Genomic DNA, 115,303 nt, shown 5'->3' with positions numbered 1-115,303 from the left:
GAGTCTGGTTTTGTCAAAGGTTTCTGCCCGTTCATGGGAAGCTTTTCCTTGCAGTTTTAACTTGCTAAATGCTGCTAAGTGCTGTACTCATGGAGAGTTAAGATGAGATAAGAATGCTTATCTTGTCTTGATGTTGGGTTTCTGTTAAAAGCATCTTATTGACAATTACAAGTCTCGAGAAAATGTTCACGATTTTGGCGCTATACAAATAAAGCTGATTGATTGATTGATTGACGCAAGAGTTCAACAAACCAGAGTCAATGATATAATATATCTTTATTTTTCAAGACTGATACTAAAATAATGCATTTAACATGTCTTAACATAATATCCTCATCTACATGTTTGGATTCGAAATAGAATCTTTAATGAATAAAACAATGTCATATCCAATTGAAAACAACACATTGTTAAAAGTTCCCTAAAAGAGGAAAGAAATGTTCATTTAGTGACAAACCCACAATGCAATACAAAATACACTGTACCCAATAAGCTAATTTGCATTTACTGTATAACTAGCATATTTAGCCACAGTAGCTTGACCTCAAAAGGTATCATAGCACTCATTTTAAGATTGCATTACACAATGTGTGATAAAGAAAGAAAGTGAAAAGTTAGAAACCATAAGGTGTTGTTTTTTTGTTTGTTTTTTTTCTCTTCAAAAAAGTGCTAATTTAGTTTTCAACAATGATTCAAAGCAAGCTGTTTCTTTGCAGGAAAAAATATATACTGTATATCAAGAGGCTTCATGTACACCACGTTAAGACAATGTGTTTCATACACAGTTATCCCCAAAAGTGCTTGTTGAAGTCTGAGCAGACTAGAATAGAAAAGAAAGTTTACAGTACATTGGCCACATGTTAGCTGTGTGTTGTTTTTACAAATATAATACATTTAAAATGAATGTTAATTTATACACATTCCTACACTGAAATCATGTTAATAAAACCAAATACTCTAGTTTTCATTTCATTGTTTCAACATTAAATAAAATAAGTCACCATGCCTCCCTTACTGTAACTTTAAAATCACAAAACTTAAGACACTACCTGCATATGATTCACATGTTCCCTTTGAGCTTCCCCCAAAAGCCACTGCAAAATATGAAACTAACAGTGATGGCAACAGTATGGTCCCAGCAGCAGCCTCACTTCACACTTTTTAGCAGCTCCTGAAGGTTAAAACAAACACTCTCAACACAACAGTCCGTTGGTCTGGCAGAGGATAAAGTGCTGTTCTCCTTTGGCCCCAGTGTAGAATCAGATAAAACTAGTGGTCAGAATCAGTCGTAGACCCCTGCCTCTGATCTCAGTGCAGCATGATAGAAAGCCTCATGACCCAGAGCCTTGGACAGCAGTCTCTGCCCGCGGGGAGACATGCAGCCTGGGCCAGGCAAATATCCGGCTGCGGCTTTACTGGATCTTGTGGCTTTGGGTCTTGGAGCTGCGTAATACCCCTCCATGTGGTCATATTGTGTGGGCCTGACTTTAGTGCTCTGAGTCCTTCTGGTAGGCTGAGAAGAAAAGGATCCCAGATGTTCAGGATCCTGAGGGGATTTGGCGTGGTGATGATAATAGTGTCGATGCTCTCTGGTGCTCTGCGACCTCCCTGGTCTCCTGAGGATGCCAGGTTTTACAAGACCAGAGTAGCTGTTGACAGCGTTGGTCATCATGTGTCGATCTTGGTCATGACCTCGTGTTTGGCCTCTGTCATTGTGCTCGATGTTCTTGAGGTTGGGACAACTCCTTTCTGGAAGCGAAGGGATTTTTCGGAGAGGTGGCTGTCGCAAGGGTCTCTCTTGGATGTGACTCTGTCTTGATTTTCTGGGGTCAGCGCTTGACCGGTGACTATACTGCTGCCGAGTGACCTCGAGTTCCTCCTGGTGAGACTTTGGGGATGTTGGGGATATATCAACTACAACATTTTCCTTTTCTGCTTTGCTTGCAGAGAGAAGGCTGGCATTTCCAGGGTCCGACTTGCTTCTTGTGTGCATGATGTCTCTGCTTCGTGTATCACCAGGTGATTCAGGGCTCTCTTGAGGTGACACCACTGGACGTGTACTTTTATTTCTGGATTTACCCTCTTGCTTGACTGGCTGATACACCACTCTTTCAAACACTTCTGCATCTCTGGCCTCATAAACCACAGTGTCCCTGCTTTGAATGTAAAACTCTCTGTTAGTGGGAGGGGCTTGTCGTGGGGAGTAGTTGTAATAATCTGATTGTCCACCATCCCGAGTGGATCTCATGGTGTAAGACGTACTATGTTGGAAAGCTTGTTTTGGGCTCGGCTCTGCATAGTAGTGGGCAACATCCACAGGGTTCACATCAGAATAGGGATTGTAACGATAGTCAGAATGTGGGATCTCGAAGTGCGAGCGGACAGGCTGGATGCCAGTTTGAATCAGCCTCTGATAGGGCGCCTCCTGGCTTGTTGTCTGCTCAACATAAAACATGGTGTCAGGGGGCAGCACTTCTGTCTCCGCCAGCTCGTAGTGACTAATCTGAGGGGCATGGAAGGAGCGAGCCCTCCGGATGGCCGGGTGCCTCATTATTCTGTCTTCTGACCCCTGCCACTGGCTTTGTTGCCTGTGTGGACCTCTGATAAGGTGCTCTCCTCTGTGGTGACGTCTGCACTGAGGTGACAAAGGGTGTCGTAACCCTAAAGTGTTGCAGCGACCTTCGGAGGACTGTCTGTACAAACCCCTTGGCCCCATGAGGTGCTGCGGCAGAGCATTGGGCCGAGGGCAGTGATGTGCCGGCATTCGTCCAGTTTGATACGGCTGATGATGATAATGAGGATGAGGATGATGACTGTAGAAGTCATCAACAAGGCCCAGAGGTCTGTCGTCCTCCGCGCTGTAGTGGTGCAGTGGAAGGACCTCCTCAATTGAGGCAGGCATGGAGGTCTCTGCCAGAATAGCCCGGAAGTTAAATACATTGACAGAGTCTGTGTTCACATATACGGGAGAAGTTGTTGGACTCTCAGCTGAGCAGACTGGTTGGGTTGGCGTCGAAACCCCAACACTCTGATAGGTTGTTTCTGCTTGTGTAACATCTCTCAGGTCTTTCCTCTCTCTACTGCCCCGCCTCTCTGCACTGCCTTCATCCAAGCTCCCTGACCCGAGTGGACTCACATTAGGGGTGAAATTGCACATGCTTTCTTGTCCATCAGCAACCTGTAACGGCTCAGGGTCAAGGTGTGCAGGCAGGAAATGAACAGGATGAGGGCAACAGTGGGCTTCCACAGGGCTATGTACTGATGCTTGCCACTGGGAACCAGAGGGGGTGTGAGGGCCGCAGTACTCCTGGGGATACACTTTGAGATCCAGAACAGAAGGCCTTGGCGGTCTCTCCTCGGTGTAAGCAGCTTCTGGTCTCTGGTGAGGGCGCGATGGGACATCTTTTCTTCTCTGGGAACCACTACTGGCCTTCTGGGCAGATTCAGCAAGAGCCAAAGCCAACTTGCGGGCAGCACTCGTCAAGGGAGGGTGAGGAGGGAGAACAGATACTGAACTCATAAGTCTATCTGTTCCTGGGGAGGGATAAGACAAACAACGCTACAGTATGACAGGACAAACAAAGCTATGGTAAGACATGATGGGGAAAGACACAAAAGCTTTCATAAGAAACTAGAGAATGCATTATCATTTAAATATATCTAACTATATGTATTTAATGTGTATGATGTGAGGTGGGACTGACCTGGATCAGGCAGGTTCTGAGCAGACTGGCTGAGGTCGGTCACAGCTGATGCCTGGCTTGCTGTGCTGAGTGGGCTGCAGTGTGGAAACGGCCCTCTTCTCTCTTTTCCATCTGTCAGTTGAGCTTCGTACCTCTCCAAAGGTGGCGAAGAAGAAGGAAGTGGTGGAGGAGAGGCAGATGGGTTCTGCACATCTGCTTGAGTTTTAAGAGATTTCTTCCTGAGTTTTGGAGAAAGTGGCTTAGAGGTAACCTTCTTAGCACTTTTACCGTGCGAGAGGATAGGGCTGATATCTGGAGACGGAGAGCAGCTAATGTTGTTGTTGGGAGAGGAGATGGGCTCGGACTCACTGGAACACCCTGCACTCTTCCTCCATTTATTTCCGTCTTTGTTGTGTTGAAGCCCAGGCGTCCCTGAGGGTGGGCTGCACTGAAAAGACATGGGGTCAAAGTCCAAACTAAAAATGCCCGCAGCAGGTGGACAAAGCTCCAGATCATCCTCCTGATGTGGAGGCGAAATACATGCAGTAGTGCGGACACCATCAGCACCATCATAGCTCTTATTCAGTTGGTGAATTCTATGGTCCTCTCTACTTTTGGATATTCGAAGGTCATCTTTACAGACGGCAGAGTGGGCCTCACTAGTTGAATGAGGTCTGCGTGAGCGGTAACCTGGAGGTTCCCCTAGAGTGAAAATAAACAAATATATAAATAAACAAGCAGAAATTCAAAAGAACTTGCTACCATTCTCAGTTTGTATCATTTTCATCAATTTTTACCTTCAACATTGTGCAGAGAGGTGAGAGATTCCTCGCTTTTGGTGGAGCGTAACGTGCCACTATCTCCTCTTCCACCTGCAAATGTTTACAAATCCAATTACATCTGAATCATCACTTTCAAGAACATTTCCCAGACAAGTTTAGTGAAAAAAAAACCCTGAGCGTAAATCCATTAAAAAGTCCAGACAGAAGCTTTGGGAGCTAGAACTGAAGAAGTTTTCTGGCAGTAGCTGCAGCAGTGATCTGACCTGGCAGTGCGATGCTCTTTATCTCGTTAGGCTCGCTTGGGTGTCGCTTCAGTTTACGTTTGGATACAGACTGGGACTTTCCCAGGTGGAAAAAGGAGAGCCAGTTCCCCACAGGAGACTTCTTCGCTTTGGCAGGAGGACGCTTAGTGCTACAACACAGAAACAAGTCCTTCTTAGCAATGGTCTCGACAAACAAAAGTGCCAAGTGTATGAAACGGAAAAATACAAAACATTAGGGCTACAACTAACAAATGTTAAATTACTTTTTAAAAGTTTTTTGTGCTTTTATGCCTTTAATCTGAGTAGAGGACAGTGGATAGAGCAGGAAACAGGGCAAGAGTTGGGAGTGACATGTGGGAAAAAGGCCACAGGCTGGATTTGAACACGCAGGGGTGAACTTCACGGAACGGGACCTGGACCACTAAGCCATCTGCACCCCAACATAACTTTTTTAAACAGTTCTCAGCATGCAGAGCACAACTTAACCAAATTCCAACTGCAACACCGGGTGTCAAGAGAGATGCCTTGGTGCTCTGCTGTGTTTTGAGTGTCAAACAGTTTTCATTAAAAAGCAATGTGATTTCTAAGGCTACAGGTCAAAACATGCAGCAAATTTACATGTGTCTTTTTATTCAGGTTGATGGAGTTCAAGGCTGAAATAAAGCTCAACTTACTCCTCTACTATCACATTTATACTGCACAAGTTAGGCAGAGAGGCACCTGTTGGTGTCAGATGCACACCTGGTAGCCCAGCTTATCGGCACCAAACTCTGTGGTTTTCTATAACCAGTTAATTTATATTCTCATCACACAAAAACATGCAAAACAATTCAAGAAATGAGATGCAATCTATGTGTTTACCAAAGAAGCAATAGAACAAGGAGGGATGGGTAAATACCTCTCCATAGGGAGCTCAATGACGGTGTGGAACTTGCCAAGCAGAGCTCCTGGTCCCTCTCCCACCTCGATGTAGTCACTGTGAGTGAGGCAGGGTGTAGTGGTCGGAGAGTTGAGGTGTGCCTGAGTGCGGGCCTGGGCCTCCTCTAAAGACAGAAGCTTGGTGGATGGGGAGCAGACCAGGAGGGACTTGGGTCTGGATAAGGTGTTGTTACCTAAAAAGAGTATCAGAGATTTGTAGAGCTCTGTAACTTGTGTCATGTGGGATATTGCTCCTGATTAAACTCACCTGTGCTTTCCCGTATGATGGAATTAAGTTTGGGACTGAAGAGAGCCTCTGTGTTGTTGAGAATGAACTCAACCACCACCGACTGGATCCGCACCTCCATGAACGCTGCCGTGCCACTAAAACAGGCCGACTCGATCTGTCTGGACCTGAAACACAGTTACAGTACGGGACAATCTATTTCACAGCTCTGCACCACTGAGACATGCTCCAGTTCACTGTCACAGAAACACTGTGTCAATGCTGACAGGTGCTGTCTTATTCAGTTGACACCATTATAATAGTTCACCTGAGGAGGTTAGGAGCCCAGACGATTGCCAGGTTTTTAGTGTGCATGTTGGTGATGGGACTGAAGGTGGCGAGGTGGGAGAGGTGTCTCATGAGGAACTCCAGAGTCCTGTTGACAGAAAAATGTAGTATACCGTAAAAAGAAAATGTGACTGTATCATAATATTTTGCTTTGTTAAGAAGTGAATTTATTGACATTTTTGTCTCCTAATCTAAAGTGATTTTGGCCTAATTTTTGGAGGTAAGGTTGCATCATCCGTCTTCATGTAGATGTTGGTAAAATCTTATTCTTGTATTTGTTGAGATGTAAAGATTATTCCCAGCATTGAAAATTTCTGCTCCCTTGAAGCCTCACTCCCTTTTCCTAGGAAATCACACATTCCCTGTTAAGGCCACCAGAGTGCAACAGTGAGCTACGGTCTTGACCTGTAGTGTGGAGGAGGCAGCTGCTGGATGACATTGTGGATTTTGACCAGCCTCTCCTCATCCGTGGCTGCAGACACGGCCTCCTGTGGAGACAGAGGATAAAGAGCACATCACTGAGAGGGTTCATAATCAGAGTAGAGTAGAGTAGAGGGACCTGTCTGCTCTCTTTTTCCCTTTCAGAGTGTTTCTGCTCACATAATCTGCTATTCTGTTTTAGGATGAACACCCCCTGCTGTTCTTAGAACGCTCACCATATTGCAACGACCTCATTTTGGCGACACTTAGAAAAGAGCTTAACATTTCACATTGTTTCTTCAGGTCTTTTGTTATCTTAAAGAAACCGGAAATGTGTCCGCTTTTTTTTTCTTCTCAGTGCTTATCCCCCTGCACAAGTCCCCGCTGTAGTTCCCCTCTTGCTCGGGTTCTTACTGAGAATCTGTCGTAGAGCTGATAGGTGAGCAGAGGGTTCGGCAGCTCTCTGAAGTACAGCTTGCAGAGGGAGCCGACAGAATGGATATCTTGTCTGAAGACGTCTTTGCTCAGGTCTGGGATCTGTTCTGAGTCAAACTCATGCCTAGGAAGAGAGAGAATGATTAAGTCGTGTGGGGTCCTCGTACTGCCCATCTGTCACTATCAACAAGGACAAAAAAAGAAATTTTACCAACACATAGAAAAAAATAAGCAAGTGTTTGACTTAATTCTATTATGTGCCACAGTTCCATGACAAGTTCAGAAAAATGCCTTATTCAAAGATATTGAAAGATAAAAATGAGGTCTGAACCGTAAAGGAAAAATCAGCCTTGTTTGTCTCAGATAAATTTCTTAAACCAAGAAACTTGACTAATTTTTTTCTTACCCCATTGGCAGATATTTTTTTACTCCTTAATAGCAATTCAGGCATAATTTTTGTCTGTAAACATCTTGAACTAAGACATTTACCAGACTCTTCCTCAAATTAAGTCAAATGAGACAATTTGTCCTCCCAAATCAAGCAGGTGTCCCATGTACAGAGGATGTATCCTCATTACACTGGTTGTAGGACTAAATACCAGTCCCAACGGGGTTTTGTGCGTGACATCCTTCCCACATTACTTGTCTGTCCAATAAGGCCACAAGCCAAAAATCATCACAAAGAGACTAAAAATATATCTAATTGCAACTGGGGCAACACTCTGAAGAAAAATCGTGGAGATTTTTGGGGGGAATCTTGAACAACTCGCCATACATCAATCATTTCTTTTAACTCTGACGTGATGTGACAAAGCTTAACAAGTTTTTCATGTGAGAAAATCCCTTTTGACATCTGTCAACACTCCATTATTCTAAGAGAGGCTCCAAATTTATCTTGCATGTGTAAGTTTGTTTTATTATTTCCCCCTGGCAGACATAAATTAGATGTGAAAATCATTAGAGTTATTCAAGGCCGCGCAGCTTGAATCAATTTGTGTTTGATGGGTTCAGAAGAAGTGGTTCAGAAAACAAAACCAAGAGTGTAAATCCATCACGATTATGGTGAGCTACTTTCTGTTTATTACGGTTACTGCTTCCTGCCAGTGTGTCAGGTCAGCCCATAAAGCCCAATGAAAACAGCTCTCTTAGAAATTTGCAAACACTTAACACAGTCTTTAAAAGAAACTGACAGTATTTTAGGTTAGTTTTCTTGTCAACATTGTGAGTGAAATAGGTACAAACCTCAGTTTCTGGATATTCGAGGAGATCCCAGACAGTCTGTATATTCCATCCACCACCCCGTGTTTCTCTATGAATTCATTACAGCTCTTCACAACCTGTGGGACTACAAGAGACAGCCAGGTTAAGTTTCTGATCTCACAAGATGTAGCTGTTTCTCCATCACTGAACCTTTTTAGACTTAAATAAAAGAAACTTTCCTTCCTTCACGGTCAGAATATCTACTTAAATATTTTCCAGAGATTTAATATTCAGTCTGCATTTTGCCATGATGGAAATGCTGACTCAGTTTAACTTTGCTCAAACTGTCAAAAGGCAAAAGGCAAATAGAGGGATATGAGGCGGGCCTTTGGCCTCCTTATTAACAGCGACAGAGGAACGAGGAACTGCACTGTTACCTACCTGCCCGGAAGTACACAAAGTATCTAAAATAGGCTCTTAACCGATGAATTACTGTAGTAAAAAGTTATTCAGACTGTCATTAGTGAGAAGGCAAGGATAGTGATATTTTGAATATGTTTAAATATATTGATAACACTTCTATGTCTTTTACTTTTTTGATTCAGCTTTTTTTTTTGTCTTGAACCTAAACTCAAAGACATTTGCCACAGTTTTAATACTTGTTACCTGAGCCACAAAACTGTCATGGCCAGACTTTTACAAACTCCAGGATCACAGCTGTGAATCATAAGTGACAAAAATATTTTGTAGTCCAGCTGTCTCTGTAGGACACTCTTTTTGGTAGCTGAAAGTCTTGCAATGAAAACAGGGTTTTGGTCAGTGCAAAACAAGAAAAAAGCTGTAAAATCAAATGGCCAAACAAGCTGAGTGTTTTTATTTGCTGACTGTTGTAAAGAGTTTATGACCTTAGTGTCTGTGGGGGTGAACCCGTTTTGTGGCGCAAGTCCAGGAATAGCACTTTAAATGCTTTTTTGCACTTTTTCTTACAGGTGACATTATTGTGCTGCATCATGTTACAGTTTAATGCTATCATGGCACAACATTTTTTAACTGTCTTTATCTATTTTAAATGTTATGAACTCTGTTCTGACCTGCCTGTGACTGCATATGAAAATGAGGGTCGCCAGTCAATTGCATGGCTGACACACAGAGACAACCTTTCATGCACACACTCACACCTACGGGCAATTTAGAGTGACCAATTAACCTGATAAACAGGTTTTTTGGACTGTGGGAAGAAGCTAGATGTATCCAGAGCGACCCTCGCATGCACAAGAAGAACATGTTAACTCCACACAGTCCCACTGGGCGAACTGGCAGCCATTGCACCACCATGCAGCCTTTGAATTGTCCACAAACTTATGATAAAAATATCTGCATTTTTTCATAAACAGAGTTCTGCCTCTATTGGGAATATAAAATGTCTAACACATTTGAAAAACTAAACTAAAGCTGCATCTTTGGGCAAATCCTCTAGGATCTCTGCAGAAAAGCATCCTGCTGGCTAACATAAAGCAATTATTCACACCATGGACTCAATTCACAGTAAACAGCACAGCAAAGTATCACAGATCCCGATTCAGGCAAGAGCTTCACTGGGTAACCCCATCCCAGGGTTTTATAACATAAATGAAAATATTTTGGTGTAAACCACCAGCGGGGAAGAGTGACACGGTAAGAAATAAGAGAGAATTGGAAGAAAAAAGAGAGACATTGTAAAAATAATTCACCTTCATGTCCTGAGTTGTGGAGATGTTCCCCCAGGTCACAGCCAAACACTCGCTCTTTGAGGATCCCACGCTGCCGCAACTTCTGAGGAGGCGGTCGAGACTTCATAAACGTCCTCAGGAAGGTTACAAGCTTCCCATGCTTCTTACACACTGATTAAGACGACACACACGCACACACACATAACAGCCACTTAAAATCAATCCGTCTCACATCCCCAGAGCAAGACTTAAATAAATCATCAAGTAAGAGGAGGACAGACACATGCCGGAGAGTACCTGGCTTTGGCACTGAGCTCTGAACGCTGGGGGGAATCTTGTCATTTATCAGCTCAACACAGTCGCAGGGGAAGAAACCAACCTGCGAGAAGAGAGGAGAGGATGAGTGGAGGAGAGAGGAGAGTCAGAGACGGTGATAACACTTGTAAGTTCAAAAAGACCAGTGGGGGTGTTCAGGGAGGTTCAGAAATAGGTCAGTGAGCATGAGGGTACATGCTGCCTCGGGCTGAAAATAGATGGTTTGAGGAGAGCATCTTAAGGTGTCACTCAGCAGCAGAGACCAGAAAGCTTCTTTTTGACAACATTTAAAAAAAGAAGGTAAAATTCTCAATACAGAGCATGTGTGAAATCAAATAATGTGTTTTTATCACTTCGTGAATTTCCTCGTGGCAAAAATGTGGACTTAGATCAATATATGCTTTTCTGGTTGTTATTACTGTTCCTGTTTTTATTTTTGCTTTATCTCTTGTTTAAGCTTGATTGATGACCAAATTTGTTTGGCTACGTGTCATAGGATGATAGTTTATATTCATACAGCAAATCAAAGAAGCAGTTGACTATTAACTAATGGTAAGCTCTCTATGTTGTGGTACTGACAATGTTATTATGCTAATGTGAAAATTAGCATTTCACGTTTCCCTCTTCAAGAAACAACAAATTGGAACTTTCCATCAAACTTTGTGTATTTATAGATAAGGTAGAAAACAGAGGGGACTGCAACTTGTAGCTGTTATATTAAAGAGTCTAGAAACAGACGCTGAGGTTGAAGAAAAGTTCACTGAGGAACTAGACAAAAAATCTACCAAAGACTTTAAAAAGAGAAGCTGTTGACAGTGTATAAGTTAATCTCTTATGCTTTTAATTTGGTTTTATTATTTTCTATGTTTCATGTTTTCATGCTTGTTTCCTTGATGAGACATTTTCCTTTGATATTGATGTTATTGTTTTGTTTTGACACTTTTGGGGCTCTTTGTATGAATGGTGCGTTATATATAGCCCCAATAACCTATTTGTGTACTAATTTAGCCTTCTGCATGCAACCCCCTTTTAAAGATTCCATATTCTCATCTTAGATATTAAATTATGCAACTCAAGTAAATTTAAAAAAAAAAAAACACATTTTTTTGTGTGGGTGTCAACCGCAACCCTTATTTAAAGCAATTAGTAAAACTCAATAAAAAAGTTTCTTTGTGAAGAGAAAATAACTAAGTTATGGAATGCATCCCTTCGTGACTCTGGTGATCCAAGAAGGAGCTGTTTGTGTAGGAGTGGATTTAAGCCAGCAAATATTTAAATGCACTTTCAAAGAATGTGGAACTGTAATGAGCCTCTTGTGCCAAAGTATTTTCACAATTCCTCTGACAAATTTATTACTAGAAGAAGAGAAAAGTTTCTTTCTCTGTTCTGAATTATTTAAAAATCATGTGGGGTGTCGCCCCTATAAAACCACATTGTGAACAGAGCAGACCAGACGTCTTACCTGGAAGCCATGTTTCCCCCTCCACCACCCGGTGTCTTCTTTCGGTGGCATGTCGATGACTGACACGATGTCCCCAACCTGTGTCACAAAGAGTGGTATGATTAGAATAAAGTCTGATCACAAGCACACTAAAACAGTAATGATTATGATGGAATTGGAAACATCGACTAACCTCAAAAGTAAGCTCATCTGTGGCCTGTGCTGTGTAACGTTTGGTGACGTGAGCAGCGGCTATGGCAGGGACATTGATCGAGGCTTCCTCAGAGACTAAGAGATGGTTTCCCTTGTTATCAATCTGCAGACAAAAAAAAATTAGACTCAGTTGAAAAAATTATTGCTGAAGAGTTCGACATGTTGGGTGATTTTGGCTCAAAGACTACAAGAGAGGAGAAACATCTGCTCGCACTTAATCTGAAATCAACAACCCAACACTGGCATATTGTTCTGCTGCTTATAGGGAAACTAACAACATGGAGCATCTGCCTGTTTCTGCATTGACTGCAGAGTTTTTCTTGGCATTCACAAGTTTAGTTTACTTTGAAAAGAGTGAGAATTTTGCCATTTAGCCATACTGAATAACAGTTTTCATCAGCTGACTGAGCCAATAAACCTATTTCCCAAATATTTCAAACTGCTTCTTGAAGCGAACTGCTTGAATATTTATGTGAGAATTAAATATTAATTCATCCTAATGGGGACTTCTCCGGGGACTGTAAAACTGACGAAAGTGTGAGCATTCAGCACATAAGAGGATACCTCCATCCACGTGAGGACTGGACCACAGTTGATCTTGTTGTCAGCGATGGCGGAGAAGCGGCTCAGGTAGGTGGCCAACATCTTAGTAACCGACTGTACACAGACATGAGATCAAGAAGACAGAATGTAGTCTGAGAAGTTAAGAGTGTGGAAATGTTTTTTCACTGCACTATGCTTTTACTGCTTAAGTAAATTATGTTAGCAATTAGAGATGATGAAAGTGTGCTTCTGTGGTACCTCTACAGGGTCTTTTAATGTGTCGTTTCGTGGCAGCTCAGTAAGCTGAGAGAACCGGCGGTCGTAAATACACAAGTGTAGGTGTTTGTCCAGCACACGGAAGTCTTCGTAAGATCTTTTCACCAGCCAGTTCCGGCCCTAAGGAAGAGAAAAAAACACAACAAACATTTCATTTCATGATGTAAAATCAGTCAGTAGTGTCTTGAAATCTTGTATGGATTTCTTACTTGTCTAAAATAAACCCTCCTGTGTTTTTACAGAGGAGTTCATTTTTAATTTCAGCCAGACAACTTGTGTTTTAAAAGTTTGAAATGTTTAGCACTGTAGGAGAAAAGTTTTAATGTTTAGCATCTAGACTCCAACCTCAACACTCCTTGCAGATTTATTTCACATTTGTAAGTTTAAGGGGTGATGAGATAGCATCATAAACCCCCCAGACAGAGTCTGCTGGGGAGGTGGTGAGAGTAAAAGTTTGAGCTCAGCATTAATGCAGGATGGGAGTAGAAATTTATCAGGCTTTAGAGAGAAAAATTATTTAAAAAAATGACATGCAGAAAGCATACAATAACTCTATAACCACGTACACAGGTTAAAAAGTGTGGGGACCTAATACTGAACCCTGGGGATGCCACAATTTACTTCACAGCGTTTTGATCGTGACAAGGTGAGGGTGGGGAAGGAAATTTTGCAGCTTTAACTGACCACCATACTAGGAGGATAAATTTCTCAGGGCATTATCAGAATGTGGAAGTGTGAAAGGATATACAGTGGTACCTTGACTTACAAGTGTCCCAACTAATAAGTTTCTCAAGATATGAGCTGTTTTTTGAATGATTTTTTTGCTTTGAGTTCAGAGCTAAAATTTCGCAAGCATGTCTATTGTTCTCTTGAAGGTCTGTGCTCGTATTTGTGCTTTGAGTTATTTTGCAAAACTGTCAGACTTTATTCTCAAGGAACACCCAGAAAAAGTTGCAACTGCAACAGACCTCATTGGACAGGTTTTTATCAGAAACATCTGCAGACAAAGGAAGGAAGGTGTGGTGAAAAGGGCAAAAATCAGTGAATAAGACTGAGTTATTCAGCTTAGCCTTTCTCCTCCACCTCTGTCAGCATCTTTAGGTTGTCTGATCTTACAGGTAAATGATTTACATTATACTTAATACAACCACTTTATTGCAATGTATGGTATTGTATTGTCTTTTCGTACAATATTCCTTATTCAAAAGTAGACTTTTTCTTATTTCAAAAAATGTAACAAAATTGCTGCACTCTACTACACTCTCATAGTGGGTTTTTTTTTCAGAATGAGCTGTTATGTATGGAAAAAAATGCTCTACATGTGCCAAATTTTTGGTTTATACTAATAGGCTCTGGTATTTCAAAAACGAAAGGGGTAAAATTCTCTCAAAATAAATTTGGATATGAAACAGGGCAATCTGTCTTTCAGCAAGTGTAAGTTTACCTGGCACGTGATCTGGACCAGAAAGACCAGCTCTTTGGAGTCCAGACCAGCCTTTGGTCCTTCACTCTGCCCCTCTGCAAATGCCAACTGCAAGAAAAAAGACCCAAAAAGGGAGAGATGGAGATGGTTAATATAGAGAGGTCCTACATTCTGAATAATGGATGCGTGTAATACAAGTACCTCTATGCCTATGACCTGGTGTACAACATGAACATCATGTCCAACCTCTTTTTGTGCATTAAAAAGTAAAAACACTCCAATAGTGAGCAGAAGGGTTCAGTGAAGGAACCTCACAACATAGCATTGTGTGTGTTGAGAAACGCCTTTGAGATCGTTTTTATTTTTGGTTTCATTTTTTATTTTTTTAGGGGTACAGCACAGAAGCACAGAAGTGATTCATATTCTCACTCCACCATAAATCCTGCAGTAATAAATGTATAATATATAAGCTGGTGAGAAAGCAGTGCTTGGAGGCGTGCTAGCTTCAGCTAACTTCTTCTCCCTCCTCAACAATATTCCATACGCCCCAAAAACGGAGATGATCAAAGCCCTGGAGGAGTTTGGGAATACATTGACTACCATTGCTGTAGAGGAGACTTCAAAGGCCTGAAAGCCAAGGGAACCTCTGGTTATTTATAACTGATAGCAACTAATTCCAGATACACAGTTACACAACACAGTGCGACCCAGTTACTGCTCCTCACCAATACGGCAAACCAGGCTGACAAAGACGCAGACAACTATTCTTTAATAAGTCATAATGGAAGAGATTTCATTAAAAGAGAGGTTTTGTCTGAACAATTGGATCCTGAGTTATGAAGTGATGCTGTACCTTGAGAACAGATGCATGATGGGGATTCTTTTGTGATTGACCAAACAAGAAAACACTGACAATGAATGAATCTGAAAACAAAACACCATAAATCTGACAACTTTTAATCAACACATGCAAGACCATCCCTTCATTTATGATGCTCACCCAGGTGGTTAACCTCTTTCAAAATAAGACACACACACGTCTCAGATTGTGACCCTCAGTGCAGAAATATACTAGCATTATGTCATACATTCACAAACACCTGGCAGCAGAAGCTCAAATCCTCCCATTAGTCATCCACGCATGCAGGTTACCTGCCACTAGAGCATCTCAGATATCCATCCGCAGCTGGAGGATGTGGCTCTCCCTTTGTGTGAGGAAAACCTCAGCAAGCTCCTCCAATGAGCCAAATGTTCGCAGAAGGCAGCAGACTGTCAGTGGTGCACCTTACACCCCCATCGCCTCACGTATGAACCCGCGCTCACACAGCTTTGGATCAGCACGCGCTCTTTGCTCCTCTAAAGGCAGAAAATACGTAGAGGATGCTTCCTGCTGTGTGTCTTACCCCTCTTCCTGCATGCCTCTTTTCCATCTCTTCCCCCTCCCTCCCCACCCCTCTTCTGCTCTCTCCCCCTCCCCCTCTCTCCACTCTCTCCCTCTTAACCACTCTGCTTTCTCCAGTAACAAAGGGGGGTGGCAGCAAAATGGGCTCAAGCGGGCACACAGAGATGCTCAGGCTCATCCATCACACAGAGGCAAGGCTGCATGAGCGAGATAGATGAGGCTGCTTCATTTCAAAACTATTCTCATTCATTCCATGCTCAAGGCGAGACTGGAGCTAATCTGGATAGGGATCAGTCTGGGAGGCTGCAGACAGAGGCGGTCTGCTGTCCTTGTGCTATTCTGCGATTAGGAAACATGAGACCTGCTGAGTACACTGCCTTTCTGCATCCTGGAAGATGCAGCAAATCTCATTTGGTGCTAGTAAATAGAATAGGGTCATAAACAGTAGTAAAAAGATTATGCATCATCACATCTGCACTAGCACATGCTAACTGTATGATTGTATGCGTGCAGACAGAGCATGCAGCTCTCAGTGTCGCTGTCTCCCCAGACACATAATTCTCTTTCAGCTCGTTCGGCTTTTCTTCTCCCTCTGGAGCTTTTCAAGGTCACCCGGATTGTTACGCTGCTTCATGTGCCTCCACTCAAATGATGGAGGCATCATGGTCACGGCAGCCACAGCAGGACAGCAACCCAGCAGACTGAGGGCATCGTGGGATTTAAGTCCCCCCGTCCAGCTCGCTTCACTCTCATCCATTAATGCTGCATGTAGGGAATCAGCCCTACAGCATGCATGCACTGCTCAGGCTTTCTTTTGAGCAGCTCCATCAGCAGTTTGTGGCTGAAAGGTGACAGCTGCTGCACTCTGCTGGCAAGAAGACTGAACTGCACTGAGGTTAACCTGCTTCGATGCATTAAAAAGTTCACACATCCAAACTTTCTTTTGGTTGGTATGAGCCACAACACATAAGACCAGGAGATATTCAAAGCACGTCCCTGCAGCTACTATTAGCAGTTGGCGAATATTTCAGAATGTCTCAGAGTACTTAAGCTTGTGATAATAAGCCTAAAAGAGTTTACAAACATTAGAGATAGAGCCAGATGCTAATGTATCCAGGCTCAAGTTCAAAGGTTTAGAGATTTAATAGGTGTAATGCTAAACGTGTTATTTTTTTAAATTAGTGGTTAACTTGCAATTAAGAGCAGTGAATGCAGAAACTTAAAGAATGTCACAGGTTTGCATGCAACTGAAAGTTTAGCTCAGTAGCTATTTCCATATGGAAAGGTGATAATCCTCAATGCAGTGGTTGCTGGTTTAATAGTCCCAACAGCTGCACAGCAAAAAAATAATTAAAAAAAAAAATCCATGCATGCATTTATGTCTAATTTAAGATAAAAAATGTTTCATTATACTTCGAATGAACCACATTTGTCTGACAAGTCCAAAAATAAAAAAAATAAAGCCTTATTTCAAGATATCAAAAGACAAAAGTGGCTTCTCAATAAGGCAGAAAATGCGATTGTGTTAGAATAAGGTATTTTCCTGGACTTTTCAGGTGAATGTGGCTTAAAATGGGTCCAAAAGGACAATTTTAATAAAAATAAGAATTAAGCACAGGCTTAGATCTCAGTATTTGTAGTGTGCATATCATCTCCCCCTCTTCTCTTCCCAATTCCTTTTCTTTCTAAAGTATTGTTTCTAAGAAAGACAAAAACAGCTCAAAAAAAGTTGTGAATGACAACTAATGTATGCAATTCACCCCTAAAATCACATAATTACCATATCATGGTGATTATCAAAGTGAGGATCACAAAACACTAATAGAGTTCAATTCAAAGGGTTTGAGGGCCAAAAAGTGTTTTGAAACCCCTGATTTTTCCACATATTGATAGAAAAACACTCTCACACTCACATTTCAAAATAGCCAAGCCAAATGAAAAGCCTCAAATTGTCCTCACCACCTTAAACTGTCATCACATTCTTTCACACCTCCTATTGTTTTGTTAGGACAGGTTTTCACTTAAAAGTGAATCATCTAAAACTATTCCTGGATAGACTTAGCTATCTATCCAGGAAACTACTGTATGTCATTGACTCAGTGACTGACTCATTGTGCGCCTCAGTGAAATTAATAAGGTTGTTTTTACAGGTGTAAAGAGGCTGGATGAGTCTGACATTAATATACTGTAATACGGAGGATTAACATGCTGCTGCCCTGGATTTAATTAGAGTGAAACTAATAAACCTGTTATAGAAAAAACATAATGGTTTATGCAAAACGAGAAGTAATTATGGTAAAATGAATGTTTTCTTATCCTAAAATAGAACTGTGAAAGCTCTACTGTAATACTGCTGGAGGAAATAGAATGGAAACACAATAAATGAGGGAGGGGCAGGCAAGAAAAGACAAACAAATGTATTGATTAAACTGACACATTGCGTTTCAAGACTGCTGCATTTCTAGAGTAATTCACTTAAATGTCCACTGGACTTGAGCCAAATCCACAATTACTAAACATAGTGACTGTCTGCTGCTGAAGCCACAGTGTGTGTTTTTTCAGTGCTTACCTGAACGTTGCCAAAGTCAACAGTCTCATAGTGGAAATGGGCACACTCTGCCAACCTGGGGAAGTGACCTCTGGGGAACGTTAGCCTTTAAAAAACAGAAACACACAGCACAACAAGCAGCTCATCAGTATTCACCACACTATGGAGAGGAAAGCAAAGTGAAAAGAGGGGGCACAAAATGAGAGCAGGCCAGTGTGTGTGTGAGGGAAGAGGGTTAGAGATGCAGCAGGCTCAGTCGACTGTCTGCGACACGCCCATCATTTTATAGGTCCTCATTTCCCTGGCCTGGATAAGAGGCCTGTTTTACAGCCTATAATAGCAGCAACACTGTCACACTGAGCACCTACTTCTTCACGTTCTTGACCTTCATGCTCGCTGTGCTGACGCAGGAGCGCAGGAGGGGCTCAGGTGGCAGCTCGGTGATATCATCGCTCCTCACCTGTCAAACGGGGAGAGCAGACATCAATAACTGTCAGTTACTCATTCGACAGCTGATGGAGGCAGGTTACTGTCAAGAAGTTATGTATGGTGTTTGACATGTGTGTCAATGGTTTGTCACTGCAACTGTAAATTAATGCTACTGAGCTAATCAGGCTATGTTGTTGCTGATGTTGTATTATGCAGTTTTATGCTACTGTACTACTCTACTGTTCATTTTTGCTGATCCTATGTTGTGCTATATTATGCTAAATGTATGCTTTAATTTGCTCAGGTATTTCTTTAATTAAGCCAAATCGCTCAAGCATTACACAAAGGTAAAACAATGTAATGAAAGTGGCAACGTTAAGAGTTAAGTTGGTTGCTATTTTTGCTAAGTTGCTAACGTTTGCTGATTTTATGCTAATGCTACCTTCTTCTTTTTACCTTCCCTTCTTTTTCAATAAAGCTATATTTTTGGACATGTTTGGCCTCATTAGGTGTCACAGCTGAAGAGAGACATGCAAACAACAAATAGTCAAAGCCAGGAGCCAAACCAGTGAGCGCCATGACGAGGACCACAGCACTCTGTATATGGGGCACACTCTTTCTTGGTATCAATGGCAACAAAAACATATCAGTATGAGCACATAGTAAGTCCAATTTTATAAGAACCTGCCAACCTAAGTATTTTGTCTTTGTTTTTTTGTTCTATTAGTATGGTTCTACTTCAGGGGATTGCTGGCCTCAAGCATAGTTAATTTTGAGGTCACAGGCTGACATGTTTGAGAACCCCTGCACTAGGCGAATAGCGTGCCATTTTACACAATATAACAAATTTTTGTGCCAGTAATCTTTCATTTTTGCCCCTTTTTGTTTGTCTATTTGGCTTGTGGCATGTCATTTTCAAAAAGTGATATTTCACCTTCATCATATAATATTTATACACATAATGGTATTCATGGTATAATGTGCTGTGTTAGATGCTTTGAGGCAAATCAATGTTTTATTTCTCTCCTGGATTATGTCATTTGATGCTAATGCTTTTAAGATATCATTCCCTGAATAATTCATTAATACTAAATACTTCATTGTAATACTATATCACTATAAATGTCATACAATAACATTAAATGGTTAACATATTGTAACAGCTGCATCTAGGTTACGAAATGATCCATGTGACGCATGAAATTAGACTTCACAATTTTAGATATTTTTCTCCTCATCCAAGAGACATTTATTTTAAAAGGAGGGTAACAATGTTAAGATAGACCCACTGGGGGGGATTATTACGTAAAACCAGTGTCCAGATGTAAACTGAGGGGGGAGGGGTGATGACATCACTTGTCTGCTCCAGTATTTTTGCAACATCTTTGCACAAGCAGCACAAACCTGAAGGTGAGATATCCTCAAATGCAGCTGAATACCTACTCACGTCTTTGTCACAGCACTGTCTGTGACCTTTGAAACATCATAGTTTTAAGCTTTTGCAAAGCCAATAATGGCTTCGATGAAGGATGACATGAGCTGTTGTGCATTTGTTTTGTTTTTTCTTTTGGTAAGGGAATGACATATGTGTGTGGGTGTGTACCATGGCAGTGGATGTCTCCTGTGGCTGTTTCTCTTCTGGAGGGTTAACGTTGGTGGTAGTGGCATGAGGTAAGGCATCGTCTTTGTCCAGGTCAGAGCTCTGCAGCAACTCCCTGTAGACACACACACACACACACAGGTCGACATGTACAAGAATCAAAAACATAAGAAAAGAGGGATAACATAATTTAAAAATAACATTTGTAGTTTTTTTAAAATACACCAGAGGGAGCAATTGAGGAGAATGAATTCACAATATGTGTGCTGGGCTTAAATTATGACACTGCAATGGCATGGCCTAAAAAACATCATGTACCTTCATCTGAGGTGTGTGAATCTTTTCTTTTCAGGAAAAATGGGCTGATAGAAAAAAAATGTAAATAAGAATTTTAAACATTAAGGACTGATCTTAGCAAAAAGGCTGAATCTTAAAGCCACAGTCAACAAAAAGCCATGGTGTCTTTTGTATGTGCTCAGGGAGGCAATGCTTCTCTATTTAGAGAGCCATAAAGGCAATCCACCCACAAGGGAGTGCTTCACAAAACCGTCACTTGAAATGTGACTCAATGTACTGAGGAGTGGAGGGTGAGGTGCATTCAGCTCAACTTTTATGTGCAACAAAGAAAGAGGAAAGAGAGACCTTGGATTTGTCTCAGGGATTTACTATTATGAGGCATGGAACACTGACATGCAGTTTAATTTATGTAATCCACAGTGACAGAAATAATTATAAAGACATGATATAAATTCAAAGGAAATGCGGTCAGCTAAGGAGCTGATGAAGCTGAACTGGAACATTTTCTCTCCGAGAGCGGTGTCATTTACCATCCCAACATTTCCCTGCTTCTGCATTTAATCAGGTGTAAAATGAACATGCAGGCACATGCACACATACTTTTCTTACTGCACATCTTCACTGCTTTACATAATTCTGATCACCCAACACGAAGCTCAGAAAACCAGAATAACTTACCCTTCAAGGACGTCACCACTTCCTGGTTCACCCTGGGGTCCTGAGGCAGCATTCTCAATCACCGCGGCAACCACACATCCAGCCTCCATGATGCTGCCTGACTGCAACAGCCCACTGTAGAGAAAACGTGAGAGGGAGGGAAAGACAGAGAGCCAGGATTGGTGGGTGGGTTAGAAGAGGAGAGGAGGGGATGGGAGGGAAGAGTCCGACGAGATGATGCCGCCAGACGTCAAACCCACTTGAGGCTGCAGCGCCTCGCGACTCTCAAGGCTACGATCCACCGATACCAGACTGTAATCTGTGATGACATCATGCTACAAGAGCCGGGAGCTGCTTCAGTGATAATGCATGTCAGGCTGCAGATTCATGGGATGGTTTCATGAGAGTGTGCGCTCATCTTAAGGAAAGCAGTGACAGGTTTTAGCTGGAAACAAAAACACAAACTCATATCGTCCTGAAGGAAGTGTCAGGATTGTCATGGTAGCTTCAGAACATGTTCCTGACAAACATATGCAGGATTAGGGGGGATTTAACACCCATGATGATACCTATCTTTGAAAATTATTTTTAACCATGTGAAAATCTTAAACCTGGATGTTTTCCTCAGAATGTATGCCTCAGAACCAAACAGGAAGAAAATCAACAACACACTGAGTAATGGCATCAATTTCTCATACTTAAAAAAAAGTCTCTTAGTCTCTCTTTATAGAAATTGGGTCGTTTATAAAGAAACAAACCAGACATTTTACAATCAATGTTAGTTAAAATAGATTATAATAATAATCAGACCCACAGGACAAAAAAGGCTCACTCTGTCAGCAAACCTGCATGTTTTAAAAATCTCACATTCTAAGTTTGGTCAGGCATCATTACCTAATCTTTTGGCCCTCTTTCTCTCTCTTTGAGGGCCCTCCTGCCAAAATTAAGTCTTAAGACTTTGATTTTATGTCTTGCTCACGTGGCGCTCATCCATCCTTATCCCAGAGTCTGCAGCTAACCTCGGCTCACATCAGGGGAGAGGTGGAGTACACTCTGGAGAACGCACACATTTAGACGGACAACTATTCACATTCAGCCTGCGGGTAATCGAGATAACTTGGACATCCACGTGCTATTCTGAGTCACATTGTCTTCCTAACCTGCACGTCTCTGGACTGTTGGGGGGAGTACATGCTAGCTCCAGCTGACATCTGTCATACTGAGAGACCATAATGACACACACTACTGTGCCTTGCATGGTGCGTAACCCTGTGTTAAATCTGATTACTCCAAACTAGCATACACACAGATGACCCAAGGCCAAATAGCACTCCATAACAGGGAGTACTCGCTATGGAGACTTGTTTTTGTGTTTCTGACCAGAATTGTTTTTGTGGTTTTAGTGAGGTCATCGTTTTGGTCAATCACATTTGCTGGTCTAATTGGTGTGGGATGTTGCATATTTGTTAAAACTAGAAGTAAAATTGATCTGATAATGAAACTATCAAGCCTACTTTAATGTCATAAATGTGGTTGATTTTATCAGTTTTTTACTCAGACTTTATTCTGCATTAAAAAAAGTTACTACTCCAGTCCCAGTAACATCTCTGGTTGCTGAGGTGGGGTGACAAAGCTCAAAGATGACGGTAGCCCGATTGGAAATCCTGACTCCTACTAAATTCCAGCCAACACAGAAACTGACAAAGGGGTGGAGTTAAAGCCTTTGCCTCACTGCCTGTCAAACAGCTGCATCATGCCCACCTGACAGTCATATCACCAACACCCCTCATTGTATCTAATTATGCAGAACGCCTAGCTCCCAGCTATTTGATCAAAACAGATGGGTTATAAAAAATTCAAACACTGTGCAGCTGTTCTGAAGGAATAAAGAGATGAGATATCGAGACCTGAACCTTTTTTTTTTGTAACAGGGTGTAAAAAAATAAAAATAAAACTTGCTGTTATAATGAGCTCTTCAACGTGAGCCCAAGATGCCTCCCAGAAAATGTCACATCTGGATTGCACTGCAAGGGAAAACAAATCCCTGGTCACATTGCTAAGGAGCTGCTGTGTGGCCTCCTACATGATAAATAAAGTTTTAAAAAAATAATAATTTAAAGTGTTAAAGCACTTAAAGAGGGGGGAATTGTGCCTTTTTAAGTCTTAATTCTATTCCTCTTGTTACCCTGTAGTAGCTTGACATGATTTACAGCCCCAAAACCCTTATCTTTCTCACAGTGAAAGAAATCTCCAATACCTGACCCGTCTAAAACACTTCAAGTCAGCTGCTGTGTCTTTAAGACTCCTTGCTCCACATACCCCCATCCCTCTGATTGGCCAGCCCTCTGGAGCCCTCTCAGGGGCGGAGCTATGAGCAGACCTTGTTATTTGAGACCCACTCTATCGATATGTCTCAAAACCACATCAGATCTTTTTGTAATGACATCATTCTTTCCTTCAGTCTGATGAAGGTGTCATGAAGATCTTGTGCTACTTTTGAAGTGGACCATTTCTTTACAGACAGATTCAGGTATAGTAATCAGATGTGTGGAATTCATTAAAACATGTTGGTCTTATTTTGTTGATGACATTCATTTAAGTTTAATTCATCTTATCTTTAGCTAACATGATACTATGTCTTAAAAGGTGATTCAACAAGGCAGCAAATGTAGTCACTTTAATTAATCTGTTATTACACAATTGGGATTATTCAACCAGTCTTTTATGACACATGAGCAACAATAGGGTCTTATTCCGTGTGGGTTATTATTGTTTCATTCTTTGTCACTGGACAGTTATAAGTGGATGTAGCATATAACAGCTTGTTGGCAACAGCAGAGTGAAAATCCATGTTTGCAGTATTGCAGGCTGAGGAAAAGGACTGAATGCCCCATTGGTTTAATATTTAACACTAGAGGTTGTTGCTTGAGTTCAGACACATATCATTTAGCTCCCATTGACAATGACTTGGGAAAAATAACCCAAACCTTTGCAAAGAAGAGGCCAGCTATCAGCCCTTCTTTTTTTTCATGGTCACATTTTTCCATGTGTCTCAATCTAATTCAAACCACAAGGAGACTGATTCTTAAAACCCTTCACTCTTATGCACACTCCTTGTTTACTTCTCCTCTCTTTATGTACTGTAAACAGTGGGTTCATACAATTGTCCTGATGAGGCAAAAAAAAAGACGCTCCTCAGTGCTCCTCCACAAGCTTCCCATAACCACTTTCCAAAACGTTTGAGCCTGATTAGTGTTAAACAATGACAGGGCACAAAACAGGGTAACAAGTAGATGCATCAGCAACTACTGGAGTAGCAGTTTCCCACCAGCCCCTCTGGCCCGTAGCCTCATTGAGTTGCTGTTGACGGACTTCCACAAAACCTCCTGACTCAGCAGAATGTGAGCAGGCAGACATGAATACAGGCCACATTGGGCTGCACTCTGTCCTCATCTCTTACTGGATCTCCTCCCTAATAGACACTATCACCTTGCCAGAGGGGAGCCAAAGCTTACACAGGCAGACGATTAATTTAACGTGGAGTAGTGCTACAGAAGGTACTTGTGGAAGCAGAATTTGTACAGTGAAAAAAGGGAGCAGTGTCACAAAATTATGCAGAACTCGAATGACTGGAGTACTTGTAACATAATTAGTGCTTTTTGGTAGAGCTTAAATATGCAGGGTAAGGCAGTAGTCATCTAGAAATGGTGGTTATTCTACCTCATTCACAATATTTTGGTTATGTGGTACTAATAGAGGACTTAGATTCCTAAGTGGAGCAAAGCATCCAGTGATAAAGAAAAAAAGTTTTGTGGTGCACAGTAAAACGTCCAACCTTGTACCACATCAGACAGTCAGTCTTTTAAAGTGGAGGAACATGCCGTACTCCACATTGCAAAAGAAGATGGCTCAATGCTAAAATGCTTTTGTTTTTATCTGAAAGGCTTCACTGAAAGGAGCTGTGAGCAAAAGAGACAACAAACGAATGAGTAGCTGATCTTATAAGCAGCAGTACAATACATCAAAAGTAGACTATTTTGGAAATGCCCCAAATAGTCTGAGCTATAAAAAGAGCAGGCTATCATAGCTGTGGGAAAAGAACTCAAGACTTTTAGGGGTGATCTTGTGCCATATGTGTTGTTGACCGTGGCAGTGATGAATGGGTGGAACATGCTGACACTGCGCAGTATCACAGGTGAGAAAAGAGCAATGTCAACGAGGTGGCACAAGAAATCTCTTTGATGTTGCCCACATTTACTGCAACTCAGGCACATCCACACAAAAGCCTTCAACGTCCGACGATACAGACGCTCCTCCACCTGTCACAAAGCGAAGAAAGAAAGAGAGAGACCTTCCCCTGATGTCATAAGACTCAAACAGCACAGGAGGATGCTGCCCTGGTATCAGATGGCCTACATGGTGTTTTTCTTATGAAAATAGGCCAGCCTACACAATCTTGCAAGCTGTTTATGAAACTGGTATCAGCTCGTGTGTTGACATGAGGAACCGCTTCCTATATTTGTAGATATGAACACATGGCAGATGCGTCTGAAGTGAGTCACAGCTTCTTTACCAGGTATGAGAGGAGGTAAGAAAGCTGAGGAAAGGAACAGGGAGGATGAAAACAAATCTGCTACATAAGCTAATATAACTCTTACTGTATGGATAACAGGTGGTGAGAAAATGCAAAAGCATCAGGTGTTGAGTGTTTTGTTTCGTATGGGCTCTAATTAACCTGTCTAATTAAGGAACAATCAAACTAACTGGAGCAAGTTTTGAGGTTAGGTCTGTTTCTGTAATAATTTGGGTGTTTTTTCTTGAAATCTCTGCTCACTGGGTTTTTTTTAATACAGCCGTGAATACCAGACAGAGAGGGGAGAGATAAAGCATTTCTTGAATTTTAAAATAACGAGTATGCTGGCTGCATCCTTAAGTTCAAACCAAGGGCTAAAAGATTCTATATCTGAAGTTTTGAAGTTGAACGAAAGGAATGATACCTCATTTTGAGTATTACCAGCAGTAATTACTACGTAGGACCCTTTGGCACATGAAGCCCTAAAGCGAGATTGAGGGTAACTTTGGACAGTGTCATCGTTTTTAAGACGTTAGTCATGAAATGTGCTGTGATTAGCTGAAGTACACATGGAGGGAATGACATGCATTCTTTTGGGAAATTTTTACTTTGCGTACATTTTGTGTCAATTTTTGCTTCTTTTTACAATTGGCTTTTTGACAGTTAAGATGGATAACACCACTTGAAATTAGGGCTGAACAATTAATCGATTTTAAACCGACATCGCAATGTAATAGAATGCAATTTTCAAATCGCAAAGGCTGCAAAGTTTCACGTACACAGACCTGGAGGGAATGTAGTAACTTGTACTTGTTCTCCCTTAAAACCAGTAAAAGTCAAAATGATGTTTTTTTTGGCAAAAAAAGCCTGTGAGCTACAAAGATCCATCCAGTAGATTGTAGAGCCATACTCTTTGATCACATTATTCTGTATGGTTTGTTACTCATACTGACAACTGGAGTTAAGTAAAATTTCACAGAGTTCCTTTTTCTTTTTCAATGAAGAAATGCAAAAAAAGCTTATTTAAATGTTAACAGTATCTTTTGTCGTGTTAGTCATACTATAAAATGACTTAAAACTTGTGTTAAGTGAACAATGCAGAAGATAAACGTCCCCACCCAAAAATTGTATGCTAAATCGCAATCGCAATATTGGTCTAAAAACATCGCAGTTAGATTATTTTCCAAAATCGTTCAGCCCTACTTGAAATGACCTACATGTCGCATCCAATCTGAAAAGGAAAAAATGGGCATATGTGCCATCCGCCTTCTCTTAGGTCAATATACTAACACTCATGCAACTTATCTGTTTATTTAAAATCTCTATATTTAGCCCCCGCATATTTGCATATAAATATTTTGTCCCAGCCCTGATGATAGCTCCTAAATAATCAGAAGAAACAGGGCACTGTTATGGCATAGCGTTTCGGTCGCACGCCCTGTTTGAGAGTCTGCAGCCCTCGGGCAGTTGACCAGGGTTTATGTCCAACCTGTGCAGCTTTCCCACTCTTGCCCTGTTTTCTACTCTATCCACTGACCTGTCCTCTTTGAATAAAGGTGATTGTAACAAGCAGACTACAATGGTACTCAAACTATACGTTTTAAGAAGACATCAAGAAGTATGTCTTAAGAAAGCATTCTTTAAAGTTTTTTTATTAAGCATTTAAAGATTTGTTTTGATTTTTTTCGATCTGAAGGAAAAGGTAAACAAAGCCATATGACTGTCAGCTCTGGACTGGAGATGAACTGAACTCCAGCAGCCACTGTGTGCTGTGTGATGAGCAAAGTAGAAACATGGGTTTTAGCTTTGAACCAACTTAAGAAGCTTCTGCTGTAGAATGAACATGACATGAAGGATCTCTTTATTTTCACTGGATAGTTAAACGTGTGCCTTTGGTGGTGAGATGGGTGTGGCTTCAGTACTGCAGCTCCACCAGCTGATCCCTACTGTACACACTCTGGCTCCAGAAACATTGTCAACTTAATATAGTAGAGGCTCTCATAGGACAGGGTGAAGATTTTGGCTAAACTTTTGCACAATGGGAGGCAGCAGTGACATCTTGTCTATTTTTACATACAGTGAATCATCTAAAGAGCAGAGAAATATCTGCTCATTCACTGATTCAATGCTCTGCTGTGATCAAAACAACGATATTAGCAGACATTCTGTTCTGGGCTAAGCTAACAGCTGTCTGTTGGGCCTGAGATGCAGATGACAGCTTCAAGAAAACCAAAACAACCAGCTTAATGAAGCTCTACTTCAGATTTAGATTATTATCCTGAGTGTGGGGGATCTGTGCCTATTACACAAGCTTCTGATTTGTTATCCATTTCAGAAATTAGCTTTAACCAACCTTATATAAGTCTGGATTTATTTACTCAAGTCAAGTAATCATCTCCCTCATATGATACGACAGGACAGTGTTGCCCATGAAAGAGAAAAGTTGGTCTCATACTCGTCTCTCTCTGAGCCCTGGAATGCAGTCAACACCAGCCAGAGACGCAGTGGAGAAGGGCCCACGGTTGCCATGGTAACCTCTCTCCCATCCATCGTGACTTGATGCTCCTCCAGACTGAGGATGAGGTGGCACGAGGAAGGAAATGAGGCCTAAGATAAAACCTTGGACCAACACATGCTTCGAAACAACACCACCACCACCAGCAGCATCACCACAGCTGACATCAGAAACTTCTTCATCATCATCATCATCATGTGCCAGAGGCAATGACATCATTGCTCCTCCACCTTTACAGGACCCAGATTCTAAATCTGCAGCAGCAGCTGCTGCTTTCTCAGTTGTCCACAATGCAGGCATTTTTTTTTACTCTATACTGGAGCTTTATCACTCATCTCTCTCTTTCGGGGTGGAGGAGGGGAAGAGGTGGAGTCGTTTGACCCCGTAATCTTCTTGAAATCGACCAGAGTGAGATTAACTTTATTTCATCACACAGTGAGTTGCCGCCACGGCTCAATCTTTGTCCTGCAACCTTCAGTTTCACACTGATCCCGGATGAAGGGCACGAGAGTTGGATGAACAGCAGGGCGATTAAGTTGTCCACAACAAAGACCCAAATATTTAATCAACAAGCCGATCTGCCACCTAAGTCTTGCAGTAAACTAAAGGCCTTTCTGTTTTTCGCACAGATGTACTTCCTCAAGCTGGGATACATGCATTAGTAAATAGAAAGAATCTACCAAGTGGGACAAATAACTCTGGCAGAGGACTGTGATTATATTCTAGATTATGCAGCTGTGTCACTTTCTCACTGGATAAATACAGCAGGTGTTACAAACACACACGTAGAAAAGCAAGATTCAGAATAATGGAAGCTAAAACAACATCCATGCAACAACTTCTGTTTCTAATGCTTGTTTTTGGCTTTGTGACACATGTTGAATCAACCATGTGTTCATTTTCTGAGGCTGCGACTGTACAGTATTATTAGACCGTATTACATAATGTAACTCTGAACATGTACTCATATTCTCTCCTAAAAAGCTCCTACACGCACACCAGAGCTGTGCATTCTGTAGTCTTCACTGGAAATTAAATTTCAACACATTTAGTTTTAGGTGACAAAATATATCACAAAAGACCACTTTGCAGAGGTGTTGCCCTAGATTGCAAAATATTTCCAGACCTTGATTTTTATGCTAATATTAAAACTGCCCTCAAATCCTCTCCACTGATTTGTTTTCATAACCTGTGATGCAATCAATCTTGAAGCAAAAGACAGTGCTCTTAAAACCAGTCTGGTCTGAACTGGAAACCACTGAGGGAAAAAAAAAGTTTACCATCAAGTGTACTCTGACCTGTTGGGCCTGGTCAGCTTCATGCATTTACACACACACACCCACACACACGTACACCCATGTACAGATCTTTTTCAGCTCCCTAGTCGACTGGCTTATCATTCACATAGAATAAACGCCTGAATCAGAGGTTAGGATGACACCTTCAGGATAGTGACAACAGTTCAATCTGCTGTCTAGTTTGTATCTGCGTACGAAGACACAACCCCGGTTCAAGCGGCTCACCTGTAACTGCACGTTGTTCCTCTCTGCTGCCTCCTCTATGCTGCACAGCGCGGAGCTTCTCGACGAGGGAACATGCTGTCAGCATCGCACTGCAGAATCGCTCATCTCGGACAAACACTCGCTCGATCACAGGCGCCAGTAGATCACCTGAGGTAGATGGTTTTTAGGGTAGAAACTGTGCTGGGGTGCGACATCTCTGAGGCAGTGTGGGAGTCATCCCGGAGAGCCGCGACTGTGTCTGACTGGCTGCTGGGAATCTGCACTCGCCGCCGGGAGCGCGCACACTTCCTCTCGTGCTCGCGCCAGGGATGATTTTAGCCCCAGGGGTTCCCAGACCTTTTCAATGTCAAGAACCCGAGTATGAGGTAGGCGTGGGAGAACGCACGGAGCCCCTGTTTGATTGTATCCCCAAGCCCAAGAAGCCCCATCTGGCAAATTGTATGGTGTTAGGTAATGGCTGGTACGGAATTACATAACCATGTAGTGTAGGTGGGGAGATAGCACTGAGAGGAGTGAAACCTGGTGGGCAAACCACTTCATCCTCATATATCATCTTATTGTGCATGTCCACCGAGAGAGATAATAGTAAATTAAGCTCTCACTGCTCACCCCGGTAGAATAATTTTCTCTGGTCTGTATCATTAGACAACACAATTTTTAAGTGCCGACTAATAAGATTTTTTTTTCATTCATAAACCAGATTATTTAACATTTCGACCCTGTTTCTAAAGGATTACCAAAATTAATCGACATTTGCTGCTTCTTGAAGCAACATGTCAACATTTGTGGACAATGTTAGCATTTGTGTTTTAGCTAGCTCATACAAAGCAATAGTAGCAAGAATAATTTAGCATAACAAGACCAAAAAAAAAGAGGGAAATCTTCTCATAGCAAAAGCACTCTAAAAAGTGAAACATGAGCTCGCTTTCACTTTTAAAGCCCTCAAGATGAAAATTTGCATCAAATTGGAGACAACAGCAATATAAGTCTCACTTGGTTATCAAGCTAACAGTGACGACCCCCATGAGGATGTGCTGCTAAACTCACTGGAGGTAAGTAAGCACACAGAACTTATATATTCATACAGTTTAAAGTATAGAAGAAGGGAAAAAATATCAAAAAAGTGTGTTCTTCTTTTTTAATAAGAGCTTAACTGTTGCTGAGGCTTCTGTGTAACTTTGTGAGCAAAGCTATGCTAGCTAGCCTCTCACTGTTTGCAGACTAAGCTTAACAACTGCTGGAACTGGTCTTATAAAATATTATCCTGTCAATAGTGAAAGTGTGAATTCAATAACATGTTTCAAAGTTAGGTTTCTCATCTGCTTTCTAGAAAATTGTGAAACATTTTATAAGGTGAAGTAAATAGACAACAACGAGTCAAAGCCAAAGCTTTAGACATTTTAAAGGTGAACTATGTAGTTTCAAATGTGTGGCTAAATGACAGAAAAACTCAAGAAAATGTATGTATTTTTATCTGCTAATGGGGCCTTTTGATGCAGCTATGTGACCAGCCCTCTTAAGGTCAGTGTGTGTAACCAGAGGATTAACCACACCATTCATCATACTCAGGTGAATGCAAATACCTGCTTATTTGTTTGTTTCTCAGCCTGCCCTGGGTGAATTTGAACAAAAGCTCAAAGGTCAGTCGGGCAGACCTCATCCTCTTTCATGATATTTGCTTTCCTTGTTTTGGCTCAGCTGCCGTGCTATTCATTTCTTAACCTTTTGGTGGAGACCGCAGAGCTCCGGTCAAAACATTAATCATTGATCAACATGCAGTCATTTAAAGCAGGCTGGGATTTTCCTCAACAGTCCACATGAAAATTGATTTCTGTCCATCAGATGAAATATTAGGCAACTGCTGTGTTTTCATGTGGCTCTATGACAATAAAACTCCCAACCTGCTGTCCTAAAATCTAAATACAAAAAGCCCTAACATGATTAGGCTGCTCCTATCGCTACGCTATCTTCCCCTCCCTCTGCCCAACACTTACACCCTGTGTTCAGCACATGAACTACACCCTCCTCCCTACACAGACCAATGAAAGGAACAAAACCACAAGAAAAATAAAACCTCTTTTGATTTTTTTATTATATCAAAATACAAAAATTTGAGAGGAAAATTTTCGTATGGGACTAAGCATTTGAAATGATATGGTGACATGAATACAACACTGCTTTCATATTCTCACAGACATGCCATAGATAGAGCATAGATCATGTGCTAGGCCCATGTCTACGTCATGATGAGCCACCAGGAGTGAGCCTGTGCGTTTTCCCTATAAAGGCTTTTTATGGCGACTGTCACTTTAAATTCCAGCCAGTTGGTAACAGGCTGTGAGCGTTTTTTTTTTTCTTTTTTCTTTTTTACATCATAGTTCATTCAGGTTTCTGTTTACTCAAAAAAGAAAGGAGATCCATGGCAGTTGAACATGAAGAGTGAGTAAGACATGATCTCAGACGATACAGAATTCACTGGACAGCAGTGGCAAACGAGAGAAAAGTAATACAAATATTATACATAAGGCTTTGGTACAGCACCATACAGTATGAGTTAATTGCTCACAAAAGAAGTTAAGTGAAGCGTAACGCCTGATGTAGTGACAGAACAGAAAGACAAGTCTAAAAAATGACTAAAAAGAAACATCAGGTTATCATTTTAAAAAAGAGAAAAGTAAAAAATGTTTTTGCTCTGAATTATTTACATATGAACATTAAAGACCATCATGGAGACAAATTATGTACAAAAAAAACAGAATAAACAACATATAATACAGAATGTAAACATGTGATGTACAGCACAGAGTTCAGTGGATGACAATGAAATGAAATGTATTAAATTTTCTTCCTTTTTAAGCACTACTTGGTTTGCTTGAGTATGAGCATCAGCTAAAACAGTCAACAATGTAGTGCTTATTGTAGCCTACGATAATAATAATACATTCTAGTTTCTCAGTGCTGGTACACATGAAAAAACAGAGAATATAGAAAATACTACATATTTCTATTTTCCGTCCAATAACAACCAGCTCAGATGTCCATGAATGATTGCTAAATAGGCGTTTTTTTGTTCTTTTTTTGTATTGTCTCTACATGCAAGATTAATACAATAAAAAATCAAATTGGTTCTAAGTATCATCCTACCAGCACCTAGAGATGCCCTAAAAGCTGTAAGCAGAAAAATTGAAAATCAAACTGAAACAGAAAAAATTAAAACTGAGCTAACAGTACGTCCAAAGCAGCCCTCTTAAAACACTGTACATGTTTCTGTTGAATATGCAAAAAGAGCCCGGAAGACAACATCCATTCGTAAAAACCCACGTGGAGGATAAATGAGCCTTCCCAATCAATACCTTTCAACCAGGAGAATCAGCAGTAATAAATACAAATGTGGTCTGATGACTACTCATGGCTATACTGTACAGTACTAGTAGGAAATCTACTGTCAAAAAACAGTGGTGGGATGATGTGAGACGGTTTCTCGCCTCCCTGCAGTAGTGTGCTTGAAAAACAGTGCTGTTAACCAAAGATGGTAGACCTACAGAAAGTGTGGAGAAAGTTTCCCCCTTCTCATGACCTGACAATGCTCTCAGATTCCCTCCCATGTGTCCTGTGGTGTGTACTAATCTAAATCAGGTAATGTTTCTCCTCTTTAGGCTGGGTTAATATTCTCAATACCATCACAGATATACTTTAGAGAGGGTACCTTGGAAGCACAGACAGACATTGCAAACACACTATAGAAAACAGGTCATCTTTGAGTTCATTTGAATGTCACAAAATCTCTATTATTTGAGGTTATACTACTATTTTCCAGTATTGTCTATCACTGTCATCACACCATGATACTGTTATAATAAGGACCGATAGTGTCTACCAGAGCTAGTTTAGTTGCTCAAACACACAGGGCCCAAAAGAGTTGCTTTCGGAAACATAAAAAAGAAAATCTTTAGACCTCTAATCTACAGCACCACAGAGTTAAACATAGCACCAAGTCGTAATGTTCAAAGCAACTATGCCCTATCACACGTTTCTGTATCAAACTAATGTAAACACAATTTCCTCCACAGCACGGTTTGTACATGACTATAGCATGTCTGTGACTCTTAGAAAAAACACTTCCCTCAGTTTTATTTGCTCTGGACTCCTGAAGGCGACAGATCTGGAGTGACTCTACATGTGTGCTCATGAATGGGCAGATACATTATCACTTTGTTCCAGGAATATTATTAGTATTATAGAGGGCAACACACTTCTGCTTCTAAAGCTTTGTCCAATGGGCATTCACGTACTATACATCAGAGAAAATACTACTTAACTTGTGCAGCCAGCGGGCTATGGCGAGAATACATCATACGGTGCTAACATTAAGGTTTCTTTTCTTCTCAGATAAAATAATGTCTGCTAAAATATGACAAATGAGGCACCTTAAAATGTTTTAGAAACATTATCCACTTAAAGCCGTACTGTAAGCAAATACTTTTATATATAATCTAATTTTCCTCGGGATCCCTCCCATCTTTTCATACATCTTCTTAAGACATTATTCCTGTAAAACATGGTTTGATTTATCTTTACAAATACAATACATACCATGTACAGTACATAACAAATATAGATTTTTTTCCCCTAATATCTTACTGTACATGAAACCAATTTGTTAAAGTAGAATATGTTCTTTGACGCTCACTTTTCAGGCAATCATCACTTTCTCACTTGTCAAAAGAGATTTCATTAAGCAGACATTGAGTCGATTCATTCATGTGGATATTTGTCGGAGGACCTCTGATTTGTTTGTAGCAGATTCGAGCATATTTGGTGTGTCTTTGAACTGGTGTTGGCCTTTTAAAAAAGAAACCTAGTTTTTCGTAGCCGTCGGAACAAAAGGGAGCTCAGGTCAGTTGTGACAGAGAAGTGAAAACGTTTTTTTGAATTTTGGTGCCAGCTGCTCATCTCACCAATCGCAGCTTCACTGAAAACATTGTAATGGGTCATTCAATGTACTGTGACACCGGGACATTCATTTCCTGTACAGAAAAACATACATTCATTATCGGTTAGTGTTGAAAAATTAACAAACGTACAGAGAAGTAGCTAGCAAGTAATATACAGTTAAAGATAAACAGTCAGGGTGGCCATTGTTTGAAGGTTTCCCATTGCTTTGAAGAGCTTTATGAGGCAATCACATTCTCTTTTAGACATTTGTGTTAAACATTAACATTTGTCTGAACATGTACAGCACCTCTGTACTTTTCCACTTGATTTATTATCCTTTTTGAGTCTAGTTTTTTTTTCTGGGTATTCTGATTCCTTCCTAGGACTTGGATACACACCGCTGAAGCAGGTACCCATTTAAAGATACATCATGTAAAAAATAAAAACAGAACAAAAAACAAGTTATGCATCCTCTGTAGCGTTTTCTCTCATGTGTCCTTGGCAGAGAAAGTAAAAACACACATCGTATCGGAGTCCCTCACTCCCCCAAAGAGACAAATATGAGAAGGCGAAGGAAAAAGGCAGTTTATGTTAGAAAAAACAAGAGAGAAAAGGCAAAAAAGAGGCACCTCGAGATGTGCCACATTTCACAAATGATTCCTTGATAATGAAATACAAACTACAGTACACCTCACAATTCATCACCCTGTTCCTCTAAACCCAACAAGTCCAACCTCTGATAAGCTGGTCCCAACTATTTCCTCATGAAGGCTATAATCTGTAAAAAAAAAACAACATGATGCTTTGACGATGAGTGTAAACACACTGAGCCGTCCAGTACTAAAATTAAGACAGTCCTCTAGTGATTGGCGTTGGGTCATGATTAAAACAAACACAAAATGCCAGCAATTACTGATAATTAAAAAAGCGTCTAAATTAGATCAAGTTAGGCCATATTATCTGTCTGAATGAGCGTTGTGTGTGAATGTGTGTGTGTCTGTGTGTATGTGTGTGTGTGTGTGTGTGTGTGTGTGTGTGTGTGTGTGATATAAACCTTTTTAACCATACGTTTCATATGTAAAAAGGTCAAGTACGTACAGTATACCACAAGAATTACAGCAACTCTGCGTTTACTCTGAGGTATATTTTGTGGTAAGAACCCTGTGTTTAAATACTGACACTATTTGTATTGTAGGAAAGGTAGACTCATGTCCCAGTCTGAGGACGCACCAGGCTTCACAGTACACTGTATCACTGAAAAACCTAAAGATATGGACCCCTCAATGACCAGTGAGTGAAAAATCTTCAACGTGTTGTGACATACTCAACCAACACATTTTTATTACTGTAGGAGGAAGCTTAATTCCCTTGTTTTACTAGTTATTTACATTATATATGTTCATTTTCAAGTCAAATTCCTCAGAGACAAGTAGTGGTAACAACTAGGAAAAGCCATTGTTCTTGTCTTCAAATAAGATTTCCAACCTCCCGGAGTATTCAGCTGGATGTTTCCCCCGCTCCTAAAATGATGAACTTTTTAGAGATTATAAGAAATGTATTTGCTTGGAGCAAGGAGAGCTGAGGTTAGCTTTTTCTAATCAGGGGAGGTCGGTTTAGTCGAGTCCAATGGCTTGGTGGGCGCAGGTCAGCGTAGAGTCCCATAATTTGGGCCCTCAGAGTCTGCACTGGCCAGAATGCCTGTCTGGTCCTCCTCGGACTTCCTGCGGTGCAGTAAGGAGGTCAAATAGTGATAGGGGTTCTTCTTCTTCTGCCTTTTCCTCTTCCTCTGGAGGCCAAGATCCTCCTCTCCCTCTTGGGGTGTCTGAGATTGCTGCTGGGTCTGAGAGGGACACACACCTGGAGGAGAGAAGCACAAGAAGTAACACAACACCAACTCGTGTCAATATCTCTGCCGTGCACCTTCGCTTTAACACTCAGACAAACCTGTTCTCCTTGCGGAGGTTGCGTTGTTGTTGTTGTTGGCGGCCACGCCCTTGGCTTTAGTAATACAGTGGTGTAGCAGTGCTGGTAAGCTCTCAGACCCGGCAGGATCACTAGACGCACCTAGAGGTTCCCTGGGAAGAGCAGAGACAGCACAGCATACATTGCTCTGTGTTAATCCAACAGTCTAATTCGCTCTCATCTCAGAAATCAAAAAGAATGTTGCTTTGCATTTCTATCTCCAGTAGCTTATGACATTATGAGCTGATAGCCCTTTCTCTAAAAGGATGAATTCCACTTTCTATCTGCATTGATGGATGACAAAAGTTAGACACACAGAAAGAGCGAGAGGAGGAGAAGAGAGGGACAGAATAGTAGATATAAGATGGCAGTGGTTTGGGTGAATTTATTGGCTAATACGAGCCCTCTCAAACAATCAGTACATTAAAGACCCAGTCCATTGCTTGGAATTATGAATAAAAAGACTCCAAAAGAGGTGAAAGGTCAGTAATTTACATCACAGAGCTTTCTAAATTTAGGTTTATTATCAGAATTCAAAAACCAAGGGCACATTAAGTCTTGGAGAGGGGATAAAAAAAAGTTTCAGGGGTTGGGATGAATTGAAACATGAGCTCTCGCTGGTTTGGGTCTTTAATAAGTGACTGCTTCAGAAGAATGGGCAATATCGCTCTATTTGCTGTATAAAACTCATCAAATGAAAATAATTTCTGGAACGTGAAATTACTGTTCCAAAGGCATGAAAGTATATTCGTTCAATTTCAAAAATCTTCCAATAACACTTTTTTCCAGATACCTCAGCAAGTAATTGGGTACTAAAATGTTAGTTAAGAATGTGTGCAGGGGGGTTTAAATGGACCTTGGGGAACTATTTTCATTTCATGAGTGATACATGCTACGTTTGATGAAAAATAATCAATGATCAGTCAGCAAATCAATATAGTCACATCAAATTTAAGTTTCTGCGCTGTCACATTATGCAGTTTTACCTCGTACCAAATACTCTGGTTCTGTGGTCCATCTCCAAAAGAGAGATGCATTTTAGTAAAATTCAATACCTCAAAAACTCGGCATTAACAATCAGGTTAATGAGGCTTAATTTTGCCTTTTAAAGACTTGAAATCAAACAGCATCAAAACCTGACTTAATGCATCGTTAAGTCAGGTTGTTGAGCTAAACATCTCTTTTCAAAAGGTATAGAAACACAAAGCTTTAGAGACGCTGTCCATCACTTGTCACTGTGGAGAGAGAGATTGAGAGCCATTAGCAGAGGGGGGGAGACAAACGTAAGACTTCCTGAACAGATAGAGCATCTTTCCATCATTACATCAACTGTGGGGCAGAGCATCAACCACAGCATGTTAAATACATTTCCATAAACAGAAACACTGTACAGCACACTTTCATAAACATGAACACTGCGTACAGAGGCTTCACCATGCTGACGGGAGGAGATGGCAGGAAGAGGAAATGGCCGTTAAAGAACAAGTCACATGACAGGAAGAGGAAATGGCCATTAAAAAACAGTCACATGACAGAGAAACGAAAGCACTTAGGACAACAAATGTGACAAAGAATTTAGTTTGAAAATTGTTGTTATTTGTTTGGTCGTAGAGAGAAGTTTAGAGAATGCATGCATGGCATTTTGCACATGGAACAAAACTTTAAAGGGGAATACTCCAGCTATCATTCATGTGCGTCCTCTATTGATTCAAGGCTTTTTTTAGGTGTTTTCTCTTTTTTTGGTGCAGGGAAACATGTCTGTTTAAACAATCAAAAGACAAAAATGCTTCTCCACAGTCCAAAACCACTCCTCCTGCTTGCTCACAAGCCTGATTACTGCAGCCTACACCACAGCAGGCTTACTGTGCCGTGAACATGTATTGACAAATGTGTCCTGCAGTCATTATTACCATTAGTCATACTTCACTTGAATCCAGCACAGAGGCACAACCCAAAGCGATTCCCCTTTAAAGGAGAGAGTGATTAGAGCCCTCCCCCTGCTGACCCCTCCCCTCTCAGACATGGGTCCGACCCTTACCTATTGCGGCGTAGGGGACCGGGTCACAACGCTGCCCAGATAGCTGAGATCAATCAAAAACAAATCACGTAAGACCCTTACCCTCTATAAAGCAGCAGCCCTATAAGCTACCTTCCCTTAAAGGCCAGTGATAGTGCAGGAGCAAGTCCCTGCTTCATGGCTGTAGCCACTGTGTGATTGTAGCTTCTAGGGTTGTGAGGTGGGTGTGAGGGGGCGCAGGAAAGTGTGCAGCAAAGAAATGCCGAGGGGTACTAAACTGTATAAGTCTCAGCTGTGTTTTCATGTAGGCAATAAGCACAATTTTCCTGTGTTAAACCTAATCATCTGTATTTTGGGAGGCTAATTTGTGAGTTGTTGGATGCCATAAGGAAATACTTGCTTAATGAGCCTTTTTTTAGGCTTGAAATACTACTTTTATTTAACGGAACTGTATTTTTAATGTTGACTAAATCAGTAACTAATAATTTAAACCACTTTCAAAGGGTATGACATCTTCTTTTAGGTTGCCAGGAAAAACTTGCCTTTATCCTAAAGGATCTTCTTACCAATTTTGGGCAAGTGACTCTAAGGCTAAGCTTCCGATGAAAAGCTTGAAAAATCAGAAAAACATGGTCTGGTCTGTGCTGTAAGTAATACAAATTTTAAGCCCAAGGCAACACTTCTCTACTTGAGGCCCCCAAAGCCTGTTTTATACCTGTGCAACAAATCTGAAGTCATATCGACGAATAGGATTGTCGACATAGTATTGACAAAAAAAACCTCGGCGCAGTATTGGCAATATGAATGGTCACACTATCAATGAATTGTCAGTGTATTGACCAATTGAATGGTCAATGATTTGACAGATTGAATTGCAGAGACAAATTGAGTTCTCAGCAAATCGACGAATTGAAGCATTTTTGTATCAACGCATGTAGCCTGAAGTGAACCTTTTCTTATATGTAACTACGCATCAAAACAACAGGGATTGCAGGCCGTGTGACTGGTCAGCTCAGCTGAATCGTGCTTCCTGGATTCAGGTACATCAGCTTGTATTTAATCTCCTCTGACATCTCTGTACCATTCCTTTTATTAGTAAATGATAAATGGCAATATGTAACATTTTCAGTCCAACATAATGCTCTTAAAAGTGTAAAAACATGTTAGCCAGACTGAAAATGGTCCATTGGACAAACATAGAATCGTCAATGCCCTCTTGTGTTTTGGAGGAATATTGCAGGGCGACGTGGGCTCACTGACATAGAAGTATATAGGGCTCATGACTGTGTTGGCCATCACATAATTTAGCCAACACAGAAGCATGAACCGGGCCTTAAAGACTACTTTCTTCACAGTCAGCACATATGATTTTGGCTTAATGCAAGTGGGCACTGTTGAAAAATTGTTACACCATCTGGGTTAAAACTGGCCCCATTGGGATCCTTCAATCCCATGTTTACTATTGTATCCCCATCTGGATTGCCTGTGTGAGCACAGGTGAAGCCTAGCTGACCCAGTCAAAGCACTGAGGGGCCCCACCTGGAAGTGCTGTTAAGGCTAAATTCGCAATCTTCAAAGAAACTCACCCAGGAACTTAGAATCTGCAAGGTTAGTGAGGCGTAGACGAGTGAATCTGACCAGTTTGTCCTCTGTTAGTACTTAGCTTAGGCCTACAGAACATCCTGGTAGACATTTACAGATTTCTTGAATTTTGCAGGCCTACCCATTTCCTACTCTTATTTATGATTATGACTAGAACACTTTATTTGCCACTTATCAGGTGTATTTTTTTCCAACCTGGCAACCCATTCTTTTTAGCTGGACTAATGGCTACTACCAAAATAGATGAAATCATTAGGAACCATTTTCTGTGCCTGTAATACTATAATAGTGTTCGGATGTTCATGAAGTACATCGATAGTTTAAACTGAGCATGACATGAACTTTTTTTTAGTGATTCACTTTCACTTTGTTATTTAGTTAAAAGGTAAATTGGATTAAATATTTCCAGCTGTGAAATATTAATTATCCAGTGCAAACTTTCAGTGTTCAAAGTTAAAGACAAAAGAAACAGCACAGCATAAAAAAAACACTAAACCTGTGGTTTTACAGCTTAACCTTCATCTATATGTTCATGTAGTGGTTGTTTTTTAAAGTACACTTATTTTTTATCATGTTTTATCATAAAACTAAATATGAGCTATCAAATGAGACAATAAAACACTATTAAATTGAGCTTTCACATGCTTTAGCTAACTGTTATTTCTATGAATTGATACAATGTGTGCTAAATGCTATTACATGCCCTCTGCATATTAAAGTACAATATGCATCTTATTAATGTCTAAATGGAGACATCAAAGTAAAACTGTGGATAAATACTGAGGATATTTGAAATAGAGAGCAGATGAGGAGACAAGTCTCCCCTTTAAATAAACATGTGACTATTCTCTACTGGAGTGGATCACCTACCCTGAGGCTGATATCTGGAGCTGAGAGGGCTCTGAGGGCAGCATCTCCTCCTCTGTCCTTCTCTGGGATGGCCTCTGCCCGAATACATCCCTGCCCTCCAGAGGGGGAGAGGGGGACTGCGAGGGGTAACTGGCTGCAGTGGAGGCATACGACATGTGGGCGTGGTAACTGGGGCTGGGGTGCCTGGCGGCCTGACTCTGAGTGGGGGAGGCGGTCAGGGAGGACCTCCGAGAGAAACTGACTGTGGCCGAGGGCTGCAGGGTGATCTCCGGCATCTCCAGAGACCGAGAGGTGCGGAGGATGCCAGGGCGTGGAGGGGGACGCACTAAAATATCCGGGGAGCCCGGCTGGGTGCTGAGAGGGCTTTGGGAGAGCGGAGAGAGACGGGAGGGCTGGAGAACTAGCGGGGGTAGACTAGGGTCTGCCCGGCGCCCTGCCCTCGGGCTGAGCCAGGACTGAGGGCTACTACTGGGGGCTGTGCTTGGGCTCCCTGCACGGGCTGCCGGGTCAGGGTAAGGCAACACTGGTACACCCACACCGTGGGCCGTGTGTCTGAGCTGGCCGAGACTTTGGGCCTGTTGCATAGCTAAACGCCTAACCGGAGGCCCCAGGGGCCTGTCTCTGCCGTGTGGGGGAGCCACAGGAACCTCCAGCTGCAGGAGTCCAGGGCTGGTCGGATCTTGTAGGGAGGAGAAGTGTAGGCGGCTTGGGGGGAGAGTGTGAGGAGGGTATGGGGGTGGGTCAGGGAGGTCCTGGGGATGATGTAAGGGATGGTGTGGGGGGTATATGAACCGTGGACCCTCTAGGCCCAGGAAGGGTAGCTCATGAGGCTGCCAGCTTTCAGGTGAGCGAGGAGGGCTGTGTGTGTGAGACAGAGAATGGCCTGAGGCGGTGTACTGATGGTGCTCCATCTCGCCGCTCTCCTCAGGGATGGAGGGGTAACCAAAGGGCCCCTCGGCGGTGCCTGGGGGGGAGGACAGAGCAGAGCTACGCGGGCTGATGTCAGGCATGTAGAATGGAGGTGGGATCCCTGATTCACCGCGGCTGCCTAAGTACCCATAGAATGGGCCCTGGGGAAAGCCCCTGTAGCGGGAGGCGGGGGCCTGCCCTGAGGCGTGAAGTGCACTGCCCTCTGCAAAGCTCATACCTTCCATGGGCCTGTGTAGGCGGGGGCTGTAGGTAGGGGGCTGCGTTGACTCCAGGCTGGAGGACGTTGGGGAGAGCTGGGGCCGCAGCGTGGGCATGATGGGCGGCAGAGGCCCAGGGTCAAAATCATTCTCCTCATCAGACTGCCGGAACTCAGGGTACATGTCAGACTCCTCTGCGAAGGGAAAGCCGTGGATGCGGCGTGGATGCGGAGGGCTGGTCTCCATGACGAAGCGCCCGTCAGGGCCGCGACTTATCAGCTCAATTGGTGTGGTGACCTCGGCCTCGTGCTTGGACACACTGTATTTCTTGCTGGCTATGGCACGCTTGGTTTTCTTGTAGAAGGAGAGCTCTTTGTCTTTTTCTCGAAGAGGGCTGGGCAGCTTCCTGACGTATAGGCCTGGGCCGTGTGAACCCTCTGAAGAAAGGGAGCGGGGGCGAGATGGAGGGGAGCTCTCTGGACTTATCTTCCCCGAAGATAACCTTGTAAGAAACGCAGACACAAGACATGGGCTTAAATCAACATGACACAGATGAAACCCGAAAGTGAAAGAGCGAAAAATGTCCAAAAACAACAAAAAAGAACTGTGATGCTGTAAAAGAAAAGGCATGGATGCAACTAACTAGACAGATAAGACAATACAAAGCCAAACACTCCATCAAGGCAGCCATAATGAACAACATTTTGACAGAGAGCAGTTCAGAGTGGTGAAGGCATCCTGATAGCAGAGCAGTTAATGAACCGAGCCAGAATGAAAGGATGAGTGGAGAACCAATGACACAACCATGACAACCATATCACAGATCTATTGAATCTACATCTTCTTGAGCAGACACAAGACCAATTTCCATATGCTGCACCAAATGGTGATGTGAAGAAAGCAGATGAAATCTAACCAGGCCTCATTTGCCCACACCAGGAGCAGCATAGTCAACACTTACTCAGTCCCTGAATGCATCAGGTAACACACATTAAAGAGTTCAGATACACAAAACTGAACCTGACATGCAGCTGATCTAATGTCCTTAAATCCCTGCATGGTGCGTGAGAGTCTGTGCATGCAAATAGGCTCAACTACAGCAAATCGTCATCATCGGTTCATCATTTCTATGCAATGCATTAACCATGCAGCCAAGCCAGTGCAGTGCGGTGCAGCACGCTCTGTATCTGGGTGCAGGCAGGCACTCACAGGGGGCTGGCGGGCGGGGGCAAGAAACTGCTCCTGGCAGGCTCGTCCCAGCAGGGCTCTACCCCTGGCAAGGGGGTGAGAGGAGGCCTGCGATGGGAGACAAATGACATGGGCCTGGTTCATATTTGACTATGCCACTAACAGGGCTAAAAGTATAACTCCCTTACTTCCTGAACTATGGGGATCCTTTAAGAAGAATAAACAAATCTTAAAGTGATGATTTACTTCAAGTGTCAAGCAACCGTTAATGGTGTTTACACATATTACTGTCACAAATGATTTTCTTTGATATTGTAATGCAATCATACATGTAGACAAGATTTACAGACAGACAGACAAATACACACATGTAGCAGATAGTGTACATTTAATGTGCAGCTAAACAAAAAATAGCATTTTTGAACATTAACAGTCATGCAGAAAGCACACAGCGTTTGAGGTTAAAGAGTACAGATGGATCAAAAATCAATACACATACTGCAGCTTGGGCACTCCTGGTGATGTGCTTATAATGCTGACTTGGCTTCTTTGAACTTTGCTTTATTTGCCTGTGATCCGCTAGAGGCTGCTACTGCACATGTTCCTCTACACCTTTCAGATGGCTCAAACATGGAATCTGTGACATTTGGATCATTTATTGGACATTTTCTTTTCCATGCTTGTTTACTGTGCACATTTACATCAAGATACCATCTTTATCCATGTTATCTCTTGTCTAAATGCAAGAAAAAGATATTGTGCTGATTTTGCATTTTCAGTTGCTCCAAAAAAATCTGTTTTTAGTTGTTTTGTTTGGTATAGTTTAGATGTATGCCATTTAAACCCATGCATTGCAAGATTAAACTATGTAAAAGGTCCATTAGAACATGCACAGTAGCAGCCCCCTCTGGCAGACTGCAGAGGCTCCGACGTTGACTTTACTTACGGTGACTCAATGCTTTTCCTGAAGTGTGTCACCGACAAGGGAGGATCTAAGAGGACAAAACATTGAAATTTAGCATTTATCCTCTGTTGAATGAAGATGAGTCAGAAGCATGAACAGATTATGAGTCTGAAGGCACAAATAGACCTGTTTATTGTCCCCCAACATTAAAGAAGAAGAGGGGGGAGGGAGGGAAACAAAATGACTTATTGCAAATTATATTTTCATTATAAAATGCCACTTTGGTCATTTGTCTTTCTTTACAATTGTTTTTTGTTGATTGTTGACTTCTTCTGATGTTTTGCATCTCCTAGTATTTGTTCCCCATCTCTTGTAATGCTGTGGATCTTCTAATTTTTGTGGCGACTGTAATCACTTCTTTATGTCCTCATGCTTGTCTTGTTCAACTTTAGTGTGTCCTTTTAGCCATGCATCTCTTCGAAGTTGTTTAAAATGTGTTCAATGTATCTTTGTAGATGTTTTATTTGTCTACGTAGTTGTTTCATGTGTCTAAGTAGATGTTTTATTTCTTTGTAGTTGTTTCATGTGTTGTTTTTTGTGTCTTTGTCATTGCTTTATATTTCTTACTACTTGTTTCGTGCCTCTTTGGAGCAGTTGTATTTTTTTGTAGCTGTTTTTTCCCTGAAGTTATTTCATGTCCACATTTGTTTTTTTTGTGTGTCTTGGTAGTCATTAAATATGCCCTGGAAGTTATTACATGTGTCTGTTGACATCTGATGTGTTTTTGTTGTCATTTCACTTGTATTTACATGAGTTTTAACACATAGATTATTTTCAACTCCTTAGTCATTTTCTGTCAGATGTTTTCTTTCTTTGTTGGACCTTTAAATCCATTCAAAGGTTTTCTCTTAATATCTCTGTAGTCTTGTATTCTTTTTGCCATTTTGCAGTTCTTTGTCTTATTTTTCTTCCTTAGAGAGAATTTTGCATCAAACGGAAAAACTGGCACCATGAGTCCCCTCAGTAATCCCTCCATGGTGAGACACACCGTGTTTGTCACATGTAAACAAGGGAGAGGCAAACCTGGTTTACGTTTGAGTTTGCGACGATGTTGCTTGTTGACAAAGCAGGCTGCCAGGGTGCTGAACAGTACTGCCGCTGCCAGAAAGCAGATAGTTGCCACAACACCGGCAACCACAGGCCGTGCCAGCCCCTCGTCAGGCAACTCTGCAGGGGGGAAGGGATCTAATGAAGCAGACAAGCGGGTAAATAGACAGAATATTTACAGAAACTTACAAACTGAACCCCACAGGGGGCAAAGTGTTCCTGTGTGGCGTGTACAACGCCTGTGGAGGGAACTGACCCGTGCTGGACACTCCCACTACGTTGCTGCTCTCGCTGATCAGGTCATCCATGACAGCCATCACCCGAAACTCATACCAGGACTCCTGTTGAGAACAAAAGAAAAAAAAAAAAAAACCTTCTTTTCACCTTGTCTTTATTTGTCTCCCTGTTTTAAGATGTTTCCGGCTAAAAGCACTTTGTGATAGTGAAGTGTGTTCATTGTGGCCAACCTGGACAAGGTCTCTAGCTATGAGCTCAGTCTCTGTGGACGGGATCAGGTCATCCAGAACCTCCCATCTCTCCCCTAGGCGAAACTCCATGATGTATCTGTCGATGGGTGAAGAGTGGTTGGCTGGAGGGAGCCATGTGAGGAGGACACCGTGCTGCGTGCGATTGGCTGTGAGGCACCGTGGTGGAGTAAGAAGCACCAGTGGTTCTGGGGTACCCAGAGGGGAGCCTGTATTGATCGGTAACATTGGACAGAACAGTTAGCAAAAGAGAGGCTTTCACAGGCATGACCCGGCAGAAAGACAGTCTTTGTGTCCTTTTCAGAAAAACGATCTGAAAAATCAAAGAGTGGTTCATAAGAGTTACAGTTCAAAGCCACGTTGGCATCAAGCTGGATAGAAACTGTTGCATGCTACATGCAAGCCATATCCAATTGCCACTGTCAACTAGCATTTAAAGCATGCTAACATTAGCTAATCAGCACTGAATGTCTATTTACACCCTAGGATAAGAATGCCATCAGTTTAGCAAGGAACTGGTCATTAAAACAGTGTAAATGTTGATGAAGTGTAGCAGGAATCACAAAGGTGGAACAGCTCATTCAGACAAGAACATGATTTACAAAACTGTACAACTATCTGGATGATGAAGATGACTGAGAAGTAGAAAAGTTCTATTCCCTAGAATAAGGAAATGTCAGACTGATGGTGACACTGTAGGAAAGTTATATGACTTATAGTTGTATACAATGATATAATCAACCAAGCCATTAAAGTGTATCACCTGGAAAATGTTGTGCATGGGACAGAAACCCATCCAAATGCTGTTGTGATACTTCAGCCAGTTAATGAATTGTGAACCGACTAAAAAGATCAGAACTGCCATCCCTTGAGCATTGAAGATAGCGTAGCTAAAAACTGAGTGGGGTCAGTGAATTTTGCAAACTGGGCTGGGTGTAACAGAAATGGCTGGTAGCCTTTCTGTATTACATAAAAGGGGGAATGGGGTCACTCATCTGGAAACATGTCCATCCTGTGAGTAGAGTGGTGAAGCTCCCTGAATATGCACCCTCTCAGGTACTTAACCTGACCTTATGGTGAATACTGAGAGAGCTTCCTCTATAGAGGGTCCCAACACAACCTCAAATCATTTTATTCATGGGAAGCATACAAAAATCATTACAGATAAACAAGCGTCGACACATGTCATTAGTAATCGCCAATATATAAAAAAAACACAAGAACAAGGAAGCATGACTGCTTATATTCAAATCATCCTAATTACTTTCTATTCTATGTTTAATATAATAACAGCAAAACAATACAGAACTTAATTTTTGGAGATAAAGATATCTGAGTGCGTGAACTTGCTCAGAAACATAGACTGTATATAGAGTGGACAGCGTGGCTCCGCCATTTATCATTGTACGGTTTTGAAGCCAAAATACCGCCGTCTCAGGTGCCACCATTGTAGCAGTTTGAAGCCAGAGTCTGCGCAGTAGAGTCGATGAGGGATTCTGGGAGAATCTGAATGGAGCCAGGTGACAAAAATAACAATTATTTTTTTTCTTTGAAGAGTCTAATCACTTCCTGACTTTACCTCCCAACATATTTTACGATCCCCAACGGCAGCTGTCAATCATCGTTAAACGTTACGTAAAGCCTCGTTTTTAAACTCGTATACCTAATGGAAATGGAACTTTTCAGAAAAAAGAGGACTTGGATACAAGACAGCCAAATAATATCTTCAAATCACCCCAACAATCGGACGTGAGAAACATTTCTACGAGGTGTAATAATTTTTTTAAGTTTGACCACAGCCCATCATTAAACCTATACTGCAGCCAGTCACCAGGGGGAGCAGTTTTTTTCGAGACCTCACTTTGAGCTGAGCAAGCGGACGTCCATTTTTTTTTACAGTCTATGGTCAGAAATGTGCAAGCCTCATTTAGCCTTTGTTAAATGAAGGTAGGCTTTTGTTAGTATTAACACATTTTTCGTTGGTATTGTATACAAGAGAGCCATTTAAAGGAGGAAATTCACTGAACATGTTGCTGTACAGTTTTTAGCGTACTTTTACAGTTTCCTGAAAAAAATAAGTATTTTTTTTAGAATAAAAGTAGCCCAAGCCCTGGGTTGAGGTGACTCCATACACAGAGGACTCTGGGTCTTCCTGCCTTGACCTCTACCCATTCAACACCTCCACCTCTTCGTCGTCCTTCCCACTCCATGGTAAAAATTCTATCCATGCACTTTTCTCCCTACTTGCCTTTTTTTTGCTGAGGCATTGATTTTAAATATCACACACCTTTAATTCAGTTGTGGTTCAGGCAGCTGCACTCAGAGACTTGGCTGAATTGGCAGCATGCCCTTGAGGCATGAGATGGATTAAAACACACAAGAATCTTAAATATGTAAATCTGCTTCACATCAAAGCCACACATCAAGACAGAACTTCCGAGCAGCAGCTACACACCACTCTCCAACACGTCTTTCTCATGGCAAACATTGCTGGCTTACAAACAAAGGTGGGACTGGTAACATCACAAATGACACCACCATTGTGACTGATGGTTTATAGGCACACCTAAATGGAACTGTGCCATCGATAATGTCATGAGTAACACCTGCACCTCTCCAGCTATATCAACTCATAATGTTTGCCGTGAGGATTATCTGTTGCATTGCTCAGATAATTAAAAACAAGCATCAGCTGGTCCTGTCTCTGTGCATATGAGGAGTGAACTTTTGCACGTTTAGGAGCAATTAACTGACAGACTTTGAAGACTATAAACCTGGGGCTTTCAGATGAAATAGGAGACAAATTCTAGTTTGTCACATTGAAGCAAGGTCAAAATGATTTCATAACTTAGATGTTTTTGTGGGGGGGTTTCCATCTGGAAATCATCATTGCAGAGCGTAAATGAGGCTAAATAAAGGAAGCGGCCAAAGTTGTGGGTTGCACTTGGTTTAATCTCTAATGATTATGTAGGTGGATGAACTAAGGCAGTGTGTTAAAGAAAGTGAAAATGATAACTTAAAAATCATGCATACTTTCTCACTCACTCACCCACTTACTCACTCACTCACTCACTCACTCACTCACTCACTCACTCACTCACTCACTCACTCACACACTCAGCCTTTAAAAAAGAACTAAACTGATCCACCCCCTCTTCTCTGGAGCACAAATCAGTAAATACAGGCAACCATCATGAGTACATTAGCATTTTTGTCAACTGTGAACTGAATCTATAGCAGCTTGAAAAATAAAAACATGTTTTGAAAACCTCCATACCTCTAGTAAACTTCCTCACATATATTAATTTATATATCACTAGAGGGCAGCATGTTCAATACTGTATCTGATGGTACTCTTAAGTTATAAATAGAGTCTCAGTGCGCCTCACTGGGTTTACTCTGAAGTCAGGAAGCATTAAACATGGATGGGAGAACCTTTGATTAAGAGCCCACCTGCAGTGTTGACTGTCACAACTTCGCTGAATGGGCCCGTGCCCAGTTTGTTTTGTGCCAACACACTGAACTGGTACTCCGTCCCAGGCTCCAGCCCTGGCACCACCAACCAGGTCTGAGCACCAGAAACTGGCATTGAATGCCAATCATGAGGACCGAAGTCGGTTCTCTTTGACCTGAGAGTGGAAATGAGGAAACAGCAAAAGTTAGACAGGATTTATGAGTGTGTTAATGAATGATCATAGAAGGAGCAGTAAATCAAAGAGCTTGCTCCAAACCTCTTTCATTTTCTTTTACTTTTTTATTGATGTCTTCTTTGTTTTTCTTTACATCTTAGTGATTTGATCACAACATTTTTATTTTAATAATCCGCCAACCCTCCAAGCCCCTAACATTATTAGTACAATGATTCTGGACTATTCTCCCTGAAAATATGCAAAGCAAAATCTCTTAACTCTTTAAAAAAATGAATAAACCCCTCTCTGTCCTTTCCTTTGTGGTGATTGTTGATGTCTTTAGCATTCAAATGGACACATGATGCATTCTCTGCATGGTCAGTGTGTGTGCTCTGTCTCATCATGTTTTAGATTGTGAACTTACTTTTGGTTCAAATATTCTTTCCCCACCTGTGTTCTCTGATTCAAATGTAGTACAGATATGATGAGTTATCTAATGAAACCTTGAATTTTGCCCATACAGACTTTAATCTGTGCTTAAGAAACTGTACCTGTAACATACACCTACCTGATACTATTGAGCCCTAAACAGTAAACTGTGACACACTTTGTATTTTGGCATCTTTGTATCAGAGGCAGAATTAACTTTTTCAGCACTTTGCACTCCAGTAGCTCTGCATATATTACATATCACCAAGCCATGGCTGCCCATAACTGGTTTTGTGGGTTTTACTACAGTTGAATGAAAGTGGATATCAAACATCTTAAAGTCCACAGAAAATGTCAGTTAACTGAACTGTAACTAAAAAACAAACAGCTTCACATTGAAAAGAGATCATTTTTCTGTTCTGTCATTTGCAAATTGGAAACTTAAATCTAATTTCCAAACCTAAAAATACTAAATAAAATTAGTATTTAAGTGTGCATTTTAAGCCACTTGTTTGTACACTGTTAAACCAGGGATTACAATTTACATGATTACAGATGATACTAAATGAAAACCAGCCTTGTACTCAAGTCAAATCCATAACCTTATGTCGGTGATCTGTTATCACTGTAGCCACATAAAGCAGTCACTGGTAATTTGTTGTGTTCACTGGGGTAATGTGTGTCTGGCTTTACAATGTGCAAATAGTTAAATGTGTAATTATCTCTCACCATGATAATTACACAGCCTTGACTCCCAAATTTGTGGGTTTGACTCTATGTAAACAGTATTTAACAGTTTAAAGCTGTGGAAATACATTATTCTCTTCTTTTTCTTTAGAGTCTTAATTGTGCATGTATTAAACAGTTCCTCATTCAAGATGAATTCAGGTGCATATCTTAAATGTGCAACCCATGTCCTAAATTATACACATACAAATCCTATCCTCTTCTTCTGCAGGTTGACTGAACAATCTAACCCTAAGGTTGTGTTTCCACATCTGCACACTGCCGTCATTGATCTGAGGAGAAAGGAAGAGCACTTACACTGGACCGTACCACACAGAGAACGTCTGCTCGAAGCCGCCATCATAACCTGGTTCCCAGGACACATTAGCAAAGGTTGTTGAGGGAACTACGTGGATATTACCAGGAGCATGTGGGCTGGTGCCTGAGTGGTTTACACAGACAGAGAGAGGGAATGAGTGAAGAAATGAGAAAGTACTATTAGTAGTAGCAGATGGTGTTTACAGGGGTAAAACTAAAGGTTTTCTCTTTGCATGCACAGGAAATCAACATTTATTAACATATTAGGTAATCTGAAGTGAGACTCAGGTCTAAGTGAGCAGCATTTTGTTGCTTTTTCCCTTTAATGCTCCATCCAGAGCCTGCCTGCTCTCCATGGATAACGCTGGCCGAGGTGCTGACCAATGTAAGGTCAAGTTCAAGAGCAGCAGTGCTGTCTGCAGCTCAGCTCATCCCACCCACGTAACAGCTGTGCTGTGTGGCCTCCAGCCAGTTTCTCCTTACTTCGATAAAAAACACAGAGAGACCTGAGCGTGGTCTGAGGAGCACAGCTGCCTCTGCAGCCCTGTGACACCTGTCAGCTGAGGGCTGGTTGCAACGAGGCGGGCCAGAGCTGCCAGCTGTGAAACAGGATAACAGCTCCATAGGCACTGGGGCAATGGGCTACTGGGGCAGACGTGAACACGCTCCACAGGCCAGCAGAGGATAAAAAAATAAAAACTCAGGCTTCAAGGAATAGCTTCAAACAACCTTTTCTTATTTAAACCTAAAAATATAGAAGAAAAACAGTTAATCTAATTGCAAGTCAACATAGTCTAGCTTCTTTTGTGTGTAAAATGTGTCTTAGGGTGTAAAACTTATTCTAAGCTCACCGACCTTTTTCTACTCTATAGTTCAAACACAGGCAGTGAAGGGGTAATAATTTCCTCACCAACTTTGAAACTATGAAAATAAATATTTCCCCAAAGTTTCCACAGTTCATCCTCAAAATAAGGCTTCATTTTAAGTATACAGATGTGAGGGCGGTGTCAAATTTCTTATCCAACTTCAAGAAAGAAATGAAGAAAGAGAATAGTATTGAACTATTTCTCATTATTACAAACAATAAAACACATATATGATTTAATTTGATGAGTCCTTTTATAGAAGGCTGTTTTTTGAGATTCATGTTAGAAAAACTTGCATAAAAAATGTAGCTGAGAAAAACGCAACTTTTAGCTTCAAACAGCTGAATATTAGATACTTAGCTTGTAGATTTTTAGCATAATAGTTTCAAAATTCTGACAGCACAGCACAACATGAACTAATGGTGTTACAGGAAGAACATTGCATGTGCCAACAAAAAGAAACAATTTCATGTAGAGAATTGTTCTACATTCCCAGTATGATTTGCCATTAACATTGTTACCTTGCTGTCCTCCTTCAGCTAGGGCTGTTTTACATCTTTGTGCAAGACAATATCTACCTGTAATAACTGCTACCCTGCTTTAAAAACTCTGGAAAGCATGACCATAATTAGCACTTTAACCCCAAACTGCAGCAGAAAACACCTGTTATAGTTTAAAGGCCACTAAAAGGCAAAGTTACTATTATAAGTTACTGAAATCTGAAGTCTGTAATTTGTAGAACAGATCATTTTATGCAATATATTGTAAGAAAAATGAAATAACAGCAAGCTACAATAAATTTTGGGGCATTTTAAGACTTAAAAGCATTCCTGGCTTTAGTCAAAATCAAACATAAATGTCTGAGCAAAAACAAATAACTATAAAGCTTTGACAACTAAGATGTAATGAAATTTTTAGACACCCAAGGGGACACTGGGATCAGAGTCTTCTGATCCCAAAAACACCCAAACCACACAGAAAAAAAATGGATACAAGTGAGTTTGTATTTGACACTGTGCAGATCTTGTTTGTACCGATGACTAGGATACGCGTGCTGGCAGTGATGCTTGTGACCACATTGGTGGCTACACACTCCCATTCCCCATGGTCCTCCTTGCTGAGGGACAGAAACTGTAAGCTGCCGCTGGGTAGGATGTTGTGCTTACTCTTGCTTGGCTTCCCCACCTTCAATGAATATGGAAATTACAGCAACATGGTTAAGATGTGATGATCAATCAGATATTTCAGTACAAAAAAAACAAGTTGATTTCTTTATCTTTACCTTTCTCCAGGTGATGGTTGGTATATCAGGGTCTCCAGAAGCAGCACAGGGGATAACTAGCTCTCTTCCAGCCTCCTGTCGGTACTCCCCCCCAGGCCTCACATTAAAGTAAGGGGGATCCTAGATGCAAACACTGGGGTTAAACATCAGCACTTGTGTTAAAGGTGCAGAAACTGAACAAATATGAGCAGAGACGTACCTTTAGCACCAAGGTGGCAGGGGGGGACATGCCCATGGTACCCAGGGCGTTGTAAGGCACACAGGTGTAGGTGCCCAGGGAGTCTTCTGTGGCCTCCGCCACCCGGATACTTCCATCTGGCATCATGCTCCAACCGGGATACTATAAGACAAGGGGGTATCTGAAATGCTTGTTTTCAGAGGAGTTTCCTGAAATCTACAGGTTCCACCTTTTTGTGAACTCTACAAAAAAACTAAAAAAAGTCCAAAAATTGTTAATTTTTTCAAGAGGAGGGATCAGTGTTGATGTTGGGATGGTTTGCCCTTCTTGGCATTTTGAAAATGTGCAACTTCAGTAAAAGAAGGGAAGTGAGTAGAAAATTGGAGCTATGGAGATATGGGGAAAAAATTACATCATAACTGCACTAAGAAAGTGAAAGTCAGAATCAGAAATACTTTAATGATCACCAGGGGAAATTACATAAAGTGAAAGAGACCATACTGACCTTCTCCACTCTGAGAGGGTAGCCATCTTTCTCCCATTTCACTGATGTCACAGGTGGGTTAGCGTCCACCGGGCAGCGGATGATGCCCGGTAGTTTCCGTGGGACGTAGATGACCGGGGGCATGTTGATCACTCTGGCGGGATCTGAGAGTAAAAGAGAGCTTAGGATTAGGTGCGCATGATGCATGATTAATAACACCAGATCTGGCACAGGAGGAAAAACAACACAACAGAGAACAAAAGTGTATCACTAAACTTGGTAGGTAAAAAATAAAGTGAAAAAAACAATGTAGCATTAAGTAGAAGTTTAAGTTATTTTCAACTTTATCAAGAAAACATGTTTACAGACTTTTTGTGCAGGGTACAAAAGAGGACACGGGATTTTTCCTTTTTCGTCCTCATGTCTTCACATCATTTGGAAAAATGCAGCTGTGCAACAACTACGTTTAAAAACGCCGTTGGCATCTGTGCACTCCATAGTGTGCATGTAAAAGATCCTCAAGAAGTTTCTGTTGTATATGTCTCTATTTTTTTTTTTTTAATTAAAACACAAGTTAAAGTGGTAAATGTTTTCAAGCATGCATCAGTGACTTTTCTTTAAACCAAGGGTGTAGCAAGTAATCTATTAATACTTAGTAACTCTTCTCCTTCCTCTTTTGGTTCTTCCTTAGCAGTTTTTAAAGCTGGTTGGCATGTTGCATCCCCTCCTACTACTTGAATCTACACCTACACTTTTCTTGCCTCATGTATTGACTTTTTTTTCCTGTGTCTTATTTGAAAATTTAAAAAAAAATTACCCTGGGCTTTTCTGTTTTGATTGTCATGCAGAAGGGACAACCTCTTGCTGTCAGACTAAGCAGAAGACACCAGGTCAACAGGTCACCTAGGTGCTTCGTGAGAACTTTTGAAACCCACAGCGTACTGTAAGTTTACTTTTGAATGGATACTGGGAGTGATTCTGAGACACTTGATCGATATAGACCCGTGGTACGCTTGCACAAAGCATCCAGGCCTCTGGTTTGAAAACATTGTACTGTGCCTGAGTCCAGTGATGAAATCATTGCCTGCTGTGTTGTAAATCCCCTGCCTCTCTCCCACACCAGGGCACATTAATCAATGCCGAGCAACAACTTGGGAGCAAGTTAGCTCAAAGCACAAGAGTCAAAGACGTAACGTCAGATTGCTGAAGATGAGGAGAGGTGATTTTTTTCTGGTTGAGAGCTAGTGAACAGGAAGGTCACTGTTTTATTTTAAAGGAGTTAAAAAGAGATCAGAGGGGAAAAAATGGAGTCTGGGAAAAAAGCTGTCTCCATCCTTGAGCAAAGGAACTGGTTAATCATTGTATCATTAATATCCAGTCAGAATGTGATGCGTTCAAAGAGGCTCGGTCAAAACGCACTCAGTTCCCCCTCTGCCACGACTGCCCTTGAAATTCAAGAAGGTTACTTTGCGATAGAGCGGAAAAAGCAGAGCTGCCAAATAATCCAGCAGCCTCCAGCACCAGCAGCCTCCATACTGCTGCTGCTGTTCCCTCCACTCACACACAGCTCGCTGCACCGTCTCCCGCCCCTCCCCCTCCACTTTGTTGCCATGGTAACACTCACACTGAACAGTCAGGTAAGCCGATGCCGAGGGCGAGATGCCGAGGCTGTTGCTCGGACTGCAGGTGTATTTCCCGGCATCCTCCGGCTTTACCCGGAAGATGATGAGGGTGCCATCGATGAGAATGCGCACGCGGAGCTTCAGATCACTGCAAGAAGACACAAGACATTCAGTCACACTGTGCTACAGGAGCGCACAGACAGGACAAGGAAACAAATCCAACATTTTCTTCCCTGAATTACATGAAGGTGCCATAAGAGAGCAGCAGAGAGTCAAACAGCAGCTCAGCCCTGACAAGGATCCAAAGAACACAGAGTACAGAGTGAGAGATTCAAATAAATCTGCTAATTGCCATAATTGCCAAATGGTGCAGCCTTCATGTTTTCCCCTTGATACCTTTTAAAATTAAACACAGCAGTGATGGAGCTGTGGTCCTTTTCTACACTGTGAAATAATTCAACAGCTCAACATCAATCTGAGTACGTCTTTAAAAATATATTCTCTCATGCAACCTTTAAAACCCTTTATGAAGGCTTTAAACATTGACTACAGGAAACATTCATCTGCTCAGTTACATGACGTAACAAAACATAATAACCACAACTGTCTCAAAAAAGAAACTTTGACCTTTTCTGAAAGGGTTACCTACATTTCTTTCCATCGATAACTACTTAAGCATTTACAAATGGATTACCAAATAATTTAACTGCATGACTGCCAAAATGGTTGTTTAAAACTTGGCTCCACTACTTCTTTGTTCCCTATTGTGGTTAACAACATCTCTTTAAAGGAAAGTGAATAATTTATTGATGATTAATCAAGCTAAATACCATTACCTCATGCATCTAGTGTGTTCTTTATTATTATAATGTCTTTTGGTATCCAGAAAAGTGCTGTTACTACTGTTAGATCAAATTTGATAGGGCTGTACTGACTGAACTTAAAACCTTACAGTAGCAATGAGACAAAACAGGAGACGGGGTTGTAGCTACAAATAAAGCACTGGTTCAGTGAAAGAGGCATGAGAAACAGGAGATGTGAAAATTAACAGCAGCAGATCATTTGTCTATTCATGTTCTTCTCAAGGAACTGTGAAAATATGAATGCCATATGAACAGCACCCTACACACTTCAAATCAAATTTAAGACTTTGTATGACCAAATTTGAAAACAAAAAGTTTTTTCGTACAGTTTTTTTGCATTTCTAAAGTAGAGGATTAAAATTGAATGGCAGCAAATAGACAAATGGCGCTAGTGCTAGCTTGTTTGGCCAATGTCATGGGGCAAAATGACGCAGTTAGTTTAAACATCATGTATGCTGCACTGCGTCATCAGGCAGATGTTACCTGCTGTGTCAACATAAATTTTGTTTGCCACAACGTGTTAGCTCGCTGTTAATATGTTTGTCACCAAACACGTGACAAATGCAGGAATAGCTCTGATTATCATTCTTTCATATTTTGCTGAAGTCGGATTAAATTAAGTCACCCACAACTATGAGAAGGAGGAGGAGTCTACTTGTACGGGAGCCCAAATATCGTCTTTTTTATACTACATTTACAGTGAAAACAGGTCCTTAATAAGGCGTTATCTGCTGCTAACTATCCAGACATGACGCCATGAAAACACACTTACGTTTCCTATCAAAATTAAAGCTTTCAGTACACTGAGAAAATGTTGTCACCAGCCATATCATAAAGCACATACCACATGGTGTTGATTTAAAAACATAACCAGGCATACATCAAAGTGCTATTTACAAGAAGCATCTGAAACAAACAACTGTAAAGATCCTTAAGATGATGAAGAGGTTTATTTTTCACTGCTCCTCTTCTGTCTTTTCAATTCTATCAGTATGTGTCATCACTGTGAATTATTAAGGTTTCACTGATTAAATAATCATTAATAAAACATTTCATTTACTTTATTTTTTTAATTAAAACGTGTGATTTAAAGAGGCAGTGAGAGCTTTCCGGAAAAGCTTGTTATTCTGAGTGAGACTCCATGTCCCATGAGCACAAGCACCAACTGTCTTTGTTCATGACAACTTTTTACAAGATACAAAGCGACGGGGTAATTCAGTTATTAATAGTACATAAATAGTTACATAACGTGATTGTTTGAAGTCTGACAACAAATTAACTTTGTAAACTCAGATTTAAGTTCAGTAGCCACTCACAGCCCGGTGCTCTGAGACCTGTCAGTAACTTGTCCCGTTAGTGAACCCCAACCTCGACAAGGAGAGCTAACGTTATCTTTCAAGCCTGTGTTTTAGCCTTTAGCCTGTGTTCTATCGCTCTCTCCTGTTTAGCTTTCTTCTGCTCTTCTGTCCTTTTTCTTTTTGACAGTTCAGCTCCAGTGTCTACCTTTCTACAAAATAAATTCAAGAAATTGTTTACAGCAGAGAAAAACACAGATCTTTCTTCTCACTGTTAAACTTTGTCAGCTGGCGTGGTATTGTCATGGGGACTTCTACTTGTTGTAAATCATTACAGTCCTGGATAACCCTGCCTGGTAAATTTAGTAAGAAATAGCATATAGAAATCACCTTTTTGGCACAAAAAATTTGATATTAAACTATTATATTATTGTCAGACATGTATAGAAGGGAGACTTTTCAAGATCACGTAGAAAGTCCTCACAGGAACTTTGATGAGTTCAAATTAGAAGTTTTCAGACATTTAAGGCCTTGAATTTATCAGCCTAATTTAAGAACTGTTAAGACTGTTAAGGATCAGCCAAAATAGAAAGAAGATACCACTACATAAGGAAATTATACAGTGACAAGCAAATAAACATAACTTAGTATTGGTAGGCATGTAACTACTTCTACAACTGTATCATCAATAGTTAATTGATGTATTGCCCATGTCACCTACTACAATTTTTCAGGTTACGAAACCCATCTTTAGAATAAAATAAATTACCAATGACTAAAAATCCAGATTGAAGCCTTTAAAATTGGGTTTGGAAACTACAGATCACTTGTTTTCACTCAAAGTCAAACTCCCATTCACTTCTTCTTCCCTCTTGTTCTGCATGCCACCCTTTCATTTTAAAAGCCCTCTCAGACTCTAAAGATGGGCTTTGGAGTCCCCGCAGAGGTCCTGGCTTTGCTTCAGATCATCGCTGCATGATGAAACAAGGCCAGAGTCATGTGATACTGCCATCAGACTGCACTAACTCTCCTGGCACTGTCCAGACAGACCCCCGCCAGGCCCACTCACACTGCCTCAAGGGCCGCAGCAGGACAGGGCACCAACTCACGCACCCACACATACACACACATAGCAAAGAGCTCAGGGACACACAAGGTCGCTCATGACACAAAGGCTCTTGGGGTAAAAGCTTGAACTGAATGGCTGAGCCACTGAGCCACTGAGCAAGGCATCCTTAAAGTCTTAACCTCACACGTGTCTAACTGCAGAGACATTGCAGCTACAGTACAGAAGTGAACTCGATCATAACTTTACTTCTTGAAGTAGACGTTGTCCTCCTCCCAGAACCAGGTGTACGTCAGGTTGCCGGGGTACGCCTCCGCTTGGCAGGTGAAGAGTGCATTCTGGGATATGTTAACAGTGACGTTTTCGGGTGGAGAGACGATGTATGGAGGCCCTAAGGAAGACAGAAACAAAGCCTTTAGTTTGTCCCTGTACCAATGACAGAGGACATTATTTCAGCCTTTAAAGCAGTCACACACAAAATGACAATATCCATACAAGAAAATTAAAGAAATTCAACCTAAGAGTTCAGCAGCATCAGCATTCTTGTGGAGTTGAATGTTTACTCCATTTTAGCTCCTCTTTTGGTCTCAACCACCTCCTAAAAGAAATATCTCGCTTAAGCCACTAAATACTACACCAGTCAGTCGCTAAGTAAAGAAAAATGCAAAGGTAGGCAATGCTAATGCTGAACAGAGTACTGACAGTATAAGAAAAGATGCTGACAAAAAGCAGGGTCTCTTTGCAACTTTTCTGTCAACATTTTAGTCGCTCTGTGCCCTTTTTTTTTTTTTTGATCTGCATCTCTTTCATCCAACTTTTTGGGCATTAAACCCTTCCTCGATATTATTCTCAGTCACTTACCTCTGATCAAAAGTTGTGTGCACTCCTCATGATTTGAGTTAAATAACAGAAAAATAATTCTTCATGTTTTTCACCACAACTATTATAACCAACATTTTTGCCACATCATTAACAGGAAGAGTCTAAATCAGAAACCGTACATGCAGAATGGGACTACTTCCAGTGGATTGATTTGAGAGTGTGACAGGAGTGATAAGGTTGTCTCCAGAAGTGTATTTGCTATTTTGCAGAATTTACCGAATATGGAGCAGTTTTGACCAATCAGAATCAAGTATTTGACACAGCCAAGAGTTAACAGTGTATATCTGTGTCTGTTTTGTTGCTCAAAAGGTAGTGTAAATGAGATTATCCTACTCTACATCAACTTTTGTGTGTTGAACATTTGTGTTTGAGGATCAGTGTGAATAAGAGAGCACACCATACATTATTAACAACATACAGCACAGCCTGATATAAAACACAGCAAATAGCAGAGAGCCACTGTATCATTAACAGCATTCAGCTCCTGCATGCCTCACATAGTAACCTTCTCACGGCTCGAGGATCTCCAGGTTTGCTCGAAACTCTCAATAAAACAGCAGAAGCCATGAAAGGTAAGCTGTCTTTTATGAGTGGGTCCAGATACAAGTCTGCGGTTTATTTTCCTCTCAGCTTGCTCAGCTTTTATGCATCAGGTGGGACGGTGGTGTGCGGGTGTCTCACACAACAATTAAAAACAGATCACAGGAGTGAGAATCATGACTCCTCAGATATCGGCTTGTTAGTGCTCTGAGTCATAATCATAACCCGCTTTTTTATTTCACAGCGCTCTTCATGCCAAGACTTAACTGCAAACATTTTACTGCACACGCCGAAGAGACTGAGTGTAGTGTGTGTTTGTCAGCAGGATTACAGAAAACTACTGTCCTAATTTACATGAAATTTAGTGAGGCAGTGCTGTAATAGGCCAGATGAGCACCTGTTACAGTTTGGACTTGATCTGGATGAGATTTTCAAACATGATCAAGTATGCTGGGTTGAGCAGCATGAGTCTCTATGATGGCACCACGCTGGCCGACAAAATTTAGAATTGAGAAGAGAGATCTGTGTTTTTTATGACTAATTTGTAGTGATGGTGGACAGAGGAGCCTAACTGTCAGACAGAAAAAGGACAGAAGAGCAGAAGAAAGCTAAACAAGAGACTGATTCAGCCTTCACTTGTTGTCACACTTCAAACTGTAGCGCTATGTAACTGCACTGATAAATACCTTACCCCGGCGCATTGTATCCAGGAAAAGGTGAAAAAAAATATATGTTACAATCTGATCTCCTTTTAATTCCAAAATAAACAAACACCTCGCTAAAAGTCATCATGACAAGGTGAGACTCCCGTCAAGAAGGGGGCGAGGCAGTCCAATTAAAACAGATCCTCTTCATAGCATCTTTAAGACAGGGGTCCAGCTTTACTCTAAGAAATCTGACGCCATAAACTAAAAATGGAATACATTTTGTTCTTATTATTCTGAGATTAAACCTCAGAATCAATCAGAAAAGTCAGAATTTTTGTATTACCAGAGTCAAAGATATGACAATAATCTCTGAATTTTGAGAATTAAGTCAGAACTTAATATAAAAATTCTGATACTTGAGATACAGATTTGAGATACAGATTTCTAACTTTAATCTGGGAATTATGAATCAAGTTAGAATTTAAGAATCAAGTTTTTATTTTTACTGGCCTTTAAAAAAATCAGTGGCTCTTTTCTTTCATATAGAATTGAAAGCATTCACTGTTTTATATTCATTTTTTGATACTCTGATGCATTTTTCAACTGAAAATGAGGTCACACTTTTGTGGCTCAAAGGTTTTAGACATATAGTGGTTATACTTACCATTTACAACACTCATCTAAATGTTTTCCTTTTAATGTGTTACTTTCACCTTTTCAATGATTCTTTTCATGTTTTGTGTGAAACACTTTGGATTTCTTGTTGCTGAAATGAGCAGTATAACTTAACTTGCCTTAGCTCTACATGCAATCTCCTTTTACAGCCTCTTTGCAGCCTTTTTACAACGATTGTACAACAAGAACGATCAACTCCTTAATCTAAAGCCAGGCCACACTAATAGACCCAAAGAAAATCTAGTTTTGGATGCAGGGCCTTTGTATAGTGTGCTCTATAATGTCAGGTTTTTGAATGTGCAGGTAGTCTCGTCCTGTTGAACAGCAACTGCTGCAGTGCCGTGTTTAAGAGAAAAGCTATTGTAGCACTCGTCATCCATTGGAGGCCTGCAGACTTGATGCAGTTGCATCACACACACCAGTGATCACAGTATAGAAAAAGTTACAACACCATGATTTTTTAATGTGTGTTTGCAGTGTGTGCACACATTCATTGACTATATTGGGAAGAAAGAGGGAGTAATTCCTCAGCTCTGTTTGCACCTACAGGAGGCAGGGCATTAAAATAACTCTAGCATAAAGGCAAGATGCTCTGTTTCCTGTTAAATACACACAGTTAACTCCCCCTCAGCCCCGCTGTATCAGGAGACTGAGAGTGCTGCAGGCTGGCATCACAGCCATCTATCTGATCTGTGTCTAGCAGAGAGCCTAGTTAATGGACCGGAGACAGACAGGGACGTTCTCACACACAGATCCTGTTGTACACACATATCTGTGCACAGGGGCACGCACACATGCACACACAACACACACACACACACACACACACACACACACACACAGGCCCCAGACTGAGCTATTGACTGACCGATACAGACTCACAAGGTGCTGTATGTTAGATACATCAGCACACAGGAGAGTTCTTACAGGCTCTGCTTTAAAATGCTGCCTCAGAAAAATAAATAATGAACGTAACTTTTTTAATGAGGCAATGCAATTATTCCCTAGGGGTAAAGAGTGGAAAAACATGTTTTTTTTTCCTTTTCAGATACTTGTGATCCATGCAAACATACATGTCAACACTTATTACCACTGTTTTTATGCTTCAGTAAATTTAGTTAAGGGATACATTACCTTGGACCAGCAGACGGGTGGTGTGTAGCACCTCTCCCTGGTCACTGTAGGCTCGACACGTGTACGCCCCTCTGTCGTCTCGAGTGATGCCGAGGATGGTCAGACTGCCATCATGTACCTAGTGATAGAAAAAAAGCAAGAAAAATGTACCTCAAATTCTATTTTCACTGATTTTTTTTCATTTATCAGTAGATCTTACAAATTAAACATCTTTTTCAAATATAAAAGTCCATTATCTTTGTATAAACTTCATTTGTTTCCTGTATTCTGTGTTTTCTTTGCACTCCAGCATTGATTATAACATATAATATCTCCTCTCTTTAGCTTTGAGTAAGTTTGACCCTAAAGAAATTGTATCAAACATGTTAAAGTCATGAATGTGTGGCTCTTCAATTAACGCCCTCTTTTCTTCCTACACTTTGTAACTGTGGAGACGTCTCCCTCCTTGTTGATGCTGCAGCGTCCCTGTGTGCAGCTTGCTGATGATAAGCAATAAGTGTTGAAGAAACACATTAACCAAACCTAATAGAAACAGCCTCATAAATTATGCAACAGGTTGTGAGAGGCTCTGTCCATTCAAGTCACACACAGCTGTAGTGTGTGTCCATTCATGCAGCTGCTGCATCCGCAGAATTATTCCCATTCATCCGTCGTTCACATGTTTTATAGAAGGGGACGAGAGACACTGCAAGTAGATCAGCCTGAACGCCTTTAACTTCTGTCAGAGTGTTGGCAAACTGAGTCACCATCTCTCACATTGTCTACCACAAGATCACACCGTGCTTCACGGCTGTAACAACGGCATGTGCGTCCTGCTGAGAGCTGAGAGTGCAAACTAAACACTGATGTGTTGTGAAGGATCACTCTGAGGCCTGTGGAGCCAAAAAAGAAATATTTATTTTCATTAAATGCTCAAAGTCGGGACTTTCTGGCAGAGTCTTCATGGTTTTAACTCTTCGTTGACCTCCTTCATTTACCACTTAAAACATCTGAACTGCAGTCTTGTGATGCTAATATTCAAACCCTTCATTAATACATCATGTGTTTTCCTACTGTTGACAAATAAATGACCTCATTAATACCTACAGGGGCCTCAAATTCTCCATTTCTTGTGACGCATTTGTTTAAGTTGAAAATTGAAGTTGGAATAACCCTAGTTAGCACAGGCATATCCATCTGCCGTGCTATACTTAACTAGGGATGCATGCAAACACATACGATTTTGATTTTTTGATCATGTCTTTACAGTACACTTCAGAGGATCTGATGTGTAACAGTCATCAGAGCCTTCCAATCCTCTCTTTGCAAGAGCTGAACTCAATCTGGGGTGAGAGGGGTAGAGATTAAAGAAAGGAGGAGGAGGAAGTCTGCAGTAAATGAGGAGAAAAAGAGGACAGAGGATGGAAGAAGCTGCAGATAAGGTGAGGCAAGAGATGAAGGCGGAATCTCAATTTCTGTGACTTCTCTGACACATCCAGAGAGAGACTGGATTCAGCCTCCGAAGCAGCAGGAGGTTGTCACTATTTTCCTGTTTTTTTTCTTTCTTTTTTTTGTTTATTTGAGCAAGATTTTATGGGGAAGTCTTTAAAATCCAAGCTACATTCTTTTCCTCTTCTACACAGCAGTTTTATCCAGCACCTTTCTTTAATGCTTCTGTCCAAATAAATCATGTAATAAAGTTAAGTAAAGAGCAGAGGAGAAGGAGGAGGATGAGGCTTCCTCGTCTTTCACCCTGTCTGTCACATTCCTCTCTTTCTCCTTGACTTCTCCATGGATCAGAGCGTGTGACTGAGCAAATATCCCCTCATGCTTGCTCTCAAACACTCCCAGCTTTCCCAAGTTGGAAGCTTTTCGCTTGAACTTACCCTTGAAAACAGCCAAATAGATGAGGAAAGCTCATAAACGTGCTGCTTTTCCTCATTCTTGCCAGAGCTGGTGAAGCACAGCATTTGGCTCTCACTAGCGATTTTCATTTTTAGTGTAACATTCATATTAGGACTAATGTAATATTGATGCAGAAGAGGGAGATTAATAATGCATCAGAATGTTGTCTAATCATTTACGGAGGGAAAAGCATTAAAAGAGGCGACCGGAGGGAGAGCTGGTGCAGCAAAGAGGGAAAAATGAAAGAGAAGGAGGCCCTGCACAGACGTTCCTGTTTGCCCTCATCAGCCTGTATCACACAGACTGCTCCAGAGAGCAGATAACGCCTGCAGCACACTGAATTATCAGTGACATATGAGAAAGTGAAGGCATGCAGAAAACCAAAGAGTCTACCTTAGAAAAATAAGAAAACAGGAACAAGCAGTTTAAAAAGTGCCCTCCAGCTCTTCTGCTTGTTGTGATTATTCAACAACCTGTTATGTTCAAAGAACTGCAGTGGTTTGTTTTATATGAGCTGCTGAAATTTCACTTTCTGTTTACCTTGACCTCTCTTTTTCTACTTCTCATTCATACTTTTCAAAGAGAGACTCCTGACAATGGTGAACGCTCTGATGTTGAACTGAAGTACTCTCTCTAGTATCACATGTGGGTGGAAAGAGTACTTATGGTATCTGTGAAGTGAAAGAAAGAGCAAAAGTTTCTGTGCTTTAGTGCTTGTGTTTTCCTCATTTTCAGTTTACATCACTTGTTCTTCAGGTCAAAAGTGATCTGCTTTGGATAAAACCCCTAAAATGAGTTGGTTTAATTGGATTTTAAAGCAAGGACCTGCTTTAGATAAGAGAACAACTTGTCATTTATCACAAACTTTGTGAAAAGGTCCTACATTGCACCTTTTGTACATTTTCTATTTTTGTTTATTTTCATCTATATTTCTTTTTTTATATGTTACACTTTAACTTTTATATTATAATTTATATATTGTATTATTTAAATTTTATGTTAGTTCTGTGTTATTTCCTTGCTGACTGTTTCGCACTAACACACCAAATCGATTTTCCTGTAAATGTACTTGACAATAAAACCTAATTCTGATTCTGAACATCTTGGTTTTCTCTCTACAGAAAAGAGAACACATCTGTCAGACCTGCAAAAAAAGATAGTGTTTATTTCTGATTAGAGTCACAGTAATATCCAGTGGTTGCTAACTTATAGAAAACAATCTGACCCTTGTCTGTCTGTCTATTTCATGTCTCATTCTCTTTTGACTGTCAGCACTGATTGATGAGAGATATGACAGCTCATTCACATTAGCATTGGAGTTTAAAATTGACTTTTTTACATTACTGACTGCAGAAGGGAGAAAAGACTTAACTCACAAAACGGTCTGCTGTCAACTAAGACACAACACCGACTGTATCTATTGTACCCTGTGGGTGTACAACTCACATGGAAATACAAACTGATACAATGTCTCCCTTTCTTGATGCTTCATTTGAGGAGTCATGAAATTTTGAGTTAAATAACAGGCAAAAATGTGTTTTATTGGGTGCTGACATAGGTGCTGCATAAGGTTAGCCCCAGAGCAGTCGGTCAAATCCAACCCGTGGCCTCTTTTCAACATTTCCCTTCCCACTACCACTCTGTTTCCAGCTCTGTCCACTATCCTATCCTCTCAAAATGCATGAAACGCCTCAAAATAAAGAATGTAAGTTTACCACCCACGTCAAGCCTATTCATGGCAGTTACCACATGCTAGCTAGTCTAAAACCAGCCAAGAGGTGGAGTTGAGGACTAAGCTGCCCACAAAACAACTATGTGTCAGTTCAACAAGCTTCGCCTCTTATTATACCTAGGTTTTCATTAGTCTTAGCTACACTAGATTAAACCCTGAGGATTTATTTAAAAACAAAATCAAAACCTGGCTTGGAACACATGCCTCAAGTGGTAACTCCAGGTACTGCAAGTTGATTTTTTTTGTTGTTTAACATGGTGGAGGTCATTTTTGATCCATAAGACAACAGGACAGTTAAAAAGAAATTCCCTTGATTGTAGTCCTATACGTGCCATAGTAACTAAGGCTAACGTGAAAATGTAACAGTGTTTTAAACATGAGAAAGACAAAACAACACAACCCAGAAATTTCAAGTTATACCTTGGCACTAAATAATACAGTGATTGTATTTAGATATGGAGATAAATTATGCGATCAAGAGACTGAAATTAAATTAATTAGTCTGAAAAAGATTGCTAAGTTGTCTCTGCTATGTGAATTTGACCTTTATCCAAAATGTAACAAAGAGCAGTACTGCTGTTAATGACGTAGCTTCTATCACAACCACATTCCTCTTCTCCACACTTTTAGCTTAAGTGCTATACCTTAAGTTGTTTTTTTTACATTGACACATACTTAATACTTTACCACTACATCAAACTAGCTCCCTACACCAGTTTATCTGAAAGTACAGTCAACAGCTAACTGAGACTCCACATGATGACTCAATGATGCATGAAGCTGCACAGTTAAATTGTATTTTCGTACTTCACAGTGATACAGTTTATTACCTCTGCCTACATCCTGTGACTGCACTGAATCATCAGTCTGTCGACGTCTTTGGAGTGTTTCTAAGTCATCTCTGAGGGCTCAACGTGGTAATTGTCTTTGATTCCATGCAGTTGACAACACTAACCTGATGTTTATGTCAACGATTTATGTACCCGAGACATTTCACTGCTGTCAAAATGTAGCGAGGCTGTGCCAGAAATATCTCATGATGACATCACCTGGACTACTTTTGGGAGTTTATCCACAGGAATAAAAACTGAGTATTACTGAGACAGCAGGGAGAGCAAAGAAACAGAGAAGCAGAGCGAAAGTCTTGCTGCTTCCCTGACAAATCAAAAAGCTGCAACTTTTAACCAGCAATGAATTTTAAAAAAGTGCTTCATGTTTTTGTGTAATAAAAATCAACCTTTTTAATAAAAAAGTGCATTTCTCATTCTTCACATTTCCCTTTTTTGTGCACAGAACAACAGAACCGTTTGATTTTAGCCTCTGTGAGATGTAGTTCACAACATCCTTCCAGTACAGATGGACTCAGTAGATGACACCATCTGTGCACAAGCCCTGCTTCTATATTTGCACACAATCATAAATCCGAATTATGCCCATTACTCAAGATCATTCTTACCGAATATTTAGCGTTGGTGGTGAGCTCCTCCCCCTCCCTCACCCAGCTGATCATTGGTTTTGGATTTCCCTGGGCAGAGCAGCTAAGCAGAGTGCTCCCCCCTTCCTTCGCCTCCACATACTGCGGTGGCGTTGCTGTGAAAGAAGGCGGGGCTGTGGAAGACATGAAAACAGGAGTCATTACCTCATACAGTCAAAAAACAAAGCTATTTCCTTTCAACTTTGTTTGAATATTCTCTGGTGTTGTTGTCTGCTTGGGATGTTCAGATAAGACCCCAAAGCACAGCTTATCTTTAAATATTGAACCTTTAAATAGGGTCACGTTACAGTGTTGAGCAGACGAGTCTATGTGGATGTTGTCCTCAACCTGGTGAGTGACAAATACCAGAAAACCTAAAGTCCAAGAGTGGAGGCTTGTGATAATAAGACTCCATTTTCCATGAGCACCAGCACCTGCCGTTGTGAGAATGTGACTCTTACCAAGGCAAGTGAACGGAGAGCAGATCTTCTTTTTAACACAAATACATTTAAGACCACTTTTTACCGGCTACAAAGTGATGAGGTAGTGCATATAGTTCAAACACAACAATAAGCAAACTTTGAAAAGTCAGTTTGTATAGTAGTTAAGCACCCGGTTATATCAAGCTCTAGACGTGTTCTTTACGTGTAATGATAGTGAATCCTGTTTGTTTTACCAGTGATGATCTACTAACTCCAACCTCACAAAGCAGAGAAAACATAACCTCACTTCATTTTACTGAAAGAGTCTTGAGTTTGAACAGACCACTGCAGAATAACTGCTGCATGTGGGTTGGAATAAACATGATCACAAACAACTTAACTCTATCACTCTCTTGTTTAGCTTTCCTCTGCTCTTCTGTCCTTTTTCTTTTTGACAGTTCAGCTCCAGTGTCCACCATTACTACAAAATAAATCCAAGAAATCACTTTTAGCAGAGAAAAACACAGATCTCTCTTCTTACTGCTAAACTTTGTCAGCCGGTGTGGTGTTGTCATGGAAGCTTCTACGTGCTGCAAATCAATCAGGATGACCCAACAATGGATGCTGAGAAATAGCACTCAAAAATCACCTTATTTCGGCGTTGATAACCATATTTAGAAAGTCCTCACAGGGACTTTAAATTAGAATAATTGCGTGTTTTGATCATCAGTAAAAATGTACACTGCAAAAGAAGTCACCCCGAGAGCAGGTGTTCAACATTTTCCTGAAACAAGGAGGACAAGGACCAGTGATGGTGACACTTCTTCCTAAATGTTGCAGTTCATTCGCCTCTAGCTTAAGACAGCACTTTGTGGCACTACCTGATGTTTCTGAGTTTCACTAACAGCCACAGGGGAGCCCTTCACCTCCTACTGCAGGCCAATAAACTGTTCTTTCCTCAGCCAGCTGCTTTCAGTGTTTAAACATAATATTTTGATTATAAATAGCGGCACCCCGTTTAGTTAAAGAGAAAAAAGGTGCTGCTATACAAGTGGGTCAGTGCTTTGCCACTGGGAGCTGTGCCACGTTTCAGACTGCACACAAGCACCTGGCATGGAGTAAACAAATCGCCCAATTAGCACATTTAGACATCTGCCCGTCCACACTGCCCTCTCACTCTGTAACACTCATCACATTACATGATACAGTAGATTAATGGAGATGCTAATAAAATGCATCATGGTTTGTTTCTGTGACAGGTCAACAGCTGCATTTCACGGATCATGATGCATCACTTTAGTCATCAAAGGGAAACCTTATGCAGCAGATTCACAATACGATTTATTCATCTTTATATTCCACTAATACTTAAAGTCGTTTGATTAATCCTGATTGCAAAACATCTACCTGTATACAGCCCTCTGCTGAGCGCTCAGTGCTGGGATGTTGATGCTACATCTTTCACTTAAGAGCTTTGATAAGCATGATTACAGGTTTCAGTGTCTCCACAATTTACTCTATATTTCTACACAACTGCAATACAAAGTGAAATATGGCATATTTTACTTCACTACAGTTATCTGAAACTTTGAGTTACAAGTCTTCACTCCAAGTTTCTTATCATAATAACTATAAAGTAGACCAGAAAATGATCAAAAGTCAAAGAAAGGGGCAAAGATGGTGTGCTGATCCCACCCAGCTGGTAGAACAGGCTCCCTATGTACAGAGGCTACAGTCCTTGACACATCGGCTTCAGGCTGGCTCCTGGCCATGATGACCCTTTGATGCCTGCTAACCACAGTCTCCTCTCTCCACATTTCCTGTCTCTCCTCAGCCGTCCTTTCAATAAAGACAAAAAAGCCCTCAAAAGGTTCTTTAAAGGGAGCAAAGATGAAAGAAAGTCTTGAAAATGAGTATTTCTCTAGTTATCCTTCTTCTCTGCTTCATTTATCTCCTCATTAGCCTTTGCATCTGTCTTGTGACCCTTCAAAGAGGTCAACCAGAATAAACCAGCTATCTAAGTACCAAGGAGGCAGGAAGCTTATGGGGAAGCGCAACAAAGAAGTAATACATGGATTTAGTTTGCATGACAACACCCATCTGTTTCAAAGGCAAAGTATTGAGGACTATCATGACCTGTGCCATATTCAAAGAAATGTCTCAATCTAACTTTAGACGAGGTAAAGAGACGGCGTCGGAGCTTCTTTGCTGACAGTCACAGTGAGCCTTCCTTTAATGAGTGTTAACCATTAACAAGAGCTCTGAAGTGCAAAACACAACAAAAACAAAGAAAACACACAACAAATGTGAAATGTAATGCTACACAAGCCAAAAAAAAAAAAAAAACCTCTGCAGCGGGTTAAAATAATAAAAAGTCACATTCAGATACTTATATCTGTAAATTATAAATTATATCTATCTAATCTTATTAAATCACACTTATTATCTACTTTTTTTCACACAAATTTGTGACTTTGATCTGTAGGTGTCACTCTTCTTCTCCAGCTCCAATTTAATTTATTTATCTATTTATTTTTTAAATATGTGACCCAAGCACATCAATGTTGTGTTAAAGCGTTTCCTTGTTAATACATTGAGGTATATTTAGAATTTTAGCCATTTTCTGATGCCCTGGATCAGAATATGTTCTGATACAACAGAGTTCAGATCATATCTTAGCTTCTTATGTTTTGATATCAACAGAGAAAAAAGCTTTTCTTTCCAGTCAGAAAGGCATCTATTAAAAATATGATTCTAGGCTGTTTCTACTTTCTGCTTTCTGGTCATTTTCTTTTTTTTGGTTGTTGTTTTTTCCCTTTTGTTGTCTTTTTTCTTTGTAGTTGTTTTTTCTATATATATTTTATCTTTGTTTTTCCTGATTTTAATGTTATTTTTCCTTTTTTTTTGGTTTCTTTCTCTTTTGTTAAAATTACTTTTTTGACATTCTTATTCCCCTTTGTTATTATTTTTTTTTTCCATTTTAGTTTTTTTTTCTTCTGGTTGTTTTTCCCCTTTCTGTTGCTTCTTTTTCCTTTTGAATTTTGTTTTTTTCCTTTTAGGTTGTTATGTTTTCTTTTCTTTTTTGTGTGTGCGCCCTGTTTTGCTCATCAGGGCCACAGTAGCCACAGCTTTGTCTGTGATAATAAGCAGATGAAATGTAGCTCCATCCTAACATTTAAACATTAATCCACACAAACCAGATGCTTGCAGTGTTTTGCAGAAAGCATTATTTTTCTTTAATACTTGACTTGACTTGAAACTGACGCATCCCACATATGTCAAAGTGTTTGTGTTGTTGGTACTTTTCTACAACTGAAGTTGCACAATCCTTCTTCTATCATCCTTAATGCTGATAAAAACTACAATCCTCATTTAGATTTCCCTCGAGGGACTGAGCATCAGCTGACAGGAAATGGGAGGCACACATGGCAGTAACAGCAGCAGGTACATTGGTCAACCAGGGAGTTGTTTCACGCCATCAGGTACGGCTTGTCACACAGAACGTGTCAGCGTGGCAGGGAAACCTGGGAGTTGCTCTACAAAAAAGTGAGCTGAACATCCCAGTTTTGCCCTACTTACCGCAGCTCTTCATCAATTATATACATTAAAAGATGCTTGAAGATGCTGCACGAACACACTCTTCTTTACAGACCACACAGCTCATCAGCAGATGGCCTGGATGCTCAGACGCAGGATTCAGCCCCGTGCTTTGAAGGCTCACAGTCACTGTTATATGTTCACTAACCAAAGAGTGTGTCTGTATGGTTTTATTCCCTTGCCTGGTCTCTCTTTTCTTGTCTCTGCTCCTTGGAGAATATGGCTACATGGAGTACATATTTTTCATTGATTTCACATCATGAGCCCCAAACGCAGAACGTGTGTTTCACTGTAAACTGTAACAGAGTAAAAGAAGGAGGCATTCGAGGAGAGTTTCCTACTTCTTTCAAATTCAGTCTGCACAAACAGCTCAAAATAAATCTGGATTGATACAGTTTGTAATAAACACTCAAATTCTACTTCACTATTTATACAACACTGAACACTTCACATATTGTTCATGTTATCTGAGTAACAAAGATAAACTTGAAGAAGTGACAATCGTTTTACCAACAAACACATCTTATTCTCTCCTGGTTTCAACCTGGCTGCTGTGTGTATACGGCAAAGTAGGCCACACATGCATCCCCATTTGGGCCCATGTGTACAATTTGAGGACAAATGTCAAGAAAAAGTACCTCCTTATTATTTTAATCTGCATCATGGGGTCTCACATGGCCTCTACTTGTAGCCCACAGGGCCCATTAATGACAGACAGGAGGCAGACACATGGGAATACATGGAGCTGGTGGAAAAATGAGCTGCACTAGGCTCCAGCTGTGTCAAAACGAGGGGGTCCTAAATGACTGAGGATCAGTAACGCAGTGCTAACAGGGTCTGTGTCTTCTATGTGTCTGTGCTGAGTTAATCCAGAAGCATCAGAAAATGCTGGTTGTTCTCTTGTAGTTTTGATCTCTGAAAAGGCTGCTGATGCTTGAAACATGAAGAGAAAGGAAGGACAGGCGGAGACGAGACAGGAGGAGGAGGGGACGGCAGAGAGAGAGAGTAGCCTTAGTGTCTTTTTTCGGGCACAAGGCCGTGCCATCTGACACCTGCCACTGAGTGGGCACGAATCCCCTATCCATTTGGCAGGAAGTTAAAGCCAGCGAACAGGAACTCAAAGGAGGAGTGTATGCAAATACCAACAGCCAAAGGAAATGGGTGCCCTTAATGTCTGTGTGGAGGCCAGACGAAAATGGCACCTGCTTCCCTCACAGACGTCCATTTAGAGGACAACAGTAACATAAAGTCCAGATATGAATCCCCCTTTTGGATGTCCAGGCTTGAGACAAGAGCTGCTTGGTACCAAGAATCGACTTTTTGAGTGGGTTTTAGTGTCTGCTCTAATCAAACCAGAGAAAGTGGGGGATACGCTACAACTACTACACAAACCAGTGCTACAGCCAACAAGAGACACACGACCCAACTGCTAAACCAAACCAACGCCTCCAACCCATGGATTTTACATAAAACCAAAACACTTAAGGCATCTGCCAATACTGTGATCCAATCCAAGTCAAGGTAGCTGAGATAACAGTTGCACAAAAATGTATGAAAATTAAGTGCAGGAAATAACTAAAATACCTACAAAGTAAATCTATTTTTACTCAAAATTAAATCAATTCTTATTTTACATTCTATTCCATTCAAGACATCCACACTCACACCAGCACACTTGCAGGCTCTAAATGCAACTCTCACAACATAGAGCTGTATTCATGATAGCAGAGCCTGACTGAAGGACTTTTAGAGTAAATATTAAACATTATAACAACCGTCTTATGCTATTTTTTCCAACTACTTTTAAAAAATATTTTACCACAAATCCAATTACAGTGTCAACTGACACGGTACCTTTGAACTGGACCACAAAGATTGCTTGAAACTGCTTATCTTAATGAAGAATTCAACAGAATATTTATCTTTTCCTTTAAAGAACAGATAGAACTTTTTATATCATTAGGTTTAAACACTTTATCTAACGCTAGTAAAAATCCTGGTAGACCCATTGTTGTAGAAAGTATAGCTTGAAGTATCCCAGACACCAAAACTACTCTAAATGCACCACAAACTGTTATGGGTCTTTATAGAGTTTTTGTCAAGGATGTACTGATGAGATGTTTTTGTTCATGATGTCTGCCAATACCGAGATCTAATATTATGATTGAGTTTGCAGAGATAATCGTTGCACAAGAGGTAAGAGAGGAAAGCTGTGCACTTTTTTTGTTTTGTGTATTTCGGTAAGTGGACTAAGTTGCTTCTGAGTTTGAATGTTGCATTAAATCAGTAGTATTAAACACAGCTTTACTACAATTACCTCCCAAACAGCCCAACAGTGGCGTATTCACATGCGGCTGTTGAGCTGTTTTTACTTTGAAGTTAATATATTACATGCAGCTGACATTTCAGCCACAGAGTTGCTAATGCTAAAGTAACAGACTGCCCCCTGTTTGTGTGTTTTTTGCTTTTTTGAACCTTGTGAGACTTTCTGTAGGTTGCTGTAAAGCAGATACGTGATGTGTTCTGTAATAAAGCCAAGTATGGTTATTGCTTTTATTTTCTTATCTATTTTATGATGCTGGAAGAACGAACATTGCTCAGTTACAACAACACATAAGTGTTCAGCAGCAAATTGTGCTAAGTGACACCTCAAGAAAGATTGGATGAGATGATCAGGATATCCCTAATAAACAGCCAAAATGCTTCACTTAAGCAGGAAGAAAGCTAATGGATGAGGAAACAATGGCTGCATTTTTTATTCTAATAGTGTCCATATGTATTCTATGAGGCAAATGTATGACTTTCTGGACTATTAGCAGTAAAGCTACTTCCAAAAAAGCTCAGCCACTGTTAAAAAGAGTGAAGAGCAGCAGAAGAGGCAGAGAGGGAGTGGAGCAGTTGAAGTTAAGAGTGAATACTGATGAGGAAAGCTCAGAGATGCACAGATGCACAGCTACACAATCACACGCACATGCACACACACACACAAGCGTTAACAAGCTTCAAACATCAGAAGAGCGAGCAGGTGACAGCAGAGCCTTCACTCCTCAGCCACAACTTCACTCCACGGACAGAGCGCTCATTTAGCCGCCTCCAAACACACATGAGACGCTCTCATGTCAACACTGATGTACAACACAGACACTCCGAGCATAACGTAATCTGCAGCGTGTGGTTTACTAACACACCCTGACACATTATTTGTAGGGAAACATAATATTATGCGTTTTAATAACCTTTTATAAACATCAGCATTTTTCATCCCTGAGTGATTGTGTGGCTCACAGGACTCTATAAATGCTGCTTTACAAAGTATTTCTGTGTTATGTTCATTATTCAAACACAAGAATTGCTCCCATTGTGAAACATATGCATGATCAAATTAAATATGCATGAGTTTCACACAGTAGTCATACAGTAAGTGCCAAAAATATACATGTGAATGAGCTCCATGGTATTCTATGAGCTGAGTCTCCCTCCACCAACACCAAGGAGACTTGTGAAGCTTTAACTCAAGAAAATCACGACTTTTAGATTTGACTAGTCTTCAAAATATCTAAGTGACTTAAATGAATAACATCTGCAAAAAGGGGATAGTTTCATCAGATCTGATGCAGCAGATCACACCATATAAAGCAGACACCCGGGTAGAAAGAAGAGCTTAAAGACAAAGGCATTGTGGTCTTTATAGTCTCTGCAACAATGTGAAGACACACTTCACATCAGGCTCTTTAAGCCACCGGGGCATTCCTGGGAAATGCAAAGGTGCAGATTTTTTTTCCGCCTGGTCATCACTTTGATTGCTCTCAGACTATCACAGACAATCCCGGCCGGAACCGCCTTAAACAGGCCACAATCAATTCTCCCCTAACCAGCCTCTCATCCCTTTTTTTTTACCCCAGGCTTTTTGAAAAGGAGCTGCAGAAGTGATCTGTAACAGTGAATAACGGTCACTCATTCAGATGTGCCATGAGAAATGAGTCACTTGGAATGACACACTGATCAGTTTTGCGTTTAACTTCAGCAGGAAAAGATAAAAGTGAGCACTTTTTAACCAAAGCTGAAAATGTAGGCATCCAGATTAAAGTAAAAACGTGTATTTTTTTCCTTAACATAACCAACAGAAATACAATTTAACTGTAAAAATACAAAAAACAAACTTTATCAAATGCATGTCAAATTTAGAAATCAAGCTTTTGGACATGTTCCATTATCTCTATTGTACTGTGGCTGGTGGGTGTCAGACGATTTGCAAAAGCTACACACAAATGCAAAAGCCACAACACAACGGAAGTTAAAAGACATTACTTATCCAAACAGACACAGAAAAGCTGTAAAAGTAAGTATATGATTAACTTCATCTACTTCACCTGATATCCTTCAGAGTGGTTATACTCTTGTACTCTTTACTCTTTATATTTTTATACTTCTTTAACGTTAGCATTAGAGGTATATTTATCATAGCTTGAGTTATAAAAGAAAACAATCATTAGCTCACTTTCACAACTTTTCTGTCAACATTAGGAAACAGTGTTGCCAACTTAGCGACTTTGTCGCTATTTTTAGCGACTTTCTAGACCCCCCCAGCAAGAAAATTTGAGAAAAGCGACTAGCAACAAATCTAGCGACTTTTTTTGTTCTCACGGGAGAAAAGTTTTTTAAAAAAGCGCTGTTTTCTCTCTTTCCCCATTCATGCATGGTCAGCTGTACACTACAGGCACTAGGACAACACAGCTGACAGGCAGGCAGCTTCAGGTTCAGCCCCCCTCCCCGCAGTACAGTGTAGGGACACACAAACCCCCACCCACTTACCCCCGTTTGACAGCAGAAAAAACAGATCTGGCGGCTTCTAGCTACTTTTGGGTGGGCCTTTAGCTACTTCCGATGCTGAGAAGTTGGCAACACTGTTAGGAAAACTGTTCTCTTAACTTCCGTTGTGGCTGTACTTCCGTTTTGTTGTGGTGTTTGCATTCGTGTTGTGGTGTTTGTATTTGTGGCTTTCAGATTCCCGTTTTCGCTCTTGCATTCGTGTTGTGGCTTTCGCATTGTCTTGTTGCTTTTGCAAATCGGCTGACACCTATCGGCCACTGTACTATTAAATACTTCTTTGTTGCACACGGTGATCGATGCCCTAGTCGCATCAGATCAGTATTTGTTCTGTTTTCAACTGTAAACTCACATTGGCAGCATGCTCAATCTGACATGTAGCAGGGCCAGACGACCTCAATGGTGAGCCTCCTTTCATTCATGTTGGACTTCGAAACCTTGAACTTGCTCATTGCGTCATTTTGTTGATGTAATACAGTGAATTTTATCAGACCATTTCATTTTAAAAGTCACAAAGATTTTTTTAATTCGTTTTTACATGACAAAAGCAGGGAGATGACATGCAACATTAATTTACTAATGATAAAAACTCTGACAAACGTAGGTGTTGTTTCTGTTAATGAGACAATGACGGCCCGTAAATATTTGCAGTAGTCTTCGTCTGACCTTCTAAATCCGTGACCTTTTTCCCACAGTGCGTCTAAACAATAAAAATACAAGAAATGTATTCCTGTAACAAGGGTTTGGCTATCTGTTAGGCCCATTTAGACGGACTGTCTGTCCAACGTGTGCCTGTCTCTGTGAGTGCATTTAAATACTGTCGTAAAAGTGCAACACCTTGTATTAAATCTAAGTCTCAAGTGTTTTGAGTTTTTGTCAATTAAAGTAAAGGCAATAAAAGTCTAAATTTGACTCAAACTAACAGATATTTTTGTCTAGGACTAAGACCAAAAGGCCCATAAAAAAATTGAGGCCGTTCTTTGTAGAGTTATATTTTCAACCCATAATCTGTAAAGACATCATGAACAGAAACTTTGCACACTGGATCTGATGTGTTTATTTTTCTTTTAATCGCAAAAATTCACAGAATGAGAAAAATTGAATCATCAAGCAATAATTAAGCAATTGATCCTGAGCAGCGGCTGTTGGTTTGTTGAAAGTATGCACGTGCACATGCATACACCATCCAATCATTTCCAGAAACTCACAGAGTGTCATAAAATTTGAAAATATGACATTGCAAGTAACGTACAGTGTCTCTAAACACAAAAAATACCCTGGAAAAAAAGCAGGGCAGATGTGACAAAACGCAAAAATCTAATCTGTCTGAAAAAGTATGAAACATTTGGTGCGACACATACCATGGGATTTGATTTTTTTTAATGTGCCAAAATTTTAGATGAAAAAAATGGACTTGGTGTGTTAAGACCTTAAATCTAAAGTAACCACTAACATTAAATCTATTTTAATGCCATTTCAGTGCTGTACCACTTACGGTTCCTGTTCCCAAATCAGCAAACATAAAAGTCTTGCCTTTCTGATCCAGGGGGGCTCTAACCTGCAGGATCGGATGTGCAGCCTGAACACAACAGAGCGGATCCAGTGTGAGTTAATAATTTTACTTGAATAAGATCCGGTGCCGTGACGGATCTGGCGTGATACTGCCGCAAGTGTATGACGCAGATAATCTTTATTCCCCCTGTTTACTTCCACTAACACATATGTTCCTGTAAACTGAGTGCAGGTGACTCACCATTGACCGTGAGGTGCACCCAGCTGCCGTTGTGGAAGGTGTCGTACTGTTGCTCCAGCATCAGGACCCTGCACTCGTACCAGCCCTGGTCCTCGGAGCGAACGGGGTCGATTTGTAGGGAAGCCTTCCCGTGCAGAGAGGCTCTACCTGGAGACAGAGAGGTTAAAGAAACATCAGACAAAGCCCTTCTGATCTGTGCGTATGTCTGCTCTTAAGAGCACCAGCGTGCTCCTTTTTCAGCAACGTTCTCTGCTTTTACAATCACACCTTGAGGCTTCACACTTCATACTGGAGCAGTTGGAGGTGAAGTGCTTTCCAGCAACTTTTTTTCCTAGTGATATGAAACAGATTTGCGATGCACTGAGTTAGCCTTTAAAATAAGTAACTGAATAGCTGTTCTTTTTTTTGTTGTTTTTTTAACAGGCGCTGGATGTAAGAATGACTGTTTTCACATTTTTTTCAATAAACCAAAATTACAGTTATCTCCAGGTATCCCATTTTTCTCTGCAAGAGCTTTCTAAACTTAGAGATTTAAATGCCAGTCAACAAAACCAACACTACCGCTTGTATATTTTGATGCACAAAGTCTATGACAGTTGGGACAAACGTGTTGGTTCTCGTTTTTTCCCTCACTTATCCGTGTTTGGTGAGCAGCTACAGCAATCTGGAGCCTCTCCAAGCACTGGATGGAAAGCAGGAAAACACCCAGACAGGTTTGCCAGTTTCTCACAGTTAACAGAGACAGACAATCCCTAACGCTTACTGTACAGTCATACCCACAGGCAATTTAGAGCCTTCAATCAGCCTGACTCCCAAGTCTTTGGGCTGGTGCAGGGAGAAAAATAGAAAACAGGCTCCAGAAAACAACCAAGAGACCAATTTTTGATGAAAATACTTTTGGATAATCATCCCTAACCACCCATTTAATGACTGTGCAAGTTGTAGTTATGCCAGGATGTGATCAACATACTGTGTTTGTTTTCTAAATTTATCAAGCAATCTTTTTTACCTAACCTCTTTTTGTTAATGTTCTCTATTTTTAATATTTGCATGTTAATGCATAAGTTATAATTAATTACTGACAAACAATATGAAGGAGACACATCAGACGGAATTACTCGGCCCAGAATGGAAAATCTAAGCAACACCACCCCAGACTTTAAGTTCCCAAAAAGTCCTTTAAAATTTGAATTGATTAGTTTGGCCTTGCTAACATTACCTGTTCCTTTTACAGTATAACCCACATTGAAAATTCTTCTTTGCTTGAAAACAAACATGACTTAGATACCTATCCCAGTAAACGCTATAATATTTTTATGGAACTGGGATGATTATGAAACCTTTTTCACAAAATCCACAAAAATATTGCTACATCATTGTATTTAAAACATATTATTTGGATCACATTTGTCACATTGAGTGTTTTTGGAAACTTTTTTAATTAAAGTTTTTAGAAACTATTCACTCTTTCATTGCAGTAAATACTTTTTTAAAATTCACAATTATTTTTACACTTTTAACAGGTTTTTAATTAAACTTTTTATCATATTGATGAGATAGAGGTCTTTGAATTCATTATGATTCCCTTTGTGCAATTTTTTGTTATTTAAGGATAAATGGAATTTATAAATTCACAACTCATCCCTACCATTGACTCCTGCTTTAATATTCTGGTATTCTCACTCTAAATAAAGTATCTAAAAATATGATTATGATTCTTGGTGTTCTTACCATGCAACAGTTTTAGGGTGCAAATCACCTTGGATATGATACTGTAGCTCAGGACCAGCTGGGTAGATATTATTCACTTAGAACAAAGCCATATCTGCGACCATAAAAACAGCACAACACTGTGTACACAACAGTCTCATACTTTCTCAGAAAAACTTAATGATAACAGTGTTTATATCTCAAAATACTCCCAATAGAGCTGGCTGCACTCTGTGTTTATGCTAAGTTAACTTTCAGCCAACCATCTCCTGGCTTAACCAAAAGTCGTTTGAATGGTGTCCCTTTTCCAGGCCTACTCTGCTGTGAAAATGTATAAATATAATCCTCAAAACGTTATAAATGGAATACCCTAAAACATCATACCTTCCAGAACTGGGGTTTAGACATAAAACTACATCAGAGCCTTATCTTCAGCTGAATTAAAATTAAGTAGTTGGTGCCCAAGTGGAAAAAGTCCACCTCACAGAAATCATCCATTTCTTATAAAACTCCTCCATCTTCTGCTCTTTTTTCTTCAAGGCGGAGGATAAATTGGAATTCTAAAAGGAGGAAATCACAAGGGGATGAGAGAAGTTCAGGGAAGCAGGCATGGTGAAATCTTGGGCTGCTAAGCTGTCTGTCTTCAAGCCTCCAGCCGGCTGCTCACATGGCTGCCTCTGACAGCCCAACAGACTAAAACACTCGCTGCTGCTCTGTCTGACGAGTGTTCTCAGATGGAGCATTTTCCAAACTTTGATGTGTAGACATAGTGTAAGCACTGTTTCCTGTTACTTCAGACTGAGTGTCAAGCACATATATTGACGTCGAGGGCGGGCTGAATTGCTCTACCAGCACTGTATATAAATGAAATAGATAGATACCCCAACCCTGGGATTGCTGCCATAGCTCGGGCAGAAAACTGACAGAAGCAGAAAATCAATACAGCAAAGAGGAAGAGAGAAAAGTGTGGACTGCAGTCTTGCAGTAAAAAGGTAGCTTGTCTTTAAAAAGTCAGGTCTATTTTAGCCCAGGCGTTGAAGTGCTGAGTGGGGCTGCTGCTGCTGGTGTGAAGGGTGGGGATCAACCTCAGCTCCCGTTTGTCAAAGAGTGAAAGGGTGCTGCAGTAAACAGAGTTAGCAGCGCTGTATCCACGTCAGGCCACAGGCCCCCGGGGCATACACCACTTACACAGAACAGGGTTCTGTCTGCTGTGAAAACAGACCAGCTAACACCTTGTTCAGATCATGCCTCAAGCTTTGTCAGATAGGAAAGGCTTGAAGAAACACTTGAGATGCAATGTGACAGAGCTGGCAGACACAGTATGGTGCACTGAGTGAGAGGAAAACATTTATAGGCCCGCAGGATTAAACCATGTGACAAATTAGACCATGGGCACTAATGTTGTGATTCTTAATCCCATCTTTAAAACCAATCAACAGTATGCCAAGTCTTTTTTTTTTCTTACACATAAGAATCACTTTATGTTTCCTTTAGCACACTGCAAAAAACTGAAATCTTATCAAGTGTTTTTGTCTTTTTTTAAGTAAAAATCATCTTATTTTACTTGATATGAGCCACTTTCAACTTATCAATCCAGATAAAATGTCTTGTTTCAAGTTATCAGAGTACAAAAATGAGGTTCGAATCGCCTGTAACCAGTAAAAAAATCTACCAATGGAACAAGAAAAAATTGCTTGAAAATTTCCTTGAGACTAGAATAATGTCTTAATACAAGTAACTTTTCTCTTGTTTCATTGGCAGATTTTTTTACTGGTTATGAGCAATTCAGACCTCATTTTTGTCCTTAAATAACTTTAAACAAGACATTTTTCTGGATTGGTCATGTGAATTTGGCTCATATTGAGTCTAAAAAAGACTTTTCTAATGAAAATAAGACAAAAACACTTGATAAGATTTCAGTTTTTGCAGTGCAAAATTTATCAAGAATTTTACTGATAACAAAAAGTTTCCAGAATTGCTAATGTAAAGCAAGTGTTTGATTTTCACATAACAATTAATCAACACCTGTCAGAATCAACCCTTACAGAAATACTTGAGGTTGACCTATTTGTGTCTTAAAGGGGTTGTGAGGAGTTTGAAAGTGATCTTGAAAAAGTCTCCCTTCTGGACATATGCCTGATCATAATCCACATCTAAATCTAGATAATCAGCGCCAGGTTACAGGTTATTTGAAATTGCGACTTGATTTACCGCACGTCTAAGTCTCTATGACAACATCACGCCAGCTGACGAAGTTGAGTAGAGAGAAGAGAAAAATCGCAGAAATCTGTGTTTTACCTCTGCTGAAAATGATTTATGTGATTAATTTTGTTGTGATGGTGGACACTGGAGCCTACCAGTCAGACAGAAAAGGACAGAAGAGCAGAAGAAAGCTAAACGGGCGAGTGATACAGCCCAAACTAAAGGCTAACACACGGGCTAAGCTGTTTGTGATAATGTTTATTCCAACCCACATGCAGCAGTCATTCTGCAGTGGTCTGTTCAAACTTGAGAGTCCATCAATAAAATGAAGAGTGAGGTTACGTTAGCTCTGCTTGGTAGATGACTGGCAGGACATAGCTAACCACTAACATTACACATTACAGACATGTCTTTAGAGCTGGGGTGGCCAACCTGTGGCTCACGATCCGCATGTGGCTCTTTAACTTTCAGTGTGCGGCTCTTCGATCCATTTATAAATAATATATATCAATCTGTATATTGTTATGAGTAGTGGTCTGCTGATCAAACTAAAATATTGATATATTGATGCCTTCGTTGGGATCATTACTGATCAATACTTAGGTGATGAGATTGATGCTTAAGTTTCGGTTTCTCCTCTTCATGTACTCATCTCAATCGCTCATGTGCATATGGCTATCTATCTAGATAGATAGATAGATAGATAGACAGATAGATAGATAGACAGATAGATAGATAGATAGATAGATAGATAGATAGATAGATAGATAGATAGATAGATAGATAGATAGATAGATAGATAGATAGATAGATAGATAGATAGATAGATAGATAGAGCTGTGTGATGTGGCTCTTTGTAGTACCACAGTAATTTTGTGGCTCTCAGTCTGACTGGTTGGCCACCCCTGTCTTAGAGCACTGGGCTGTTAAATATAAATGGCTACTAAACTACATACAAACTGACAGTGTTAACTTGTTGTCACATCACAGATACGTCTGGGCTGATGATATAGCAATGTAGCCGGCTGCTACAACATTTGCTTAATGTCATTTTTCAAACGTATACGTAGCTGTACTGATAAATACCTTACCTCAGCACTTTGTATTCAGTAAAAGGTTGTCTTAAACAAAGAAAATTTGTTCAGATCCGAACTCCATTTAATACCAAAACAAAAACACTCCTGGTTAAAGTAATATACGACAGCATGCGTGAGACTCCGGGCCACAAGGTGGCGAGGGAGTGCAAATACAAATGATCCTTCTCACAGTATCTTTAAATATCTGTATTCAAATATCAGCAGAGCAGTTTGAGATTTCTCTTTGAGTTACTTTCCACTTTACTGACTGAAAGCTATAATTTATGGAAAGGAAAGGACAGAGAGCAGAGAAGAGCCAACAAATTCCCCTTTTACCAAACAAACAAAGATCCAATTAGTGGATTTTTTGATGCACCAAATCCACAAATGACCTCATCATTCGAACTGAAATTTGAATTCTGAATTACCAACACCCAGGAAAACACCAACACTGAGCACATTTTATCTTTTTACAAAAAACAATATCTCCAACAAAATCAAAGTCTTCCAGAGCTAGCCTTAAGCGTACACTTGACCAACAGCAGATTCTAGCACTTCTGAATTGTCATTAGACTGAAGGTTGCTGCTTAATGGTGACCAAATAAAAATACCACAGCTACAATATTTTATTTTTAATGGGTGAACATAGGATTACTGATTCAAATGGATTCACAGAGTGCTTTAAACACTTCAAAACTTTTACTTTTGAAGCAGTGTACGTAAAGTCGATTGCTTTTTACATAATTTGTGAAGAACTGTTGCAAAGGTTTCTGCAGGACGATCTAAATTTCATCAAGCTGCATATCTGAATTATTGATTGCATCATCACTTGGGCTGACTTAAAAAACATGGTTTTAAATGTAATTTCCATATGGCTGCAGGACAAACCATCAAAATGATCAGGGATGGATTGGGTCTGTGAGGAGTTGTATATTTCTCATTAAGCACTTATTCAAACAGGGATAATAGGACACAGATGTAATAAGGAAAGAAATCTTATCTCCTCTTTGAGGACTCTTGAGTTGCATATTAAAATGAGTATACTGGCAGACTAGATTAGCATGACTGGAAATTAAACAATGGCATCGCTCACTGACTCACAAAGAGTGATTGACCCACAGATAGATTTCCTATCTTGAAGATCTTCAGGCTAAATGTTTTGATTCATACAGTAAGTACAGTATTCATGGATAATCTGCTGTGTTTTGGCAGCAGCTGTGTGACGGAATCAAATCACATTTAGTCTAATTCACCAATTTTATTCATATTGAGCGATAACAATTCATGGGAATAGTCCAAATGAGCTCTGAGACTGCAGGGTCCCAAAGAGCATCTCATAAGCCGCAGTCCAGTGTCATTATCACACTGTCACCACGCACATGCAATCCCCACAACCGACTTTAATCTATGTAATGAGAGCGGCCATATTCATGCTGCATCTGTTCACTGGTAATTCCTCAACAGTGGACTTGACGCCACATGGCAGAATCCCACAGTGGAGTGTGATGCTGTTTGAAAAGCGCTGTTAGCTCCATGCTGCTAGTCAGAAGGCTAGAGTAAACAAAGAGCAGCATCCAGCAGTTTTTCCACAGTGGCCACTACAACCTCAAAAAAAAAGAAGGTTCCCCAGACAGTGAGTCACCGCCATTAGTCCTCTTGGCAGTGACGGCCTCACTTGAAAAGCCCACAGGGAGGCATTACAATGAATTCAATACAATTTACACCACTTAAAGTCCATTTATACAAAATACAAAAACCTGACAAATCTGTTATGTCCACACTTTTCACTCACTCCAGAGAGATGAATCCTCCAGCTCTTCAACAAGCCGCACTTTGTTTTCGATTCACAGCATATTACCAGGTCAGGCAGGGGTTTGTACTTGGTAAAGAGGTGAGAGCAGGGAGGGATAATTCTGACCCAGTTCTGACAGCTCGCCATCTCGTCACAGACACCAAAACAACATGAGAGGAACCAATTTCCTGCTGCAAGAACTCTGTGAGAGTGGAGGCTAACATATGGTCTGAGAGGAGGTTTAAAGGTAGCACTAAACAGAAAGGAAAGCAAACAGTGCTGTCATGTTTCAAGACCTTAAACTTCATGAACACGCTTGGCTCATTACTTCCGTTTAAGGGTTATTCATTTTCCTTAAGCTGTCTTTTGGAACATGTGAAAGGAAATGTTTGAAAGAAAACATGGGAATGATATCCAGCAAAGAGTCAAGGTGGCGGGTTGCAACTTCTAACCAACAACCAGGAAACTAGTAGCTTTGGAGCATCCAGAAAAGCAGATTTTTGTATACTTTCCCAAGGACAGATTCCTGGTCAGTGATAAGCATTTCAAGAGATTTCTTCTTATACAATCACTGTTCAATACTGCGTTACAAATGTGCATTGAATTGACAGCGTATCCTACATTGTGGTTTAGTGTTGCTCCTTTTTGACCGAGAACACTATGCATGTAGGCTGATGGCCCTGGTGCAGACTGCAAGCCCAGGGATTGGTCCTCTGAGCAGTATAATAGACACATCAGCCACATTTTTCTCCTCTAATGTCTGCTTTATGATAAACTGTAACGTGTATCTACAAGTTTCACACTCAAAATCACTTTGAGATAGAAAACATAGCAGGACTAGAAAAAGGCAGTGTAGTGGTCATACATGTACAAGACGCTGCACTATTGTGGCACTACTGTGTGCCTGCTGTGGCAGCTCCCTCTGCCTTGTCCATTTCTTGTAGTTTCTTCATCTCTTTTTCATCATCTTTGTATTTGGAGTGGGTCATTACTTTTTATGGCTCATTTGTTGATCATGGACACCAAACTTTTTGTGGCTTTAGCAATATTTTTACTACTTTTTCTCCTGTGTTTGTCTGGAGATCCTACATGGCCGCACTGTTTACAGGTGAAAGCAGCTGTTAGCAGCCTGTAGAATGTCAATGCTAACTGGTGCAAGGCCTGGTGTTTTCCCACAAGGTGAGGAGAAGGAGGTGAGGACAACGTGCTGGTTCTCAGGTGTGAGCTAAGAAGTGATGACATCCATCGTTACTGGGAACGTAAGATCTATCTCCAATAAGATGGACAAGCTAGCCATGCTAACCCAGCAACAGAGGGAATACCAGAGGGCAGAGTAGCATCATACTATTCACAGACATGGCTAACGGAGCTAACACTGGACATAAATGCCACAATGGAAAAACTTCACCAGCTGTGAGTGGACAGGATACAGGAGACAGAGACTGAACAGACTGCTGAAGAAGATCAGTCCTGGACCCTGTGGAGGTCGAGGCTGGCTGACTGGAGAATGATGGACAAGCTGTCATCATCTATTTTGTAGTGGGCCTTTCTGCACTTTCTATACACTTTCTTACTTTTGTTTTCTTGATTGCTGCTGTGACTCCTGAATTTCCCCTTGGAGATAAATAAAATATTTTCTCTTCTATTCTATTCTACACAGACAACACTACCCTCATGTGTTTAGGAGTAGAGCTGCAGAGCAACATGTACACTTTAATAAGGAAGTATGCTGGGCTCACACAAAGCACAACAACATAGGGCCAATGCAGAGCTATGAACCATCCTTTACACATGTACAGGACAAAGTAAGCAAAGAGAGGAGAAATCCAGCCTTGACCACAGGAGGCGCCAAATCTGACATAACCCAATGTTCTACACAGGAGACAGTTATTAAAGTACAATCTTTAAGTTGTTACTTTCAAAGAAAATTATGCGCAAAACTAAAAATAAAAAAGAGAGAAGAATTTTGTATAGATTGTTTAGTATATGTACAGATTTTAATCACAGGTTTAGAGAAATGTTGATGAAAGTATCGTTTTGAGGTTGTTTTTTTCACCACTAGTAGTATTTCTAGTTGCAGGCTGAATATCACAGAAACAATTTTGGCAGCTGAGGGAATGTCAGTGTTTTGTTTATAGGCTGTCTCCTCTGCCCCCAGGAGGCCAAACAATCAGTTAATGCAGGTTTAATACATCCTGTGAGTCAACCTTCTGTTAAATTACAGTTAGCTGTGTGTTGCAGCTTCTTATAAGTAATGATTTTACTGCTTCTTTTCATAAGATTATGCTCTCCAGAACCCCCCTCCTCCCCTTTTTACACATACAGCATGTCAGGTTTTTAATATACTGAACTGCCTCTGTGCTGTATGTGCTCTGTGCTGCATTGTCACCAGACTGTGTAGGAAAGAATGTATGTACAATGCAGTCGTAAATTGCTGAGGCGCAGTAATTTCCCTCCTTGCACTCGGAGGCAGCAGATGCACAGGCCTGAACGCCATGTTAGAAACAAGAGAAGAGCAGTTCACAAAGCAAGAAACCTCTTTGTACTTCAAGGTCTCAGTTTTGCTGTATTGTGTCTCACACTTACAGGACAAACAGCTCAAGAGCCAGTCTGAGAGAAAACAGAAAAATGTGAGTCAATCCCGTCAGTGAAGACAGATTGGCAGGTACATGAGCACAGCACATTTGCACAGTGATACGTTAAGCTGCTTGTCAGAAACGTCTGTGCAGTCAGCCAGAAGCTTGTAATTAGGTCTATAGCAGTGAGGAGGAGAAATCTATATAATGTCTGATCATAGGATGTTTTTGCAGAATCATTCTAGTTATCAACTAAAATCTGTTGTTTTTTAAGTTATACATCAATAAACAACTCAAACAATGCAAAATTACTCAGCAAATAACATTTAAGCACTGATAAAGGCTGGTTTAGACAGTATTCTGGGCGTAAACTCCCGGGACTCGCTACATGGCATAGACAAAGATTTAGATCTCAATCCATCAGAATATTCTCAAACTATGATGAGACGGTTCAACACACGTGAGCATTTATGTCAACACTTATCTATCACTAATAAGGTCAGCTGTTACTACATGGGAGCCTATCAATGGTCTGAATCAGCTGAATCATCAGACATCTTACCAGTGTACTCTGGATCCACATGAGGAGGGTAGAAGCGGAAGTTAATGAAGAAGGGAATAGGCACTCCAAACTTGAACCACTCCACCACATAGGGAGGCTGCTGGCCATCCAGGGGAGGGGACACGTCACACCCCAGGATCACGCTCTCTCCAGCGCGCGCCGTCACAAACCGGGGCTCCTCTCTCACTCCGTGGGCACCTGAGAGAAACAAGGGACGACATTTAGTTAAGATTTGAATGGGGCTTCAGTCTTTGTAGGGCCATAGGACAACAGGTCTTACAGAGCACAGAGAAAGCCAAAAAGTCTCATCCCATCCAAGTCATCCGGGGCTAATTTACAACAATAATTTGGTAGCATTTACAGGTGATTGACTCAAATACTACACTCCACATTTAAACTACATTAAGCTCCAGATACACTGAACCCTCAGGGTCCACATCCTGAGTCACCCTGCACATGGGTAAACCCTCTCTCTTTCATCAGCCCTCCTCATCCCTCCACAGAACAGCCCATCGTCATCTGTCACCTGCATCTGTTGGTGAGTGTTTTGTGGCTCTGCCATACTGTACTATAAATGAGCTGCCAAGCGTTCCCATTGATCATCACTGGCTGCTGCTCAGATAAGCTTTACTATGAGCACCACCAGGCCCTGGCATTTCGCCACAAATGTCCAGGCACGCTGCCGAGCGTTGACCTATCAGATGACTGAAAGGTCGGCATACCTGCCTCAGCAGAACGCTCACTCTGGGAATGGATTTTCTCCAGCTGCCACCCCCGCTCTCATTGAACCGGCTGTATCTTGGCCGTCAGAGCAAGCATGACTACCCGCCCTCACCCCCCCAGAGGGAAATCGCTTCAGGGATCAAGGGACGTGCTGACGTATCACTCTAGAGGAACACCAGCTGAATAACTTAACGCTTTCATTAGCAGTGTCATTTGCATTAACAGGCTATTTTTTACAAGCAGAACGAATACATTGGGACTTATGAGCTCAAGCTGCGCTGGTGAAGTCATGGGTAATGATGTCCCACCACCACCTCTATACTATAGCCTACCAATCCTGTCTCGTTTCTGATGTGCACAGTGGCTTGAAAACAAAATATTTCCACCGACTTTAACTTTCCTTAAGGCCATATACATCATTTTGTGATTGTGTTTGCTGCTTTAATTTGCCTCATCATGTGACAGAGTTAATCCAGTTTATTCACTTCAGCTAGAACAGATTTTGGCCTGAAACAGAGCAGATTTAATCAAATCACATTATTTTACATGGGAATATGGTCTGCCAGCTACCAAGCCTCAGTCCTAAAATCAGCTTCTGATAGTACTCAAGAAAGAAAATCAGTAATGCTGTGCTAACCTGAGCTAAACAAAAAGGCACATGACCACTCAACAGCTGCTGTAGCTCTCTGACAGAAAAGTGTAGCAAGGCGGAAAACAAACCTACAAGGTTAAGATCCATCAAAACAGTCTCAATGCTACCGGAAAAAATGTGCATAACACGACTGGCTGCTGACAAAAGTGACACAGAAAACAAAAGTTTACAAAATCACTTAAACCAAAGCACCATTTCTTTTCACAATTAAACTGAGAGGAGTGTCAAAATGTTTAAAATTCCTGTGACTAAACAAGAGGATAAATAATTGCTGCAGAGAGCACTAATCCTTTCAGGATTGCAAAAGCCTGAAATTCACACCTGAGCTTGCTCCATTTATAACACCTTTAAAAAAAGATTATAATAACTCCTTTCAAAACCCCATCCAGGACTGGTGCCAAAGCAAACACAGCACATTTTTGCTTGTTAAATACTCTTTGGAAATGTCCACTCACTTTGAATTTTGAGATCAGTGAATACTAATTTGGGGCCCCAAAGCAGGTGTTAAGCAGTTTTGGAAAGGTTCAACTTTGCCGTGGACTGTCTAATATATGGATGTAGTTCCTATGATGTCACCCATTTGTTTATGATTCAGAGTTTTGAAGCCCATCAAAATGCTAAACTCAACTCAGCTTTATGGGAGTTAAAATGAGGTAAAGAGGCAGGCCTTAAGCCTCTTTGCTGACAGCTACAGAATGGCCTCGTGAAAGTACAGTCAACCAAATAGGGCTGCACAATATTGGAAAAAACTGACATTGCGATTTTTGGGGGGGTTGCGATATATATTGCATTATTAAAGATAGAAGAAATTTCACCAGATGACTTGCATAGCTCTGTTTGGGGAGAATTTGGTTGACTCACAATGACAACATTGTATTCCTATTATACCATTTAACCCAGGCTAAGGGGGTATATCTGTGAATGATGAAGATTGCTGGATTGGGGATCCAGGAGGCCATGTGTCTGTTCAAAATAGAATAGGTTCCAATTTCAGCTGCTTTTTTTCCATTTCTCCAATAAATAGGGGAAATGCGATAGTCACATCACATACACGATATGACTATTGCGATGGCGATGTTCAAACAATATATTGTGCAGGCCTACAACCAAACCTTTACATGGGCAAAACTTGTAAGCTTAATGACTCGAAAAACAATGAGTTCAAAATTCAATGTGTTTTCACACAAAAAAAAGCTATTCAGACACAATCTGTTTCTTGAACAAGGCTGTAAACATGTTTGTTAACGCTGTAAAAATCAGCTTTTCTGACTCAGTGTGTGGAATTTTGAGGAACTGATTTTTTTTGCTATTTCACGTAGTTTTCATAAATTAATACAGGATGATGCAACTTGGTTTTTGCCAAAATTTTAGGACAAGATTTTTTCTAATTACGCCCTCTTCTGTCAAACATACAGATACCGTAGCCAGTTAGCTTAGTGTAGCATTAAGGCTAGCAAATTCATTCTCTTTAGTAGCTGTGCAACTATGCAGAACATTTAAAAATACATTGATATTTTTCTTCTCTGTAATACATATTGTGGAAAAAGAGTCAGATATGTATACCAGATAAATGCAGTGTTTTAGTGAACTTATAGAGTCTACAAGAATTCATTTTTCCTGCTACTTATATAATAATAGAACAATTCCAATTCCACGTTTAAGGTTTTTAAAAAACAGCTTTTGCTGGTTTTAAAATCCAAATTTTAATTAATAATAATATTGCCAATAAGACAGAAAAACCCAGAAAAATATGTTGTTAATGAAAATTATATGCCAATTTTCAAAATGATGAGGGTAGAATACATTTCTAGAAAGTTGGGACAGGAACAACAAAACACTGAAAAAGTTGTGGGTTGAAAACAAAAACCCCTGTAAGAATATTTTTCAAGTTATAAGATCTATTTTCAACCGCTAAGTGACAATACTGGGTGTGAAAAAAGCACTTGTGAGAGGCTGAGTATCTCAAAAGTAAAAAGGGGAAGCGGTTCACCACTCAGTGTTAGTAGTTAGTAGTTCATCATTTTTTGAAAAATGTTCCACAGAATAATTTGGAGATTTCATCTTCTACAGTACAAAATACCATTAAAGAAATCTCTATACACATTATATGATAAAAGAAATAATTACAAATTCAAGCAATGGATAAAGAAGGTAATAGAAATATGTCTATCTTTATATCAAGTTTGTTTCTGAGGAAACATTGTGCATGTTTGACCATCAGTGTTAGATAATTTATTGTGTTGTGGTCTCCCGTCTCTACTTCTGAGTCTTGCACTTGTTCCCCTGCTTTCATTACAATAAAACAAAGAGCAAGCTGCCATCTATAATGAAACACACTGGACACATTGTTTGGTTTGAGTAAGTAGAGTCACTTGACCTGAAGGCTGCCCACACGGCGCATGCTGCTGCTCAAATCTATTGTTTTCTCTGCAGACGGTTCATGTTGCAGAAGTTTTAAGGCTTGGGTTTCTGGCTGTCATTACTTTTGGATCCTGGTGGTGTTAGGAGCACCTCTTGAACAGAGTAAAGGCTTTAAAGACGTGAGATAATATATTGGAGGGCTAATGATTCTCCAATTCCTTTATGGGAACCTCATGAGAGGACAATCAGAGCAGGCCCGGTCAATGCTTTTGCCTTTTTCATTTTCTTAATGGAGACAGTGTGACCCACCAGGGTTTATGAGGGCTTATTCAAGAGTAAGAATTTATGCTCTCAACAAGACATAAATGTTATACAAGACTCCATGCTTAAGATCTTCCAAATAAACCATACCGTAGATATAAAAGGATCAATACAGTTAAGAAATGATGATTGCTTTGGTGTTGTAAATGTCAACAAAGCTCAACTAAAGCTAAAAAAATATACAAAGGTAGAAAACTGTTGAGTAAGATCTGCATAAATCATACAGTAAATAAATCCATGACGCCAATATGTTTTATGCATTCATCCTCACATCACGGTGGATTTACTGCTGTGATCATGAATTCCTGAAGGATAACAATTCAGTCACCTGTCAGATAAATCATCTATACAGCAGGTGATTCAGGTAGAAAAGAGAGATACACAGGGATCATTCTTCATTTTTAGGCAAAGTTTAAAGCAGTGGGGCCACAGTGGGCCTGAGCTGTAAGTAAGGTCAACACTGGTAAATCCAAGTATCATAAAACGAGGCGTGTCGAGACTGTCAAGAGGTCTAAAAGTTACATGTTTTTCTACATAAATTTCAATGATTGGTTTATGTAAAGTATATTTATAAAAGCACAAACACAAGTACCATCAGATATTTAGCAAAACTTGAGGAAAAACAAGACTTATTTTCATTCTGGATGTGTCACGCATAAATCTATAGGAAACTGTGAATAACAAGCCAGGGCCAGATGGAAAACACAAAGGTCTGAAAAACAAGAAGAAACTGAGTTATTAGTGAATATTTCTCATATAGTATAGCTAAAAATGAGGATGCACACGTATAAATCTCTTGATGTATAGGCTTTTGAGACTGGTTAATCAGTAAACCTTGGCGCATTAAGTCTCATCTGTAGACTTGAACACTTTAAAGTTTTGTAGAAACATTTCATGGACCATTAACTCTGGAATCCTAGTTTGTGCAGCACAAAAACACTATCATTTTTCTCCTCCTAATCATTTTTGGATCGACCAGCTTTAGTGGCCAGAGGAGTAAAACCAGCTCTGATTTGTGCAAAAAAATAAATAAATAAAAAATCTTTAGCGTCTAGATCAATGATGCTGATGTTCTTAATTCTGCTATTTGACATGATATATTTAGCTTTTTTCTTCCAGCTTTGGTAAAACTTAAGATATAAAGCACAAAATGGTTTCTGTATAGTTTTGGATCTCTCCCCACAAAGTCAACAAGGGACACAGCCACAGACTGTTTAAAACATTGGCTAAGTCTCTGCAACGTCACTCACTGGTTCCTGAAGTCTGAGTTTTGCAGCAATATTAATTATGATGGTTGCAATACTCGAAATGCTAACTCAACATTACTTTGACCTAGTGTGAAACAAAGGGGTGAAACTGAGGGAGCCTTTAATGCATCTGGTTTGGACTGATTTGTCAAAGGTTGCTGCTTGGCTACTTACTTACAAGTTATGAATTCATCAGGATGAAACCCCAGGTTTTCATATAAACTGATTTTATCTAAAGTAACTGAGCCACAGCTTTTCCATTTTTTTACTTGCATACCTAAATGTATCCTTAATGCGTATACTTGGTGTATGCCACCACTAGCAATAACAAACCACATTGAATGTACTTTGTAACTCACGTTAGACTCAACCATAAAAATGAAATGATCTGCATGCAAAGAAATTAAAATGTTAATATGTCTTCAATGCTAGGATTACTTTATATGCAGATGATAAGCAAGAACTAACCCCTATTCTATGTAGTGCTGATTGTGAAGTTGCACGCACTGGAAAAAAAAAACAGCAATACTTCTCATCATTATGCTTTACAAGCTCTGCAATTTGCTATATTTTTACTTCCTGTCGTGAAACATAAAGTTTTGAGAAGTATTTATTTCCGTCAAATGAATCTTAACAACTTAATATACATCCAAATGTAAAATTTCCATGCAAAATGTCAAAATCTAGGTCAAAGAAACAAAACAATGCTTGGTTTACTCTCTTTCCAGGCAGGTAGGTAGGTAGGTAGAGTACACCCTGGACTGGTCGCCAGTCAGTGGCAGGGCCAACACACAGAGACAGACAACCTTTCTTGCACACACTCACTCCAGGTTTCTGGACTGTGAGAGGAAGCTGGAGTACCCGGACAACCCATGCATGTGCGGGGAGACTCCACACAGAAAGAGAAATTAACTGGTGACCTTTGTAATCTGAGGCTGCAACGCTAACCATTGCCCCACTGTGCAGCTCTTAATCTCTTTTACTTCTAACAATACTTGAAAAACAAAGTTTACAACACATTTTTTTTCATTCCTTCTTTATGAACGAGATAATGTACTAACTATAGCGTTTTTACCAGTTGTAAATAACCAACACAGGTTAAATTTGTGACCCTAGTAAGGGCAGAAAATCACACACAACCAATCACATCACATTCTCAAGCTCTAAAGCTCAAGTCCTGGTTTTCCTGCTGGCCCACTCAGTTAATAATCAAAATGATCTTTAATAATGGGCACTTATACGAGGCAGTGCTTCGCACTCTGCTTTATGAGATTACAAAATGCAATCATCAAAGCGTAATATGGACAAAAACATCAAAGGCTGACCAATGTAGGCAAAATAAAAGTTTACTGAACCACAGAAAAAAAATCATAAACCAATAAGAGGCATCTGTTCGAGGTCAATCAACAGCTGCGCAGGCCAACACATGAATCATCACAGCAGAACAGCGGGGGCACGAGGGGTTACATCAGCAGGAGATTTCAACTCACCGCATTTTTCAAGTGTCACTGACTGAAAAACGTCTCTCATACCAAAAGCAAACTACACTGTACATTCAGTAATGATCACAGATTTGTTCTGTAAATAGACTTTCAAGGCAATTCTAGGCAATAATCAGGCAGAGCCAAGCCGGGAAAATGCTCTGACAGTAATGATGTCAATAGCACACAGAACAATATTGTGGAGAAACTGAGGGAGTTTAGTGAGAGGCAATATGGAATAAGCAGCGCTTGGGTTTCTTTTTTTTTTTTTTTTTTGGTGTGTGGGATGACACCAGCACAATATTTCACCCAGTAAAACTAAAATCTAATATTTACCTCCTGCCGTGGATTGATTCAGCCTGTGAGCGAGGATGAACGTTGCTCACTGCAGTTAGAGATTTTGTTAAGGATACATCAGGCAGCTGCGTGCAGCTCACGGTGATGAGGATATGAGCGCTGCTGTATGCCGGACACAGCCCCCGATGTGGAGGATGTAATGGAATATAGACTGGACGTAGAGTCTCAAGGACGTGTAGCCACTGGGCTGGATGGGCCACTGACAGGGCGGTAATTGAATGCCAGCCTGCATGTGCTGAAGGTCACATCAGAGAATGGCTTGAATGTGTGTGAGTGTGTGTGAGTGTGTGTTTCGAATATGTGTGCAGTTGTGATTGTTCTCAGGATGTGCATCTGTGTGTATCTGTACTCTACTGTACTATGTGAGCTATAAAATACATAAATGCACATTTTAAACAAACTAAGTAGTTCAGGCAGAGCACAAAGTCCAGCTTGGCCTACAGAACATCAGCAAAAATATGCATTTAATTTAAACTGCTTCCTTTTCCTGCTTCACCTGCAAACAGCTTTATGACCTCTGACCTTTGTTTTATTAGTGTTGTTTTTTTCACAGACACTTACTCTGCTCTCAACCTCCCTGCTCTTTGCTGCTGCTCTCCCTGCCTTGGCATTTTTCATATGTGTACACGAAAAAGAGAGGAGTAGTGCTCTCCCCAACTTAAGCTTTGGCATTCCACATAGACATACGATAGCTGTGTGAATGAAGTGTACACAAACATGCAGGTAGAGACAGTAAGAGCATGAGAGAAAGGGCTCCATATGCATCTTTTCTGATTTTGAGTAAATAGGGGTCAATAAAAAAAAAAATGAAAGAAGAGATAAGTAAATGAAAAAGAAGTCAACGAAAGTGGTCAACGTTGGTTTTGCAAATATTTCAGAACAGTATTTATAACTAAGAGCAGAAAAGAGAAAGACATGGCCAAGCTATTAAGCTATAAATAGATAACCAATGCGTGTTACAGCTACTTTGACATTGGCACCTCTGGGCACCATCCACAGCACCACAGGGCTCAGGCAGAGGTCAGCTGGGTTTGTCCTGCTCCTCACACACTGACAGAGAATGTCTGATCTGCTCAAGGCTGCACCCAGGCTCTTTGTTAAGTCCATAATCCCAAAACAAATAAGGTTCTGTGGCTTTATACAGAGTGTTTGTGTTCCTACTTTATCATGGGTATGACTGGTTAGCGATATAACGAGGAACTGGCATTAACTTCACTTGTTCACTTATTCACATTATGAGTGGGTTTCTTTTAGTTAACTTTCAAAAAGGGTCAAAGTTGCTACATTTGCAATTGTTCTGACCAACTAAACTTTCAGTTTGAAAACACCTTCACTTCCTGCTGGCTATATCCTACCTGAGTCTGTACTCCGCATCCCCATGTCCATCAATGTGCCTTAATGAATAAGAAATGCTCTCTGACCAGTCTCCACTGCGTGTATGTATGTATCAATCTACTGGCACCAAGAACCACCTTAACATGTAAAACATTTCTACTTTCTAGTTTCATCCAAATGTAAAAAGGCACACGTTAGTTTCTCTCCGTCTGTCTGTATCTGTGCATGGATATCAACCAGCATGCAAAGCTCTATTTGTTTTTTATTCTTTTTTATTCTCCAGAGACTAAAGGGTCACTTCATCTGTCCTCCAGGACGCTCTGCACAAGGATGCACTGAGCTGACCAGACAATGACCTGAACGTCTCTGCTTTGACTTTTGTACTACAACAATCCAAAATAGATTTGCTCTCTTCATTATTTAACTCTCTTCAAAGGCAGAGTTCCCGCCTCAGACGAGCAATTCTCAGTCAAGGATGCCGTGGATATGCTGACACCTGCTCAAACACAGTGGCGGGGGGTGGGGGTGGGGGGTAGCTAGATAGAGGGGAAATAAGAGCAAGAGAGGGATTGCGGTGTATTAAGAGAGAAGGGTGTGAGGGAGAGAAAGGGCGAAAAAAGATAAAAAGACAGAGACTGATTTAAAAAAAGTAGAGATGAGAGTTAAGGGAGGGAGAGAGAAGGAGGTAAAGAGAAAGAGAAAAAGTGTGTGTGTGTGTGTGTGTGTGTGTGTGTGTGTGTGTGTGTGTACGTGTGTGTGTGTGTGTGTGTGTGTGTGTGTGTGTGTGTGTGTGTGTGTGTGTGTGTGTGTGTGTGTGTGTGCGTGTGTGTGTGTGTGTGTGTGAAACAGGCCTGGCTTGCCAAAGGCACAAAGGGCGAACCAACATTGCTGCTGCGCTGCGCTGCCAGAGGGGCACATTATCGGGCATCTTTGGCTCAGCTGTAAGTCAGAAATTCCTCCGTCCAGCCGTAACTCACTCATTTTGTCCGAGACATTGTGTTTGAAATTTATGACACGTTAACAGTTCTTATTAGAGCTTTTCCTGTGGCTTGTCTAATTACAGCTGCTTATGGAGCTGTGTTTATTTAGCATCAATAAATCATACAAGAAGAAAGATCCAGAGCAGAGCAGAGCTTCTTCAGTGCCTTACATGTGAGCTGATCAGACATCCTCATCAGCACCACATACCCTCCAATCAACGTATCTGCTTCCATGTAATTCCCACTCCGCTCACCCCATCTCCCCCACTCACTTCCTCTTTCTGTATCTTTCCTGCATGCACACACTCAGACTGGATTTCAGACAGACACAAGTGAACTTAATGTAGATTTCACATTTGAGCACCACTGAGGGAGATGCATGTTCCTCCAAAATGCAGAAAAAACATGAGCACCGGGCTGTAACACTAAATATAGCCAGGTACTAAACTGCCCTACAAACTGAGTGTCCAAAGATGGCTTGTTGTCTCATTTCAAACAGCAGTACTATGTATAAATTCATTACCCTGTCGCTCTGTATCAGGTTACAAGCTTTTTTGAACACAGAAACATAGTGTTAAAGAGGAGATCTGTGCTCCTTTCAGTTGCTTCAAAACAAATGCACCCCTTGGTAAAAGTCATGTTCTCATGACAGTGGATGCTTGTGCTCATGGGAAACAGTGCCTTTAACCCGGAAAAACACAAGCTTTCCTGGATAGTCCTCAGCCCCTTTTACTAAAACATTTCCCTCTTAGCATTCTGAATTTCCTACATTTTTTTCCTGTTTTATTAGGACTTTATTCTTGAAACTTGACAACTTACGACTTTATTCTCAAAATCTTTACTTTTTTACCCCTAAATATGGCTCTGATACTCCATGGTTGATCATAGTGAGTAAGCAAAGTCCCAGTGTTTCGTCGAATGCGGCAAATGTCCTCTTTGGAGGTTAATGTCCACATGCCTGAGCTGATTTTGTTCAGGTTGTGTAGTTTTATGCTACTTTGATCTGACAGCCTATGTACAACTTTATTTCAATTGTATAGATCTAGATACTGTCCAACCATGGTACGCTAAAAGCTGCTTCTTTGCCCATTTATTTTACGATGGAAAACTGCAGGCAAAAATATGACCGAAATACCCATAAGGCCATTGACTGGAGCCACAGACCTTCAGGTGGTCATTGGGGGCACAAAACCCTAGACTTAACATATGATTGGCATTTCAGGCCTACAACAATGCAGTTATTCAAACAAAGGAGTAATTCTGGGGCTAAACCATAGACTGTATAAAACATGGACATAGTCTCCCCGACATCACCTGTCTGTTTCTGATACGGAAAATGAAGCACATCGGCTATAGCAGCCATATTAGTAGTGGAAATGGCTTTGGGTACAGCTTTAGGGCACCTGTTGGTTACGTGACCTGAGCTGTGCCTCTGATTGGGTGAGCTCGCAATCTTAATATCCTCTGAACCGCCGAGTTAGAAAATGTGTGCTGATGGTAAAATTAGCGACTCAGAGAGGAGACGTTTTTTAAACCAGGCTGTAAATAGGTCAATTTCTGCTTTGAAAGCAGCTTTTTTTTACTTGGTGTTTGTGACTTTCGGTACTTCCGGAGCCAAGCTCAAGCGGACACTTGAGGAACAGCAAATTTTAGCTCTTCCGCATTGTCTCACATTCTTAGACCAGAGGTTGCCACTTGGGCTAAACTGTGATAGAGACCACATGTAATTGTTTTCATTAACACGCGTGTCCTTGATGAAAACATTTTGTTACAATACCAGTGCTTGAATTCATACCAATGCAGCAACAGAACAAGATATTGGGTATCGGGATGTAAACCACTCAGTGCACCCATAGGTGCATGCATACCATAATTCACTAACCCCTCACAAAAAAATGAGCTGCATTCAGCTGACATATTATTTAATCAATGACAGGATTGCTACCATGACGGCTGAAATAGTTGTCTCCAGTTCTTGAAATTACTTTAAGGAATCTAACCATTTTTGGATTTAAAAAAGTTTAAACTAGGAAAATAAAACCTAATTTCAATGTAGCACAAGATGAAAACATATGAAATAGTCAAATGGTTTTTTTTCTCCATTTGGCAACCAATAAAAGAAAATTAGGTCACTCCAAATAGGCAAACAGTCATTATTCCATTACCACATCAAAATAAAATGATCTGTATTTTTCTACTGCTCACACTTGGATTGGACAAAGCAAAAGACAGTAATTAGAAAATGACATAATTGAAAAGAAGTGTAAGGTCATTGAAAGTCAGATTCTCTCTTCTGGTTTGGTGAGACTGAAAGGGGCATAGTACGGTCTGATGGCTGTTGTCTAAACGGCTTCATCATGTCACCACTGACAGGATGGGAGGTTTTCTGGGACAGAGTCCAGTCCTCCTCCAGTGTGTCTGTAGGCCTTTATTCACAACCACTGCAAAAACAACTGCTGGTCCAGAGTGTGCTCTTAAGGACATGGGCTTTCAGGGCCAACCCTTAATGAAGTGCCTCCATATTATCTATTCAGTCATGTCTGGTTTCACCAATTCAAGTCCAAAACCAGACCATTGTAAAGTAAACTGGGAATACTGGATGGTTCGGAGGATTCTCTTCATATACAAGAATAAAAAGCCGGTAAAAAACCTGCATATTCTTCAACTTCCTCTCTGCTACGAAGAGATGCCAGTCCTAGCCAAAAAAACCCATGAGGTCACCTATCAGGATTTTTAAAATATAGTGCATTTGTATTGTTTAAACGAGAAAAGCCTGTTCTTTTTCTGTGGCATCCTGAAACAAAAACTGGTTTGAAGCCTGTATGAAGCACAAGAAAATATCTGGCAGGCATTTTAACTTAGAGATTTGCCAAGATATGTCAGTAAAAGCCAGTGTTATCTTTAAAACTAGGAATTTAGATGGTGCAGGCCAAGGCAAACAGTGTTCTATTATTGTTTCCGTGCGTCAGATCTGGTTAAAAATAAGATGAGTTTTTTCTTGGCTCAAGCTTCCACCTTCCTCAAATTTTCATGAAAATTGAGCTGATAGTTTTTCCACTATCCAGCCCACAGGCGAACATGCAACATGAAAACACAACCACAGCAACTGGAGTCATGAAGTACAGCTGGATTTTTATTTGCCTACCATTTTATTTACTGTAAACATAAAGTATAGAGTTCATCACATTAGTTACAAATCATGATGGAATGGGGTAATAAATTTCACCACAATGACCTATAATCATGACATTGCTGTTAATATTTAAAACCTTAATTTACCATTAATGTCACTGGACAACTCTTTTTCCATAAATTGGGAAACAATAGTTTAATTAATATTAAACTTTGTACAGACTTAAAACAGCTTTGTGGTCTGAACCGCAACCTCTGTGACATGATTGACACAGCATTTTTTTTCCCCCCATTTGAATCATTTTAAGATTTGAGGTGCGTATTTGGTTAAAGGATAAGTTCGGTTCATACAGCTTTTGCATTGTTTATAGAATGAAGTAGAACAAAATACTCACCCAGAAGGCTTTCCTGATCCAAGCAGTGCTTCGGGAGATATTTAGATCCAAAATCGTGCAGCGGACGTCTGTATAATGGGATCCATCGGGGCATAGACAGCGCCGCTCCTAAAACTGCATTAATCGTCCAAAAACTCGTGTTTTTCACCAACATTCCATCATGGTCCACTCCGGGTTAGTCCTCTGCTGCAGTCTGTGTCACTCCAGACAGCGCTGTGTGGCTGTAATGACCTCTGAACTGACGAAGACTTTGTTTAAGTTTGCCCCTCAAAGAAAGGAGTCAGCTCTCCAGAGAGTACTGCGCATGCGCAGAAGGGCAAACGTAAACAAAGTCTTCGTCCGTTCAGAGGTCATTACAGCTATACAGCGCTGTCTGGAGAGACACAAACTGCAGCAGAGGACTAACCCAGAGTGGACCATGATGGAATATTGGTGAAAAACATGAGTTTTTGGACGATTAATGCAGTTTTAGGAGCGGCGCTGTCTATGCCCCGATGGATCCCATTATATGGACGTCCGCTGCACGATTTTGGAAATATCTCCCAAAGCACTGTTTGGATCAGGAAAGCCTTCTGGGTGAGTATTTTGTTCTACTTCATTCTATAAACAATGTAAAAGCTGTATAAACTGAACTTATCCTTTAATACAACAGCCCACACTAGATAGTACCAGAATTGCTAGATATTCAAAGTAGTTGTTAATATCTTTAAAATTTAGTCCTATAATCCTACTCAAAAGTTGAGTGTAAGCTGTATCAGAGCTAACCACCACTAGCAAGGGACGTAGTCAGTGTCCGTAAATACCCAGCTGCAACCTGGGGGCCCACACTAACCAGCACTCCAGTATCGGGCAAAAGTCTTACACACAGCAGCAGTAAATGAGACTACAACCCAATCTAGCATTTTTATAAACAAAGAACCACGGAACAACTCTGCTCTAAAACCGAATAGGAAACTCATGCTTTCCTCTCATATGAGCATGCACACACACATATACATGCATAAGTGCATAAACCCAGCCAACTGACTTATGGTGAAATAAATATTTCCAGATAAAGCGCAGCAGGTCTATCACAATTCAGTCAATCAAGTCTGGGTATAACAGATTTTTTTTCTAACCTTAAGCAAGAATGGACCATGTAAACGCAAGATCATTGTTGCAGAACATTGAAAAAACAGGGCCCCCAAAGTTTGAAAGCTTTATAAGACACAATATTCTAATACATTCTTTTGTGGGAATAAATTCTTTACGATGAACTCAAAACAAACATGACATGCTTTCAAATGGAATTTGTAGCGATATTTGCAAGTGAGAAAATTAATTCATAAACACTTCTCAAGAGATGCTCCAATATTTTGCAGTTGAGGCTTTCAGGGGAGTTTCATGTGTCAATAAAGTGGTCTCAAACCCCAACCCCCTCCTAGACCCCGCTATTTCGCACAGTAGCTGTAGTGCTAGCCATAATGCTCTACTACCCCGATGTAAATACTCACAGATGACAGACTGAATCTTGTGTTATAAAACGCTTTAACAGTAGTTTGATCTAGAAATAGCAGATTAAGTTGAATCTGGTTGACTCCACCAGAGCTATATGTTCCAACATATGAACATTAACCTGCAGGGAGATGTGAAGGCTGGGGGTGCTAGCTCTGCTAACTTAGGCCACACTCTTCAAACCGATTTAAATCAGTCTACATGCCATGCTAGAAATCATGCTCCATTTGGCTCTCTTCTCATTTTTTCTTACATTTAGACCAGTCAGAATTCAAATCACTGTTCAAGCTGTGTGGAAATGAGTCGCTTCAGAGACTCACTTACTAAGATTGAGTGGTCACTTCCATTCACAAACTGACGTGATTATCTAGAAATTAAATATGTATTTTGAAAGCTACATGATAAGTACAGTTTGCACACATTTAATTTGACTCACCCTACCTGATATCAATATCAAGTTTAACTGAAATAATTACAAGCAGCATAAAATGCTCTAAAAAAGGATGATCATCATATCTGTCCAACCAGAACCACATGACCAGAAAAACTGGCTTTCCCAGAATGCTGCGGGCTTTGTTTGCAAGGAGACTCCTGTGGGACTGGACTGGCGGAGGAAAGAGAGAGGAGGGAGAGGGGGAGTGAAGGGGGGAGGGGGCACCACCAGAAAGAGCTGGCACATGCCCAGTACTGAGAGTCTGCCATCCACAGCTTGAGCACAGGCCTTTTCCTAAGCTCATTACTCAGATTTACTCATATGATTGTGAGCGAGGAAGCACAGCGGTGAGAAACATGAATAAGGGAGACAGAGATGGAGAGATGATGAACTGGTCAGACAGAATTATTACAATGCAGCTTGGCAGGAAACGTAAAGCATCAGTCAAATAAATATATATTAAACAAGTACCTACAGTAGTTTTTACAAACGAAATAAATGGGAAGAGAAAAGACAATGCTGCTAAAAATGAAGATTAATAACGCACGAGGACAGTGAACACACTGAGCAAACAGGAGGTTAAATTCAGGTTTTATTACACGCTGGTAGAGCTGTCTGCACAAGATGCACAGAGGCATCAGTTATCACCCGGCAACATTCTTGGTTGGGATATCGTTCTAGTCAAACTGAACACGAAACAGCGACTTTATTTGTCTATCTCTGGGGTCTGCTTGGGCCCTCTGGTCCAAAAGTAGTTTCACGCTTGAAATGTATAAGTTTAAAATTTGAACTCTAATGAAGTATTGTGACATACAGTGTACAAGGTGCAGTTTTCATGACTTTATCATCATCTAAAAGGTGAGCAGCCCTATAAACTCATGCAACCAGTATACCATCATAAAACACAGTGTTATTTAAGGGGGAAATATTGTTTTCATTAGGGATGCACCAATCGAAACCTGGAATCAGTATTGAGTATCAGGTATTACGATTAAGTTAAAACAGCAAGAAGTTACTAAAACAAATTTCTCAGTCTCATCTTCAAAAGAATAGAGAATTTTCAATTAATACTTATATCAGCACTTCTGCTGTCATATATTATTATTTCACTGCAGCATTTTAAATGAAGCACTTAAAAAGCGTAATATTCCAACAAAGTGAAAGGCTAACATGGTGTGCATCATACAAAATTCATGCAGTCCAAACAGCAACATGTAATAATGGCCTTGTCACTGTAGCAGCACATACCTGTAATGCCAGCACAGGTGTGCTGCAGTTATACAAACTATATTGGTATCTGCATGAATGTACCTGATCTCTCTGACAACAAAACACTTGTGTTTTATACATTTTGTATCTGATTTGGTTTGAAGTTTTAAGAATGCTTCACAAAACAAGGTGCAGACAAGTGTGAGCCTGATGAACCATCAGTGACAATTGGGAGTGTATCGATTCATCGATCTGGATTGATATATCCATTGTTTGAGCAATAAGCCAGTCAATTCAATTGACAGTATGAACATTGATATCTGTTTTAACCTTATGCTTTTATTTTGAAAGTCCCCCAGGGCACTCGGCTATGACAGTTTCCGCTCAGATACGAGTCACAATACTGATATATCCATTGTTTGAGCAATAAGCCAGTCAATTCAATTGACAGTATGAACATTGATATCTGTTTTAACCTTATGCTTTTATTTTGAAAGTCCCCCAGGGCACTCGGCTATGACAGTTTCCGCTCAGATACGAGTCACAATACTGCTAGCACAGGTAGCAGGTAATGGCAAGCAACTGAGAGAGAAGGAGATAATGGAGACATTAACGCCACTCTCATGAAGGAAAGAGTGGTATGGAAGTATTTTGGATTCCTGAGAGAAGACCAATCAGAAGACAGAGCACATGCAGTATGCAAACAGTACAGTATGTATGTAAGTATTGATCCCCTGTACCTGGCAATCACCATCGGTACTCGAAGGTACCAAATTTTTGTTTCTTTTGTGTTTATGTGATATGGATAATAAATATCAATTTGTTTAACAACAATCATGACATCAATTGTATCGTATTGTGATAAAACTAGTGATTTACACCCCTAATGACAATAAAAAGACTTTTTTTTTTTTTCAAAAGTTGTAGTTCTGATTTTACTGTACCAGAGGTGCAGGAATCATCCAGTGCTCATCATCAGACCCTAACACTACCAGGACCTGTGAGAGCTCTCAGCAGCTGAGAGGCCTTTTAGTTTTTAGATGTTACCCCCAAACAACTTGACTTGAATTAAAAGCTGTAGTTTCAATGCCATAAAAAAAGACATAAAGCATCACTAAATATTCCTGAGGCACTGTAAAGAAAGTGGTCTCTGTCCCACATCATTAAAACTTTTGGGAACACTGCAGATGTTCGACAAATTAAAACACTGCTGTCAAAACACTTCCTCCGACATCTCATGCACAGCAGCCTCACACAAAGTCCCAGACAGCTATAACAACCACACAAAAACTGAGGACAGCCTCATCTATCTGAACTTCAGTCTGAATGCGGACTCCAGACGCAGTAGGAGGGCTTTCAGACGCTGCCTTGTCACCATTGGGAGGTCTCCAATATGGTGAATGGCAGTTTTGACATTGCCACAAATGCTGTCTGCTCCTATATCTCTCTGTCTGTGAGGACACACGCCTTCGGAAGAAAACCCTGTGACAAGAACAAGTGTGCCTTGCCGCGGTCCACAGGGGAGCTCAGGGTCCTGTGAAACATCAAGGAGCGGTCTCACAAGAAGGGCATTACAGATGAATACCATCTGGCCAAGAGCCAGCTCAACAAAAGCTTAAAAAGCACAAAGTCCCAGCACAGGAGCAGAGAGGAGAGTCCGTCTGCCGTCAGTGACTCAGGCTGAAAATAGTCCTTCAAATGTAACACTCTCCGACACTTGCCAATGACATTTAATTACTTCTGTATCGCCATCAGCGTCCCTCTTGTGCCACCTTGATCTAATGCCAAGTCACCGTTGACTTTGTTGAACTAACCTCGAGTCTCCCCGACCATATGTTGCCTCCCCAACGGACACTTGGCACAAGGAAACTTCTTTGACCGACTATTAAATGTGACTGATGGCTTGTACCTGAGACTTTGTGTTTAATTTGCTGACTTACAGGCTAACAGGCACTGAATGTAAAACCTAACATTTTGACATTTTGAAGCCCAAAAAAACAAGACCATTTGGTATGATTTGGTGCATTCTTCACTGTATTAGTCAATGTCTATCGACCATAATTTAAACCATAGAAAAAGACTTTTCCAAACCAACACTGACATCTTATCTCTTTTATCTTTCAACAGCTGAAGCACTTGGGGAGATACAAAACACAGAAAGTGAGAAGGGATGTTGTGAAACTGTTCAGTTATTCATATTTCATTAGTAATCAGTATGATTTTTCCTGCATGTAGCCAAATCTGCCACTGTCAAGTGTAAACTAAGGCTTTGTTCACACTGCAGTTAAAAGTGACCTGAATCTGATTTTTTGCTCACATGTGGCAGAAAGATGCTTTGTTTCTGGCAGTGTGAACAGCACAAGTCACACTGACTATGACATTTTCCAGTTAGATTTAGGCTGCTTTTAAACGTGGTACTGATTCAGGTACGCATCTGATCTTTTTGAATGCAACTGCAGTCTGAACAGCCAGGCTGCATTTAACTTGGATTCATATAGGAGAGATACACAGCACAGTTCTGCACCCAATGTCTTGTCCCACACTTCAGTTGTAGATGGTACTGCACTGATAAGTTGGTTTGCCAAACTAACCCAAAAGAAGAAGACAAAGAAGTTCTGCACTGTAGACAAAAACGGAGTCATGCTTAAAATGTTTTTAACATTACTTGCTCCCAAGTTTGCCAGCTGCCGCCACACAATATTTTTAATAGTGATGGGTACAGAATTAGGTACTTCTATAGCTACCGACCGACTTCTGTCAAAAGTAGCAGGTGCCGATTTACGTAAAATTAAAAGATACCATGTTAAGGTATCTATAAGGATCCCTGTGACTGTGAGGGAGTGGAAGAGTAGGCAATTTTCCATGCTGGACATGAACACAACATTGTAAGGTTATATACTGAAGAATGAATATGTTAAATTGAAAAAAAAAATTATATATATATATATATATATATATATATATATATATATATATATATATATATATATATATATATATATATATATATATATGTATATATATATATATAATTATTATTATTATTATTATTATTATTATTATTATTATTATTATTTATTTTTTATTATTACACAAATTGATATTTTTTACCACATACACACAAAAAAGAACCGAATATTGGTACCATTGAGTACCGATACTAATTGCCAGGAACCAGGCATTGGTACCGTATCATTTGACGTCAATGTTCAACTGAGCATGCTGGTCACTAAGAGCGTGAGCTGTTCACATCCCAGTCCGCAGACAGGCCACATTTAAAAGTGTAATTTGAACAGCCAAACAAAAAAAGAGTTGAGCAATAAAACCAGAACTGGGCATTGAGGCCTGCCGTGTGAACATTGCCTAAGTGGCATTATCTTTCATTTAAAAATAAAGCAGACACAGCAGTACAAAAAAGAAACACAGAGGGTGTCCACTTGAGCTTTGCTCCAAACCCAGTGGAATCCCAACAGAGCTCATATTACAATTCCAAATACGGCAGAATTTAACAATTTTTAGACATGGTACAAAAAATCTGTTATTGTAAATTTAATTTCTGTATTTGTAATAAGTGGGGAGATGAACTGACAGATGGTAAAGGAGACAGAATGTATGGCCACTGAATCAGTGTAGATGACAACATTTGGCGAAAGTACCAGGAATGTTTTAAATGCAGAAATGAGATGCTATTCTACAGACAAAACACTGGGCTTTCTGTCTGTATTGTTTCAATTTTCTTGTGTGTAGTTACACTTTTTGAGGAGGCACTCTACATGCATAGGCGTCTGCGCTAGTATCAGCCTATATAGACTTATTGCATGTTCGAAAGCATAGACCTGACAGAAGTATAAATCAGGCTTTATAGATGTTAACCACACTTCAACTGGACTCCTCCTTGTTGCATGTGGTGACTTGTCTTTTGTTACTGGTTCACCAAAACACCACTTTGGGGCCGAAGTACATGAATGAGGTGCAAGAAGAGTCTCGCTTTGCAATGGAAGATTTTGTTAAATGTTGTATCCAGTTTATTTATTCAGCTGAAATCTCCAATGTGTTTTTGGCACAAAAAAATGCACGTTATTTTGAAAAATGTCAAAAGATTTTAGAAGCTCTATATTTTTCTACCACGTTATAATCTTGTTATTTTTGTGAGTAGTATTGTAGTAAGGTCTGAGATTGTGGTTTGATCCCATTGTATTTTTTAGGCATGACTGTAGGCTGGGATTGGCTGGTTTAATTTATTGGCTATAGACTTCAAAGATGGTGCACTGGTTCGGTACAGAGGCTGGTCCTCAAGACAGCAGTCACTGGATCAACTTTTGGCCTCAACCCGCATGTCTTCCTTTGCTTTTTTCTCTCACATTTCCTGTCTCTTTCTTTAGCTGTCTCTTCTTTTTTTCTCATTTAACAGATGATACACAAGATACAACAACGGCTCCCTGAGAAAGCCACACACTTCCCACACTCACCAAGAATAAAAAGACTGCCAGATTCAGGAGATCATCAACAAGGTGCAAGTAAAACTTATTGGGTACAGACAACAAGGCTGTTAACCACACGCTCGGACTGAAAACAGTCTTGGTTTAAAAGATACAGTCAGCTAGTTGTTTGGAAAGTTGGTAGATGGGTAGGTTCATAAGTTCTATAAACAAACATCAAATCACCACATATGCACACATGGTTTATTCGACCACTCTAGAGGGTCTTAAACACAGTAAAGGGTAAGAAAAGTGCAAAGTCTTTCTGTTTTCTGACCACAATACTGGATTCTTTGACTGCTACTTGCACCTCAGTGTCAAACATTTTTCTTTTCCTCTCAGCTGTGTTTTTTACCTAGAATACTCTGGCAGCAAAGCACTAAAAAGCCCAAGAGTTGTTTCAGCCATGCTCTTTCCTAAACTGTCTCATATGTGTCAGAAATATATAACTCTCTATTTTTAACAGAACAGTGGCAAATGGGTGCATAAGAATGAGCCAAAGTCAGTTTTTCTCCATTTTAACTCTGTAGTGTGTTTGAGTCTGTCTCCGCCTGGTGAAAACAGAGGTAAAATTAACCCAGGTGTTCCTGAATGCATCATACTACTACTGCTGCTGCTTGCTAATGTGCTGTGAATGCTATACCTTGATCCAACTCTGAAGGACAGCATTAATATAGAGTGGGCACGATTTTAATAGCATTGAGACAAGTCAAGTGTGAACCTGCCTGATTTTTTTTTCAACGCAAAGATTTTAATATCGCTCCAGCTTAACTCCTGCTTTTCATCAGATCAGTTCATCTATGGAGGATTCAGCCTGTCTTTAAATCAGAGGCTTTTATGTAACAGTCAGAGCAAAATGGTGCACCGGTTCGCAGATTAAGTAGGCACCAAACATACATACGGTGGGCTACCATCCTCAAAACAGTGGTCGCTGATCCAGCTCCTGGCCATGACCCTTTCCTGCACGTCATCACCCACTCCCTATCTAGTCTCACCTCAGTGGTCCTATCTAATAAAGAGGAAAGGGGCCTAAAAATAACTTTAAAAGATTATAGTAGAATGACTTCGCCCTGCACTTTTAGCACCATCCTGTGACTATCAATTTCCCCAAAGATGAAAACTCTTCATGCATCTGGGACTTTCCTTTCACACAGTCTCTCTATGAAGAAAAGTCAGTATAGGGCTAAGCGCATGAAGCTGTTTTTTTCTTGCAATATATATTCTCATTTCTCAAATAAATGCCTTTCAACCTTCCATCACAACTTACAGCACCTAAACCAAAGCTGATAACTTAAAACAGACCGTCAAACAGGGCATTATGTCCATAACACTGACATGAAACAGAGAACAGATATCAAACCTTCACATTCACTTCTCTGTTTTGAACAAAGGTTGGACATGTACAGTTTTAAGAAAACTATCATAAAGTCAATAGTTATGTAGAGGCTACAGAATGAAACTGTAAGTTGTAACACTGGTCTACTATGAGCTTTACTTACTTGATGTCATTCTGTAACTGCAATCAAGCTTTAACATGTCACCTCTTTGTGCTAACTAAACTTTATTTTAAAGGAGTATTATCTCAGGTGGTTAGGTATGCATAAAGGCATAATGAAGCCTGGGGGAAGAACTTGAAAAAAGGCAAATTATCTGATGTTGGTTGGTCTTGCTAGCTTAAATTACATTTCAGTCAGACAACTCAAGTTTGATTTGTTTTTTTTTTTAGCAGAAAATATATTTTTTATGTTTGGCATCCAGGCTCCTTGCAGGCCTCACCACTCCTTGCAGATAAGTTACATAGTAACATTGAGGAGTGATGAGCAAAAATTACTGACCACAATCCCCCCCGGAGCCTGCAGGTGGTTGCTTGGGTGGCGGTGGAGTCAAAAGAACATGCAGCAACACAAATGCAGGGCAGCAGAGGCATTGACAGGCAAAGAGAGATAGGAGATTCCCAGTTTAAATGAACCACCAAATTGACAGGCAGGATGTGATTGGAAGATGGTTATGGCGAGTGGAACATGTGATCTGTGCATAGCAGCACAGCCCAAGTTGTCCGCCTGAACTAGCTTGCAGGCTCCCCCCATTCATTTGAAGTCACTCTACCTGCGGTTAAACTCTTGATCTGCCACGTTTAACCAAACTATAAGCTCACAGTATGGAAATTTATATACACTGAGTATAATAATCCCTTTGTTCATTTCCTACACAGAGGAAAGTGTGTATATTACAAACTACAGTGAAGAGAAAAGAGCCAAGTCTCAGCTCAACCAAGCTGCCCTTTCCCAACTGTTCTGTTTGTTTTCTTTTTTCAGCAAGTTATCTTTGGACCATCTGTTTTCATTTAGGTTCACTGGTACCTTGAAATCTGACCTGTATCTCTCATGCATGAGGCAGGACAAAATATTAAAACATCTTTTTGTGTTAGCATGTGGTTTACAGCTGACCATCACAGAGGGGTGAGATTAAAATGGCAGCCTAATTGTGTGATAACTAAAAGTTGATTTAAAAAATTATAACGCTATTCAGCTTAGCTTAGCTTAGCTTAGCATGAAGAATAGGAACAGGGACAAAAACAACTAGCTTTGCACTGACCAAACGTAGCACGATCATCTACTAGCCATCTCTAAATTTCAACAACAGACACACCGTATCTTACTTGTTAAAATTAAAGAATTTAACTGCATATAGGAGGGAAATACAAACTTCCAACAAAACACTGGATGCCAAAGCTCCCAGCTGAGAAGTACAGTTCCCCGAACATGACAAATTTAGTTCACGCCCCAATTTTTCTATGAGCCACAAGCCACAAGTCTGCACCACAGTAGATTTCTGTACGCTCAGGGAGAACCAACCTAGCTGTTTCCTAGCTAAAAATTAGTTCCACATAACGCCTCTAAAACTGACAGATTTCTGACATAGCCATCTCTAAATTTCAACAACAGACACACCGTATCTTACTTGTTAAAATTAAAGAATTTAACTGCATATAGGAGGGAAATACAAACTTCCAACAAAACACTGGATGCCAAAGCTCCCAGCTGAGAAGTACAGTTCCCCGAACATGACAAATTTAGTTCACGCCCCAATTTTTCTATGAGCCACAAGCCACAAGTCTGCACCACAGTAGATTTCTGTACGCTCAGGGAGAACCAACCTAGCTGTTTCCTAGCTAAAAATTAGTTCCACATAACGCCTCTAAAACTGACAGATTTCTGACATGAAATTCCAGTTTTGTATGAATTGAAACGCATCAAAGTACACCAAGACACGGGTGATGACAGGTAGATTTAGAAAGCAGTTTCCTTTTTTTAGCTTAGCTAAAACATGGTTGCTAAAGTTTGGTATTAGATTGTACGCTCAATGCTAACTTCCAACAAATAAGCTAATTTCTTTTAATATTTCCCTTTGAAATCTCTCTGTTTTAGTGGCACACATGCCTTTCCGCAGATAACATTCTGTCCGCGGATTACGCTGCAGTTAGTGCCAAAAACTTCAAAGCTGTGATTCTAAAAGTGCATACCTTAAGACAGAGATTGTTTCACTTCTGTATTATTTTAGTATGCTATCTTTACCATCAGCTAAAAAAGAACATAAAAGGAGTCACAGACTGTGTCCACATGCATTGCAGAAGCCCTGTGTTGCATCAGACTTGGTTCAGACACTGTAGGAGAAGTAGAACGTCTCTTTCATAATTGCCAGCAGACTATGTTATGATTTGGGACTCATTGATGCAGCTAGAAGTAAATCACCTACAGACTCGGTAATATGAGTCAAAATCCATCCCTTCGAAAAATGGGAAATTTCTACTTTGATCTGCAAAACCACTGAGAGCCTGTCTGCTTCTAAATCAAACATGTCCCAGAAACTTTTCACATTTTGCTCCGCTTAAACATCCATATCATTGCAGGAGGAGCCGGACCTGTGAGCAGACCAGTTCTGACTGGGTATATGAGGGGTCATTGGGATCATTTACCAGGCGACAGCTTGGCACATGTCTCCCTCATCTGGACACGAGTGGAAAAGCAAGGTTAAGTAAGTACATGGGTCAATACAGAGTGCAGAGGAAAAAATAAGAACAAAGGGGGGAAATTGTGCAGTTTGTTGCTCCAGGAATGATCAGTTTATGATAGATCAGCAGCAGGCGAGCCCGGCAGCCAGTGGGTGCGCTCTGAGCATCACGCCTAACACTGTGACCGTCTCCATGTGCTATGTGGAATTCAGCATACAAATCCCATGCATGCAACATGAAATCAAGAGTGCATTTTATCTGACACACAATGCATTATTTAGTTACTTTTCCATCTTAAAGGCTGAGACGGTCACACCCCTCTTTGGAGAACTCAAATGGGACTGCTTGCTATGATACAATGCACACATTTCCCCCCTCAGCAGCGGGGACGTTATCTCCAATATGCTGCTTGTTTTATCACACAAACGAGCCCTCTTGGATCCCACAGAACAGGCCTGTGAGCCACCAGCAGCCTTATCAATCAGCCTATCTTTGCATTGGTCAGTCATTCTTGCACGTTTGCACCCAAATATCATGTCTCACACTGCATGCACATGAGCCGTTTCAAGACAATTGCTGTTTCCCTGATACGGTTTAAGCAGGGCTGAACTTTCACGTGACATATGAGATATGCAGCCATTTGTTAGAATGAAAAAGCCCCACACTTCACATGAGCTAACACAGAAAAGGAAAATGCAGCACCAAGCTCACGCGAGCACAGCAGAAATCATATGCTATGTGCGGCACAAGATATATTGCACTTCAACTCACCTTGAGCGGCCGTTCCTCTGGTGCTGAATACACTTGCTATCAGAGTGGCCACATACCAAATCATAGTACTATTGCCGACCAGCTATTACCACGCAAAGTGCCCCGTTCAACCAATCTCTCATATTCGACCTTGCACCTCACGGTCTTTTCGGCAGAAGCCCCCTTTTCATATCCTATTTTCTCTCCTCGTGGCGTTTCCCTTCATCCCTTCCCTCCCCCGTCCTTCCATCCGCATCCTCTCCCGAAGAGACAGAGCACCTGCACCGCCGCGTTTGTAGTAGACGGAGCCGTTTTTACGAGCGCATAGTGAAACCAAGTGTGAGAATGCAGCCACAGGTCCGCCTCTGCCGTCATTGGATTGGCTGCTGATTGAGGCTTTGGGGCGTGTATTGGTCGTCCGTACAAGCCCCGCACCCGAATGACAGGAGCGCCGATTCAAGGTGAGTTGGAGCGTGCCATAGTAGTGGAACCGCAGTATCATGCGCATTGACAGAGAGACGTGTCCACATCTTTAAATACCTCTCCTTTTAAACTGGCCCCCACGTGCACCATCACCGCCCATCATCCATTCACACGCGCACACACAGCCTTTTTTTGCGCTTATATCAATATTGGCATCTTTGTCTGCGGGTTTTGTGGAAAAAAGGGGGACGCTGGTGGATATGTGTGACTCATCCGTCGCTCACCCATAGCCCTCGGCTGTTGTCATGTTGCTGTCACCGACATAAAACGCTCTCTGTGCCGCTACCGTGTCTGGCTTTATGCGATGGGTGTGGCGACAGACACGATACCGTTTTCCCTCTCTCTGTTTTTTTTTTCCTCGACGGCGAAAAGCGCGAGGATGCACGCAGCTCCATCGCGCTTCTGCCCACCGCGCACACATGGTTAACAGTGATAAGGCTGCCTCGTACTCACTCCCTCTGTTTTTTTCCTTACAACATGCATGACCACAGAGGAATCATAGCGCCGTGTGTGTGTGTGTGTGTGTGTGTGTGTGTGTGTGTGTGTGTGTGTGTGTGTGTGTGTGTGTGTGTGTGTGTGTGTGTGTGTGTGTGTGTGTGTGTGTGTAACGCCTCTAGGCTGCTCACATCTCCCCCAAATCTCGCTGCTTTTACAGTCTACCGTGTGTTACTGCGAGATAAACACAAAGGTGATATGTAATGTAAGAGAAATTCGGTGATTGGTCTCTGATCTTTCGGCTGAATTTGCCACATTTTTGTCTTGGAACATGTCTATCTGTCTGACTGTCTGTCTCCCTCCTCCCCTCCTGTTCCCTTTTCGAGACTGTCACTGTTCCTGTCTGAAATCAAAGAAAATCTAAAAAAGGCTACTGAAATGAAAGCTAGTCTCCCCCTTTCCCAGTAAGAAACCTGCTGAGTAAAATTTTTTGCAGCAAATTTGAGGGTTTTGTTTTTATTCTTATTTTACATGAGTTTAGCTGTGATTTAGTGGGAAGTCCTTTCCTCTTTGAGGGACTGATCCCACCACCCAACCCTTTGCAGTTTAATCTCCAAAACCTATTCTTGTAACTCTGCCTATTGCAATGTTTATTACGGGCACATGGAAAATTACAGTTTGTCTTGACTGCAAAACAATAGGCTTTATTCCCCATCATTAAAAATAAGTTGAAAATAAGAAATTGCCATAGGAGTCAAGTTTTAGCTCTGACAAATAATTCTCTAAAATTTCTCTTGGCAACATTTTTCAAATTTAGTCAAGGTCTTGTCTTGAATTTTCAGGTTA

General features: G+C 40.7%; 2 protein-coding genes across 5 annotated transcripts; both read right to left on the bottom strand.

Annotated features, from left to right (window-relative positions):
* Window positions 1–288: 288 nt before the first annotated feature.
* Window positions 289–30,173, bottom strand: arhgap32a (Rho GTPase activating protein 32a). The gene is made up of 22 exons (XM_074679455.1): window positions 29,740–30,173; window positions 21,150–21,263; window positions 20,178–20,289; window positions 18,514–18,605; window positions 18,167–18,251; window positions 14,217–14,303; window positions 12,755–12,892; window positions 12,518–12,610; window positions 11,934–12,056; window positions 11,762–11,839; window positions 10,282–10,363; window positions 10,006–10,155; window positions 8,318–8,420; window positions 7,055–7,199; window positions 6,626–6,708; window positions 6,201–6,308; window positions 5,915–6,060; window positions 5,627–5,840; window positions 4,729–4,877; window positions 4,481–4,555; window positions 3,705–4,385; window positions 289–3,534 (listed from the first exon to the last, which is right to left on the bottom strand). The coding sequence occupies exons 2-22, from the start codon at window positions 21,236–21,238 to the stop codon at window positions 1,283–1,285; spliced, it is 5,085 nt and encodes a 1,694-aa protein (XP_074535556.1). The 5' UTR covers window positions 21,239–21,263; window positions 29,740–30,173; the 3' UTR covers window positions 289–1,282.
* Window positions 30,174–31,807: 1,634 nt separating this feature from the next.
* On the bottom strand, window positions 31,808–113,873 carry igsf9ba (immunoglobulin superfamily, member 9Ba). 4 transcript variants are annotated; one of them, XM_074680463.1, is made up of 21 exons: window positions 113,561–113,866; window positions 88,180–88,377; window positions 78,262–78,408; window positions 67,645–67,796; window positions 62,573–62,690; window positions 58,944–59,085; window positions 55,473–55,618; window positions 53,870–54,012; window positions 53,386–53,526; window positions 53,187–53,306; window positions 52,939–53,089; window positions 51,039–51,162; window positions 49,390–49,565; window positions 45,919–46,145; window positions 45,708–45,792; window positions 45,428–45,589; window positions 44,387–44,432; window positions 43,462–43,548; window positions 41,126–42,754; window positions 36,619–36,749; window positions 31,808–36,531 (listed from the first exon to the last, which is right to left on the bottom strand). In XM_074680463.1, exons 1-21 carry the CDS (start codon window positions 113,622–113,624, stop codon window positions 36,320–36,322), a joined length of 4,401 nt encoding a protein of 1,466 aa, XP_074536564.1. In that variant the 5' UTR covers window positions 113,625–113,866; the 3' UTR covers window positions 31,808–36,319. The 4 variants fall into 4 exon arrangements, with proteins under 4 accessions (XP_074536564.1, XP_074536565.1, XP_074536566.1 ...); XM_074680464.1 differs by having other exon boundaries at window positions 45,428–45,571; XM_074680466.1 differs by lacking the exon at window positions 31,808–36,531 and adding an exon at window positions 38,675–38,717 and having other exon boundaries at window positions 36,614–36,749; window positions 113,561–113,873.
* Between the last annotated feature and the right edge of the window lie 1,430 nt (window positions 113,874–115,303).

Source organism: Halichoeres trimaculatus, unplaced genomic scaffold (genome assembly GCF_033239565.1).
Source record: "Halichoeres trimaculatus isolate MK-OKI-2021-1 unplaced genomic scaffold, fHalTri1.1 fHalTri1_scaffold_9, whole genome shotgun sequence".
Classification (NCBI taxonomy): Eukaryota; Metazoa; Chordata; class Actinopteri; order Labriformes; family Labridae; genus Halichoeres; species Halichoeres trimaculatus.
This window is presented reverse-complemented; position numbering and strand designations above follow the sequence as displayed.

Excerpts from the sequence above, each read along its gene's own strand:
- arhgap32a (XM_074679455.1), bottom strand. The coding sequence starts at position 21,238 with ATGGAGGCTGGATGTGTGGTTGCCGCGGTGATTGAGAATGCTGCCTCA. Across the intron at positions 7,200-8,317 it reads TCGAATATCCAGAAACTGAG|GCATGAGTTTGACTCAGAAC; the intron begins GTTTGTACCTAT and ends CTCTCTTCCTAG. Across the intron at positions 3,535-3,704 it reads TCAGAACCTGCCTGATCCAG|GAACAGATAGACTTATGAGT; the intron begins GTCAGTCCCACC and ends ATCCCTCCCCAG.
- igsf9ba (XM_074680463.1), bottom strand. The coding sequence starts at position 113,624 with ATGATTTGGTATGTGGCCACTCTGATAGCAAGTGTATTCAGCACCAGA. Across the intron at positions 53,090-53,186 it reads CAACCATCACCTGGAGAAAG|GTGGGGAAGCCAAGCAAGAG; the intron begins GTAAAGATAAAG and ends TATTCATTGAAG. Across the intron at positions 49,566-51,038 it reads TCTGTGTGGTACGGTCCAGT|GTCAAAGAGAACCGACTTCG; the intron begins GTAAGTGCTCTT and ends TTCCACTCTCAG.